At 44.8% G+C, this 142,632-nt stretch overlaps 3 protein-coding genes and 1 non-coding gene across 12 annotated transcripts; 3 read left to right on the top strand and 1 right to left on the bottom strand.

Moving 5' to 3' along the window:
• Positions 1-10,763: 10,763 nt before the first annotated feature.
• Positions 10,764-22,111, bottom strand: LOC125159443 (tigger transposable element-derived protein 1-like). The gene is made up of 3 exons (XM_047847786.1): positions 20,693-22,111; positions 13,276-13,332; positions 10,764-10,778 (listed from the first exon to the last, which is right to left on the bottom strand). The coding sequence occupies exons 1-3, from the start codon at positions 22,109-22,111 to the stop codon at positions 10,764-10,766; spliced, it is 1,491 nt and encodes a 496-aa protein (XP_047703742.1).
• A 42,550-nt stretch (positions 22,112-64,661) lies between these two features.
• On the top strand, positions 64,662-88,829 carry CGN (cingulin). Of its 3 annotated transcripts, none has more exons than XM_047848004.1 (21): positions 64,662-64,754; positions 70,816-71,692; positions 72,375-72,475; positions 72,629-72,698; positions 72,813-72,905; positions 74,792-74,919; positions 75,521-75,653; positions 75,986-76,198; positions 76,646-76,794; positions 77,005-77,137; positions 80,075-80,275; positions 80,606-80,812; positions 81,171-81,428; positions 82,390-82,560; positions 83,833-83,994; positions 85,193-85,282; positions 85,735-85,818; positions 85,929-86,047; positions 86,351-86,459; positions 86,848-87,011; positions 87,322-88,829. In XM_047848004.1, the coding sequence occupies exons 2-21, from the start codon at positions 70,829-70,831 to the stop codon at positions 87,458-87,460; spliced, it is 3,588 nt and encodes a 1,195-aa protein (XP_047703960.1). In that variant the 5' UTR covers positions 64,662-64,754; positions 70,816-70,828; the 3' UTR covers positions 87,461-88,829. The 3 variants fall into 3 exon arrangements, with proteins under 3 accessions (XP_047703960.1, XP_047703962.1, XP_047703959.1); XM_047848003.1 differs by lacking the exon at positions 64,662-64,754 and adding an exon at positions 65,353-65,371; XM_047848006.1 differs by lacking the exons at positions 64,662-64,754; positions 85,193-85,282; positions 85,735-85,818; ... (2 more) ...; positions 86,848-87,011; positions 87,322-88,829 and adding exons at positions 65,316-65,371; positions 84,110-85,186.
• A 1,227-nt stretch (positions 88,830-90,056) lies between these two features.
• TUFT1 (tuftelin 1) lies at positions 90,057-132,532 on the top strand. Of its 7 annotated transcripts, none has more exons than XM_047847970.1 (13): positions 90,063-90,201; positions 111,698-111,772; positions 112,167-112,268; positions 116,070-116,138; positions 116,698-116,787; positions 118,299-118,373; positions 120,624-120,737; positions 124,546-124,674; positions 125,259-125,353; positions 127,076-127,181; positions 128,960-129,043; positions 130,082-130,182; positions 130,749-132,532. In XM_047847970.1, the coding sequence occupies exons 1-13, from the start codon at positions 90,142-90,144 to the stop codon at positions 130,813-130,815; spliced, it is 1,167 nt and encodes a 388-aa protein (XP_047703926.1). In that variant the 5' UTR covers positions 90,063-90,141; the 3' UTR covers positions 130,816-132,532. The 7 variants fall into 7 exon arrangements, with proteins under 7 accessions (XP_047703928.1, XP_047703927.1, XP_047703926.1 ...); XM_047847969.1 differs by having other exon boundaries at positions 116,070-116,156; positions 118,299-118,364; XM_047847968.1 differs by having other exon boundaries at positions 116,070-116,156.
• On the top strand, positions 93,482-93,586 carry LOC125159557 (U6 spliceosomal RNA). The gene has a single exon (XR_007149820.1). It is a non-coding gene; the product is annotated as a U6 spliceosomal RNA (small nuclear RNA).
• Positions 132,533-142,632: the final 10,100 nt, after the last annotated feature.

Here is a 142,632-nt window from a genome sequence, read left to right as displayed (position 1 = left end):
CAATTATCATTTTCCATGGAACAGGTATTTTGGAGTACAGAACAAAACTGTGTCCATATCCTTTCCACTATTCTTTCAAAATAATCTTTACCTTAATTATATTTTAACACTTGACTCATAAAATACTACACACATTTAAAAGGCTTTTTAAAAATTATTTTAACATTTATTCATTTTTGAGAGACAGAGCACAAGCAGGGGTGGGGCAGAGAGAGAGGAAGACACAGAATCTGAAGCAGGCTCCAGGCTCTGAACTGTCAGCACAGATCTGGATGCGGGGCTCAAACTCACAGATGTGAGGATCATGACCTGAGCCTAAGCAGGATGCTTAACCGACTGAGCCACCCAGACACCCCTAAAAGTTCTAAAGTACAATGATAAACACTCTTGAATCCATCACCCAGCAGAGGACTAGACCATTACAAAAACCATCAATGTACTCCTCCTCCGTCTCAACTCCTGGCCTCCCTCCCACATTAAAAAAAAAAAAAAAAAAAAGTTCTTCAAAATCAAGAGTCAAGAAAATGCTTTCTATATAGAGAGGGCAAAGAAAACAAGAGAAATAGATAAATTATAAAAGCTAAATCAGTGCCCCCAAAAGAATTTTTTTAATAATATAATTATTGGTGGAGGTGGCTATTGATAACCAGGAGCCCAACCAGTTTTAAATATTTGTTTGTTTATTTATTTATTTATTTTTATTTTATTTATTTATTTTTTTGAGAGAGAGTGGGGGAAGGGCAGAGCGAAAGAATCCTAAGCAGGCTCTGTGCTGTCAGCTTGATCCCACGAACTCTAGATCACGATCTGAGATGAAATCAAGAGTCTGGTACTTTAACCCACTGAGCCACTTAGGTGCCCCAAATCCACTCTATTCTGAAGTCTCATCCTTAAACCTAGACTAGCATCTCAAGAATATCAGATAAGGGCGCCTGGGAGGCTCAGTCGGTTAAGCATCTGACTTCAGCTCAGGTCATGATCTCACAGTTCGTGAGCTCAAGCCTCACTTAGGGTGAGCCCCACTTCTCTCTCTCTTCTCCCTCTCTCTCTCCCTCTCGTGGGATTCTCTCTCTCTCTCTCTCCCTGTCTCTGCCTCTCTCTCACTTATGCCCCCTCTCAAAAAAGAAAAAAAAAGAATAGCAGATTTAAAAAGTTACAGAATTGCCTGTATTATGCAAAAAGGGGGGTGGCTAGGCAAATTGGATTTATTAATGCATGCTTATCTATGCATGAAAATGTTTTGGAAGAATACACACGACATATGTAACTGGTTACCAGTCTGTACCCAATTTTTTTCCCACTAACATGGGTTAATGTTTTATTTATTTATTTATTTATTTATTTTGAGAAAGAGAGAGAGAAAGAATGGGGTAGAGGGACAGAGGAGAGAAAATCCCCAGCAGGCTCTATGCTCAGTGCAGACCCTTGATTCCATGACCCTGGGATCATGAGCTGAGCTGAAATCAAGAGTTAGATGTTCAACTGACTGAGCTACCCAGACCCCCCATGGGTTAACATTTTAATTTAAATACTAGAAGTATCTGTATATAGATAGTTTTTTTTTTTTAACTTTGTACACAGCCCTAGGTGGGCTCGGAAATCAAAAGTCCATTCAAGGAGTCAAGGAGACTAGGTCATGTCAGTGTGTCCTCATAAGCCTTGGAATATCATACGATCAAAGAAAAATTTAGTTATGCTGGTTGCTAACAGCACTTTGACAGATTATTTTAAGAGAAATACAGGAAAGCAATATAACACAGAGGAAAGGACACAAACTGAAATCTAGACAATTCAAATCCAGTTTAGTCACTTACCAACTATTTGACTTTAAGCACATTGTTTAGACTCTCTAGGCCTTTGGTTTCCACATCTGTAAAATGACAGAATCCTCTGGATAGTGGTTCCTCATCTTTATATATATGTAAGGGCCCCTATCTATAAGTTCAAAAAAATTCTAAGGATGTTTCATATAATAAAAATAGTATTTTCAGTACCCAACAACTGAAAAAAATGCCTACAGAAATTAGATTTAAGTTCAATAGTACCTAAAGTTGGCAGCAATATGAGGAAAGAGCTATTGGTGGGCAATTATTCAGAGCAATCTATTAGGACAATTTGAGACCATCTATCAAGTTTTAAATGCCTGATCCAAACAATTTCACTTTCTACTGCAGATATGCTTACATAGTGCACACAGATACAATGCCTGAGAATGCTCACCAAGCACTGCTTGTAATCACAAAAAATAAGGACTGTAATAAATATCTAACAGTAGAGAAGTAAATGGTTATAGCCAAAAATAAAACCACCATATGTACTTCTAATGGAAATATAAACTGATACAACATTTCTAGATGGCCATTCCAGGAAAAATATCAAAAGCCTTAAAAACTATGCTGACTTTTGATCCAATAATTTGACCTTTATAAATATGTTCTCAGAAGTAAGGAGGTGAGAAAAGACACAGAGACAGAGATGCTCACAATAGCTCTTTAAAGTACAAGTATAGCCCTTTACAACTATCGTTAATAATAAGTAACCAAACAACAGGAAATACAGTTGACTCTTGAACAACACAGGTTTGAATTGTGAAGGTCCACTTGTACATGGATTTTTTTTAAAGTTTATTTATTTTTATTAAAAAAAATTTTTTTTTAACATTTATTCATTTTTGAGAGACAGGGCATGAGCGGGGAAGGGACAGAGAGAGGGAGACACAGAATCTGAAACAGGCTCCAGGCTCTGAGCTCTCAGCACAGAGCCCTATGCAGGGCTCGAACTCACGGACTGTGAGATCACGACCTGAGCTGAAGCCGGATGCTTAACCGACTGAGCCACCCAGGTGTCCCTAAGTTTATTTATTTTTGAGAAAGTATGTGTGCATGGGGGAGGGGGGAAGAGGGCAGAGAAAGAGGGAGAGAGAATCCCAAGCAGGCTCCATGCTGTCAGCCAGAGCCCGACATGGGGTTTGATCCCATGGATCAAACCATGAGATTATGACCAGAGCAGAAATCAAGAGTTGGACACCCAACCAACTGAGCCACCCAGGCACCCCTGGATTTTTTTTTAATAAATATAGTATAGTAGTATGTTATCTCTCTTTTTTATGATTTTCTGTATAACATTTTCTTTTCTCTAGCTTACTTTATTGTAAGAATACAGTATAATACATATTACATACAAAATCTGTGATAATCAACTTATCAACAGAAGGCTATCAGTATTTAAATTTGGGGGGAATCAAAAGTTATATGTAAATTTTCAACTATGCAGACAGTTGGCGCCCCTACCCCCCATGTTGTTCAAGGGTTAACTGTACCTTTACTCATCAACAATGTTACAGACATACACTGATTAAAATGGGAAGATATTCATTACATATTAAGGGGAAAAAGGAGGCAAAGAGTAATGTAGAGGCTGTATGATCCGTTTTTATAAAAAGTAAATCACAACATATACCATATGGGAGTATATAAAAGTACATATATGTACAAAATAAGAATTACAAATAGTTATCTCCAGGTAGTGAGATCACAGTTAAATAATTTTTTCCTTCCTTTTATTTTTTTCAGTTTACTTTTTCTACAATACACATATTATTCTTGTATTAATAAAGCTATTTTGTTTTTAAAGGAAATAAAACAATTAAAAATAAGCCCTCTGCAGCAACACAATGATTCTATAAAGGTGCTTATTCTAGTTTAGGAATCTTAAGATATAACTTGCCTTCAGAGTGTAAAAACAGTCATCAGAAATGAATAGAAACCAATACTACACAGCTCTAGTCAATAAATACACCAGAAGCACCACTCTTTCACCACTTCCTTCAAGTAGAAAACAACCCTATCCTATTTTCCATACCCAGGAACCAATGACCATATGAATCTGCCAAAGAAAATTCAGAACAAAGCTGCCCTGGGAGAATTCTTACCAAACTAGTGGGGCTTATTCTACTTAAAAAAATAACAAAAACAATCAAACAGCACCCCCCCGCCCAATCTTTTTAATAGTCAGAAATTTTGGGTTTACATTTTCTCTCCCACAAATTACCAGCAGCAAGATCAGCTGCCCTCAGACTTGAAAGACCAGCATCAATTCAGCACTAACTCAGAAGGAACAGCAACACTACTGAATCACTTCCATATCACAGAATCATTACTAAATTCACTCCAACTAGTAGAACCATCTCAGTACCTAAAACTAAACAGGTACATCTGTTCCTAAGACCTCTTTATTTCTCTCTCTCACCCCTCTGGCCCAGGAAGAATTTCCCAATAATCCCACTTACCATTGTTGTTGGCAATTAGTGTGACAAGAGTCTTCTTTGTACTGTCGCTGTTCTGTGCCCCGCTGCTACTAACGGTGGTGGATGTAGAGAGGTGCCCAGCAACAGAAGCATGGGCAGCGATGGGCACTGGAGCCGAGACTGGCTGCTGGCTCACAGAAACTGTGGGGAAGGGGAGGCATAGTCACTTGGAGACAGGGACAGATGACACTAAAGGATATTGTTCTAATCCCTTTCATCTTGTTGTGGGTCTCTACAGCCAAAAAGTTTCCTGCTTTCTTTGCAAATCCAACTGTTCATCTGATTTCTCCTCCTACTTGTCCCTCACTCCACCAATTAGACACAATGCCTTCTTCATCTCATATTTCCTGGTTAATTTAGATCGCGAGCTCACTGAACCAGTATTTTAAGGTTTTGCTTATAAAGCACAAGCAAACCTCTAGGACTCAAAGGTTTATTATCACCACTATTGGTATTTATAACCATGCATACATAATAAGCCATACACAAGATCCTGAACTGTGTCCTGTTTCAGCCTAAACCAATGCCATCTTCAGGTCTCAAGGTAGGAAAGATAAAAATAAAGAGAGCAACAGATACAATTTAGCAGGGGGAAAGAACCATCACCCACTCTCTGAATTTAGGGCAATCTAGAATTTGACCCTGCAACATCACGTTTTTGAAAGAGCAGCTAACAAGCCTATGTTTGTAAACTGTTCATGAAGGCAGACACAAAGCAAACTCTGTTCAGCTCACAAAGGAAACCAAGGTCAAGTAAAACAAACAAAGAAGAGAAAAATGACTACGGGATCCTGTGTTTGACTGGGTACATAAATGAACACTGCCACACACACTACTTTGCGTTCTTGTTCGTACATTTGGTAGGAGGACTGCTAAATGATTGCTAAGCATTGGTTAACTCAACTCTCAATGTTTTAAATAAATTGAGCATAGTGTTTCTAGCTTCACATATGAAGAAACTGAGGTATTTTTACAGACTAAAGCATAGAAAAAAAAAAAGCACCAGCGCCACAACGAGGCATCCATCCTTGGGTTCTTAAAAGAGGCATCCATCCTTGGGTTCTTAAAAGTCTCCACCTCACTCTTTCTTAATAAAAATGCCATCCAACTGAGTCAGTTTAAATAACAATCCAAGATCAAAAGAGTTTTTGTTACCTGTAGTAGTTTTATCCACTGAATTATAATCTTCAACGACAGAATCCTCAATGACATCGCTGATTTTCTGCCATGGCTCCAGCTCCTCCTCCTCACATTCCATAAAGAGGTCGGTGTCCGCCATGCTACAAGAAAAAAGGACCAAATAAGATACTGACCTCAATGAGGTGCCTGGGTGGCTCAGTCGGTTAAGCGTCTGACTTTGGCTTAAGTCAGGATCTCACGGTTTTTGAGTTTGAGCCCCATCAGGCTCTTGTGCTGATAGCTGGGAGCCTACAGCCTGCTTCTGATTCTGTGTCTTCCTCTCTCTCTGCTCCTCCCCTGCTCACACTGTGTCTCTCTCTCTAAAATAAATAAACATTAAAAAAATATATATATTGGACCTAAGAAGATATTGACCTCAAAATGAGAAGTGGTTTTATACAAAATATGGAATCAGATTCTTCAATCCACCCTTATGCTCCCTCTACCCTTTCCCCTAACCTCCCCCTACTGCCACATTTCGAAGGATCTAGAATTGTAACTTTTGCTCTCTTAAAAATATTTATTTTGAGAGAGAGAGAGAGCACACACAAGTGGGAGAGGGGCAGAGAGAGGGAGACAGAGAATCCCAACCAGGCTCTGAGCTGTCAGTGCAGAGCCTGACTGGGGATCAAATCTCATGACCTGAGCTGAAATTGAGAGTAGGACGCTTAACTGACTGAGCCTCTCAGGTGCCTCACTGTAAGTTTTATTCTTGAAAACAAATTATGAAAGAGCTCACAGCAATTATTCAATAAGAGGAGTATAAAAGTTTAATCTGTAATACCCAGGGCTATGATCAGGGTGAGGCAAATCATCCAAGTACAGGGTCTTCGATTAAAATGTATGTTTTGGGGGTGCCTGGCTGGCTTAGTCAGTGGAGCACATGACTTTTGATCTGAGTTGTGACTCGAGCCCCACTGTGGGTACAGATATTACTGAAGAAGAAAATCTTTAAAAACAATAATAATAGGGGCACCTGGGTGGCTCAGTCAGTTGAGTGTCTGACTCTTGATTTTGGCTCAGGTCATGATCCCAGGATTGTGGGATTGAGTCACATGTCAGGCTGCAGGCAGGGCGTGGAGCCTGCTTAAGAGGCGCTCTCTCTCCCTCTGCCCTTTTCCTCCCTGCTCATGTGCTCTCTCTCTCAAAAAAAAAAAAAAGTAAAAAAGGTATATTTTGCTCATTATGAACTTTTTCGTATTAATAGTACTTTTACTATGTTAAAATACTCTTTTATTCCTGAGCCTTTTTGCAGTCTCTTAAATTTTACACCCAGGATAAGAACCTCACTTGTCACACTACATTCCCAGTTTACAAACTTAGGCTGTTAGCTGCTCTTTCAAAAAGGTGATGCTGCAGGGTCAAATTCTAGACTGCCCAGGATTCAGAAAGTGGGTGGTAGTTCTTTTCCCCTCCAAATTGTATTCTTGTACTCCACCATGACTTGGGAGTGAGCCTTTAATATGAAAACACCTAAGTTACATGCTTTTTCTTTTTCAAGTTTATTTATTTATTTTTAGAGAGCGGGAGAGGGGGAGAGAGAGGGAGAGACGGAGGGAGGGGGAGAGAGAGAGAGAGAGAGAGAGAGAGAATCCTAAGCAGGCTCTGCACTGTCAGCACGGAATTCAATGTGGGACCTGATCCCATGAACCACAAGATCATGACCTAAGCCAAAATCAAGAGCAGGATGGACACTCAACTGACTGAGCTACCCAGTCACCCCTACATGTTTCTTATAAACACAAAGCCTGCACCTCTGCAGTGCAAACAAAGAGCTATTGCTAGGCGCACCTGGATGCCTCAGTTAAGCATCCACTTTTTTTTTTTAAGTTTATTTGTTTTGAGACAGAGTGCAAGAGGGGCAAAGAGAGAGGGAGAGAGAGAAAATCCCAAGCAGGCTCCATACTGTCAGCACAGAGCCAAATGTGGGGCTCAAACTCACAAATCACAAGATCACGACCTGAGCCGAAACCAAGAGTAGGATACTTAACTGACTGAGCCACCCAGGTGTCCCAGCATCCATCCGACTCTTGATTTCACCTGCGTAGGGCTCTGGGCTGTCAGCACGGAACCTGCTTGAGATTGTCTCTCTCCCTCTCTCTCAGCCTCCTCCTCTCAAAAATAAGTAAAAAATAAAAATAAAAAAGAGCTACTGCTATTCTGCCCCCCAACATCAGTAGCCTAAAGGTCAACTTCTTTGTCTTGGAATTATAATAGCGTTACTGCTCAATGCTCAAATAAATCTTTTAATGCAAAGGCTCTCACAGTGCCCTTAGTATTTCAGAAACTTTTTTTTACCACATCTCTATGCCAAAAACCAACCTAAAACTAGTCTAAATAGTTGGGTCCATAGAACGTGACAGGATTCATTTTTAAGGTGCCCAACAGATGGCGTTGTTCCCTTGAAAATTTGAAATATCCAGGCAGAGTGATGGGTACTAAGGAGGGCACTTATGATGAGCACTGGGTGTTTTATGAAAGTGATGTATCACCGAATTCTACTCCTTAAACCAATATTGCATTGTATGTTAACTAAAATTAAAAAAAAAAAATCCAGCCAACGCCCCACTGAGTTGGCTACAACCAAGTGCCCACAGTTTCAATGGCTAAAGTGCCTAACTCGATTCTAACTGGTCTCTAACTTCTAATTATTTTTGTCTTCCCAGGCCAGGACCATAGTGGGGAGAAAATGTGAGCAAGGAAAGAAAAACATGTAAGGTATCAACTTAAATTTTCTTAGTTTCATATTTAACATAAATATACAAAAGACAATGCTAGCCAGAAACAGAATTAAAAAGAAGGGTGGGGTGCCTGGGTGGCTCAGTTGGTTAAGCTTCCAACTTCAACTTTGGCTAAGGTCATGATCTAACAGCTTGTGGGTTCAAGCCCCACATCAGGCTTTGTGCTGACAGCTCAGAGCCTGGAGCCTGCTTCAGATTCTTTGTCTCCCTCTCTCTCTGCCCTTCCCCTGCTGTGTTGTCTCTCTCAAAAATAAACTTAAAAAAAAGAGCCAAATCCATACCACAGGCAGTCCTTGAGCAAAGACTACACAACACAAACTTCTGTAGTGTCCAGACTAGTTTTACTGAAAAAGATATCATTCTAAGCAACTTTTAAAACTATTTAATCTTACACCAGTTCTCTACTATGTAACTTTCTTAGAGCCCATAACCAACAATTAATTAATGCATGGATATCAAACATCTGGTAGAATGAATATAAACTGTGGATGATAAGTTCTGGGGATGGTTCTCAAGCACTTTCTTTCAACTCTGACCAGCTGCAAGCAAACTCCCCATACATATGCTGAGCATCAGAAGAAAACTTTCCTTCAGAGTAAATAGAGGTAGCTGAATGCAAATTGTGGTTTTCAGTGTCATGCCTATGGATATTTTAATAGCATATCCAAAAGGCTGGTCTTTACCTAAACTACTTCTAATATTTTAAGGGACTGAGTGCATGTTTCATTTTATGAAGCAATAAATTTTTTAAAAATATTTTTTAATGTTTACTTATTTTTGAGAGAGCGAGCAAGAGAGCGAGAGCCCGCGAGCACACAAGCAGGGAAGGGGCAGGGAGAGGGAGACCCAGAATCTGAAGCAGGCTCCAGGCTCTGAACTGTCAGTACAGAGCCCGATGCGGGGGGGCGGGGGCTCGAAATCACAAACTGTGAGATCATGATCTGAGGCAAAGTCAGATGCTTACAACCACCTGAGCCACCCAGGCAATCCAGCAATGAACCTTAAGAATAATATTCAAAGTTTCTTCCAGGGAGCCAGGGTAGCTCAGTCAGTTGAGCATCTGACTCTTGATTTCAGGTCAGGTCATGCAAGGTCGTGGGATTGAGCCCCGTGTGGGACTCTGCGCTGAGCAGAGAGTCCACTTGAGATTCTCTCTCCCCGTCTCTGCCCCTCCTCCATGGGTGTGCCCTCTCTCTAAAATAAAAAAGAAAGTTTCTTCCATCTGATCAAAGTCAAACAATGCTAGTCCTCCCATGAAAAAGATACTCTAATAAACAGAAAGAGTGGGAAAGGTAGATTTGAAAAAAAAAAAAAAATGGCTAAGAAAGATGTTTGTGGCCTAACTACTTTTTATCAAGACAGAAGAACTCCCCATGTATATGTTCTGCCAAGACATCCAATGTAAATTAAGATTCAAAATGAGCAGAAAATTCAACTCAAAATATTGTTCAAGTTCTTTACAGCAAACAAGACAAATTACCCAATAAGGCTTGTCAACCCAGAAAAAAATAAATAACCAATCCGCTGACTGAGCATATTTCACATCCATCCAAACATCTCTGAAAGACAGTGAAACCAAGTTTTTCAAACAGTCCTCAATTCTGACCTAGACTGTTGTCTCTAAGCGTGATCCTTCATTTTACCATCTATAGTTCAGGGTCAAAAAACTGTGGAAAAGACAGGCCCTACCACAATAGAGATATCAACCTAAATACTTCACAAACTTGAAACATGCAAATTTAGCACCCTTCTTGTAGTTTTCCAGTTATCAAAAAGAAATCTTCATTAATATGAAGAAATGCCATACTTAACATCTCTATCAAGATGATCATGAGAAAACACGGTAACTCTGTGGTGCTCAGTGACCCATGGCAGGTAGCACATAGTTACCTTTCAACTATTTTTGATTAAAGACAGGAATTACTAAATGCCCAGTACTGCAATGTATACATCTTCCCAAACTATCATTCTACTCACGTTAACCTCTTTCCACACCAAATCTTTTAATTTAACTTCTCATAAGGAAAACAAAAACAAAAACACCTGGATTTTTTTTTTTTTTCTGTCTCTTCTCTATTACTTTGCTTTAAGTGTATTTCTGACTTGGATACTTCTCACATTAACAAACAAACATGTTGAGATTCAATCCTTACCCAATTTAGGGGCATTTTAATTTCTTCTGAAAAACTGCCAGGCAAAAATGTGAATTTCAGAAAAGGCCAGCACATAGGGAACACAGTGCCACATCAAGAGGAAAATGTGAGATGGACAGAAAATTTGAGAATCATACCAAAACCAAGTGAAGGAACAAACTTTCATCATATTATAACTGTGAGTCTCTGAATCAAGAATGTTGTGATTCTTTTCTTCTATTTTTTTAAATGTGATATAAATTCTAATTAAAAACAAAAGTAGAGATGTATCTATCACCCACCTTCAAAAATTATCAACCCAAAATTGTTTTATCTATGCCTCCCTTCTTCATCTTATATTGAAGCTAATCTCTACATTATTCATAAATATTTTGGCATGGACCTCTAAAAGATAAGGACCTGAAAGATATAACAAAAGAAAAAAAAATTGTACCATTGCATGCCTAAAAATTGGTAGTCCCTTAATATCATTTAGTCAACATTCAAATTTCAATTTCTCTCAAATACCACTTTTTTTTTTCAATATATGAAATTTATTGTCAAATTGGTTTCCATACAACACCCAGTGCTCATCCCAAAAGGTGCCCTCCTCAATACCCATCACCCACCCCCCCCTCCCTCCCACCCCCCATCAGCCCTCAGTTTGTTCTCAGTTTTTAAGTCTCTTATGCTTTGGCTCTCTCCCACTCTAACCTTTTTTTTTTTTTTTCCTTCCCCTCCCCCATGGGTTTCTGTTAAGTTTCTCAAGATCCACATAAGAGTGAAACCATATGGTATGTCTTTCTCTGTACCATACTTTTTTAAAGTTTGTCTGAATTAGGATCCAAATAAGGTCCATATATTATGATTATTTGCTAAGTTTAAGTCTTTTAATTTATAAATCATTTTTTTCCCTCCCTTGCCATTTATTTGTTGAAGAACCAGTTCATCTCTTGTAGATTCTACAACCTGGATATTGTTGATCACATATCCATAGCGTTTACTATATGCCTCTGTCCCCCTGGATATCCTGAAATTGACAGTTGGATCTAGTGGCATGATTATATACAGGATGAACTCTCCCTCCCCCCCAAGACTACTCTTAAGGGTAGAGTTTTCTTCCATCTGGGGGCATGCTCGATGCTGGATCTAATCATTCTAAATCTGTCCTTCCTTCATTTATTAACTAGAACGCTTCTATTTAAAAAAAACAACAAGTAGGGGCACCTGGGTGGCTGAGTTGGTTGAGCATTCAACTCTTGATTTTAGCTCAGGTCATGATCTCAGGGTTTTGTGAGTTCCAGTTGACTGTGCAGAGCCCACTTTGGATCCTCTGCCCCCTCTCTCTCTGTCCCTCCCCAACTTGTGCTTGTGCTCTCAAAATAAACTTTAAAAAACTAAACAAAAAACCCAAAAAAACCCAAACATTTATATTATTTGGTTACCCATGGTGCAGTTCACATAGTAAAGTCTTGATTCCTTCTATCTTGCTTTTTTTCCCTTTATTTGCCAGTTTTCAAAATAATGATGCAATAGTATTTCACCAAAGTGAATAAGCTTGCTCTTAAACTATCATTATGGTATCATATTTTAAACATAATTTACATGTTTTGGTCCACTGCAGTTATCTTTATTGATAGTCAAAAGTGTCCTATTTTGGCCAAACTTCAGCTGGCTTCCCAGTCCTTCTGACACCTTAGTAAAGTGTCTACTAAAATCCTGGCAATCTAATAGCTCCAGGATCAGTTCACATATTTCCTTCCCCAGACCTAGAATATGCCATTTCTTTAAGGAGCTCTGATTCCTATTGGTGGGAAATGATGTTCCAAGATCACAGTCTAGATGCTCGGGATCTTTCTGCTCATTTTTTTTTTTTTTTTAAGATTTTTAAAAGTTTATTTATTTATTTATTTATTTATTTATTGAGAGAGAGAGAGAGAGAGAGAGAGAGAGAGAACGAGTGGGGGAGTGGCAGAGAGAAGGGGGGAAGAGGATCCAAAGCAGGATCTGTGCTGACAGCAGATAGCCTGATGTGGGGCTCAAACTCACAACCCCAAGATCAAGATCTACATGCTATTCCAACTGAGCCAGCAAGACGTCCCTCTGCTCACTTTTAATATAAAATTAGGGGCACCTGGGTGGTTTAGTCAATTAAGTGTGACTCCAGATTTTGGCTCAGGTCATGATATCACAGTTCATGAGTTCAATCCCCACATCTGGCTCTGCATGGACAGGTGGAGGCTGCTTGGGATCCCCCCCGCCCCCCGCACCGGCTCTCTGCCCCTCTCCTGTTTGCTTGCTCTCTCCCCCTCAAAAAAGAAACTACAAAAAAATTTTTTTTAATATAAAATTATCTCCAGGGGCATCTTGGTGGCTCAACTGGTTGAGCATTTGACTCTTAATTTTGGCTAAGGTCATGGTCTCACAGTTAGTGGGATCAAGCCCCAGGATCCGCAGTAAGTGTGGAGCCTGACTGGGATTCTCTCTCTCCCTCTCTCTATGCCCTCCCCTATGTGTACTCTCTCTCTCTCAGAATGAATAAACATTTTAAAAGATAAAATAAAATAATCTTCATATCAACCACTGATTATTAGTCAGCTATCTTCAATTTCACTCCCATGGCATTTGGCACAATGTTCCACATCCACAAAGAACATGTTTTAGAAACTAAAAAAATTCTATTTTCTCCTTAAATTCTTTGAGATTTCTCAGTCTTGTAACATATTTACTGAGCAAAAAATTCTCATTAATCTCATTACTTCCACTCTTCCCCTATCCCCAACCTCTTCCCTTCCCCTAACAAGAAGGCTGGGTCATTTTCCTGAAGGGCAGAATTTATATATACAGTTGACCCTTGAACAATATGGGTTTGAGCTGGGCAAGCCTACGTATAGATTTTTTTTTTCAATAAACGTACCGGAAAAGTTTGGAGATTTGTGACAATTTGAAAAACCTCACAGATGAACTGTGTAGCCTAGAAATGTCAAAAAACAAAATAAGAAAAAGGTAGCTATGTCTTGAATTCATAAAATACATTTAGATACTCATTTATCATTTACTACCATAAAATATACACAAATTAAAAAAGTCAAAATTCATCAAAATTTACACACCTACAGACTGTACATGGTGGCATTTGCAATAGAGAAATGTAAACAAACATGCAGTATTAAATAACTGCATTAAATTAACTGTAGTATATATTGTACTACTGTAATAATTTTGTAGCCACCTCCTATTACTAACTGCAGTGAGCTCAAGCATTGTGGTATCCCAATGTCCCCTTAAAACATCACTTGAGCAGCTGATCTCTCCAGTAAATTGTGTTATCACAGTAAAAAATGATCTCTCACAGTTCTTGCTATTAGCAGTTAAGTTCTTGGGAAGTCAAAAGTTATACGTAGATTTTTGACTGGGGAGGTTATCGGGCTGTTAATATCCATAACCCCCACACCTTTCAAGGGTCAACTGTACTTAAAAATTTTTAAGGACAATCAAAAAGGATACATTTAGTTTAATCAAGTCCTTTTGCAAGCAACTATTTTTTGAAAGACAGTCTTTTTTTTAATGTTTATTTATTTTGAGAGAGAGCAGGTATCCAAAGTGGGGAAGGGATAGAGAAAGAGACAGAGAATCCCAAGCAGGCTCTGTGCAGTCAGCACAGAGCCAGGCACGGGCTCAATCTCATGAACCCATGAGATTATGACCTGAGCCAAAAATCAAGAGTCAGACACTTAACTGACTGAGCCACCAAGGTGCCCCTAAAGACAGTCTTTTCTTGAATGCCAAAACAACGACAGATCACCTCAAAGATATCAAATTTCTTAACTATTCCTAACAAAAACTTTATCCACAGCATATAAGCTCAAATAGCTAGTAAGGTTCCTTTCCAAGGTGGAAGGGGGTGGGAGGTTTAGATAAAGCAAAAGGCCTACAACTTGACTTATAAACAAAGACCTTATTTCTCCCTTCAATAAAATTCCCAAGAGAGATAAAAAATTTCATCATGTCCCACTGTTCTCCAGCATATACCAGGCACACAGTGGAGCCTACCTGAGGAAGAAACTTGGGTTTGACAGCTGTTAAAGGGAAACCAAATCATAAAGGGCATCATTAAGGAATCTTCTTCACACATGCCAGTGGATTTTATCCAACTCAATGATACTCAAAAATGGGGACTACTTGCCCTCCAGAAGACATTGGCAATGTCTACAGAAATTTTTGGTAGACATAACTATAAGTAGGGCTGGGGAGGGCTGCTACTAGCATCCATCTAGTGGGCAGTGGCCAGGGATGCTACTAAACATCCTATAATACACAGGTCAGCTAGGGACTTACCTGCTCTAAAACATCAATAGTGCCAAGATTAAGAAACTCTGATCAAATGGAATCCATGCTCTGAAATGGACATTTTTTTTCAATGTTTAATTTTATTTTTGAAAGAGAGAGAGAGAGCACGCGCACGCACAAACAGGGGAGGGGCAGAAAGAACGAGAGACAGGATCTAAAGCTAGCTCTGTGCTGAGAGTGGAGAGCCCGATGTGGGGCTCAAACTCACAAACCACGAGATCATGATCTGAGCTGAAGTTGGACACTTAACCGACTGAGTCACCCAGGTGGCCCTGAAGGGGAAAATTTTTTTAAAGCTATCATCCCACATTCTATGCATAAAGAACTATCATTTCTTGGGTGCCTGAGTGACTCAGTCGGAGCATCTGACTCTTGATTTCGGCTCAGGTCATGATCTCAGGGTCACAGGATCAAACCTGCATCCAGCTCCACACTGAGCGTGGAACCTGCTTAAGATTCTCTATCTCTCCCTCTGCCCCCTCCCCAACCCGCACTCTTTCTCTCTCAAAATAAATAAATAAACATTAAAAAAAAAAAAGAAGAAATGGAAATTAGGTTAAAGGACTTTGGGAAATTATATCCACAAAAATTATTCACTAGTCAATATCAGTAATATTCACTAGTCAATATCAGTAATAACATACTGATAGTAACCAATAAACCCGCAGAAGAAATGGAAATTAGGTTAAAGGACTTTGGGAAATTATATCCACAAAAATTATTCACTAGTCAATATCAGTAATTATTCACTAGTCAATATCAGTAATAACATACTGATAGTAACCAATAAAATTAATAGTAATCATAATTTTAGAGGACTGTTTTGAGGAGAAATTAGGTACTTGGGCAAGAAAAGAACGGCACAGAAGTTGTCAAATGAACATGAAGATAAAATCAAGTTTCACAGATGATTATAACGTGAAACAAACCTTATAATCATCTCACGAACCATGACATCATGACTTGAGCCGAAATCAAGAGTTGGATGCTTAACTGACTGAGCCACCCAGGTGCCCCTAATCTCCATTTCTAAATTTCTGGTTTTGACCCCTTTACAATTCCACTATGGTTTGCTTCTGCTAAATATATCTACCCTCCTTGCCTGTCCAACTTCCAACTCATTTTCTCAGAGGGCAGTGAACCAAAAGGACATGAAGCAAACTTACTTCTGCATTCTTTCTCAAAGTCTTGTTGTTATATTTGAACTGTAAGTTACACAGGTAGCTCTATTATCTCAAACACCAAAAGTTATGACAGTACTTAAGTTTAAACAGAAAAATGTTAGCAGATAATTCAGACTCTGCCTCTCATCAACTGGTGTAAACAACAAACAAGCCACTGACAATTATGGTTAACCTTAATCAAATCAAGGGGTGCTTGGGTGGCTCAGTTGGTTGAGCATCTGACTTCAGCTCAGGTCATGATCTCATGGTTGGTTTCTAGGTTCAAGCCCATATTGGGCTCTCTCCTGACAGCTCAGAGCCTGGAGCCTGCTTTGGATTCTGTGTCTCCCTTTCTCTCTCTGCCTCTCCCCTATTTGTACTCACTCACTCGAAAATGAAAAATAAACATTAAAAAACCAAAAAAAAAAAAAAACCCCAACAAATCAAGTATTTAAATTTAACTTGCAGTTTTTAGGAAACACAGCAATAGAGGAATAAGTTAAGCAGCTGCACAAGAAAATAATGAGGTAAATCCAGGTGGGACATTCTATAAAGAAATAATCAGACAAATGCAGAATAGAGAACATTCTATAAAAGTAGCAACATGTTCTCTTTAAAAATGTGACACACACACACACACACACACACACACACACACACACACCCCAAACTAAATTAGAAGACACTAGGGGTTGGGGCACCTGGGTGGCTCAGTTGGTTGAGTGTCCAACTCTTGATTTTGGCTCAGGTCAGGATCCCAAAGTCGTGGGATCAGACTGGTGTCAAACTCCATGCTAAATGTGGAGCCTGCTTGAGATTCTCTCTCTCCCTCTTTCTCTCTGCTCCTCTCCCCACCCCCACCTGCACACACGCACACTCTCTCTCTAAAATAAAAAAAATAAAAAAGAAAGAAACTAAAGAGCCATAAGAAAATGCAACACTTGAACCTTTATTGGATTTTGATTCATATAAAAGCTATAAATGACATTTTGGGAACAAATGAAACATTTGAATATATAGACTACATAATATTTGGTAATTACTTTTAGTTTTTAAAAATTTTAAAATTTCATTTCCAGTATAGTTAACATACAATGTTAGTTTCAGGTCTGCAACAAAGTGATTCAACAATCCTACACTTTACTCAGCACTCATCAAGAGAAATATACTCTTAACAAAAACGATAGGGGTGCCTGAGCGGCTCAGGCAGTTAAGCGTTGGACTCTTGATTTTGGTTCAGGTCATGATCTCAGGGTTGGTGAGTTTGAGCCCTGCATTAGGATCTGCGCTGACAGAACTGCAGAGCCTGCTTGGGATTCTGTCTCTTTCTCTCTCTGTCCCTCCGAGGTCCCTCCCAACTTGGGAATTTTTTTTTGAATTTTCTTTAAAAGAACAGTTATGTTAGAGTTATATAGGAGAATATTTATTCTTAGCAAGTGCCTGAAATATTTAGTGGAAATGTCATGATTTTCAAGTGGCTTAGCAAACATATGCATATTTTAGTGCTTTCTTATAGACATTAGTATGTTAAAACACCATTGTGTCTAGGTAAGAGGTTCACTGTCATACACCTTGTACTCTTTCACTTTCACGTGCATGACGTTTTCTTTAAAAAAAAAAAAAATTTACTTTTGAGAGACAGAGCGTGAGTAGGGAAGGGGCAGAGAGAGAGGGAGACACAGAATTTTAAGCAGGCTCCAGGCTCTGAGCTGTCAGCACAGAGCCCGACACGGGGCTCAAACCCACGAACCATGAGATCATGACCTGGACCGAAGTCAGATGCCCAACCAACTGAGCCACCCAGGCGCCCCCGTGCATGAAATTTTCTTAATAAAAAAGTTGCGGGAAATCAGATGAATAAGGTCTGACAATCTAATGTAAAACATGACTATACTTGGTAACACTGTACCATATCACTGAAATTTGCTGAATAGAACTTAAATGTTCTCACATGCAGAAAAAATACATGTGAGGTGATGAATGTGTTCATTAACTAGATGGAGGGAATCCTTTTACAATGTACATGAAATCACCATATGTACACTTGAAATATCTTACATTTTGGCAATTATACTTCAATAAGGTTGAAATTTAAAAAAAAAGTTGGGCGTAAAAACCACCTATTCATATTTTGGTTACGATATTTTTGCACTACCATATTCTGCCACTATCCTTTTGCCATTTACTAAATCAAACTGGTAGCCTTGTTGATTTTCTATTTAACTTGTTCTTATTTCTAGGAGCAATTTTCACATAGATTCGCATATACACATTTCTTAAAACATACATAATTAATGTTAGAAAAAATGTATTTAAGGTGGATTATGTTGGCTACCAAGGAGGTACTGTAAGAGGAGACAGACTCTGCCATCTTCCATTAAGCCAACCCATTATTTGACATCTTAGTAACCATTTGGTCTCTGTATTTTACAGCAGTAATTGTAGTGACAACCTAATTTTTGTATACTTAGACTTTACTCAATAATGTGGCTCACACAGGACTATTAGCAATTCCCACAGTCTTTTAAGTCTTTGTCATTCATCTTTCCACCCATAATATGGGTATACCAGACATACCTTTCTAGGGAGAAGTGAACTACACCTTAAGCACTGGCAAATATGGTAATCTATACTCAGATCCTAGCTAATCAGAAGTCTACATAATTGAAAAGATACAAAGAGAATCTTTACAAACAACCTGTTATTTAAAAGCGACAAGGTGTGCCTGGGTGGCTCAAACGGTTAAGCATCCGACTCCCGATTTCCACTCAGGTCATGATCTCACAGTTCCTGGGGCTTGGTTTGTGGGATCAAGCCCCATGTTGGGCTCAAGCTGAGGCTGCTTGGGATCCTCTCTGCCCCTTCCCCCTTCCCATTCATTCTCTCTCTCACACACAAAATGAATAAACATTAAAAAAAAACAAAACAACTGGCTGGCTCAGTTACTTGAGCGTCGGACTTCGGCTCAGGTCATTATCTCACAGTTCCTTCGTGATTTGAGCCAGCAGTTGGGCTCTGTGCTGACAGCTCAGAGCCTGGAGCCTGCCTCAGATTCTGTGTCTCCCTCTCTCTCTGCCCCCTCCTCTACTTGTGTATACACACACACACACACAATGCTCTCTCTCAAAAATAAACAAACATTACAAAAACAAAAATTTTAAGAACATACCCTCTTACTCTAGGGTAAGAAATAATAATCCTCAAAACAACTGGCATCTGTTTTCAAGTTATCTCAATTTTTGTCTGGATTAATTCTAGAAAACCTATAGAGCTGACTACTTAATATGGCTATAAAATTACCGTTAAACCTGTAAGAAGCTTTTATTGTCTTTTGCATGACTGATTTCATCCCTTACAGAATCTAACAGTTGTAGAACCTCACATATAATATTCACAATGTGTTCCTCAACAGTGTTAATAACCTAATGCTCCCAAACACAAAATACTTTCAATTTACCAGGCAGCAAATCTATCAAGAAGCACCCAGATAAGAGCTCTGTGCTCTTTACTAAAACAACAACTAAAGTAAGCAGTAAGTTCTCTATTTTTAAAGGGTTCAATATTCAGGGGTCCGTTTCCCAAGAAGCTTTTCTTCGCTGACAGTTGTGTGACCTATATTCCATTTCTACTCCCTTGATTTCATTTAACTCTTCTAAATACTAGTAATATGTTAGTCTATTTCCCTTTTCTCCTCCTGAGTTATACGTAAAAATGTTTTTTGTGGATATGGCTTTATTATCACAAATCCGAATGCCAAGAATCTATCAAAGTCTTATGACATTGATATGATAAGGGCACCAAACAGCTCTAGGGTTTGTAATTTAAATCAGAAATCACCACCCTCAGGGTGCCTGGGTGGTTCAGTCGGTTAAGTCCGACTCTTGATTTCGGCTATGGCCACAATCTCATGGTTTGTTGGTTCAGGATCCCAGGCCATCAGCCTGGAGCTTGCTTGGGGATTGATTTCCTGCCTCTCAAAATACATAAATAAACTTTTAAAAAAAGCGTTGGGGGTAGCTGGATGGCTCAGCTGGTTAAGCATCCAACTTCGGCTCAGGTCATAATTTCATAGGTTGTGAGTTCGAGCCCCACGTCAGGCTCTGTGCTGACAGCTCAGAGCCTGGAGCCTGCTTCAGATTCTGTGTCTCCCTTTCTCTCTCTGCCCCTCCCCTGCTGTGCTCTCCCTCCCCCTCTCAAAAATAAACAAACTTAAAAAATAATAATAAGATGAAAAAAAAGAAATCTCCACCCTCAACAGAAAGACATACAGTAAAACCTTGGCTTGCGAGCATAATTTGTTCTGGAAACATGCTTGTAATCCAAAGCACTCATATATCAAAGCGAAATTTCCCCATAAGAAATAACAGAAACTCAGATGATCCATTCCACACCCAAAAATACTCATGTAAAAATGATTACAATATTGCAATATAAAATAATAAAGAAAATACAAAATATAAAGAAAAATAAATAACCTGCACTTACCTTTGAAAACCTTCGTGGCTGGTGTGAGGGAGACAAGAGAGAGGAGGGTTATTGTGTAGGACGACTTTCACTATCACTAATGGAATCACTGCTATGTATTGGCTCAATGCAATCTTTCTCTTTTCGTGCAACTTTAACAAGGAACCTATCCAATGACACTTACTTTTGCCTCCTTTTGAGGATTTCGCGGAAATGTGACATTGCATTGTCGTTAAACAGATTCATCGCTTGCACTGCTACAGCCTTATTCAGGTGGTGCTTTTCTACAAAATTTTGCACTGTTTCCCACATTTTACACATCTCCCTAATCTCATCTGAAGTGAGGGATTCCTCTGCCTTTTTCTCCTCTGCAGACGAGATCTCCTCCATAACCTTTTGCTGTTGCTCGCGATGCAGATCCATCAGTTCATCGGTGGTCAGCTCCTGACCATGTTCCTCCACCAGCTCCTGGATGTCATCCTCGTTCACCTCTAGGCCCATGGTCTTCCCCAAGGACACAATTTCATCGACAACTGGCGCCTCCTGTTCATGAGCAAGCCCCTCTAGGTCATGTCCAAGAACACAATCAGGCCACAGTTTTCTCCAAGCAGAACAGAGGGTTCTCTTGGTGACCCCATCCCAGGCTTTATCAATGATCTTGAGGCAGTTCACGATGTGGAAATGATTTTTCCAAAACTCTCGTAGAGTAAGGTTTGTTCCTTCGGTCACCTCAAAGCATTGCTGAAACAGTGCTTTGATGTAAAGCTTTTTAAAGTTTGAAATGACCTGCTGATCCATGGGCTGGAGGATTGGAGTGGTGTTGGGAGGAAGGAACTTGCCCTTAATGAACTCGAATTCCTCCAGCAAGTCGTCCTCAAAGCCTGGAGGATGAGCAGGAGCATTATCCATGACCAGCAAGGCTTTGAGTGGCAGATTCTTTTCTAAAAGGTATTTCTTCACTGCAGGACCAAAGACCTCGTTGATCCACTCAATGAACAACATACGAGTGACCCAAGCCTTGCTGTTGGACCGCCACATAACGTTTAACTGGCTCTTCTGAACCTTGCATTTCTTGAAGGCGCGTGGATTCTCAGAATGATACACAAGCAAGGGCTTGACTTTAAAATCCCCGCTTGCATTAGCACAAAACAAGAGGGTGAGATGGTCTTTCATGGGCTTGTGACCAGGCATTGCATTCTCTTCTTCTGTAATGTAGGTCCTCTTTGGCATCTTTTTCCAAAAAAGCCTCGTCTCATCGCAGTTGAAAACTTGTTCTGGCAGGTAACACTCAGAAACCATGAGCTTCTGGAACTCAGTAGCGAATGCCTCAGCTGCCTTAGCGTCCAAACTTGCAGCTTCTCCGTGCTTCGCAACACTACGGATGCCACTTCTCCTCTTAAAGTTATCAAACCATCCCCTGCTTGCCTTGAAGCCTTCTTCTTTTTCTGTTGACGTACCTGGCAGTTTACTTACAAGGTCAGTGTACAAGGCCTTTGCCTTCTCACAGATAAAATTCTCAGTCACAGTATCACCTGCTAGTTGCTTCTCGTTTATCCAAACCAGAAGCAACTTCTCTACATCTTCCAGAACACGTGGCCGTTGCTTTGATATTCTCGTGACTCCTTTTGCTGCATCTAGCCCCCTTATTTCTTCTTTCTTCTTTAATATTGTACAAATGGTCGATGTAGACTTCTTATAAAATCTTGCAATTTCAGCCACTCGCATACCTCGTTCATACTTCTTGATGATCTCCTTCTTAACTTCCACTGTAATCATCTCCTTCTTCTTACCACCTTTCTTTTCAACATTTTTCCGCCTGGGGGCCATTGTATACGCTTGCACGGATGTTGACTACAGTACAGTATTAATAAACTCTTGTTACCGTATTTAATGTAATTGGCAATAAGGCAGCAGAGGAAAGGGTCTATATCTGCAGGCAGCCTGACCTAGAATGAAGCAAAGCATTCCTAAGCTTACTCTTGTATGGAAAAGCAAAGGACTGTCCATAGGTGCTTTGAAGTGACAAAACATACACTAGTGCCAGCTGTGGGCACCTTCCAACGTTCTGAAAGATCACTGATTTCTGCCAGATGCTGCGGCCTGAGACCGAGCATCTGGGCATGGGAGACCATCACCCACAAGCCCGTAGAAAAAGAAGAACCACTGGCTCAGTTGTGATCATGTGACATTCAATGTCACATACTACTTGTATTGCAAGACATCGCTAGTTTATCAAGTTAAAATTTATTGGAAATGTTTGCTCGTCTTGCAGAACACTCGCAGAACAAGTTACTCGCAATCCAAGGTTTTACTTGTATGTAGAATAAAGACTGAAAAGTTACCTGGAATATACTTTAATACAATACCAGGCGTTATTTTGTAGTTTACACTCATCACCTCAATGAATTCTCACAATTATACGTCCTAAGTACTACATTTTACAAATGAGGTTAAAAAGGAGGTTTAGAGAGATTAAGTAACTTGCCCAAGGTTAAAGTTAGTAGATAACACACCAAGACTCGAATCAAAGTTTTTCTGTAAAATTCTCCCCCAAGCCACTGACTCTTCCATTACTAACTCCAACACACACCTGTAAATTCTCCAGAAGTTCCTACATTGAGGCAGATTTGGATGATCTCAGAAGCAGAAGCATAGAACAACACCCAGTGATTCTCAAATGTTTTGGTTTCAGGACCGCTTTACATTCTTAAAATTATTGAGGACCTCAAAAAGTTTTTATTTATGTGGATTCTATCTTTTGATATTTACCATGTAAGGCCTTAAAACAAAAAAAGTTAAATACTTATCAACACAATTAACAATAACAAACCATCAAAGTTAATATAAAGAACATTTTCAATTAGAAGTTATCTTTTTCCCCCAAATAATTAGAAAAGTAATACTGTTTTACATTTTTGCCAATTGTTTAGGTATAGCTTAATAGAAGGCAGTTGGATTCTCATAGCTGCGTATGCATTCAGTCTGTTTGCTGTATGTTGTTTTCGTTAAGTATACGACTATCTAGCCTCACACAGCAGAAAAAAAGAAAAGTCTTCTGAAAACCTTTTCAGATAGCTGTGTATATTGACACGATACTAAAACTCAAAAAATGGTAGTTTCTTAAATAAGTTACATCTTGGAATCTGAATCCCTATCAACCCACTTTTTGTATTTTCTCACATTAAAATCCACTGATGTACCTTGCATTTTGAAAGGATCATTTACCCATGATATTTTGAAACATCACACATTGGTCACTTGGAAAATACAAATTTACTGAAATGTCCAGGTTCCAAATGTTGACACATTTCACTAGAATTATAAATACAATTTAAAAAATACTTTAAAATCACAGTCATTAACACTGATGCTACAAGAAAAGTCTTTAAAGTACTGGGAAGCTGTCAAACCTGAGAGGTCAACTTTTTTAAAAGTTTATTTTGAGACAGAGAAAGATAGGGTACACATGCGAGATGTCAAATTTGAACAAATTCTTATTTTCACGCTCAAATTTCTATCATTGGTAACAAATACTTAGTCAACGGTTTTCCTTGAAGTGACAAGCTCACTTCATTTTCAGAAAATATCTGCCAGGGGTGCCTGGGTGGCTCAGTTGGTCGGACTCTTGATTTCTGCTCAGGTCATAATCCCAGGGTCGTGGGATGGGGCCCCACATCAGGCTCTGTGCTGAGCATGGAACCTGCTTAAGATTCTTTCTCCCTCTGCCCCACTCATGCTCAGTCTCTTTAAAAAAAAACCAAAAAAAACCTACCAAACATTAAAGTGTGAAAATAACTAGTCAGTCGTTCTTTCAAGTAAAAATGCAGCTCATAACTCAATCTCACAAGTGCTTTTTCTTATGCGAAGGATCATACCTCCTTAGGCCGCAAGTGTCTTTTCTTAAAAAACTAAAAAGACATCCACTCAAGGATTGAGATTTTTTAATTTATTTTAAAAGCACCTGCAGGACAGGGGCAAACAGAGAGGGCGGCATCCCTGCTGTCCAGGCAGAGTCCCATGCAGGGCTCCATCACAGGAAGGGTGGGATCATGGCCTGAGAAGAAATCAAGACCCCGACACTTAACGACTGAACCAACCAGGTGCCCCAATTAATAAATCACTTTTACTGCCTCATCAAGGACATTCTCACATGGAATGTCATGCAACCGCCTTGCTTTGTGCTAAGGCACCACCAGCAGTTTTACCAGCTTTGCTTTTGGATCATCAGTGCAAATGTCACTGAAAAGAAATGAGTAACATCTTAGTATCACCTATTTTGAAAATAGTTGTGACCTCTCAGCTCCCCTGAAAGGCTTTATGCTAAACCAAAATTCTCAATGTGGTAGTTGCCTTAATTAGCCTCAGCTAAAGGACTGTGGGTTAAAAATGTAGAGAAGATGGCACCCCCCCATCCTGCCGAAAGAGACTTAGGGATGAGCCCCCCCCCCAAAAAAAAACCCAGCACTTTCAGCAATCTCCAAGGTACTTTTTATGTATCCCTAACAAGTGTGCGAACCAGTTGGACTTCAGAGTCCAATTCCCAGGGCCAAGAGCAACCCACGAGTCTGGACATCGGTTTATCAACAAGCAGCCTCCCCCCCCCCCCCCCCTTCCTCTCTAGCTAGATGGGAATCCTTAGAAAGTAAAACTCCGTTTCTGTGGGGTTTTGAGCTGCGGTGGATAGTGTCCAAGAGTGTAGAAGGCTAGGCTACAATCTGCACCAAGAAGGCGGTTGTTCTGAGATAGTAAAACGGTCTCCCAATTTCCATCTCGAAAACGAGATTGGGCTAAATGACTTCCAAGACTCTTCTCAGCCCCACCTTTTTCTGAGCTGAGAATGTCCAAATAAGTGAGAAGAAATACGTCCAGTGTTATTAACAGTTTGGGGAAATCCCGCGTCTGACGGGAGGAAATCTGGGTAACTCGCAGAAAGAAGGGAAAGCAGGTGGATCAACGACATCACTCTTTCCAGTAGGTGATGAGAATCTAGAAAAAAATAGTCCCTGGGATAAACATGGCGCCCACCGCGGCAGGATATAAACACCAGAAATAAAGATATTCCGCCCCATCCCATTTTATAAATCACGGCGCCATCGCAAAAATATTTTAGGTCCGAGGGAGGAGACTTTGTAAACTAACTGCAGTGCACTAAAGCCTAGGATGTACTATTGGACCGAGCAGAGATTACATAACACAAGGGAGCGGCACAGCGATCACTCATTTACTAGCTCGAGCTCAAAAAGAGCGCCCCACTCCTTCGCCGGCGGGGACGCGGCGGGAGAACCGAGCGCTACCCAACCCCCCGGGACGTCACCTCGGCGCCGCCTCGCCCCCTCGCCCGCCCCTCCCGCCGCACCCCGGCGTCTCGCAGCCGCCCGCGCCCCCGCCCCCGCCCCCTTCCCCGCGGGCCACCGCCCGCGCCCGCGCCCGCCCACTCCTCCGAGACGCCTCGCGCCGGGCGTGCGTGTGGACGTCGGATGTGTGCGGGGCCGTGGGGCGCGAGTGCGCGCGCGCGCGCGCCGCGGCGGACGCCGGGGGGCGGGGGCGGCCGGCAAGTAGGCAGGGGCCGGCAAGCAGGCAGGGGCCGCCCGGCCCGGCCCGCCGCGCGATTCCCGCGGTTCCCGGAGCGCACGCACTCACTCTCGCGCTCGCGCGCCGCACCCCACGCCCGCCGCCGCCGCGGGCCGCGCCGCCACTCGCGGGGGGCGGGGGCGCGCGCCACCGGGCCCCCGCCCCCACCCCTCGCGCACCCGCCCCATCCCCCTCTCATTGTCTCGCCTCGGAGCGCCTCGCCGAGCGAAAAGATAACGGAACCCCCGGGAGAAGGGGGTGGGGAGAGAGAAGGCTCGCCCGCTCGCTCACTCACCTCCCGTGGTCGTCGCCGCCGGTAGTCTGACCCGAGGAAGGCGCCGTCGCCTTAAAGGGACCTTGCACCCGGCGCCGGGAGAAGGGGGTGGGAGCAGGGGAGGGGACGGGGGCTTGGGGGAGACGGCTGAGAGGGAACCGTGGAGAGCGCGTCTCCCCGAGGGTGAAAGGAAACCTCCCTCGGGTTCGAGTGATTTGGGGTGGATTTTTTTTCCCGAGGGGGGCGGGGGGGCCCCGAGGGAGGGGGGTGGGGGGGCCAAGGAATGCGGCTCCGTGTACGGAGCTGGCGCGGGGGAGAGAGACGCCGACTCCCCCCACCGACCCTCTCGCCCCGCGGAGGGATACGTCTCGTCACTTCCGCCCTCCCCCTCTCGTGGCCTTTCAATTGGTTGGAGTGCCTGGAACGTCATGAGCTCATCCTAACCCTTGCCCGGGCTTCTTTTCTAGTCAAGTTTGTCTGGGCCTGCAAATAAATAAATAAATAAGATCATTATTATTATTTTTTAATGAAATAAGGAATAATTAGCTTCAGAAGCAACATCTAAATTTTGGTGAGAAAAATGGGATTTCCAGAGAAAATATTCCCAATTCATTTGCCTGGACTTTCCAAGGAAATTTTGGGAATCTCCCCACTTTCCACTCAAGACTTGTACCTAACCTAGAGGGGACCCTCATACCTCAGGCCAGATGGTGAGGCCCAGTGGCACCAACAACTGTCATTGGAACAAAGGCAGCAAAATGGCACACATGCTTCCTCAAGAGACATTCAGCCAAGGAGCCTTACGGCAGTAGCCTTAAGAACTTTTAAAAGCTAATTTTACCCTAACCCTTCTGGAGTCTGTAAAGAAATATCACATGATTGTCTATCCAAGTAATTCATGTATGGAAACTGCTTTGAAGTCATTGTGAAAAGACTCAGCAGAGATCCTCGATTCTTAAAAAATCCATTGATTCGATATCGGTGCTTTTTGCTCCAATCAAGGCTGAGATGGATTGGCCCAAAGAAATTGATTAGTCCATTCAAGACCATCCACCTGTAATTTTTCCCCAAACAAAAAGTAACTTCTTTTCCAGGTAGCTAAGAAATTTCGTCCTTTTTCACTTACTGAGATAATATTTTAATATTTTCTTTGGGTATGTGAGGATGTTGTTGCTCTCTAAGCAATGCACACATATTTGCTCCAGACGAAATGTAAGTCAAAGTACTATGTGAGAGACTGGGGAGATTCAAAATCATATTTATTCATTTTTTTAAATATATGTATACTCCATCAGACTGAAAATAGGCAATGGAAGTAGGCATTCCAAATTGCACACGTATGTGCATGCGATGCCACCCATTTTCATGCCACTTCATCCCATATCATACCAAGAACATGTGAATAATTTGAACTTGTCATTTTTAGCAAGAACTTTATTATTTGGATTAAAGAAATCAATAATCCTTCTGAAAGTACTTCTGAAGCCTTTCCAGACCTGATCTGGAAAACCCCATGATGGAATTATGGAATCAATCACCAGAGGACAAATTCTACACGAAGCTCAAATCCTATTTTATGCTTTCCTGCAATAATTGTAATTAATTACAATGTTATTTGCCTATGAAATATTCTTGTTGAAATGTATTCTGCCATGCTGCAGTGCTAGATGCTCTCTACCAAATAAGGTCTAGTCCAGCAGACTGTACCATGTACTGTTGACCAATAACCATTAGCATAGCATACTGAAAATGCATCATGCATCCATTCACTTATTCAACACATTTTTATTGAGTACTTTGCTATATTCAGGCACTGTTCTAGGTGCTGGGAGTACAGCAACAAAGAAAAAATCCCGGAACTCATGAAACTCGTACTCTAGTGAGAAGAGACCTACAAAATACACACAAACAAATTGTTCCAATATCTATTGTTGAATAACAAATGGCCCCCAAACTTAGTGGTTTAGAACAACAACAATTTTACTATTATCTCTCATGGTTCTGGGAGGTGATTAAGCTAAGTTAAGCAGTTCTCATTTGGAGTCTCACGCAGGGGCTGGGGCTGAAGTCATTTCAAAAGCTTCCTCAAACATCTAGAGGTTGGTGATGGCTGTTGGTCAGAACAGCTGGCTGTTTGGCCTCTCCATGTGGCCTAGGCTTCCTCATGTCACAGTGGCTGAGTTCCAAGATTGAGTGCCTTATAATAACCAGGCAGAGATTGTATGGCTTTTTGTGACCTAGCCTCAGGGGTCACACAGCATCACTTCTACCACAATTACAGGCTGCCCTCCATTTGAGGCCAGCCTCAAACATCTCTCAAAGGAAGTTGTAGAAATATCACATTGTAAGAAGAGTATGTGGCATAGGAAATCTTGTTGTGACCATCTTGGAAAATATAACCTACCACACATTACATAAGTAAATATATGGTAGGTGATAATGTGATAGGTGCAATGGATGGGGAAAAAGGCAGGAGAAAGGGGGATTTGGGAGTGTGGTACAGAGGTGGGGGTGGGAATGTTGTTATTTTATGTGGGGTGGCTGGAAAAGTCTCCATTTTTTTTAACATACATATTTTATTTTATTTTATTATTTTTTAAAATTTACATCCATGGGGCGCCTGGGTGGCTCAGTCGGTTGAGCGTCCGACTTCAGCTCAGGTCATGATCTCGCAGTTTGTGGGTTCAAGCCCCGCGTCAGGCTCTGTGCTGATACCTCAGAGCCTGGAGAGCCTGCTTTGGATTCTGTGTCTCCTCTTTCTGCCCCATTCCCACTTGTGCTCTATCTCTCTCTGTCTCTCAAAAATAAATAAACGTAAAATAAGTAAAAAAAAATTTACATCCAAATTAGTTAGCATATAGTGCAACAATGATTTCAGGAGTAGATTCCTTAGTGCCCCTTACCCATTTAGCCCATCCCCCCTCCCACAACCCCTCCAGTAACCTTCAGTTTGTTCTTCATATTTATGAGTCTCTTCTGTTTTGTCCCCCTCCCTGTTTTTATATTATTTTTGTTTCCCTTCCCTTATGCTCATCTGTTTTGCCTCTTAAAGTCCTCATATGAGTGAAGTCATATGATATTTGTCTTTCTCTGACTAATTTCACTTAGCGTAATTCTCTCCAGTTCCATCCACGTAGTTGCAAATGGCAAGATTTTATTCTTTTTGATTGCCGAGTGATACTCCATTGTGTGTGTGTGTGTGTGTGTATATATATATATATATATATATACACACTATGTGTATATATATATATATATATATATATACACACACACTGTGTGTGTGTGTGTGTGTGTGTGTGTGTGTATATACACACACCACATACCACATCTTCTTTATCCATTCATCTATCGATGGACATTTGGGCTCTTTCCATACTTTGGCTATTGTTGACTATAAACTGCTGCTATAAACATGGGGGTGCATGTGTCCCTTCAAAACAGCACAACTGTATCCCTTGGACAAATGGAAAAGGCTCCATTATTAAGGTGACATTTGGGGGCAGACCTGAAGAAAGTGAAGCCAATTTCAAGTTTTACTCTTATTAAAAGTTAAATCATTGGAGGATTTTGAGCTGAGGAGTGACCTAACATTTTTAAAGGAACACTCTGGCTGCTGGTAGATGCAAGGAGTATGTGCAAGAAGATGACTTAGGAGACTAGTGCAATAATCCAGGTGAGAGATGATGCTGGCCTGGACCCAGGTGGGGACCGTGAGCTGCTACTTCAACTGAGTGAGTTCTGTGGTGTGTCGTTTACTTCTCTGTGACCTATATTTCGGTAATTTCATTTGTGCCCTGGAAGACAGTTTTGACCCATAATGGCTAATAAAATGTGTGAATGATGGTGCTCTGCCTGCCACAAAGAAATAAAGGAAGAACTTCATGCTGATCATAAATGAGAGTTTTTTGGGTTTTGGAGGCACCTTTGAGGATCGAGTTCAGGAAGCAAAGGTAAGGACCAAAAGGCGCTCAGGGAATGGGGTAAGCTCTTTGACATTATAAGAGATGTCCTAACTGTGCCACAGCCTGGGAGGATTCATCAACTTTTGAATGATTAATTGCCAGAAGAAATCACTAATAGAGACATAACTTCAGGGGATGTAAAGAGGACTCTACCACCTTACAACACTGGAGGAACATCTCCAAGAGGACTCAATACTTAGTGCTCCCATTTCCAGAAATGTAATCCCTGTGCTAAAGAGAGAATGCCCATATTTATTTGGACAGTGTTGGAACATTTTGATGTCCTCAGCTGACACACAATTTTTAGAGTGAATAAGCCTGATAGCTGTGATTTCTTATATCTGACCCATCTGGGTAATGATGGGAAACCAAAGCAGTGAGCAAATAACCTGGATTAAATCCTTAGAATTCAATTCATATGTGCCTCGACAACGTGTTGGGGAAGGGCCTGAAAGCCATTCCAGTTTGGTGTATTGAAGAAATTGTACCCTAATACTGCTGCTAAAAGTCTACCCCAGTCTTCAGTAGCCAACTTAGAAAAATTGAATCCTCTCCATATGGATTTCTAAGAAAGAAGGTCAAAAGTTAATGGAAGTCCCAAGTTGGGCATTTCACAGTTAGGTAGCTGGAGAGTGTTTCTTTTCTACAGTTTATGGAAACATTTGCTTCCTTGGCTTATGGTTTCTGCCACAAGTTGAAAATTGGAACCACCTGTAGCTTAGAGAGTGTCAAGGTAGAGAGACAAATGATTTCAACATGTCTTCAAAAGCAGTGATTCATGGGTGCCCCTTTGCCATTGTTTTGCTAATATCCAAACCCAATCAATGACTGCTCAGGTTCAGTGTGAAGCTGACTGCTACTTGCCAGGGTGGGGGAGTAGAGAGGATGGTGAGGTCAGTCCAGGCAGAAAGCAGCTTTGTGGGGAACAATGTCAGGTTTCTTTTAAAACGACCATCTTACTCTCTGCAACATACATTCAGGTCAAAAACCAGAAACTCAAAGGAAGCTACTCATTTTGGAAGATATAAGAGCTAGAAAAAGAGTGGAGAAATTTTCATCATTTGAGAATCTCCCAGCCCCAAAGATGGACAGCTGATTTCACTTGAGCCTGCGAGTCAAGAAAAGTCAACACATATGGGCAGGAATAGATGCCTAACTTGATAGGGAAGTCATCATAACATAAAGGGCAAGTTTGACCAGCATCAAATAAAAAGTGGGAAACTCAGAGGCTGCTGCTAGGTTTTATTTAAAAGATTATTTGCTACTTCCTTAAGTTTAAAGGAGCTGAGGACTTTCCTAGGCATTCAGAAAATTCTCATGAGGTGAGGAATAAGTGGAGGAAGTTTTCAGATTGGGTTCCTAAAATTAGCGTTGCTCATTAACTTTCAGTAAAAAGGAATTGAAGGCTCTGTCTTCAAAATATATTTTGTGGGGTGCCACAAAATATATTTTGTGGTTCAGTCAGTTGAACATCTTGATTTCAGCTCAGGTCATGATCCCAGGGTCGTGGTATTGAGCCCTGCGTCAAGCCCCCCCCCCCCCCCCCCCCATTGATCCCATGATGAGTGTGGAGTCTGCTTAAGATTCTTTCTCTCTCCCTGTGTCCTTCTCCTCTGCTAGCACTCTCTGTCTCTCTCTGTCTCTCTCTCAAAAAAAAAAAATCAACTTATATTTTGCAAGAAATGTATTAGCAGCAATTTCATCAGTTATCAAGACTTCTCTGTGAGTTGCTGTATGATTTCATGGAAGGTAATAATTTCATTAAACTTTGAATTATATTAATATTATCTAAGAGATTCTCCTGGGGCACCTGGCTGGCTTAGTAGGTGGAGCGTAAGACCCTTGATCTCAGGATTGTGAGTTCCAGACCCATGTTGGTTGGGTATAGAGATTACTTAATTTTTTTTTTTAATTAAAAGAAAAAGAGAGAGAGAGAGAGAGACACCCAGAAGCAAAGCTACATTTGTTTCATCTAGGTTGTTGCTATGGACTTGAGCAAGTATGGTTATCAAGTAATTAAACTGATTCCATAAAGCTTCATGGAAAAATTAATTGGATTATTTTAGAGACACATTTGTTATGTGGCTTGTTCATTATAATAGATTGAAAAGTGAAATTTAATTAAATTTTCCTTTTTTTCTCTAGTATACATTCTTTTCTAATTTAGCGGTGTTTGTGTTTTATTGTAGTCATGAATAATTTCCAGAACACAACTGTGGTCATTAAACAACTTGATTCATTCTTGTGAAGGACATAAGGATTAATATTGTTTAACAGATGAGGAGACTCAGCCTCCAGAATTTAGTTTCGAAGGTTTCTGGTATAGATAAATGATCACATCCCTTGGGGTCTTGTCTTGTTGTTGAGTATGTACAGTAGGAGTTAGAGGTAGCAAGGAGGCCATCTCCTAAGACAGACAAGGATACATTTTTTAAAAATGTTTATTTATTTTTGACATAGAGAGACAGAGCGTGAGCAGGGAAGGAGTAGAGAGAGAGAGACATTGAATCTGAAGCAGGCTCCGGGCTCTGAGCTGTCAGCACAGAGCCTGATACAGAGCTCCAACTCATGAACCGTGAGATCACAACCTGAGCCGAAGTCGGACACTTAACTGACTGAGCCAACCAGGAGCCCCGCCAAGGATACACTTTTAATGCCTTTTGTATTGCCTGAGAAGTAAAGGTAGTAAGACCTGAAGATGTGAAAGTACCAAGATCCACCAATTTAAAACAATTTTATAGAAGGAAAACGATTCAGCCAGGAAATAGTTCTCATTTCTATGTTTGTGTGTAAATGCATTGATGTGTAAGTCCTGTAAGTCAGGTGTGAATGCGAGTTTCTTCTTTCCTGTGCACCCTGATAGCTGCTTCTCCTATTCAGAGATCTCATTCCTAATCTAGAAAAGTGAACCTTAACCTTTTCTGCATGATGGATCCCTTGAAAACCTCTATGAAAGCTATGGATTAGCTCCCTCTGAAAAATGCACATTTGCACATAACATTTTGCAAATACTTTCAGACTTGAAGCTCATTCATGTGCTTCTGTATTAACCCCAGGGGAAGAACCTCAGGCCTTGAACCCATTGGAAAAGATCCTTCACTCCCTCTTTTTTCCAGAGAAGTTATATATTTCTCAGTAATCATATGAACATGTGTGCCCCCAAACTGCGTGCTTATTCTCTTTCTTATTATTAGTTATCATTATTCAGCATTTATTATTATTATTGCCATTATTGTTTTTTCCTTTATCTTTGCCTAAGATATTCTTCAATATCTGAGAAAGTTCTGGAACCCTAAGACTCAAAAGATGACCAGATGGGCTAGCTACCTCAGCCAGTTGAATTACCATTGGAATTGAGGAGGTTATCTCCAGTTCACCATGTGAACAAATACACCGGCCCTTCTGGGATGCCTGGCTGACTTCACCTGATTCACTGGCTGTCACTCACTGAATAGTCATGAGTTCTCTACATTTCCCAGCTTCCCTTGCAGCTGTATTAGGTAGGGTCTCAAGATTGGGTCCTGGCAAATGGAGATAGGAGTTTAAGTGATGGGTTACTATTGGTCCAGAGCAATTAAAGGTTGGTGTGGCTCCTTTCTTCCCATTTAGTGAGATGGTAGAACAAGATGGAAGCAGTCTAGATCCCTGAGTCACACCAGGAAGGAGAGCTGAACTCATGAGTTGCCCAAAATACCCTGGACTTTACCAGAACAACAACAGCAAACCTTTATTGTGCTAAGCCACTGAGATTCTAGGATAAACTTGTTAATTTAGCATAGCCTAATTATACTAATACATTGGTATAAGATTAGATAAAAAAAAATAAATTTCCACAGAACACTTTTATGACTAAGAATGGGAGTCAATATGGCTAACTGGATAGACTTTGTTATTACCTGCTTTGGAGGGTTATTGTATTAGAAGTATAATATATAAAATCTGAGGATGGTACTTGACTTATATTACTCCATAAATGGTGGGTTTTATTATTAGTTCTTAAGATATCCTATACCATAGGGGCACCTGAGTGGCTCAGTTGGTTAAGCATCCGACTCTTGGTTTTGGCTCAGGTCATGATCTCATGGTTTGTGGGATCAAGCCCCACGTTGGGCCCTACTCTGGCAGTGTGGAGCCTGCTTGGGATTCGCTTTCTCCCCTTCTCTCTGGCCCCGCCCCCGCTTGTGCTGTCTCTGTCTCTCTCAAAATAAACTTAAAAAAACTTAAATAAACTTAAAAAAAAGATATCCTATACCATAATGTAAGTGTTTTATGGGACATGATAAAATTTGACTACATTCTGATTCTTTCCCAGATTTCTCACCTTAAGATATCTCTTCTAAATAGTTTGGGTCTTGGAAAAAAGCAACTTTTATAAAACTGCTAGAAGTAATAATTTCCAAGAAATAAGTAGTTTATTATATTTAACCAGCCAGATATTTAACAAAAGCCTATTATTTCTTCCATATTTTAATGAACAAAACAACATAACAGGTAACAATATTACCAAGTGCAAAGTTGTGTGGTCCAGACAATTACAGAATAGAACATACAAACAATGCCGACGGTGTGAGACACACAGCATCTTCTGGAAAGAGAAAGGAAAGCACAATTCAGGCTCAAGTCTTCAGAGAAAGTTTCTTGAAAGGAGTGGGGCTCAGATCTTGTCTTGAAGCATGAGTAGAATGTGAATAAATGAGGGAAAGGAAGGAGGGCATTCTAAGAGCGCAACAGAATGAGCAACGTACTGATCAAACCCATAAAGTTCAGATAAAATATCAGATTGAATCATATAAAATCGCTGGAGCGTTTTTTGTAGGGTAAAAAAAAACAATCTAATATCAGTAACTTTCTGTTTTTGAACTAATAAAAGTGGCCTTTGCGGAGTGGTACACAGTGGAATTTTCAACTGTATTGGTAATGTTTTCTTTTTTACGCTGAGCGGTAGGTACATCAGTTCCTTGTATTACTTCTTTCTTGTGGTTCTTAAATATTTCACAATTATCTCATTAGAATAAATTAAAGAGGAGCAAAAAAGAAAGTTAAGTCTCATCAAATAATGGAAACAATCCTTGTAGGTAACACTCATTCTCTTTAGAAAAAGAACACTTGGTTTTCTCAGTATTCTCAGACCTTTGCTCTTCTCCCCAGTCTTTTTCCAAGTGGCTCAGGGAGCAAGCACAACTTAGGCCATTGTATGCCAAAGGAGAGCATCCAAGAGACCCCTAAGGGCAGTCAGTGTTTTCTGACTCCTCTGGCCTTTGGAGCAGTTTCCCTTCCCCACCTGGCTGCTGCCAGCCCTGCTGGTGTTTGCAGCTGAAAGGTTCAGATCATGTGGATATAACTTGTGAGCTGGCTTCCCTTTAGTTGCTCAGGCTTGCGGCTCTCTCTCAGCCCCCCCTCAGCTCTCTGTCCTGACTACACTTTTACCTGATGTGCTATGCCAGAGAAAGATGTAGAGCATCCTGTGTTTCCTCACAGGGGCCCAAATGGGAGCAGGTCCCTGCTATTCCCTCCAGGTGTGACTCACTACATCATCTCTAGATAGAAACCTGGAAAGGAGACATTGGGATGGACATTTCCCTTCCCCCCTTATTCTCTCTCCAGCTCGCTCTTTCCATTATCCCCTAGGTCCAACAAACACAGGCTTCCCTGCCTTCTCCCACTCCATGTCCTTTCACGGAGCAGCAGACATCATGGCCTGGGAGTCATACCCTTTGAGAGACCTTCCTGAGTTAAGTCCTCCAAGCTGGGATCTTCAGGGAGTTAGCAGACATTTTTTTTTTTAATCTTGAAAGGAATTTAGGAAATCTCCTGTCAAGCCACTAACCTGGCTTAGAAACTTCTTGTCTTGCTATAAAATTCTATGTTGAATATCAAAAGCTGAATATCTCAGGATTCCCCCCCCCCATTCCTTCTTTATTTTTTCTTTAAAAATTTTTTTAAAAAATGTTTTTATTTATTTTTGAAGGAGAGAGAGAGACAGAGCATGAGCGGGGGAGGAGCAGAGAGAGAGGGAGACACAGAACTCAAAGCAGGTTCTAGGCTCTAAGCTGTCAGCATAGAGCCGGACGCAGGGCTCGAACTCACGAGCTGTGAGATCATGACCCCAGCCAAGCCAAAGTCATAAGCTCAACCGACTGAGCCACCCAGGTGCCTTGTCACCTCCCCATTCCTTCTGTAACAAGTCCTTATCTCCCCCAAGCAGATGGATGTCAAGGGTCAACAAGGGATAAAGTCATTTATTCATAAAGGAACAAGAAAAGCACACTATTATTCAAAATATTACTTTCTAATTGCACTAAAATTCTCCCCTCCCCTGTTCCTCTCCTTAATAGATCTCCAACAATCGCCCCATTACTCCCACAGGACAAATTCTGAGATTTATTGCTAGGGGTGATACTCAAGATGTTCACAACCAGCTGAATAGCATCCCTGACCCATGATGAACATGTAGAGGAAATAGAACCGGTTAAATAAGTTCCCAGTATTTGCTTTTCTCTCTTCCGAGGCACATCTGTGTACAGCTTCCAGAATGTTTTACCCAGGGGCTCTCCTTCCTTAGCCTGCGTTCGCAATGACCCCTCCTGCCTGGTAGACAAGCTTGGTGGAGTGTGCCTTGTGCACTTCAGAGGCAAGTTAACAAGGCATGACTTCAAGGAACATAAATTATCTCACTGATGTCACAACTGCCTTATAGGCAGGAGGTCTTTGGGGGAAAATGTTCAGGTCCAATATTCAGAGAGTCAGTGAAAAAAAGTGAAAGGAGAGCATGGCAGTGGTTGAAGAATCATGCCAAGCTCTAACTAGCACCTCGTTCAACTTTAAGCTTAGGGTCTTCAACTGTGAAACAAGGTTAGAATTTAAGCACATAAGATGCTTAGCACAAAAAAGTGTTGAGTCAATGTCAGCTATTAATGTAACTGTAATATTTATTATTATAATTTATTGTTGTTGTTACTGGGCCAGTGGCTTACTATTGACTATGAGGAGTATTTCCCTACCATCAGCACCCTTAGCCACACACACACACATACACACATACACACACACACACACACACACACACACCTGTGGGACTTCTGATACAAATATTGAACTAATGAAAATGGCAGAAATGAATGAATGAATGAAGTGTGTGTAATGTGGGCAACAGAGTAGTAAAGATAGAAAATTCAGTCACAGACCACAGCCTTGTTTAGCAAAAGAGTTTTCCCTATGCTGACAAGGGACAAAGTCAAATTCAAGCAGTATAGCCTTTCATATTATCTATACAGGATATACAACTTTAAACATAAGCAATAAGGGAAAAAAGAAAAATACATATTTTAAAATAAATATAAATTTAAAAAAATAGATATGGGGAGTATTTGATTACATAATATCCCAGCAACCCAGGCTTCTTGCGACTGCGCTGGAGACAGGGTCTTCAGACACATTTGGAATGTAGCCATAAGCCCAGGTCACAGAGTAGAAGAGGGGCCGTAGAGAAAGGGGCGCTTGACAGAACTGCTTTCATATTTTAAGTTATAGCTTTCTTTACTGAAATAATAGCTTTAAGAAGATAAATTATTCACAAATAATAGCAGATGCTGAGATGTGAAGATAAGCAAGAGAGATAATTAAAGGCTGCGTTCTTTAAAATGAGATAAGTACAGAGGCATAAATCAGACTGTCTAGTGCAGAGGTTTTCAAACATTTTTTGACACCAAGCCACTAAGAAATTATTCTACATTTCGGCTTGGTACATGCAAACACACACAGTATTCTCTTACAACACAGGTTTCATGAAAGAATATTGATCCTTACTATGTGATACTTTTCTATTCTTTTATTCTGGGTTCTTCTTTCCTTTCTTCCCTCCCTCCCCTACTTGCCTAGTCTCTCCTTTCCTAATATTCTCGTCGAACTGATTTTGCCACTCGCAGTTTGAAAAATACAGGTCTAGTGGATTTTCCTAATCACTAAATATTTCTATAGGTTGTTTACTCTCCAGAATGCAGTAGAATTCAGCAGACTGCCCCAAGGAACGGTCTCAAGGCTTGCCTTTTGTCTCTAGGATTTAAGAGGTCGTTCCCAGGGGGACCTTGCTTCCGTGTAAGACAGACATGAGAATCTATGCAAGGAACTGCAAGGTCTGAAGACAAGAACCATTTGTCTGGTGCAATCTATATTAATTGTTTTAAATCTCCATCTTAAATATGTAGCACCACCGCTCACCTTTTACACCTAACCCAACACACAACTCTGGTTTGGGAGCACAACTATTCCTTGCCAGGCACGAGGGACATCTCTCCCAAGGCCTTGCTCCCTCGGGGGCCCCCTGCCGCGTGGCCCTTCCTGGGCCTCGGGTTAACTTTTCCCTCCAGTTTGGTGGAAGGTTACAGTAGAAGAAAATAGTCCCCACCGTCCAGAAACTTTTCAGGGAGAAAGGGGTGCTGGGCGTGCGAGTGCGCGGGCTGCGTGGGCCGGTATGGCCGAGCAGCGACAGGCCTGCGAGACTGGGCGAGGCGGCGCGTGCCGAGGGGGCGCCGGCGGCGGGGGCGGCCGGGTGGAGAGCGGAGAGAAAGACCTGAAGTCCCGGGAAAGGCAGCGTCGGCCTGTGCGCCGCTGCTGTGCGCCCGCCTGCCGGGAGGGGGTGCTGGCGGCCGGAGAGCGAGGATGAGGCCGAGGTCCTCCCCACCGCCCCCCGGAGGCTTAGTCCCCGGTCGCCGAGAGCCGCCTTTTCTTATTGATAATTTCTTTTTGTCATCGTTGATCTCTTGGCCCCAGACTGTGTTCAGGGAGCCATATTGAGAGTGTAGAAAATGAGGTGACCTGGAGAAAAAATTAAAATGTGATTTAAGAAATAGAGTTCTTCCTACTTCCTTGTTGTCGCTCTCATTAATTTAGATGTAAGTTACATTTGGAAAGGCCTCAAGATCAGGTTTTCCAAGGCTTTGTCTTCTGCCCTCACCTGACACTTAGAATTAGATTTTGTTGTGATGGTAATTTTGGCAAATGGAGGTTAACTCCCCCAAACATCACCCTGGTAAGTAATGAATATTTCCATGGGTGAAGACTGAGTTTTTGTTTTACTTAATTTTAATACATGTCTCTTCTTTAAGTGGGTAAAACTATACCTAGGTCAGCCCAGGTTAATTCAGATTATTTTTTAAAAACCTCGATGGTAGGTACTTTACCTAGTTTCTTCTTATTCAGATTTAAGGAATTTTGTTTTATTGCTACATGCATTTTAAGTATCCTTTGTTCTTAGTGTAGACAGAAAACGGCCTGTCTCTCTCTCTCTTCTTGGTTGGCATGGTCAACAGACATTTGGGGAGTACTTAGTTTAGGATGCTGTTGGGCACTACAGATTAAACAATCTGACATACCTGTTAATTTCATTAGAAATAGCATTTTGGATTTCATATACATATAGTCTATACCATGCTATGTATCAGAAATCTTTGTGAAACGTAAACTGCTTAAATGTGAGAATCCTGTTTTATTCTTCAGTAAAATGGAGTTAATCTCCTTATAGTGTTGTGCATTTTAAGGGGTTTGAGATATAATAGGGACTCATTAAATGACAACTGTTAGTATTGTTTATCTCCATATTCTCCAAAGTGCTTTGCACATGGCAATCAATAAATATTGGTCAAATGAATGAACATGCCATGTCCCATACTATGCATGTAGTATAGTACATACCAGGATGGGAGCTCTCTAGCACAATGACTTCATTTCATCACTGAAGCTTGGGGTGGAGGTATCCGTCCTGCAGCCCTTTTACCAGATTTGGACTCTCTTGACCTTGGAATGTAGACCACTTCAAATTTTCAGGGGAAAAAAAGTTCATAGTTAACAAATAGGGCCTAACCTCTTGTCAGTATGGAACTTGAGAAGTTTGTTTAAATATGGAAACATTAAAGTCACTTGACACAGATCAGAGGGAAAAAGGTTTCTATGCATTATTCAAGTTATTCATGTCAAAAGCGATTAGTGGGCCCTGGCTTCCATTACATCATTCATTAGGAGAGTGACGGCTGGAAGCTCCGCAAGTCACATGATTCAATGAAGGCGCTGACTGAATTTTCTTTGTGTTTCTGCCCTTAGCTATACTGAGTTTTTAGTATGTTTGGAAAAGGTGAAAACAGAACGTGGAGATGGGGTTACTTGAATGCTGTCAGACTGCGAAGCGGTGGAGACTTGAAGAGATTTACTGAGCTGTTTCCTTAAAGACTTTAGTGAATTAATTAAAAAGGTTCTGAGAGATAAAACATGCCAGACCCCTACTGGGTCATAAAATTATTCTTTCCTGTTGATGTGACGTGACAGCTGAGCACAGCGCGTGTAAAGCTTCAGGGGGAATAATACAAGGGCAGTGCTGATGTGTTCAAAGACATGCAAGTGTTCAACTCTATCTGGCCCTGACCAATGAAGTCGGCTGGATCCCATGCTCGTTTTCTTTTGCTCAAGCACCTGAGCTCAATAGAAGCCTAGACTTTGGTGATGTGCTGAACTACTTGGTGAAAATGAAAGCACAACTTCAGAAGACCTTCACAGATTCTGATGAGTAGGTACTATGTTTCATGTTTTAGTCGTTGCTTTTGGAATGCATACCTGAAGATGGTCCTCAGTTATCAAGCCAGACCTGTGCCACTCAGTTTCCAGAGCTGAAAAGTGAACTGTAAAGAGACAAATATCCCTGGAATGTTCGAGACAAGTAGATGAGTTGCAGAAATAGTCTAAAAGTTTTGACCAAATTATGGGCAATGTTTGGGTCTAGCTGGTATAGAAATGGTATACATTCTTTTCCAGGCAACAGTGAAATCAACATTGTCAAAAATGGCAGCCAGCATTGAAGCTGCAAACCATCATTGTTAATATATAGCTATAGTCTGAAATTGAATATGCTGTGGCTGAATATAACACATTCATTCAACACATATTTATTAAGTGCTAGGCCTTGGAGATGCCTCAGTTCTTATAGTCTATAATAGTGCTGCTCAATAGGAATATAATTTGAGCCACTTGGGTATTTAAAAATTTTTAGTAGCCACATTAAGAAATTTAAAAGAAACCAGTAAAATTAATTTTAATACTATATTTTATTTCATCAAATATATCTAAAATATTATTATCTTGCTATGTGCCCGACATAGAAATTATTATTTTTTAAATATTTTATTATTGGGGCGCCTGGGTGGCTCAGTCAGTTAACCGTCCGACTTTGGCTCAGGTCATGATCTCATGGTTCGTGGGTTAGAGCCCCGCGTCGGGCTCTGGGCTGACAGCTTGGAGTCTGGAGCCTGTTTCAGATTCTGTGTCTCCCTCTCTCTCTGATCCTCCCCGAGTCATGATCTGTCTCTCTCTGTCTCAAAAATAAATAAACGTTAAAAAAAATAGTTTATTATTATTTTTAGTAATCTTTACATTCAACATGAGGTTTGAGCTCCCCATCCCGAAATCAAGAGTCACATGCTCTTCTGACTGAGCCAGCCAGGTGCCCCGTGACCTATATATAAAATATTAATAAAATAGTTTATGTTCTTCAGAATCCGGTTTTCTAATTTGGTGTGTATTTTATACTTAGAACATTGCATTCGCCACGTTTTAGGTGCTCAAAAGCCACGTGGCCAGTGGTTACCATATGGTACAGTCAGGGTCTAGAGGGAAATACAGGTGAGTAAACAGGTGATTTCAACTAAATGTAAGAAAAGCTATGAAGAAACAAGTGTAAGGTATAAAGGCCCCCAAATCCTACAATTCTCTGCGCTTCTCTGCATCCTTCTCCCTGCCCCGTGGAATGTGTGGCTTGAACTCAGCACCCAGAGATCAAGAGTTTAATGCTCTACTGACGAAGCCAGCCAAGTGCCCCTCTTCTTCCTGCTTTAGTAGAATTTAAATGGGTTTAGATAAAATTTAAATGGGATTAAAATTTTGTGCTATAGTTATTTACTTCTGTGGTTCAAGTTCTCACTTAAAAATCAAAAGAGCTTGACCCTGTATAGGATTAAATTCAAGTGCTTTTTATTTCAGCATGGTCTTCAGTTAACTCTTCTTGTAGATTAGAGACTTCTAAAGAAAAATACGTATTACCTTCTCCTTCTGGGAGGAAAACAATCCCCTTTCACATTTTGTAAAGGAGAAAATGGTGCAGCTACTTACACAGGATCACCTACTGATTTAAAACAAGTCAGAAGAACCCCACTTGCCCACGATGGTACCTCTTTTAGGTAGACTGCCGTTGCCTCCTAGCAGTAAGGACAGTGAGGTAAATTAATTATTCAGTATCTTCGGAGGTCAAGAAATAAAGGAAACCCCTAATTAAATAAACCTTCAGGGTGCTGAGAGCTTATAGTTTCCTTAACTTTGCATACTTCCTTTGGAGGACCAGTTCTCTTGTTTGAAGGAACAGCCAACCCAGGCATATGGGCTGTTCCCTTTTACTTCTGGGAAAGTGGAATAATGTCTCCAATATAGACAAGTCTGCCAGGTGTCCACACTCTTCCTACCTCCGGTGAGAGAAGTGATAACTCAAGAAGTACTTCCAGCACAGAGCCACAGTAGACAGCAACACAAGACAAATGAGGGAGGGTCTCATCTTCGAAAACATGTTTCTATACAGAAAAGACCCCTTTCCAAAAAGGTTTGGTGTTCAGATTCAGAATCAGCAAACACTTGTTGAATAGATATTACATACAAGGCACATCTTTCTACTGTACCATTTTAATGGGGTGCCTGGGTGATTCGGTCAGAGGAGTGTGCCACCTTTTTTTTTAATGTTTATTTATTTTTGAGAGAGAGAGACAGAGCTCGAGCAAGGGAGGGGCAGAAAGAGAGGGAGACACAGAATCCGAAGCAGGCTCCAGGCTCTAAGCTGTCAGCATAGAGCCTGACACAGAGCTCGAATTCACTGACCACGAGATCATGACCTGAGCCAAAGTTGGACTCTGCCACCCAAGCGCCCCAAGCGTGTGGCTCTTGATCATGGGGTTGTAAGTTTGAGCCCCATGATGGGTGTAAGGATTACTTAAATAAGTAAAAAAAAAATTTTTTAATTATACCATTTTAGGGGCATCTGGGTGGCTCAGTCGGTTGAGTGTCCAACTTTGGCTCAGGTCATGATCTAATGGCGGTTTGTGAGTTCGAGCCCCATGTTGGGCTTGCTGCTGTCAGTGCAGAGCCCACTTCGGATCCTCTGTCCCTCTCTCTCTCTGCTCCCCCTGGCTCCTGCTTGCACTCTCAAAAATAAATAACACATCTTAAAAAATTATGCCATTTTAATATTTGAATCTAAGAGAAGCTCTTCAACTTTTTCCAAAATGGGATTTGATGCAGAAATGAGATCCTGCAGAGTGAGGACTGACTATAGGAATACTTTACTACTCATCGTGTGTCAACTACACTCAATTTTGAAAAACTCCAAATCAAAAAACTTTAGTATTAAGGTACCTCTGCAAACGGAAACAAATTTCCTGACCTTTGACCATTGTTCTATGAACATACAAACTCTGTGTACCACATTCCATCCCAGCACGTTGTTCCTACCTTCTCGCTACAAAGGTGTACTGAGAATGTCTTTCTGAACAGAATCACTCTCATGAGCGAAAAAGTAGAAGCATGTATTAGTTAGGGTAACTGCTACAACAAATAGACCCAAGTAAGGAAAATGGCCCAAATATAATCGTTTCTTTCTTTATCCTTCTCCCCCACCTTTCTTTTTCTCTTTCTCTCTTTCTTTCTCAAGATTTTTATTTAAAAAGAAAGATTTTTATTTTTAAGTTATCTCTACACCCAACCTGGGCTTGAACCCACAACCCCGAGATCAAGAGTTGATACTTTACCAAGTGAGCCAGCCAGACGCCCCCAATTGTTCATTTCTTGTTCCTTGGATGTCAGAGCAGCCCTCCTCCATGCAGCCGTGTAGGAACACAAATTAATGAAGGCCTGCAAAAGGCTTGGAAGAACACACATGGGAAGTTTTGTGGGCCTAGAAGTATAGTACACCCCTCAAAATAGGCCTTTTGGACTGATACCAGTTTGGTGCAGTTACTGGGGTATGACAAGATAAGTACAGAAATGCAAAGTAAGCCTTTAGAAAGTTTTATAAGTGTTTTGATTGAATGATTTTATGTCTGCTGAATTGGGGCTCAATTTATGTCTTTTAAAAATGTCTTTGCTTTAAAATTTCATTTTTTCCAGTAACTGTTTGTAGTGTATTTTACAAAAGTTTTGGTCTACAATGAATTAGAAGGAAAAAAAACCAATATGGTCTGAGAAGCATGAGTACATAATACTTCCCTTCATACTCCTTCAGCTAGAACTTCATCTCATAGTCATGTCTAACCATAGTGAAGGTTAGAAATGTGGCCTAGCTATATGCAAAAAGACAAGGGGAGAACAGAGATGTTGGTGAGCATTAGAAGTCTCCGGCACTTCACACACCTGGAAACACAGCCTAAAGTGTGAAATGGAAGAGAGAGAACTAAGTCCTCCAGTGAGGCTGAGTAATGGGAGGTGTATTGTCTTAGTTTGTCCATTGCCAGCCATTGGAATTACTTACAATCCAGAAGGATGTGGCTGTGAAGGCCACAAGGGGAAGTGTTATCTTTATTTACTGTGCTCATTTCTCTCACACTCTTTTCTTTCCATTCTCCCAGCCATGCCTTAGTTCATCCTTTCTTAAACTATCAAAATAACCTCCTAACAGAAGTTCCTACTCCCAGCCGCACATCTTTCACCCCCATCTAATGTGAACCTTGTCATGATACTCTTCCATGATCCCCCATCACTTATGGGCTTGAGTTAGACTTCTCTCATAAAAATCCCACAAGGCCATTAATATTCCAGTCCCTTCCTACCTGTTAGGCCTCATCTCCTGGCCAGATGGACGAATGAAATCCTGCCTTTTGCTCTTTTGTGACTCCTTGTGACTCTTCGAGTCTTCCCAAAGGAACCAACATCCATCTTGCTCTCTTGTTGTCACAGGACTCTCTCTGAGCTTTGACAAGACTGGGGAGGAAGCCAGAGAGGAAGGCTCAGGTCAGCAGAGGGCTTGGCTTAGCCCATCTGTGGGAGAAAGATGGGGCATTCAAGAGGAAGAAAGGCAGTTAACAGGTTCAAGGGAACCTTACTTAGCTCAATTCCTAAGTCCCAAGTCCATCCCCAGAGCTAGGCGTGTCAGCCTACCATAAAAATGAGGCCCAGAAAACTCTAGGAGGTTGATAAGACTTTCTAAAGTATGATAATAGTCTCTCAAGAGAAGAAATGGAAGGTATAGCCCCCTCCCTCAAGGAATTCATCATATAATACATCCATTTGAACAATCAGCAGGCAGGATTGTATATGGTTAAGAGCATGACTCTAGAGTCAAGCTGTGTGGGTGTGAATGGTGGTTCTGTCACTTACTGTGTGACCTTGGGTAACTTATTTAACTTCTCGATGCTTCAGTTTCTATACTTAAAATAGGAGTGATAATGCTACCTACCTCATAGGATCATCATGAAGATTAAATGAGGTAATATTTCTAAGGTAACTATCAGGCTCATAATAAGTGATTCAGTGCTTTTAAAATAAATAAATAAATAAATAAATATCTATAATTAGAGATTTCTAGATAACATATAAGTGAAACACTCATTGTGTGGCTTACCTCTGTAAGAATTCAGAAATGGGAAAAATGATAAGAAAAAAGAAATTAAGAAGGGCTTCACTGAGGTAGTAAGACTATAAGGAGTGGGCAGGATTTGGGAAGACAGAGGTGTGGCCAGATCCAGGCGAAGGAGTGGAGGCAGAAACTGGCATGGTACAGGGGCAGGTGGTGGGGAATGAGAAGAGACAGCAGGGCAATAGAATTGGAATTGGGGGGCAGGAAGAGGTCAGGTCAACACCAGATTGTATAGGATTCTGAAAGACTTTAAGAGACAACAGATCATTGTCGACATTTTTTCAGAGGGAAATGACATGATGAAAGTGGTGTTTTGGCAAGATTCATCTGGCAGTGGTTTTCTGGAAAGACTGGAGAAGAGAGATCAAGAGAAGAAAGGATAGTTAGGAGGTAGTTATAACAATTCTGGCTTGAGGTGGTGAAGACCTGATTTAATCTTGCACTGACATGAGGAGATGAGGGGAATTTGTGAAATATCTGGTTTTAAATTTCTTTTCAGAAAGTAAAAGAGTAAGATATGCTTAGAGTTTTAAAAAAATTGAATAGGACATTAAGGTATAAAATGAAAAGCAGAAGTCTCCCTTGTCTTTGCCATCCTTAGTCTGGCTTTACAAAGATAACCACACGTAAAGGTTTCTCGTGTACTTCAAATAAGTTTTAAGCATATACCTGCATAAGAACAGTGGGCTATTTTTCCTGGTGGTTATGTTCTGTAAAGTTGCCTCCAGCACTGAATTAGCAAATACCACACCGTCGCTCCTGGGGGAAACACAGGGTTGGGTTCTCGAGAGTTTCTGATCATAACATTTACAACTGATCAACACATTATTTTGTTATTTATGTGTTTCTGTTTAAAGACACCTTATTTAAAAAAAATAAAGACACCTTATTTAATATGTATTGTTGATTCATTAATGTTGAACTCATGACCAACAGCACTATGACTCATGCCTGAAAGGAACTTATCTAATGCATATTTTCTCTGGAAAGCACATTGAAGCTTTCTTGTGCTTGGGAACACTAGACAGCCCTTCAGCACAACGGCTGGGGGAAGGGCATTTTAAGCAGTGAAATCACCAACAGAAAACACCAAAACCATGTGAAAAACATGATACTACAAAGACCATGAGTAGGACACTTGTTTTTTGGATCAGAACTAGAAGAAGGCAGAGCATTGCTTTTTTGGGGCTCAGCTGGGAATCAACCTGTCCTGTGATTCAGATTGTTTGCTGCTCTGCCCACATCTGTGGATGACCATGAAAGTGTTATCAGTATTGATTGGGGGCTACAAGTAACTTTCAGTGAGTAGGCAAGTTGACAAATACAGAACCCACAAATAATGAGGATGGACTGTGTTTGGAGAAAGGACAAGCTTCATGGCCATATGACCTGTACATTGGCACATAGCTGCATTCATTGTGCATATATATATACCTATGTACTATATATGAACACAAACACCATATCTTGAAATTACATTCAGACACTGTCTGTAGTAGCACTGCTCTAAGCCAAAGGATACACTGTATTTCAAATAATGATCTTTATTGCCTTCTTGGTCTCCAAAAAGTTTGTACTGATTTTCACTCCTAGCAAGACGATCTGGGCATGTGTCTTTTCTCACAGCTTGCCAACTCAGTAAATCTCCAAATTTAAAAAATTTGCCAATCTGATTTTTGTAGTTGTTTTGATTTGCATTTATTTAATCATGTGTGAAGTTGAGCATATTTTCTATATGTTTATGTTTAATCATTTTTTTAAATTTAATGTTTTATTTATTTTTGAGACAGAGAGAGACAGAGCATGAGCAGGGGAGGTGCAGAAAGAGAGGAAGACACAGAATCCAAAGCAAGCTCCAGGCTGACAGCTCAGAGCCCAACAACGCAGGGCTCAAACTCATGAACTGTGAGATCATGACCTGAGCCGAAGTTGGACACTTAACCAACTGAGCCACCCAGGCACCCCAATGTATTAGTCATTTTTCTTTTTCTTTTTGTGAATTGCCTGTTGCTCTCTTTTGTTCATTTTCCTATTAAGTTGTTTGTCTTTAGTATTTCTTTATATAAATTAACTAGCTCTTTGCTTATGTATGAGTTATTATCTCTGACTTATGAGTCTTTTGATTCTATTTGAAGCATTTTTGGGGGGACTACTTCTTAATCCCCTTCCCCTATTTCTCCCATCTCCTCACTTTTCCCCACTGGCAACCACCAGTTTGTTCTCTGTATTTATGAAAGTGTTTCTGTTTTATTTTGTTTATTTGTTTTTTATTTTATTTTTTAAAGATTTCATTTTTTAAGTATAGCTCAAACTCACAACTCCAAGATCAAAAGTCCCACTCTCCACAGATTAAGCCAGCCAGATACCCCCATTTGTATTGTTTTATAGATTCTGCATATAAGTGAAATTATACGATATCTCTTTCTCTGACTTATTTCTTATTTAACTTCTTTGTAGAAATTTTTAAAAAAATATTTTATTTTTAAGTAATCTCTACAGCCAACGTGGGGCCCCAAATTACAACCAGGCCCCCTCTGTCTTTCTTATTTCACTCAGCATAATACCCTCTAGGTTCATTCATGTTGTCCCAAATGTCAAGATCTCATCCTTTTTATGGCTTCATAATATTCCACTTTATGTATATATCACATCTTCCTTATCCATTCACCTCTTGATGGACATATAGGTTGAGAACCTTGCAAATGAGAGATATTTTAAATTTCAATCAACAGCACTTGATGACAATTAAATTTTTGTTTAATGTTTATTTATTTTTGAGAGAGACAGAGACAGAGTACAAGTGGGTTAGGGGCAGAGAGAGGGAGACAAAATCTGAAGCAGGTTCCAGGCTCTAAGCTATCAGCACAGAACCTGATGTGGGCTCAAAATCACAAACCACGAGATCATGACCTGAGCCACAATTGGATGCCTAACTGACTGAGCCACCCAGATGCCCCGATGACAATTTTGATGTCGGGAGCCTGGGAGATGAAGATGGGTGTTTCCAGGTTTGGACACTAGTAACAATGTTCTTTCCAGGCTCTTCCAGTGGGGGTCCTGCAAGCAATAGGCCCTTCCCGAAAAGCCTAGGGAGCCAAAGTTTCAAAATCAAGAATTTATTAGAGTTTACTGCTTTTATTTTTATTTTATTTTATTTTATTTTATTTTATTTTATTTTATTTTATTTTATTTTATTTTAAGAGAGAGGGTGAGATCAGGAGACAGGCAGAGAAAAAAGGAAACAGAGAATCCCAAGCAGGCTGTGTGCTGTCTGTGGGGAGCCCAAGGCAGGGCTCAGTCCCACAAACCATGAGATCATGACCTGAGCTGAAATCAAGAGGCCAATGCTTAACCAACTGAGCCACGCAGGTACTCCCCCCACTTTTATTTTGAGAGAGAGGGAGAGAGCGAGAGCATGCTAGTGTATTTTTTTTTTTATTATTTGTTTTTAAAAATAAACTCTACCCTCAACATGGGGCTTGAAATCACAACAGTGAGATCAAGAGTCACATTGCTTTACTGACAGAGGCTGCCAGGTGATGCTGTTTTTTTTTTTTTTTAATAAACAATTTAAGAATTGTTTCAGATTTACAGAAACATTGCAAAAATAGTAAATACTATAAGAGTAAGTGTTCTTATATGCCCTACACCCAGTTTTCCCTATTATTAACATCTTTTTAAAAAGATTTTTCATTTTCTTTTTTAATGTTTATTTATTTTTGAGAGAGAGAGAGGGAGGAAGAGAGAGAGAGAGACAGAGAGAGAGAGAGGAGGGGCAGAGAGAGAGGGAGACAGAGGATCCAAAGTGGGCTCTGCGCTGACAGCCTGGGAGCCTGACACAGGGCTCGAACTCACAAACTGAGAGATCACGACCTGAGCTGAAACCAAGAGTCAGATGCTTAACAGACTGAGCTACTCAGGCACCCCCTATTATTAACATATTAGTGTGGTACATTTATCACAATTGATAAGCCAATAGTGCTGCGTCATTATTAACTAAAGTTCATGCTTTACTCAGATTTCCTTGGTGTTTGGTCTCATATTCTGTTTCGGTTTCAGGACCCCATCCAGGATAACATATCATATCTATTTGTAATGTCTACTTAGGCTCCTCTTGGCTGTGACAGTTGAGTTTCCTGCTTTTTATCACTGCCATCCCACAACAATTCACTGACTAATGTGAGCAAAACCCTCTTGGAGCCAGCTCTGCCCAGGACACAGAATCAGCAAACAGCTGACTGTAAACTGTCATCTCTTCTCTCCCTCATGCCTCGAACCCCTTTCCCCGAGGCTCTCAGGCATTCCTGTCTCCCCGTACATTCATTCCAGTGCCCTGTTCATTCCTCCTTTGCCCTCTGATGTCAAGGTATTGAAGGTAAGTCTTCCTTTGAAGTAAAAGGTTGCTTTCTAGAGAAAGCAGAGGTTTGGATCCTCACCCCCCCCCACACACACACATATTCCTCTAAAATTGGCTTATTTGTGTGTGTTTGTTTACACCCTTAATTAGTCTTAATTAGTCTAGCTGGATGGTTTTTTTGGTAGCTAATCTCTGGTATGGTTCTAAGCAATACTGGAAGGAGACACTGAGGACTGTAATTAGTAAAGACAAGGAAGTTGAGGAGAGCTGGTGTGAACTGGGGAAGTTAAGGTGCCTCGTTTGCATGCGTCTGAAATAAAGGTGAGATGCACAAGTGCAGAAGTCCTAGAGGAAGTTAGAAATACAGGTTTTGTACACCAACAAGAGGTCAGCATTTAAATACGATTCTTGTTTTTGTTTTAATGTTTATTTATTTTTGAGAGAGAGAGCACAAGAGTGGGGTAGGGGCAGAGAGAGAGGGAGACAGAGGATCCAAAGCAGACTCCACGCTGACAGCAGAGAGCCCAACACAGGGCTCAAACCCACAAACTGCAAGATCATGACCTAAGCAAAGTCCGACACTTAACTGACTGAGCCACCCAGGTGCCCCTTAAGTATTTTTTTAAATTAATTAATTTATTTTGAGAGAGAGAGAGAGAGAGAGAGAGAGAGAGAGAGAAAGTGCGCATCAGCGGGGGAGGGGCAGAGAGGGAGAGAGAGAATCTCAAGTAGGGTTCGAGCTGTCAGCGCAGAGTCTGACACAGGGCTTGATCTCACAAACCATGAGATCATGAAGAAGTCAGGATTTCAAATAGAGATGTGAGTTATCTGCTTTTGCAGGTGTCAGTAGAAGGCATGGGAGTGAGGAGAAGAGTCACGGGCACAGGAGAGAGAGCCTCGCCTGTGGTTAGGGGACTGGGCAGGAGTACCCGTGATGGAGACAAGGGAGGCACTGGAGCAGTGGTGTGGAAACCCACGGGAGTGGGGGACAATTGTGGAAGAGTAGGAAGCAGAGGAACAAGACACATTCAGTAGAAGGGACACCAAGAAAAAGGTCATCAGTTTCTGAGTTCAACTGTAGAGGAGGAACAAAGGGACTTGGAACCATTGGGTTTAAACTGACACAGGCACTGATGTAGAGAAGGGAAAGAAATAGTGTGATAGATACAAGTTATAAAGAGAAGGGTCTATGGTTCTCCTATCCATTTTTCAGGGCAGAAGGAAAGAAACTCAGGGAGGGAATTATTGAAGATGATGGAGGGAAGGGGAAATTGGTGGAAGTTAGGTTCTTGTGGTTTCCCAGCTTCATTAGGATATAAGCTCCTGAAGGCAGCTTCTGAAAGCAGAAATCTGGTTTGATTTCTGCACTATTCCAGAAGCCTAGCACAGTGCCTGGCACCTGGTAGGTGTTCAATAGACATTGCTGAAGAGTTGAGAAGAAGAGGAATTGTCTAGACACTAGAGAGACTGGCTTTAGAATGAAGGATAAATGAATATATGTATGTCTCCCTGTTAGACCACAGGGAGGAGTGAGGAGCTGGAGGTAGATAAGGAACTTGTACCTGAAGCAAGCTCCTGGGCTGGGAGACTTGGTACCCAGTGAAGATGGACTGCAGGAGGGCAGGCTGGGCAGGGAACTGAGGGCAAAAGGATCCTGGTTCCTCCAGGGCAGCCACTAGCTGGCCTGGGACACCAGCTGGGCTCTTTTCCCAGCCCTTTGCATTCCAGCTGAGTCCTGTGCACAATGAAGAAAGGGAACTGACAGTGCAGTGACATGATTTAGGTTAATGAACCACTGGTCACCTGCCAAGAGGGTGGGAAGTTGTTTTTCTTTCTGCCCGCTTTTGTAGAAAACAAGTTTTATGAATGATTCATCTCATCTCATTATTCAGAGCACAAATTCATGAGCTGATAACAAGAGATTAAAACCCAAGGAGAACATTTCCACCCCCACCCCACCCCCACCTACCACCAATTTCTGGTGGATGGATATGTTCACTGTCTTGACTGCAGTAAGGATTTTATGGATATAGGTATCTCAAAACTGTCAAATTGTACATTTACATTTATGCAGTTTACTGTATGTCAATTATACTTCAATAAAGCTGTTTAGAAAAGGGAAAGAATCTCATAGAAAAATTTTTATAATTACAAAGTTTGTGTATTTTAATTTGTGCATGCTTGCTTGTATATATCAATTCATCTAATTTATCTTTGCAATCAAAGAGAAAGTCACTTTTTTAAATGTTTATTTTTGAGGGGGGGCACACAAGTGGGAGAGGGGCAGAGAGAGAGGGAGACACAGAATCCGAAGCAGGCTCCAGGCTCCGAACTGTCAGCACAGAGCCAGCCACGACACTTGAACTCACTGTGAGATCATGACCTGAGCCGAAGTCCGACCTCAACTGACAACAGACTGAGCTACCCAGGCGCCCCAAAGAGAAACTCATTTTGAAATAAAATAATTACTTTGGAAAAAACAAAAGACAACCAGGGAGACAAGATACAAAGAGTATGATTGTAGGATAAAGTAGCCACTTCCTAGTGGGGAGGGGGGGGGCGGGGGCGGTGCAGATGAGATAAGAGGCAGAGAACTGGGGAGAAAACTCTTCAGTTAGCTGCTGTGAGAATGTTGTGTTCTTTTTGTACTTTATTTAACTGGCTGACTCCCTCCTTAAGACCATGCTCTCCTTGTCCCCATCAATATACAGAAAACCTTCCCTTTTACAGCCTAGAAAGAAAGATGTTTTTCTCCTAGGGAATCAGTTGCTCTGCTAATCTGCTGGTCCCAAGGTCTCATTTCTTAGTTCTCCTGAGGCATTACGGAACTTGAGAGACACCAGTACAATTCACTGAATGGATGGACCCAGCACCTGGTGTCCCTGTCCCCAGGATTCAGTGAGGAATGAGACTCTTGCTGAGGCCCATCCACTTTAAACTTCTCTGAAAAGCTTTTGGAAATTCAAATTTAAGTGGCTAAGGATTTAAATTACTCCCAATTGGTCTCTGCCATCCAGTGTAGTCTTAGGGCTTTTATGCCAGACGATATGCGTGAAACAGTGCTAGATTCTTAATCCTAAAGAGGCAGAGTTGGTTCTTGATCTTGACTTCCAATTTAGAAAGGCTAGAAACTAAAATCCCCGGGGCAGAGATGACAAGTCAGTATTTACTTTGTGCATTGGAACTGGTCTCCTTAATAGAGTACATTCATAAGTAGCCAACTCATTTCCTAAACAGGTGCCAAATTTACCAAAAATCTCCGCAGGATTCCAGGGGGACCCTGGATGCAAGGGTGCCAGTAAGTGCCTTCTAATTCTTCAGGCTTTGGCTCAAAAGCTACCTCCTCAGAGAGACTTCTCTAACCATTCTCTATACCTAGTTACCATCATGACGCCCCTTTAAAATTTTCTTCATAGCATGTATCAGCATCTTACCAATTAGTTTCTGTCTCTCCTACACTAGAAGAGAATCTCCATGGGAACAGGGATGTCACCTCCTGTGTTCACCCCTGTATCACTGCAATAATGTGGAATAACGGCTTCCCAAAGGTGGTCACGTCTTCATCCTTGGAGCCCCTAAAATATGCTACTGCATGGCAAAAGGGACTTTGCAGATGCAATTAAGTTAGGGATGGGGACTCAAAGATGGGGAAGTACCCGGATTAGCCAGGTGGGCCCCCTGTAATCACAGGTGTCCTTCTGAGATGGAGGAAGGAGGATCAGGTCAGTGAAGGAGCTGTGACAACAGAAGAGGCAGCCAGGAAGTGGGAGAGAGGCTTGAAGATGCTGCGTTGCTGGCTTTGAAGATGGAGGAAGGTGCCATGAGCCAGAGTACAGACAGCTTCTAGAAGCTGGAAAAGACAAGGACACAGATTCTCCCAAGAGCCCCTAGAAGGAATGCAGCCCTGCTGACAATTTGATTTTAAGATTTCTGATCTCCAGCCTGTAAGACGGCAAATTTGTGGTAATTGGTTACAGCAGCCATAGAAATTCAGCAAACACACTGACTGACCAGCTTCTTTATATCAGGGACCCTGGCCTCTAATAAAAAGGTACCAGGGCGCCTGGCTGGCTCCGTTGGGGGAGCATGCGACTTCTTGACCTTGGGGTCATTGAGTTTGAGCCTCACATTAGTTTTAGAGATTACTTAAAAATAAATAAACTTAGAAAAAATACTTTGCAACTTTATAGTGTTGTACAGTAGCAAAATGTGTTTGTATTCTTAATCTCATTTTCACAATTCTTATCCTTATTTTATAGACAAGGAAACAAAAAACTCAGTTACCCAAAGTCCCACAGCTTTTAAGAGACAGAAAGTAGGTACAGAACCAAAATCTTTATCTTCTCCTTATTTTGCGTAATGTGTAATTATCCTTATGTCAACAATGAAGGACAAATAAAAAAAAAATCATTTACAATCCTTTCACTCTAATAGACCAACCAGCTTAATTTTTCTATGTCTCCTTCCAGGTCTCATCTACATAAATACACATTTTCAAGATTTTTGTGATTGGGGGTGTCGCTCAGTCAGTTAAGCATCCGACTTCAGCTCAGTTCATGATCTCACGGTTCATGAGTTCAAGCCCCACATCAGGCTCTCTGCTGTCAGAACAGAGCCCACTTTGGATCCTCTGTCTGCCTTGCTCTCTACCCCTCACCCCCTCAAAAATAAACATTAAAAAAAAATTTTGTGATTGTAATGTGTGTGTGTGTACACACATATACATGTAGTTTTCATTTTTTGTTTAACATTATTTTATTGCCTGAGTGTGTCAGTTTGGGTCCTTTGGGAAAGATGCTGAGACAAAGTTAGGAATGTAAGGCGTTTATTAAGGGTAACACCTGTGAAAGAGGGAGGAAGCAGGACAGGGCAAGGGGACCTCCAGTCACCATGCAGATGTGACAGACTCTCGGCCCACCCAGCACAGAGATCGGCACAAAGACTGCCAGTTACAGGAGTGCCATGTTAAATGGAAATGGCTAGGTGCTAGGACCCAATCACACTCAGTCATTGGCTGGGGCTGCCAGGGAAGAGTGTGCTTGCAACTCGAAGGTAACAGTGCACCCTGAAGGTGCCGCAGCTGGAAGTGGGGGAGGCTGCACTTCTGGCAGCTGAACAGAAAGTACTCTCTTGGAGCGAATCCACATGGGCACCTCCCTGGCTGCTAGAGCCCACCCGTTGTGCCCTGTGGCTTCACTTCTCCCTGCACATTTGGTAAGTGTTCCAGGGGCCTCTCCTCCTGAGGAGGAGCTCGGAGGCTGATGGTATAAACTACGGTCCCCACCGCTGCTATTAGTCCCAGGGCTGCTGCTGGTACTCCTTGTTTCCTTCCCCCCTCTCTAAATCTTCCTCGCCCTCAGCCATCACCTCTACTGGTCTCAGTGGTATAGCCACTTGGTGCCCAAACCCTGATTCCGGAGGGATCTGAGGGGTCTGAGGACCCTTTGTAGGCCGGGGTTGCTGTACTTTTCCATTCATGGTCATAACTAGGCAAGGGATGACCGAGAGTGCCCGGGTAGGGTACATCCCACTTTACTGGGATGCTGGTAAGTTACCAGGACCTCCATCCTGCCCCAGATTTGTTTGTTTAATTAAAAAAAAATTTTTTTTAATATTTATTTTTGAGAGAGAGAGAGAGAAAGAATGAGTGTGACTGGGGGAGGGGCATAGACAGAGAGGGGGACAGGGGATCTGAAGCAGGCTCCGCGCTGACAGCAGCGAGCCTGACGCAGGGCTCGAACTCATGAACTGCTAGATCATGACCTGAGCTAAACAAAGTTGGACGCTCGACCTACTGAACCACCCAGGTGCCCCTGTCCTGTCCCAGCTTTGTAAGAGCAGTCCTATCTCTTCCCTGATTAGGGTCAATTACCCCTGATAACACAGTAGTTTCTTGCCCTACCCTATGCTCCCTGTACATATATAAGGAGTCCAGGGTGCCTAGGTGGCAGCCATGGTTTGTAATTTAATGGGATCCTTCTGGAAAGAGTATGCCCCTTTGTGAATTAGAAGTTCTAATCCTGCAGAGCTCAGAGCTGCAGGAACAGGAAACACAAAGTCCCCCAATAGGTCACTGAGAGTGATGGTAAGTGGGTCTATGGTCTGAATGTTTGCATCCCTCCAAAACTCATACGCTGAAATCTTACTACCCAACATAATGGTGTTAGAAGTGGGGCCTTTGGGAGGTAATTAGGTCATGAGGGCAGAGCCTTTGGGAATGGGATCAGTGTCCTTACAAGAAGAGGACCAAGTAAAGCCCACTCCTCCTTCTGCCATGGGAGAACACAGTGAAAAGACAGCCATCTATGTGCCAGGAAGCAGTTACCAAACCCCAAACTTACTGGCACCATGATCCTAGACTTCCTAGTCTCTAGAACTGTGAGAAATAAATGTTTATTGTTTATAAGCCATCCAGATGGTGGTATTTTGTTTTCGCAGCATGAACTAAGACAGTGGGGCTACTCCTTTCCTGCCCCAGGCCCCACTCAGAACTGGCCATCTTGTGTGGCACCTGGTGTATGGGCCAGAGCAGTGTTTCTAGAATAGAATGTGTTGCCTTCACAATATGAGGAGGCCTCTGAAGTGCTGTGATTCCTTCTTTGTTGTAAGAGATACAAGATGCAACAATTTGTCTTTTACTTTGGAGATGTGCTGGCACATCCCTTGAACACTGGACTCCTGAAAACTTCACTGTGGTTTTGACGTGGTAGGCCCCCGAATCTTTGTTGTGATTATCTTCCACACTCCTCTGGAGCAGATGGGTCTTCGGAGGCTTAGAGTATGCAAACTACTCCTCATCCCGACTGATCAGCATGACGACATCAACAGATGAAAGCGATGTTCTGCAGGACGTCCAAACAGTCCTGTTTCTGACTAGATGGGGGTGAATCCATTGTAAGCTGGATGTTAGTCAGGATTCTATTTATTACCTGGCCTTCATAAGCTCTACTCAACAGGGTGGGTGAGATGATGCTTTGGGTCTCCAGATATCAAGGTCAACTCAGGTTCTGTGACCAACAGCCCTCAAAATGCCTGGCTGTTCTCCTCTCCTGTGTTTACAGTCACTTGAGCAAAGAGTCATAGATCCCTTTTTGGAAGGGCTGGGGAATTATTGTAGCACATACTTACCACGGTATTGCCAGTCTTGGAGGCCTGGCCACCTCTTTAACCAATGAATTTTGGATCTGAAAACTGACTCAGGTTGGCAAGCTAGAAAAGGGATCATGAGTTTTTACTGGGACTTCCCTCCCTAGGTTCCTGCTTGTCTATTTCTTTCAATTACATATATTCAGTAATACCTGTGCTTTGATCTTGCCCCCAGGGATGCCGTGTTCTATTAACCATCTCCACAGCTCTGTGTTATGCTCCTGGGGCTGTCACTCTAACCTTGCCAGTCATTAGGATAATTGTAACCCCCCAGGCTTCTGGCAGTTAAGTGTTAAGTGCTGCCCCTTGGCCTCTATTGCTTTGGGACTCCTTTACTTCTGCTGCTATAGAAGATAGCTGTGACAGTATCTCCTCCTGTTAGCTCTGGTTTGCAGAAGAAAGCCACACAGAGCTTCACAGTGATGCTGGTAGTACCTTCTCCAGCATATTCCTGATGGCCTTGGTAAAGGAGTTCCTCCAGACCTTCTATGGAACATCGTGTGGTAGAGCTTCTGGCCTCTCATAACAACTGATTCTCGCATGTGCCCACTACACCGAGCTATGGCAGTCCAGGGAGATGCATTTCACTCACCAAGGCTCCTCCGTGTTTTTAGGAGCCACTGAGGCAGGTCTTTACCAGCAAGTTAAATTCTATCCCAAGAGTGGGCCCCAGTGAATAAACTGTCTGTATCTAGTCTTGTATTTCAGCCACTTGATTAAACGCCAACCCCATAGATGGGGCGCCTGGGTGGCTCAGTCGGTTAAGCGTCCGACTTTGGCTCAGGTCATGATCTCGCGATTTATGAGTTCAAGCCCCTCATGGGGCTCTGTGCTGACAGCTCAGAGCCTGGAGCCTGCTTCGGATTCTGTGTCTCCCCTTCTCTCTGCCCCTCCCATGCTCATGCTCTGCCTCTCTCTGTTTCTCAATAATAAATAAACGTTAAAAAAATTTTTTTAAACACCAACCCCACAGATACCCCCCAAATCTTACCAGTATATGCTGGCTAGTTCTTATGAGTGCATAAGTTCTTATACAGCACATGCAGTCCTGGGGGTATAGTTCCTTTCTTCCCTTGTTGGGACCAGCATGTTCCTGTTAGACTATGCTGTAACTTAACCCTAAGTAAGTTCTTGGCAGTCAGGAGAAGGGGTGGGGGCAGATTCTGGCAGGGGAGAGGCCACTGTAGTGTCTTTTCACAAGGAGGGAGTGCTGGATCTTAATAGGGAGGTTTGGGCTCCTTCTTAAGGCTCTGAGGGTTTAGAGGAGTGTGAGAGCCAAAATTTTGGGATGCACCACTTACACACCTCCAATTCCATGTTACAGAGTTCTGGGTTTTCCCAACCAAGGCTCTGATCTTGATTACAGATCTGCCTTCTGGAGCTCTATTAAATCCTGAGTTTGGTCTTCAGCTTTTTTTGCTCTCCCACTGCTATAGATAAGGGCCTCTTTGTAACCCATCAAAGAGGCTGTTTGGCCTTCACAGTTAATTTTCAATGTTTGGTTACTGCTCTCAGCTTTTCGTTATCTCTTGGCAGGGCTCAATGCAACTTAATAACAGCCAGCCAATTCCACTGTCCCTGTATTCACTACTACCCCTCCGCCTTCCCCACATGCCTGAATTGTTACACCACAGGAACATTTTCCCACTGTACCATCCGTGAAAGCAACTGGGTCGCCATCTTGTCTCAGACTATCTAGCCCACATACTATCTGGGAGGGGTTCTTACTGCCAGACAGGCAGTGAGTAGTGCAGTTCCCAAACCCCATCTGACTGCCTGCTTTTTCAGACCACTCTGGGAACCAACCTGAGTCAATTCAGGCGGTCTGGGAAACAGATGCTGAGGCAACATTAGGGGTGCAAGAGGTTCACTGGGTATTAATGTCTATGAATGAAAAAGGGGAAGCAAGCAGGAAAGGATACAGAAGGCTCTGATACCCCTGAAAGCAAAGGACGTAGGAAGCAAAATTGGGTAAGGAGAACCTCATGATGCAGATCCTTCCAAGCTCCAGTCAACCCAACAGAAAGCTTCAGAACAGAGTGTCTGGTAGAGAAGTCTCATAGTGAGCAGAAATGGCCAAGCCCTAACCCCCATACCAGGCCTGGGGACAGTGGGGCCTTACCTCTGACACTGTAATGGATCCCAAAGGTGATGTAACTGGAGGCTGACAGCTGCCTGCACACCAGTAGTTGAATGGCAGATTCTTTCGCCAAGGGAGATCTGAGCCACACGGTCCCCGTGGCTGCCACACCAGGTATTTTGTCTCGGAATTCAATGTTATGTCCATATATCCTCTTCCCTCTCTCTGTATTTGAGATGTACATTCAAAAAAAAGAAATTCACATAAAGAATCTAAGCAAATCCGGCAGTTGGTGGGACTGTGCTGAAACTCTCTGCCACAATGGACTGGGAGGGAACTTGGGGCTTGGGGAATGTGTATGGGTTTACGCTGCCAAGCTTCTGCCTCCTTCACTGATGAGGAAAGGGAAGTAAGATGAGAGGTGGAATCAGCTGTTGTTTGGGTGTGTGGAGGCAAGCTGGCTCTCTCATCAGAACGGCATCTTAACAACTCAGAAAAAAAATTATGCAGAAGGAATCTGTTCCTTTTAATTTCCCTTGGAATTGAAAATATCTAGTCTTCCTGCTCTTTTTTTTCTCCTTTGAAATGATACTCTTATTTTGAATGTATACTGGAGATCTGGACATACTGGAATTTGGTTGCTCAGAGAGTTAGAGGTGGGGCAGCAGGGAGGACAAATGGGTGAGCAAGTGTGGGATGACACAAAAAGCTTGGGGATGGGGTTTCCCTTGTTAGGGATCATCTCTGATTAGGCCTTAGGCTGAAAAGGTTGCTTGGAATTCTTTGTCCCAAACAGTTACCTTGTTATAATATACATCAGATATGGTTACACTTACTCATGTTCCCAGCCCTCTATAAGAGAGGAGTTGGAAGACAGAACATGACTTTTTTTTTTCCCTCCAAGAAGCTCAAAGAAACAATGTAATTATGAAATCTGGGATCATCTTAATATTTCAGAGCAAACGGTGTCCCAGAGATTTTAGGAGACATGGCTAATACTATAGATTTCCCAGAAGTAAAACGTGAATACAGGTCTCTGGCTCCTGACTCAGGGCTCTGCCTCAATGATGCCCACTCATAAAATCTCTGTGGAATGAATGGAACACATGGGTCAGAATGAAATATCTTTGGGGGACTTTTGGGAGATCCTGAACCCAAAGGTTGGAAGAGCATATCAAGTGAATATATAAAGTGAACCTTTCTTACTATCTTTCCTAATAACACTCATAACAGAAATTTTACTCAACCAGGAAAAGCCCCAAGCCTTAGTATAATTACATGTCATTATTGCTCTTGGAGAGCAAAATACTTGTAAACAAAGCTCCAGAAAGACATGATGAGTAGTGTGTGGAAGGACATCAGGGTGAGTGGTCCCTTTCTTTCTCTCCCTTTGCTACCACTGCAGAGCAGGGCTTACCTCAACCAAGTCTTGCCATTGCATTCTTCATATTGACCCTGACCTAGATTAACCTTTTTTTTTTTTTTTTTTTTTTTTTTTTGAGAGAGAGAGAGAGAGAGAGAGAGAGAGAGAGAGAGAGAGAGAGAATCCTAAACAAGTTCCAGGCTCAGTACAGAGTCCGACATGGGGCTTGATCCCATGACCTTGGAATTATGACCTCAGCCAAAATCAAGAGTCAGATGCTCCACTGACTGAACCACCCAGGCACCCCTAGATTAACCCTTTTAAGTACTGCTACCTTCACTCAAAAACCTTCAACAGTTCTCCATTACAAATAAAGCCCACATTCCTTACCATGATATTCAAGGCTTTATATAATCTATTCTATAATCTATCTCTCCAGTCTTATTTCCCACTATGTCCCTGTCTCTTTGATCAGGCTGCAGGGTCTCCTTCCAATTCCCAAAACAGACATTTATGCTTTCCTGCCCCAGGGCCTTTGCACAATACCTGGTCCTCATTCTTCCTCCCCTTCACATACCTGTTTACTCAACACTTAGATTAAATACTACCCTCTTCTAGTTGAAAGGGAGGCTTTGTGGTAGCACTTCATTTGAACCATTTATTTGGCACTTATTGTATTCTCCTGTAGAAGAGTTCTAAAACGGGTTTACAAAGTCTCCAGCTCTCAAAATCACCCTTTTCTCTGGCAGGTCAAACGACATGGTGAACTAAAGTGATCTTCAACTCCCCACTCCTTACCTGATCTTCCAATTTAAGTTCCACAGACTTTTCCTTTTCCTCTAGGTCCAGGCTTTGCTAACTCACACACACTCTCCCTTATTTCTTGAATCTTGCTAGCTCTTCTGGCTTATTCTCAAAATATAACCAAGTCTCTCCTTCCTAAAAACAAAATAAAACAAACGTAAAACTTCCCTTTTATTTTACCCTGTTTTTCTTTAAGTCAAGGTACCCTTTCCTTCTCTTGATATATAGTACTTCTGTCATTGCAGTCTGAGCTGAGGGTCTGCCCTCGACTGAAACTTACATCTGGGAAATCAACCATAAATTCAAAATGTCAAATTCCCATCTCTTCTCCTACTCCAACACCTCTCTTCCATGGACTTTTTCACCTACCTCTCTGAATCCTCCCTCAGTGATTTTTGTGTTTCTCCCATGTGTTCCCTATTTTTAAAGGTTCGTTCTTTGGTCCTCTTTGTAAACTCGCATATCTCTGAGGATGATTCTTGGATCTGTTTCTACTCCTAACTTCTCTTTTAAGCTTCATTTCCAGTTGTTTGCTAGACTTTTTTTTTTTTTTTTTTTTTTTTTTTTGGTGGATGTCCACCTACTTTCCAACATGGCAAGTTCCAAAGTTAATTTATTATATTCTTCCTCTTCTGGGTCCTCCCCAGCTCCCTTTTGTCTCCTGTCCTTTCAATCTCAGCCAGTGGCAACACCTTTTTCCAGTTATTTATCTTTAGTTACTCTTCCTGTGCAGCCCTCCCTGCCACTCCTTAGGGATTGGCCACAGATTTAACAGGTGATTTTTTTTAATGTTTATTTTTGACAGAGAGAGAGAGAGACGGGGTGGGGGGGGGGGAGAGCGAGTGCACGTGTGGAGGAGGGGCAGAGAGAGAGAGGGAGACACAGAATCCAAAGCAGGCTCCAAGCTCCAAGCTGTCAGCACAGAGCCCGACTCCGGGCTCAAAATCACAAAACGTGAGATCATGACCTGAGCTAAAGTCGGATACACCACTGACTGAACCACCCAGGTGCCCCAAATTGTAATGCTTCTTAAGGAGAGGGGACCACAAACTCAGGACAATGACCTTGGTGTCACCTTTACCGCCTGTGCCTGATGGTGTTGTCCCTCTGAGATTGAGTGCTTCCTTCAGGAACAGACACTGATGGTGACTCTGAGGCCTCCTGGTTTTTCCTTGCAATCTGTGGCCAGAGCGCTGGGGTGGGGTGTCTCTTTTTACCACCCTAACTTTGTGTTTACTAATTTACTACAAATACACTAAGTATCCTAATTATTAAGGGGTTACCCATGAGACTTTAGGCATTTCCACTTTTCCAGTGTCTGGATCAATTAACAATGTCCCATTGCAAATATATACATACATACATATACATATATATATATATATATATATGTATGTATATATATATATGTATGTATATATATATACACACACATATATATGTATATATATGTGTATATATATACATATATATTTGCAATGGGACATTGTTAATTGATATATACATATATCATATACATATATATACATATATATGTGTGTGTATATATATATACATACACATTCTTTAAATCTTCCCACTGGTCTGGAGATAACACATCCTGGAGGGGTGTTTCCTCTTGGTTCCCCACCCCACACCTCTTTGCGGTACCCTCTCCTAGGCACTGGCAGGTTTGAGGACTCTAATCCCTGTAAAGGCTTCCCTAGGAATGCAGAGACTTTGCATCCTAGCCACGGAACTGGTAGGTGGACTTTATCCTCCAGGACCCACACCTAGCTACGCTGAGATGAGGGCGGTGGGGAAGGAAATGAGCGCCAGTGAATGCACCAGACTCTGTCAGCTGCATTTAAGATTCCTCTCCAGGGGCGCCTGGGTGGCTCAGTCGGTTGAGCGCCGACTTCGGCTCAGGTGATGATCTCACAGTCTGTGAGTTCGAGCCCCTTGCCGAGCCCAGCATTCCGTGCTGTCAGCTCAGAGCCTGGAGTCTGCTTCCGATTCTGTGTCTCCCTCTCTCTGCCCCTCCCCCGCTCATGCTGTGTCTCTTTCTCTCTCTCTCTGTCAAAAATAAATGAACATTAAAAAAAAAATTCCTGTTCAACCCGAAATAGGTACAGAATAAATATTTGCTGAGAACAATACCCAGCGCCCAGCACCCCTAAGGTAATCTCCTTTTTACATGTGTCTCCGGTTAAAATCTAGGCAGCTAGCTGTAAGGCTGTTGACCCACAGCTAGCCTATTAGCAGGGGGCCATAGTTTGCTGAGCCCCTGACCTGACTTTACTCTTCTGGGGTCGGCACCAGTCTCTCCATGTCTCGGAAATGGATTCACAACCTGGGGTTGAGTCCCCTTTTGTTTAGAGTGAGGGTCGTTCCTATTCATTGCAAGTTCACATCCCCCTTCAAAGTAAAGTTAGATTTATGTTTGCCCAGTTCCCATTCATTCTACAAATTAAGCGCCTACTGTGTGCCGGTCCCTGTTGTAGCATCCGGGGTTGCGGCGAACAAAACAAGAGATCCTTCCCCTAGTGGAGCTTAAGGCAGGACGAGAGGCACACGATGGATACGATTAAAAAACTAAATTATATAATTTGGAAGATAAATCCTAGGGAGAGGTTCCAGGCTGGACAATGATTTGTGGAGGCCAGGAGAGGGGGGCCGCGGCTCAGGCTGCGACACGAGTTGAGGTCGCGGGGCGCTGGCGGAGCGGGGAGACACCCTGTGCAAAGGGGCAGCGGCGCAATCCGGTCGGTGCGGACACAGGTGAGGGCACACTGCGGTGCAGACTGGGGCCCCGCGGAGCAGGGCGCGGGGGAAGGGCTGCCTCCCACCGAGGCCAGAAGATGCTCCGGCGCGCGGCTCCCTCCTGGCGCCCAGCCGCACCGACCGCGACGCCCCCAAAATGGCCTCCGGTGCACCGCCTCCCAACCCGCCCGCCGGCCCACGTGACCCGGCGCGCCCACCCCGGCCCGCGACCCCCAGTCCGGGTGCCTGGGGCGAACGGCCCCGCCCCCCGCGGGAAAAGGACCAACCAGAGGAAGGGAAAGGCGGGGCGGGTGGTGACGGCCAATGGGGGTGGAGCTCCGGAGGGGAGTAACAGGTTGGTGTGTGGGGGGGGAGGACGGAGGGAGCGCAGAGGGCCTGAGGGGGAGGGCTGGCGAGCCGCGCGTGCAGCTCTGCCGGAGCCCGGGAGCGCCGAGCCCGGCTGGGGTGAGTGGACGCCGAGGGGGCAAGCCCTGAGGGGCGGGGCGCGAGGCGACCTGGGGTCCCCTCTCACAGGATACAGGTGCTGAATGGAGAGAGGAGGAGGGGACGTGAAGCTGGGGTGGGAGTACCGATGACGAGCGGGCTGCTGCTCTCCGGTGCTAGGGCCAGGTGCCTGGGACTGTGCCAGGGGAGGGGCACCTGAGCAGGTGCCTGGGACTGTGCCAGCGGAGGGGCACCTGAGCAGGTGCCTGGGACTGTGCCAGCGGAGGGGCACCTGGGGCCAAGGCTGCCCCCAGGACGTGAGAGAGTAGCAGGGCCTGGTTCTCTCTGGAGGTCAGACGCTGTCCTGGCTGCAGAATTTCTCTCGGGAGTCCGCGGTGTTCGGGGGAAGGAGTTAGTCTCAGCTGGGGACGCCTGGGCTGCCGCCTGGGCTCAGAGACGTAAGGGGGAAGGCGCCCAGAGGTGCTCTTTCCCTAAGCTGCCCCCACCCCCCACTGCCCTTCTGAGCTGGCGCTGTCACTTCCCTCTGGCTTTGAGGTGTGCGGTCTCGCTCCAACCATTCACCTCTAGGTGAAGACGCTGATCAGTGGAACAAGACGGCACCCCCATCTCCTTGAGAGGTGTGAAGCCTTTCAGTTCCTATCCCCCTTTGCCTTCATGCCTGGGAGAATTTTGTCTTCCTCTTGAGAGAGTGCTCTCCAAGAGAGGGATATGAGGAAGCATAGGTCTCTAGGCCTACAAAATATGTAGAAAAACTTTCTTATGGGGCCCCTTCCTGGGGGCTAATGTCAAACACTCCCCCCAAGCACACATACTTTCATCTGTGGTTCTCAATGGCGCCACTGGGTGAGGTTTCCGCACCCAACCAATTTCCCTGCTGCCTCCCAGCAGAGCCCAGATTAACTCCTTGAAACCCTACTGTGCACCCCTGACTCCCGGACGTGAAGGCTGTCAGACTGGCAGTAGGCACCATTGGTGTGGGCCGTAGGTAGGACTCTGTAGGAAACCACAAGACTAAGGGAATAGCACCTCTAAGTCTCCAGGCTGCATGAGAGGTGCACATTGGGGCCCAGACGAGACTTCTGAGGCAGATTTCCTTGCCTTAGGCAGGTAAAGGAACCAGAGCCAATCTTAGGTTGGCCCCTTTGATGCCCTGCCGGAGGAAAGATGTAATTGGGAAATAATTGCAACTGCTGTGTTGTCCACAGGCTGCTGACACGTGCCTCTGCACCTCTTCTTTCATCCTTGATATTTGGGAGTGAGGGGCTGGTTCTAGGGGACTAATAATGCAGAGATTTCCCGGACTCTAAGAGGATTCTGGCTTCCTAGAACCCTTTCTTCTTTCCCCAGGCTGATCTGCCTGCTATCAGCCTGGTGGGAGGTGAGGAGAGGGTAAGGTTGCTGTTTTTCATGCTGGGGAGGGGAGAACTTAGGGCCAAGCAGTTGGCCAAGGCACATGTGGGATCAGGAATGCAACTTTGGGAACTTGAGAGGGAGGGGTAGGGGACGCCGAGTCTTCCTGTCACGCACTGGTCTGACACTCACCAGGTTCTTTGTGCCTCTGCTCCTTCCTGTTCCCTCTCTACCTTATGCCTCCTCCTTCAGAGCCTTGGCCTTGGCATCTAGGCTGGACAGTCCCTGCCCATGGTTTTGCCCCTTGTCCTCTGTGGTGTGGAGTTTCTCTGGTCTGCTTTATGAGCTGCCAGTGGAATCCTTCTGGCCCTCCCCTTTCCCTTGCCTCTCAAACCAGTCCAGCCAGTTTGCAGGGCCCAGTTTGTCATTGTGTTTTTTCCTCCACTGGCCAAGCTGCCCTAGCCTAGCTCTCAGGTTTCGGCTTTTTCAGTGGACCGAGCCAGGGGTCCACTTGAGGTGGTTCTTTTTGATCCACGGAGAACCTTATTGTCTTTGTAACTCTTTCTGAGAAAATAGCCATTGATCAAGGTCACTGAGCTGTCCTATCCTGTTTTGACCATTTGCTTCCCTCGTTACCTCTGAGGAGAGTCTAATCTCCATACCTTTCATTCTTCCACTTTCTAAATCTGCCAGTTGGGTATGTCTAGCATGTTGCTTGGCTCTATGTGTGTGCCAGTTCTTCCTCTGCACACCCCAAACCTCCCCACCCCCCACTTCTTGCCAGAAGCCGAGAGAATGTCACTCCTAGTTGGAAGCCAGATGCTTATGGCTGGGCCAGAGGTGACGGATTTGGGGCAGGGCAGGCTAATGAGTAACTCAGGGAGAAGTGCCTGTCTGGTACAGGTGCAGGGTATCCTCCCCACTCCTTCCGGGCAGGAATGGCAGAGGCAGACAGATGAAGCTGACTTAACTTGTGTCCTGGGCTCTTCCCAGAGTACATTTGGTGAGGAGTGTCCTGGGCACATGCCAGAGGAGGGAAAAACAGGGGCAGGCAATGAGAGGGAAGGCTCTGTACTCCATGTTGCTTGGCACTAGATGGCTGTTTACCTGCCTCTGGGGCTTACCTAAGACCTTGGAGCCAGCTGGCTCCCCTGGCCACGCCCCACTGCCCTCTGTAACTGAAGGCGGATAGGTTTCGGGTTTTCCATGTTGAATCATTTAAAGCCCTGCTTTTTGACCCACCCCAAAGATCACTTCAGTCCCGCTGGCCCCTGACCCACCTGTCCTGGGTCTAACACTTGGTTGAGGTTAAGGAGTCACTGGGACCAGGGGCACGTTCAGCGCTGTCTCTGCACAACTTGGTGCTCTTGTGTGGGTGCGGGGCTGGGCGCTCTGTGGGCCTAGCCTGGGAGCTCCTTGACCCGGATCTGGAAGATCAGTAGATGTACTGACAGAGTCGAGCTGCATTATGAATAAATCATGTGACTTCTGAGAGCTGGCAGTCTAGGCACATCTGGTTCCAAAATTATGATCGAATGGGGCAGGGAGTCCAGGCCAGGAAGAGGTCCTGTCACCAGGGCAAATGAGAAGTGGCTGTGAGGGACCTTTGGGCAAATCTCCCTACTGCTGTGAGAGTCTGCCTTGGTCCAGGATACGACCTTTAACAAATATTTATTGATGTGCACCATGTCACCAGGCCCTGGGGCCACCGGAGTCAGCTGAGAGCCATGATCTTTGCCCTCCAGGAGTTTATAATCCACTGGAGGAGACAGACAGGAAACAAATCATCACCCTAATAAATATAGAAAAATAAACTGAAGCAGGGGCACCTGGCTGGCTCAGTCAGTAGCGCATGCAACTCTTGTTCTTGGGTCATAAGTTCGAGCCTCACTTTGAGTGTAGAGATTCCTTACAAATAAAATATTTTTTGACATAATTAATTTAAAAATATTTTATTTTAGAGGGAGAGAGAAGGAAAGAGAATCACAATCATTTTTTTATGCTCAACTGACTGAGCCCCCCATGTGCCCCCAAAATAAAATCTTTAAAAACAAAAAACAACTGATGGGCACCTGGGTGTTAGTTAAGCATCTGACTCTTGATTTTGGCTCTGGTCATGGTCTCACAGTTCATGAGATTGAGATTGAGCTCCACATTGGGCTCTGCTCTGTAGGTGGAGCCTGCTTGGGATTCTCTTTCCCTCTCTCTCTACCCCCCCCCCCCCGCCATGCTCTCATTCTCTTTCTCTCTCAAAAAAAAACACACACACACACACACACACACACACACAAACCTGAGGCAAATTCATTGAAGGATGACTATAGAGCATATAACATGGTTCTGACCTAGTTTGTGGGAGGGTCTGGATGGGAAAGGCTCTGAGGAAGTGACATTCTTCTGTGAAGCAGGTGAAGCCAGGAAGGTCTTGGTGGAAGGAACAGCATGTACACTGGGTAACATTTGTTGTCAGCTTTGTGACAGGCATACACTGCTAGGTATGTTTCATGTTTCATATCTTGTCATTTTCCCTCTTTTTATTAAAGTGGAATAAATAAATAGAGTAGAGTAAATAAAATGCAGAAATCTGAAGTGTAGAACTTGATAAAAAATTTTTTTTCCATTCATTTATTTTGAGAGAGAGGGAGGGAGGGAGGGAGAGAGAGAGAGAGCACGAGGAGGGACAGAGAGAGAGGGGGAGAGAGAGAATCCCAAGCAGCCTCCCACTGAGTGCAGAGCCTGACGTGGGACTTGAACCAATGAACTGAGAGATTGTGATGTGAGCCAAAATCAAGAGCTGGGCACTTAACTGACTGAACTACCCAGGTGCCCCAAACTTGATAAAATTTTTACACATGCAATTATTGTTTAATTCTCACAGATATTACCTTATGAGGTGTTATTATTATACCTGTTTTACAGATGAAGAAACTGAGGCTCAGAAAAATTATGATTTGCTCATGGTTATATAATATCAAATGAAGAGTGGGACTGGGTTCCTTTTCTTTAAAAAAAAAATTTTTTTTTAATGTTTACTTATTTTTGACAGAGAGAGAGAGAGAGAGAGAGAGAGAGAGAGAGAGAGAGACAGAGCATGAGCAGGGGAGGGGCAGAGAGAGAGGGAGACACAGAATCTGAAGCAGGCTCCAGGCTCCGAGCTGTCAGCACAGAGCCCGATGCGGGGCTTGAACTCACAGACTGCGAGATCATGACCTGGGCTGAAGTCGGACATCCAACCGACTGAGCCACCTAGGCGCCCTAGTTCCTTTTCTATTAGATGAGCGGTTTGTAAAACTGACCCCTTGTAGCTTCTTTTCCGGTCCCATCTCTTACTTGAATTCTAACAAAGGACCCAGCCAACTAAATGTCCTTCTGTTTGGAGTATCTGAGGTAGGTTGAAGTCCTCCCAGATGCCTGAGTGGGCTCCTTTAGTTCAGGGTAGCTTTGAGGTGTTCGTGAAACTCTTGAGACTCTGTGGACTATTTCCTGGGGGGTGGAGGGGAATTGCTTTCATTGTTCCCTCCAATGGGGTCTCAGAACCAAAACGGTGAAGAACTATTGCCTGTAAGGGCTCCTTCCCTCCCTGGAGGGGAAGGGCTGGGAATGCTAGGAATGTTCTTCCCACCAAGCCCTTTCTCACCTGGAGCTAGGCCACTCCCTTCCCCACTCACCCCCAGTTTTCTGGGCTTCCTAGCATATCTACAGTCCCTGAAGGGGGCCTTGCCAACTTTCCTTGGCCCAGGGCTCCACTGGGAGGTTGGGCTGGGTACATTTATGTGTCTGTCTGGCACATTCGATGCCCCGCCTCCAGTGTGGTGCCAGTCTCCGGTAGAGATTAGTTGCTGGGCTGGGGAAGCTGGAGTTTTTATTTGCTTGGAGGAGAACCTGCCCTCCCCAGTTGCTGGAGCCAAAGCGTACCTAGAATACATTCCATTTTGCTGACTCTAATCTTAGGCTAATGTGGACCCGAGGAGTTGGCCCATGGGTGGTCTTCACTCTGGCCCACTGGTGGGACAAGTCTGCCTAACCTAGGGCCCCTTGGACTGGAACTCTTAAATGTTACTTAAATCTTTTTTTGAATAAGCAATACATTTACATGGTTCCAGACTTAAAAGGGACAAACAGACACACAGTAGAAACCTAGTTACTCTCCCATCTCTTTCCTCACTCAGCCCTCAGTTCCCCCAACCCAGAGGCATCTCTGCTATTCTCCCAGAAATGGGAGGGCATACCTTATGGGTCTTCCGTACTTTAAATGAGCTCTGGGAGTGGAGGGCCCCTTTTATCCATTAGGATAGAGGTATCTGTTAGGTAGGGTTTGGGGTTGGAGGAAACACATCATGGTATATGTGTATGTGTGAAGGTCAAGCAGTCGTTAAACTCTTGACGAAGTCAAGCTCACTAGGACTGTATTAGAGGAAATGGATTCTTCCAAGTCAGTGGGTCTCAAAATCTGGAATCTGGACCAGAAGTATCAGTATCATCTGGGAGCTTGTTAGAAATGGCAAATCCAGACGTACTGAATCAGAAACTCTGGGGATAGGGTCCAATAGTCTGTGTTTTCATAGGCCCTTGAGGTACTTCTGCTGCTCAGATGAAATGTGAGAACCACTGTTGTATGTAGAAGAAATGACAAGGCAATGAGCCCCACAAAAGCTGGACAGGTGTTTCTACTTCCAGTCTCTCAGCCTAAACTCTTTTCTTGATTTTCTAGGACCCCTTTTTTCATGGAGCCGGCGTCCACCATGGCTGAGCCCCGGGGCCCTGTCGACCATGGAGTCCAGATTCGGTTCATCACAGAGCCAGCAGGGGATGCAGAGATGGGCACCCTACGTCGTGGTGGGCGACGTCCAGCTAAGGATGCGAGAGCCAGTACCTATGGGGTGGCTGTGCGTGTGCAGGGCATTGCTGGGCAGCCCTTTGTGGTGCTCAACAGTGGGGAGCAAGGCAGTGACTCCTTTGGAGTCCAGATCAAGGGGGCCAACAACAGAGGGGCTCTGGGAGCTCTGAGCTCCAACTCGGAACCCCCAGAGCACTCCTACTCTCATGCCAAGGAGTTTCCTGCACGCTCACAAGGCAGCGTGTCTGATGAGGAGTCTGGGGACCACTGGAACGGAAGGCTGCTCCGATCCCGCTCCCAGGCTTCACTGGCAGGCCCTGCCCCTGTGAGTCCGAGCACCCGGAGCACCAGCCTGCTGGAACTGACCCCTCAAGGAGCTTCCGCAGGGACCATCGACACTGCTCCCCTGTCTTCAGTGGACTCTCTCATCAACAAGTTTGACAGCCACCATGGGGGGCAGACCCGGGGCCGGACTGGCCGGCGCATGCGGACACTGCCCCCCGAACAGCGCAAGCGGAGCCAAAGCCTGGACAACCGGCTCCCACGGGACACCCTTGAGGAACGGGAGCGTCGGTCCCCCAACCACTGGGCCCCTAGCACAAAGCATGACAGTCACATGGGCAGCTCCAAACAGTCGGTCCAGAGCCAGAGCCCTCTTGGTGGCTTTAGCCGTTCCCGTCAGACCCAGGACTGGGTTCTTCAGAGTTTTGAGGAGCCACAAGGGAGAGTCCATGACCCTGGCATACTACAGGTCAGACCCCAGTCCCCTGTGGCTTCTGCTTCCTGACCCACTAGCTGCAGGACCCCTTGCTGATTCAAATAGCTAAAGGCAGAAGGTTTCTACTTTTGTCCTCCACTATATCCTTCTACTAAACAGATGATATTCTCATGAAAATGGAACGAACTATGAAGTCAGCCTTCACAAGCATGAGAGTTACTTATTACTGCCTGGCAATTAACTGTTCTCGGCCACTAGCTTTTGTTAGGTCTGCAGAGTAAGTGAGGCGGGCCTGGTAATCGAAGCAGCTCCTAGTGCTCCTGTCACAACTCCCGGCTTTGTCTCCCACTCAGGAGTGCAAGTGAGTCGGGGAGCAACTTCGTGCAGACGCAGTTAAGCCTGTTTTAAAAGTAACTCATTTACAAATTCTAGTACCTGAACTATCATTGGTGACAGATAACTTGTGACACAGTTCACAGCTGGTTGAGGTCTGCTTGTCAAGGAAAATGTGGCCTGTGGCAGTAGTGAGAGGCATACTCCGCTCAGATGTCTCCTGGGCTTCCTGCTCAGGCCTCAGCAGTCTCCTCTTTTCCCCACTTCAGGCTTGTTCATCGTGGTGGAGGGCCCCATCTCCCACCTGCCGCTGCTGCGCCATCTGAATGCCACACACGCTCCTGGCTTAATCTTCCTATTTCTCTGGGTTTATGTTTTGCAGTTCAAGTCAACTCCAGACCTGCTCCGAGACCAGCAGGAGGCTGCCCCACCAGGCAGTGTGGACCACCTGAAGGCCACCATCTACAGCATCCTGAGGGAGGGGTGTGTGGGGGCCCTCCCAGGAGGGCAGTCACATACCTCCCTGCTCCTCCTTCTAGTTTCGTTCCCCATCTTCCTTGCCCTTAGCTCCGCTTTCCCTCATCTCTGCTGCCTCTTCCCTCCCTTAAGCTTTGCTTCTGTTCTTTCATCCTCCAGAAGCTCAGAAAGCGAAACGTCTGTGAAGAGGAAGGTCAGTTTGGTGCTGGAACAGATGCAGCCCCTGGTGGTGAGTGGCTGCTTCCTGGGCGGGGGGGTGGGGGGGTGGGGGTGGACAGGGCTAGGGCCTTTGGGGCCTGGGGTCTGGATGTGGACTCATCCCTTCCCGCCATATCCCTGGCAGATGCCTTCTGGTTCCACTAAGGCCCTGGGCGGGCAGGGGGAACTCACCCGAAAAGTGGAGGAGCTACAGCAAAAGCTGGATGAAGAGGTGAAGGTGAGGGGAGATTGGAAGCGCAGGGGGAATGCCGGACACGGGAGAAACTGGGGCCTGGGCTGCTCTTCCAAGCAATGGAACAAGCAGTCGTGTGTTCTGTGACACCAGAGACAAGAGTGTGTGCTGGGCCCGCCAAGAACGTCTGGGGTTCTCTGGAGCTTAGGGATAGGGGTGCAGTCATCAGGGCTCTGACCACCTTCCACCTGTTTCCTTTGGAAGTTCCCGTCCCGGCTTTGCTGCACACTGGCTGTGTATGCCTTGAGCAGATTACTTACCTGAATCCTTTCCATTGACATTATAATGATGGCACTATGCAATAGCTGTCATTTATTGAGGATAACTTCTTGTAGTAGGTACTGTCCCAGGTAATGCGTCGTAATTATAGGGATCTTGTAAGGTAGGTATTGTGAACCCTTTTATGATGAGAAAACTGAAGATCAGAGAGGTTAAGTGTGTTGTTCAAGACAATAAGTTGCAGAGAAGAATTTGAAAATTCAGGTCAGTCTTATGCTAAAGGTTATGTATTAAAAAAATATAGACTGCTTCTACGTCTCAGGGTATTGCCCTGAATGTAGTTGGTGCTCAGTAAGTGTTGGATTTTAATACCCCTTGTTTCCTGGAAAGCAGTATAGTGTCCTGGTTAAGTGGTCAGCTGTGGAGTCAAACTGAGTTCAAATCCTGATACCTTAATTTGTTGGCTGTTACCCTGACCTTAGGCAGGTTCTTTAAATGTTCAAAGCCACTCTTTCCTTAACTGTAAAGTGGGGATAATAATTGTACTATATTACTTACCTATGGCTGTGTAACAAATTACCTCAAAACTTAACAGCTTGAAATAATCATCTTCTGGTGTCTGAGGGCCCAGAATCTGGAAGCAGCTGAGCTGGGTAGTTCTGCCTCAGGGTCTATTATGAATTTCCTGGCAAGGTATTGGCTGGGGCTAGTCATGAGAAGACAGTGGGTGTTGGTTGGAGGCCTCACCTCCTTGCCATGTGGACCTCTTCATGGGGCCACTTGAGCGTCCAATATGGCAGCTACCTTTCCTCAGAGTGAATGATTAAGAGAGAGGGTAAGGATTGGAGGCTGCAATGCCTTTTTAGGACCTGGTCTCAGAAGCTACACATCACGTCTTCCTTTTCTGTTTGTTAGAAGAGAGTCCTCAGAGTGCCTGGGTGGCTCGGTCGGTTGAGCGTCCAACTTCGGCTCAGGTCATGATCTCTCTGTCTGTGGGTTCGAGCCCCACACTGGGCTCTGTGCTGACAGCTTGGAGCCTGGAGCCTGCTTCGGATTCTATGTCTCCCTCTCTCTGCCCATTCCCTGTTCATGCTCTGTCTCTCTCTCTCTGTCAAAAATAAATAAACATTAAAAAAAAGAGAGAAGAGAGTCCTCAAGTCCAGCCCATACTCCAGGGAAGAGGCTTCACCTTTTTTAAAAAAAAAAAAATTTTTTTTAACGTTTATTTACTTTTGAGACAGAGAGAGACAGAGCATGAATGGGGGAGGGTCAGAGAGAGGGAGACACAGAATGTGAAACAGGCTACAGGCTCTGAGCTGTCAGCACAGAGCCCGACGCAGAGCTCGAACTCACGGACCGTGAGATCATGACCTGAGCCAAAGTTGGACGCTCAACCGACTGAGCCACCCAGGCACCCTGAGGCTTCAGGGTTGAGGCTTCAGGAATGTTGAGGAATTAGTGGATGTACTTTAAACCATCGCAAGTCCCAAGGCTCGTGAAAAGTATTAAATGCAGATAATAAGCACAGGGTCCCTAGTACAGAGCCTGTCATTTAGGGAGTGTCATTAAATGTTAGACGTTCCCATTACTCCTGGTCCTTCTGAGAGGTTTTTCCTACTCTCCACCTGTTTTTCTCTCCTTGCCTTTTCCAGAAGCGACAGAAGCTAGAACCCTCCAGGGTTGGGCTGGAGCGGCAGCTGGAGGAAAAGGCAGAAGAGTGCAGCCAACTGCAGGAACTGCTGGAGAGGAGGAAGGGGGAGGCCCAGCAGAGCACCAGAGAGTGAGTGCCGCTGAGTGTGCACGTGGGGCTGCTTGGGGACCAAGGCCAGATGGAGGTTGCCCCTGGGTGAGAGAGACAGGGGGAAGTCTTTAGAAGCAGACAGAGACAGTTTAAAGATAGGACCTTTCTCTTTATGTTACCGGTCATGGTGGTGGTGCCTGAGTTGGGTTACCTGGATTTGCCTCTCTGCTTCAGGCTCTAAACCTGTAGAATGGGTTAATAATAGTACCTACCTCACAGGATTGTTCATTCAGCACATGTTTTGCCGTGAATACTGTGTGGCAGGCAGTGATCTAGATTCCTGGAGTACATCAGTGAACCGTTCAGATGAGGAGCACTGCTCTCCAGAAGCAGAGCTTCTAGTGGGGGACAGGGCAGACCATAAATAAAGAACATATTAGGTAAGTACATTTGCAGCATGGGAGAAGGTGATAAGTAGAAAAGTTAAAGCAGATCGGTGGGCTGAATGGTGGAGGCACAGTGGAGGCCCCATTAAGATTTGAACAGAGACTTTAAGGAGATTTAAATGAAACGATACGCATAAAGTATTTAGACAGCTGGCTGACACCTAGCACTTGATAATGTTATCTATTGTTATTAGGCTCCAGAACATGAAGCTCCTTGTGGACCAGGGTGAAAGGGTACGACACAGGCTGGAGACCCAAGTGATGGAACTGCAGGACAAGCTGAAGCAGGCCCAGGGGCCAGAGCCTGCTAAGGAGGCGCTAATGAAGGTGGGGCAGGATGGCTCCCCCTGCCTCTGCTTCCTGTCATCTGGAGCACCTTCAAATCTGCTCACTCACACTTTCCCCAAGCATGGGCAGTAGGTAGCTGATTACAGGTACCCCTTAGCGTGCTTTCAGACAGACTCAAAGGTGGGCTGGGGTTAGATCCCAGAATGGTGCGTTTCCTTTTTCCTAAATAGGCATCTCAGAGGCCCCTCGCACCTGGTACTGAGTCTAACATGTACAAGGTGCTCAGTCAGTGTATCTGATCGGCTGACTGAATGAATAGCAAGGCAGATCCTATTACAGTCACCCCTGTACTTCCACCCTCATTTCCCCAGGACCTGCTAGAGACCCGGGAGCTTCTGGAAGCGGTCTTGGAGGGCAAACAGCGGGTAGAGGAGCAGCTGAGGCTGCGGGAGCGGGAGCTGACAGCCCTGAAGGGGGCCCTGAAGGATGAGGTGGCTTCCCGTGACCAGGAGGTGGAACAGGTCCGGCAGCAGTACCAGCGAGACACGGAGCAGCTTCGCCGGAGTATGCAAGATGCAACCCAGGCATGTGGCCAGAGCAGGGGCCGCCAGAAGTGGGCACTCCCTGCCCCAAGAGGGGCTGCCATGAGGCCTTGGTATTTTGAGACTTTTCTAGTTGTAACTGCAACTCCTTCTAAAAGATACATGTGAGGTGTAGTGAAAACCTTGGCCAGGAAACCTGCAATGGCAGAGAGAGGGAGTGCAGGCCAGGAGTACCGTGAGGGTGTGTGACCCAAGTCCCATGGGGAAATAACTGGGGGGTAGGGGGGGCTTCATCTAAACAACAGCGGGGTGGACTGTGGCTTGGGAAGAGCTTTCTGCTAGCATCACATCAGGCACCGCTGGGGGACAAGGGTGTGCAGCTGATGTGGTGCCCTGTGGGCCCAAGCCTCCATTTCTACACACTTACACTTGATCTGAAGTGCATTTTTCCCTCTGAGCCTCCTGGCCCCCAACTGTCCCCTTCTCTAGGATCATGCTGCATTAGAGGCTGAAAGGCAGAAGATGTCAACCCTCGTGCGGGAACTGCAGAGAGAGCTGGAGGAGACATCGGAGGAGACAGGGCATTGGCAGAGCATGTTCCAGAAGAACAAGGAGGAGCTTAGAGCCACCAAGCAGGAGTGAGGACTTTGCCTCTTTCCCGGGAATGCTTATCCATGATTCCTACATCCTGCTTCCTTTCTACCCCTGCTGTGCCCTTCACTCTGCTGACAGTGGGTGCCCAGGCTCCTGGCCCCTGGGGAGGTGGTTTGCATTATCCTGCTCATCTCTCCCTGGCAGGTGGTCTGAACTTGTTCCTTTTCCTTTTTCATTCACCTGACTGGGCTCAGACTCCTGCAGCTGCGGATGGAGAAGGAGGAAATGGAAGAGGAGCTTGGGGACAAGATGGAGGTCTTGCAAAGGGAATTAGGGCAGGCTCGGGCTGGTGCTGCAGACACTCACCAAATGGAGGAGCTCAGGAAGGTACTTGGAGGGGTGCCTGGGTGGCTTAGTTGGTGGAGTATGGGACTCTTGATCTCAGGATTGTGAGTTTGAGTCCCATATTGGGTTCAGAGATGAAAGAAAGAAAGAAAGAAAGAAAGAAGGAAAGAAAGAAAGAAAGCAAGCAAGCAAGCAAGCAAGCAAGCAAGCACGAACTTGGAATTGGAGTGTGGAAGGGCAGGCAGGTTGGGCTGGCAGACACTGACCGGGCCTCTACACTGTTGTGGCTGCCTCCTATGTGCTTGGTTTTCAGGACCTGTTTGGCCGTATCTCTGCCCCACACATTCTGATCCAGCCTGGCTGCTCTCATTGAATATACAGGTTTCTAATGTAAAGGACTTTTGGTGGCCAGATTGGTGGCTGCTGGCTACCTCCCAAGAGACCTCGTGGGGAGCAGCTTTTAGATGGATTTGTGAAACTTCAGGGTCATTTTTGCAAGCTTGGAGTTTGGTCAGATAGCAAGAGTTGCTCTGTTTTGGAGCAGCGGGGGGTGGGGGGGTGGGATATGGACTCTTTACCTACATCTATGAAACAAACATTTACAGTTAGAATGCCAGCTTATTAACTCGTAATGTGAAATGTTGTCACACAGACTGGAATACTTGTATTGGCATGGCAGGCTGGCCTACTTGGGAAGCCAAGTTGTAATTTGAAGGCTGCTTAGAGAGTATAGCATCTAGACCAAGGGAATTAGATGTTTTATCATGCACGGATGTTTTATAAATGATAAAGTCACCAAATTGAAGTAAATATAAATAATCTCTTCATATTCTTTGTATTAGTTTATGAAGCACAAGAAAGCAAGTAATTATTTTGGATGATTTAGAAACTTAGAAAATATTTTTGCTAGTATAGAGAATTGGCATTTATGGCCTCCTGAAGATTCTTCTAGGTTTATAATTTTTGATTCACTATGCTTGATATGTAGTTGGTGCTTACTTAACAAGTATTAATTGATCAATGCTTGTGTATCATGCCTTTACCGTAAGACTGCCTAATTTTAACCAAAGTAACCGTATTTATTAGAGTAAAGAAGTATAGTTGTGATGCTTTTCCAGGTAAATAAAAGTCTGAGCTTACACACATATTTGGTGAGAAAAACATAATAAACCAAAACCAAATATACTTCGGTGGCTGTGGAATGAAAAGTGCTCTTAAATTTTTACTGTATTAATATGAAGTTAACAAAAATTAAGGATAGTCTGAAGTCTATTTGCTATATTAGTCTACATAATTCCTCTGGACAATCTCAGTTGATTGATTATGCTAGATAAAGCTAAAAAGCTAAAAAGTAATAACCAGAGCTTCATTTACTCATATGTGAAGTATGTTTTATCAGTACTTAATCAATAACAAAGTATATACATTAGGAAAACAGACTTTGTCCAATGTAGACCATACACTGTGCTGTTTTTCTTTTTTTTTTAATTTTTTAAAGTTTATTTATTTTGAGCGAGTGGGGGAGGGGCGGAGAGAGAGGGAGAGAGAGAGAATCCCAGGCAGGCTCTGTACTGTCAGTGAAGAGGCTGACGCAGGGCTCAAACCCACAGCCTGCAAGTTCATGACTTGAACTAAAACCAGGAGTCAATGCTGAACCGACTGAGCCACCCAGGCGCCCCTGTTTTTCTTTTCCTTTGTAGTTTTGTTAGTGTCTTACATTGAAAACTCACAATATATTATATATCCTTTCAGCCTAATTATGGTAATTTCTGAATTTCAGAAGTAGCTAACAGCTAAAGAACTAGAACCAGAGTTCATATTTTAATTTTTTTCTCCCACCCCTCCTAATTTTTTTAAAGATTTTTATTTTGAAATAATCTCTGTACCCACTGTGGGGCTCAAATTTACAACCCCCAAGATCAAGAGTCACATGCTCTGCTGACTGGGCCAGCCAGGTGCCCCAATATTTTAATTTTTTAAAAAAGAAGTAGGGGCGCCTGGGTAGCTCACTTGGTTAAGTGTCTGACTCTTGGTTTTGTCTTAGGTCATGATCTCACAGTTTGTGAAACTGAACCCCACATTGGGCTCTGTGCTGATAGCATGGAGTCTTCTTGGGATTTTCTCTCTCCCCTCCCCTCCCCACCCCGCCCCGCTTGTGCTCTCTCTCTCTCAAAATAAATAAACCTTAAATTTTTTTTAAAAATAAAAAATAAAAGCAGCCCCACTATTTATTGTGTTGCATTTTTTGGTTTTCAGTATATTTTCTTTTGTTTTTGAAACAGCCAATCCTGTTTTGTTCACACCCTCATCTATTCCATGTAATTTTTTTTATGGAGATTTATTTCACATACCATAGAATTCACCCCTTTAAAGTGTATAGCATAGTAGTTTTTAGTGTGTACACAAAGTTGTACAACCATATTGCTATCTAGTTACAGAACATTTTCATCACCTCAAAAACCCCATATCCAGTCACTTGCCCCAGCCCTTGGCAGCCACTAATCCATTTTCTGCCTCTATGAATTTGCCTCTTCTGGCAAATCATATACATATACATTGCATGTCTGGTTTCTTTCACCTAGCATAATGTCTTTTAAGGTTTACCCATGTTGTAGCAAATGTCAGTACTTCATTACTTTTTATGGCTGAATAATATTCTATGTGGATATACCACATTTTGTTTATCTGTTTGCCAATTGATGGACATTTGGGTCATTTCTATATTTTTAGCTCTCATGAAATAATGCTGCTATGAACATTCATATAACATGTTTTCCCAAAAAATGTTTTCAGTGCTCTTGGATATATGCCTAAGAATGGAATTAATGGGTCAACTTTTTGAGAAATTGCCAAGCCACTCGGCCAAGCGGCCATACCGTCTTATGTTCCCCCAGCAATGTATGAGGGCCCTGGTTGCTACACAGTGTCCTATCCAAGGGTGGCTCTCTCTGCCCTGTCACCGTTCCCCTTCCCTTCTAGGAGCTGCGCCGGACACAGCAGGAACTTAAGGAGCTGAGGGAAGAGCAGCAAAGCCAGGAGGTGGCTGGGCGTCACCGGGAGCGGGAGTTGGAGAAACAGCTGAGGGTTGAGGTTGATCGAGGCCGGGAACTGGAACAGCAGAACCTCCAGCTGCAAAAGACCCTCCAGCAGCTGAGACAGGACTGTGAAGAGGCTTCCAAGGCAAGGGGAGTGGGCACAGGGCTTAGGAGGTGGAGGCTGAGGGGTCTGGAGGGCTGAGGAGCCAGAGGGCGAGGAAATTACCTACCCTGGGTATGTACAGACCAGATCCTTGGTCATAAGTGTGCGGTGAAAAGCAGCCAGGGGTTGGCAGGGGGAGGCAGGGCTGCACCTGATGGCACACACCACATCTCCGTAGGGGTGGGGTTCTCAGGGGGCACTACCACTGTTGAAATCTGGCTCTTGTGGGCTCTCTTTGGGGTGGCTTTCTTGGTGGTGGTCGGTAGCCTTGAGCCCTGGGGTCTGAGCTGCCACTCCCCCAACTGGCCGCAGGCTCAGAAGGCAGCAGAGGCAGAGGTGGAGGTGCTGGGGTCGCGGCGGGCAGCAGTGGAAACGACGCTTCGGGAGACCCAGGAGGAAAATGACGAATTCCGACGGCGCATCTTGGGTCTGGAGCAGCAGCTGAAGGAGGCCCGAGGCTTGGCGGAGGGTGGGGAAGTGGCGGAGGCGAGGCTTCGCGACAGGGTGCAGCGGCTAGAGGTCAGTGCTTCTGCCTACCTTGGTGGCTTCCTCCTGGCCCTCTCTCCCCTCACCCCTGGCTAAACACTCCCTAGCAAAATCCTCAGCTACCAGTTTTCTTTTGCCCCGAGTGTGCTGGTTTTTGCCTTCCCAACAACCCTCTGTTAAAGTTAGGTTTATTTTCTGGAGTGTGCTTTGTTATGAATGTCTTGGCCTTTGTACTGGTATTTTTGTTTCTTATCTCTCACCCTGTGTTTGTCCTCTGTGTCTTAATTCCTTTGCTCGTTCCTCTGAGCCCGTTTGCATTGCCCACCTTTTTCATAAACCTCTTTTTCTTCCCTCCTATCTACTCTTCTCCAAATGGCTTTCCCTCTCCCAGGTAGAGAAAAAGCGGCTTGAGGAGGCCCTGAACACAGCTCAGGAGGAGGAGGGGAGCCTGGCAGCTGCCAAGCGGGCACTGGAGGCCCGGCTGGAGGAGGCCCAGCGGGGGCTGGCCCGCCTGGGGCAGGAGCAGCAGGCCCTGAAACGGGCCTTGGAGGAGGAGGGGAAGCAGCGGGAGGCGCTCCGGCGGGGCAAGGCTGAGCTGGAGGAACAGAAGCGCCTGCTGGATAAGACTGTGTGCCAGCTGAACAAGGAGGTGTGGCGCGGGGTGGCCCAGGCTCTTAGGAAGAGGCACAGCTCTTTCAGAAGCTTGCCTGAGCGGGGGAGGAGGTCAGAATGTGTGATTTTTGCTTTCCTCAAGTTCATTGCTGGGGAGGCCAAGGCCAAATCTTCAGAGAGGGTGTCCTTTCTACTCTTTCTCTGTGCCCTCGACCTCCCCTCTATGTCCCATTTCATTGTGGTCTTGATCCTTGGAGAATGTCTCCTGGGATTCTCCCTGAGACATCTTTAAGACCTGAACATAACAATCTTCATTAGTAGAATTTTCTATTTGGGGTAGGGAAAGGAAAGCTCTATAATCCCTCCCTAGATGTCTTTAAGACCTAAATACAGGAATTTTCGTGGGTGGGATTTTATATTCGGGGGAGGGCAAGGAAGAAGGAAAAAAAAGAAATAAATAACTTTTTCAGGTAAGGTTCTCTCCTAATATCTTTGTAAAGCTAGAGCAAACACCTAATATATTTCGTCAGCTCTAAAATGTACTCTGAAGTTGATTTGCGTTGTATAATTTTGATGGGATGTTACAGTTCAAGTGGCAGATTTTTCTTTCTTAGTCGTACATCTTGTAATCATTGGCCTCTTGGGTTTGTTGAAATATGGTCAATTAGGTTTACTCTGTGTCAGACACTGTTGTAAGTACTTTACATAATTAGCTATCATAATTCTCACAACTTTGTGATGTAGGTACTATTATTTTCCCATTTTACAGATGGGGAACTGAGACCCAGAGAAGACGAGCTGTGGTCACACAGCTAGTAAGTGGTAGAGCCAGGATTTGAAGCCAGGCAATCTGTATAATACTACTAGCCATACTAGGGACCTAGGGCCCAGGGGAGAGCAATGGAGGGCTGCTTCAGCAGGAAGGAGGGTCTGGGGTGTCTGGGCCCAGAGAAGGGACAGAGGTGCAGTGCTGAAAGGCTGTTTTCTTTGCATCTCAGCTGGAGCAGATTGGAAATGACTCTAAGCAGGCCCTGCAGCAGCTCCAGGCCCAGCTGGAGGATTACAAGGAGAAGGCCCGGCGGGAGGTGGCAGATGCCCAGCGCCAGGCCAAGGAGTGGGCCAGTGAGGCTGAGAAGAGCTCTGGGGGGCTGAGCCGGCTTCAGGACGAGGTAGGGGCAGAAATGGCAGGAGGGTGGGAACTCTCCTAATGTCCTTGGTTTGCAGGTCATTGCCTCTTAACTAAACCTGGGGCCAAGGGATCCTGGGACCCCGGTTTAGGTCTAACCACTTAGAGTGACATAGTGAGGTAGGGAGTTGTCCACTCTAGGTACCGATAATGATAGGAGGTGCCTTGTCTGTAGAGCAGTGACTTTTTTTTAACTTTAATTTTTTTTATTTTAGAGAGAAACAGGGTGAGAGAGAGTGTGAGTGGGGGATGGGGCAGGGAAGAGAGAGAGAATCTCAAGCAGGCTCCAGGCTCAGTGAGGAGTCCAACGCGGGGCTCCATCCTACAACCCTGGGATCATGACCTGAGCTGAGATCAAGAGTCGGCCTCTCTGACTGCTGAGCCCCCTGGGCACCCCTGTAGAGCAATATTTAAACTGCTGCACATTAGAATCACCTGGGGAGATTAAAAAAAAAAGATCCCAGTACCAAAAAATTTCAACACTGCAATGTTAGTGGAAGTATGGTATCGATATAGAGGCATGTTTGACATACAGTAGATGCTTTAAATATGATTGCTAGTTGTAGGGGCGCCTGGGTGGCTCAGTTGGTTGAGCGTTTGACTTCAGCTCAGGTCATGATCTCTCAGTTCGGGAGTTCAAGGCCTGCGTTGTGCTGTATGCTGACAGCTCAGAGCCTGCAGCCTACTTGGGATTCTGTGTCTCCCTCTCTCTCCACCCCTCCCCCACTTGTGCTCTCTTTCTCTCAAGAATAGATAAACCTTAAAAAAAAATGTAAATATGATTGCTAGTTTTAATGCTTCACAATCTTTTACAGTAACAATGTGTTATAAACTTGTGTTTTGTCATGACATTAAACCTTTTTTGTTAAAATACCTAAAATCCTAATACCCAAGCTGCAGCTTGTATCACTTAAATCATAACCCCTAGGGCCAGGACCCAGGATGAGTTTTCTAAAAACCACTTAGGTGATTCTAACTTCTGTAGGGCGTTAAAACAATAAAGAAAACGGACCAGGAGCTCCTTTCTGCCGGCTAGATAGGATGTTGCCCGGATCCCTGAATGGTTGAATAAAACCCACCAGATCTTCAAAGAAAAGAAAACAAACTAAAAGTCAGCCTGCTTTTGATTATCACCTGCTCTGGTGGTTCTAAAGAACATCAGTGATGAAACATTTCTCTCCGCAGGGGCAGACTGCTCCCACCCCCGAGTCCCCACCTTACTTCTCTGGGCTGTTCCATTTTTCCTTCTGTCCAGACCCAGAGGCTGCGGCAGGCCCTGCAGGCATCCCAGGCTGACCGCGACACGGCCCAGCTGGACAAGGAGCTGCTGGCCCAGAAGCTGCAGGGGCTGGAGCAGGAGGCGGAGAACAAAAAGCGCTCCCAGGATGACAGGACCCGGCAACTCAAGGGTCTTGAGGTAATGACATGGGAGTGTGGGGGGGCGGGTAGGGGAGGGGTGTCCAGGTCCTGGCATAGCTGGGACTTCTGTGGGGAAAGGAGCCGGGACAAGCCAAGCCCCCTTTCTATGCTAGGGATCGAAAGCTGGTAGCCCACTGCTGATGGAGTTTGACCGTGGTGGTATTCATTTCCTTTCGTGTTTTCTTTTGTTGTTGTTGTTGTTGTTAAACATTTTTAAAGATAATTTTTTTTTAAATATTTTTTTTTGTTTCTAGGGGGTCTCTACACCCAGTGTGGGGCTCCACCTCCCAACTCCTGAGATCAAGAGTTGCATGCTCTCTGAGCGAGCCAGTCCGGTGCCCCTGACTGCAGTGTTTTAAATGGCTTTGAATTAATTGCCAGTGTTTAGAAATGTACACGTCACATAAAAGCTCTGGCTTCGTTTATACGTTTGGAAAATTCTGTAGCAGCGAGCTTCTGATCCTGAGTTATCTGCATGGCAGCAGTTGGCTGGAGGATAGCAGTGGCTCCTCTTTAGAGGCAATAGTGCTCTTCAGGTTGCCATATTTGGCAATAATAATAATAACAAGACAATAACAGCAGCAAACACATATTATGCTATGTTCTGGGCACTTCAGACTTATTTAATCTTGAGGATAAATAACCCTGTGGGATAGGTGGTCTTGTTTTCTCCATTTTATTGTTGAGGGAAGCTGACACATAGAGAGGGTAAGCAACTTAGCCATGGCCCCTCTGCTAGGAATCTGATTTTCAGACCCAGGCAGTTTGGCTCCAGAGACCATACCCTTAGTATCTACATGGGACTGCCTGGCTTGAGCATGCTTCCTTAGTCTGTACCCTGGCACTTTGGTTTCTGACTCTCTCCATCCCAGCCTTGGCTCGGGCACTTTGCTTTCTGTCTGCTTTCCCATTAGGGAAACAGGGCTACCCCAGTGAGGAATAGATTCTGGGGTTTGTCATCTTGCCAGGGGACCAAGGCTAGAGCAGGTGCCCTCTCCCTCTTTCCCTTGATGCCATGCCTGGTCAGCAGAGGGTGCTAGCTCTATGGTGGCTCTGGGTAGGGGCAAGGACCAGCTGCTTATGGGGACATGTGAGACAGGTCTGTGGAGGTGGGGCCTTGAGAGGGTCCTGGTTGGGTTTGGTATTCTGGTGTCCAGCATGTGGGGCAGAAAGAATCTGTTGCTCCTCTGCCACAGGAAAAAGTCTCTCGGCTGGAAGCAGAGTTAGATGAGGAGAGGAGCACTGTGGAGCTGCTGACGGAACGCATGAATCGTGGCCGGGACCAGGTAAGCCCTTCCTTACCCGTCCCCTGCATCCATCCCTGACTACAGAACCTCTCGGCCCTCTCAAAAACACCTCCACCCTCCCATGTGGGAGGAGAATTCTGGCTGCGGAATCTGTGCATGGCTGGTGCTACTTCAGGGTCTCCTCTGCTTCAGGACGGGTGGAAAGAATCCAGGGATTTGAGTGGAAGAAGGAATCCTGGTGGCCTGGGATTACTCTCTGCCCTGAATCCAGGCTACTTCCATTCAGAAGGAATGCTAATTCCTGGTGTGATGGAGGAGGCCCTGTTTAAATTCTGTGGCTCGTCCCATATGAAAAGGCTGATTTTTTTAGTCGCCTGAGAATTATGGGGATTCAGAGAGCATCCTGCAGTTTACTCTGCCTCATGTGGTTCAGCTGCCTAGTTCATTGTGAGCGCTCCCCAAATCTGGCTCCTCTCACCCCTCCCCACCAGGTGGACCAGCTGAGGACAGAGCTCATGCAGGAGAGGTCAGCTCGACAGGACCTGGAGTGTGACAAAATCTCCCTGGAGAGACAGGTGAGCTGGGAAGTAGGGAGTCTTGGGGACAGACCCCAGGAGGCAGGTTAAATGGCCATAGGAGGGGTTGGAAGTGGAATGTGACTGTGAAGATTTTCTGCCCTTTTTAGAACAAGGACTTGAAGAGCCGGTTGGCTAGCTCAGAAGGCTTCCAGAAGCCCAATGCCAGCCTCTCTCATCTTGAGTCCCAGAATCGGGAGTTGCAGGAGCGGCTACAAGCTGAAGAGAGGTGACGTGAGCCCTTCTTCTCTCCTTCTGGGCTTTTCTCCTCTGAGGTTCCCTCCATCTTGCACTTCAGACATGGCCAACTTGACCTGATCTTTAGGGGGAACTTTTTTCCTTGGTAAAGAGCAAGAGAGTTGCAGGCCTTCTGAAATATGAATGACCTCTTCTCTCCTGGTTCTTTGGATCTGCCCTGGATCCTTTCCAGTGTGATGTGACTGAGAAGAGCTCACGGAGGCCAGAGGGGGCCAAGCAGGTGTTCCTTTAGAAATGGCGACAGCCATAGACACCCCCTTCCACACCCTCTTAGGGAGAAGACAGCTTTGCAGTCTACCAACCGAAAACTGGAGCGGAGGGTTAAAGAGCTGTCCATTCAAATTGATGACGAGCGTCAGCATGTCAATGACCAGAAGGACCAGGTAAGGATGGCAGCCAGGGCCAAGCAACTATATGGCAAGCATGTATGGAGCATTTGCTTGAAGGCCAGGGGAGGACCTATCTCAGAGGTCTTCCCAGCTTCGACTCTCCTTGTATAAGGGTGGAGATGAGACTGGAGGGATTGGATCAGAGCAGTCACAGTAGCACATGCATCGAGTGCCTGTGATGTGCTAGGTTCTCTTTCTAAGTGTTCTACATGTATGAACTCATTTAATCCCCCCAAACAAACCTGTAAAGTTAGGGAACTTGCCCATGGCCATAACATTTTTCTAGGGCAATGATCCCTTGTCAAAATTGCTACAGGGGAGGGTCCCAGCCCACGGTAGCAGCAGATGCTTTTCTAATGTGGGGACTTGGTATCCTGTCCAGCTAAGCCTGAGGGTGAAGGCTTTGAAGCGGCAGGTGGATGAAGCAGAAGAGGAAATTGAGCGACTCGATGGCCTGAGGAAGAAGGCCCAGCGTGAGCTGGAGGAGCAGCATGAGGCCAACGAACAGCTCCAAGCCCGGATCAAAACCCTCGAGAAGGACTCCTGGTAATGGCTGCTTTTCTGACCCCCGCTCAATCGGGGTCGTGGTGCAGGAAGGGAATGGGGTCTCCTGGATAGGGAGGAGGATCCCTAAGGTGGTACTTGGCAGTCACTCCTTCCTGGCTGGAAGCCTGTATGATTATTCTTTACTATCCAAGCCCCTGGTCTATATCCCATCTCCCCAGATCTCAGATTGGTGGGCGATCTCGTGAGTACCTAGAGGCCTTAGAACAACTGGGAATTTCCTTAGCATGGTAAGTGTGGCTGTCTCAATCTTTGTCTCCCTCCCTTACAAGTATTCTTCTCTCTGACTCAGGCGCAAAGCCTCCCGGTCAGCTGCTGAGTCAACCCAGCATGAAGGGCTAAGTTCAGATGAGGAATTTGACAGTGTCTACGACCCATCCTCCATTGCATCACTGCTCACGGAGAGCAACCTGCAGACCAGTTCCTGTTAGCTTGGGTCCACAGGGGACCAGAAACCACACTTGAGGCCTGCCCTGCCATCCTGCTCTGCCCTGCTAAGCCTCGGATTCCTCATTCCTGTGGGGAGAGAGGGGGACACCCAATTATTCAGCCCTAAGACTGGGAGGGGTGTGAGTGATGCTGATAAAAAAGGCATTAGCACTAAGCTGGTGCATGGGCTTTCCCTCTCCTCTGGAGTAGTGGGTATTTTAGGCCAACTGAGCCCTTCCTTTAAGTGCCGACCCTCCCTCTTCTCCCTCATAGCAACAGGATGGTCAGCATATGGACTGAAGAGGATTGAGCAGGATAGGAAGGAATAGATGTTGCCATGTATATAAAGCTTTATTTCTTTATCCCTTAACCTTCAGGCTCAGGGAAAAATACCTTTTGCAGTTCTGCTCCCTCGACCCCTGCAACATGTTTTCCTCCAACTCTGGAGCAGGGTGGAAGGAACATTATGGGTAATGTACATACTAGTGTGGCTCTACCCAGTTCTTGGATGCTTCTCTTTGCACAGTCGTGGGACCTATATGGTAGTCCCCACCTCTCTCCACTCTCATGTATTTTTTCTTTCCTAAGCCAGTGGATCCAAGGGATCTGTTCTCCCCTCCCATCTTCACCATTCCTACCTTCCTTCTTTCCTTTTGGTGCCTTAGCCAGGGTGAGGAGATAAGGATGTTCTTCTTGCCTTCTATACCCACACATTCATACCTCTCCAAGGGCCAACCTTTCCCCAAACAGGGCCCTCAGCCTTTCCTGCTGCCCCAGTGAATGGTCTAGAGAGCTGCCCTGGGGGAGGGACTTTGGTAGGGCCATGATAAGGTGGTGGGGCTTGGTTCTGCTCAGGGTTTCCATCTTTCCTCCTCTCCCTCTGTGACTATGCATGTGTTCATAAGGGGGTTGCATCTGGGAACCCTGATAACTGCCTACATGAGTCTGAAAAGCAAAGGTCTTCCTTGTGGTTTCTCTGACCCAGATGTGCCCAACCTTAGTAGGGAACCAAGGGACCCTCATTATCTCAGGAGCTTGAACCTGATACAGGGCTTCCTGCCTAGGGCTAAAGACTGACTCTTGGTAGAAATGAGAAGAGGCAATGGAGGATTTATTCCTCCCTTGGGTCCTGGGGAGAGCCCAGCCCTGGTGGGGAAGAGGTAAGGGAGATGATTCACCTCTCTTATTTCCTAAGCAGGCTCTGTAAGGAGCCTGGGGGAGGGAGAAGGATGTTTTCACTAATGACTTATAATTTCACGATTAAAAAAAACCCCAAAACTTCTATTCTGCAAATTAGATATTTTCCCCCAAATGAATCCAGCCTTGATTTTATTTTAAATTAAATATTAAAATGATATATCTATACCAAAATCCTTGACTTCTCATTCTTTTTCCTGGCTTATTTGGAGGTCTGTTTTATGAAGAAACCATTTTAATTTTAGAATTTAGAGGCTGAAGCTGGGGTTTTCTTTACCTCACTTTTTAGAGGCCTTTACAACAGGTCAGATGGAACCCAGGGAACCTATGTTTCTAGCACCTCCATTCTCTCCTAAACAATCTTCTGGGAATAGAAGGCCAGTAAATGCCATCTCTGAAGGTTAAAAGAGACAGACTAGATTGGGTTTTATTCCCTTGGGGCCCAGGGATATCCCCACCATTCACCTCCCAGGTACAAAGTCACTCATCCCTTCCCACCTGGTATGGGACTCAGTCCCTACCTGGGAGGTAGCAAAGTTTCTGTCATTCCTGCTTTTGTGTTGCCTTGAAGAGGGACCTAGCTGTTCATCAGAGCCTGTTGCCAAATTCAGGGGTATTGAGTGGGTCAGACCTCCTGCGTGCTTTCCATGTGGACCACAGCCCAGGGGAGCTGCCAACCTGAAGAGAGAAGCTGGGCTGGAAGAGACCCCATCCTTGTCCATCCTCTCCTCTAGGTCCTTAAAATGCTAGTCTGGGCTTTGGGAGCAAATGCCACTGGAGAAGTTGAGGTTCATCGTTTCTCAAGAATACAAAATCCTTTTAAAGGCAACGTGTCCCGCCTTTGCAGACCATATAAGGGCAGCTTTAGTATAATAGCTTCTACAAAACAAGCCCCACCCAGAGCCAAGCTGGCTTTGACTTTGGCCTGGGCCTCCTGCCAGGGCAGGGCACCTGCCAGACTGGCTTAGGCCAGTCTGAGTGAGTTGGCCTTTGGTGCCTGCATTTCTACGGTGATGGAGGAAAGGTTTGCTCAGCTACACTAAGGTAGCCTTATATATGGGGAGAGGAGAGTGTAAGGGAAGTTTTTTCCCCAACTATCCTCTGAGGGGCAGACAGGGTGATTCTCTTTTACCAATACTGACCTTGGAGTTGAAAGGAGAGAAGTGCAAGACTAATGCATGTTTGAGGTACAGCCACGCAACGCTGGACAAAATTTCAGTCAAGCAGCCTCAAGTAGCCTCCAAGCCCCACCTTTATGTAAATCTAAGCGAGGGCAGGTGGGCGTGTCCCGGTGCTTCTCGGTAACGCCCACCCTGCTCTTTAGCTCACCCTCATTGGCGAACGGCATCTTGGGGGCGTAACCAACTAGCAGTCCCCGCCCCCGACGCGCCTATACAGGGGAACGGTTCCGCGCGCGCCTGCCTAGTAGGAGCCGGACCGCGGGGCGGGGGGTGGGTGTCCGCGCTGCTACCGCCGAGGGAGTAAGATGAACGGGACGCGGAACTGGTGTACCCTGGTGGACGTGCACCCAGAGGGGCAGACCGCGGTAAGACGGAGCGGCCACGCCGCCTCCCCCGCCCGGTATCCTCGCTTCCCAGTCCCGCCCCTCCCGTGCCCCGCGCCGAGTTCGCTGATATCACCTGGGGCCGGCTGGGGGCCGTCGGCTCCTCGCCGCGCTCCTCCCTCTTTTTTTCTGCCGTCTGGTGGCGGGCAGCGGGGGTCCGCGAGGGCTCGCGGGAGGAAGGCTGTTCGGAGACTCGGGGCGTACCTGCCCTCTAGGAGGACACTGCGGCTCCTGCTGGCGACTCCGCGCGGCTTTCCAGGGCTCGCTACTCGGGCGTCCTGCGGGCGGTGGACTGGGTGGGAGGAGAAATGAGCTCCCGGGACAGGATCCCTGCGCTCTTGGGGCTCTGGGTCCCCGACGAGGGGCTCAGGCATTTCTGTGGGTCCTGGCTGGGTCCCCGACGTGGGCCTCAGGCTTTTCTGTGGGTCCTGATGGCCTCAGAAGCCCTTCACAGAATTTACTGGTGCTTTGGTGGTCGTAAGAAGACAGAGTGCAGCCCAGGGCTTGGACGGGGTGGGGTGGTAGGACGCCAGGCACGCCGAGATTGGCCCGGAACGCCACCTTTCGCTGGAGGGAATTAGGGCTCTCCGCTTGGGGGTCACCTCTCGGCTCGGATTTCTCCTTCCCCTAGCAGTTCTCCTGGCTTTCCTCCCCCATCGGCCGATCGGTGGCTTCCTGGGACTGTTTTATTCACGTTGTTTACGTGTCCAGCTTCCAGGCTCCGGAATGAGGGAGATGCTAGAACCTAGGCTGAGAAGGGAAGGGTCGTGACCCAGCGAGGGCTTCCGGAGAAGTGAGGGTGGGGGAGAGAGGGGCGTTCCCCAGGGCTAACACATCTGTCTTGCTGCCCTCACTCCCTTGGCTCCCGGTCCCTATTCTTCTCCTCACTCGGGTGACCATATGATTTTCCCTCTTCACTGACCGAGGAGGGTAACTTGTGTCTGAATGTTTCTAGGCTTTGCTAGGGAACTTGACCCAGAACGGGTGTGTACTGTTCCATCCATTTTTCAAGCTATTGTGGTGAGAGTGAAATGGAGCCGAGGTGATGGGGAGTTTGTATCCCTCCATTCCTCCTCCCTCCACTCTGTATCTGTTTCCCTTGCTCCCTTCCACTCCCAGCATCCCCCTGGGGAGCTAAGGCCCCTGGATTATGGCTCTTCCTCACAGAACAATTCCCTAGAGTAGTTTCTCATCTCAAGTACAGACCGTCAATTGTGTTCCCAGTCCCTTCTCCGTTTCTGTCCAGTCCGTTAGTATTTCTGCCATATTTCAGGTCTGGCTACTGCCCAAGCCCAGTCCCTCATTTTCTGTAGTTTCTTACTCCCCCAGCTATGGAACTCAAGAGATAGGGAAGAAATCCATCTATTGTGTCAGCCCCAAGTCGTACTCCATTCTCTTGCTCACTGTTTTGGAATGGTTGAGGCAGGGAGAAAGAGTATGAGGAAAATAAAGGAAAGGAGTGTGCTGGGCTTCTTTTTGCTTGCTGTGAAAAAGAGATCCAGAAAGATTTTAAGACCAAGATGTTGGTACTGTTTAGAATGATTTTGACATATTCTTTTGTCCTTTGATATTTTCTTGCTTGCCTCAAGGGGTAGAAAGAGTCAGCAGGAAAATAGTGAGCAAGGAATTCAGTCAGTTTCCAGCCATGGATTAGTTTGAGGCTAATCAGAGACTTCTAGAACAAGGGGAGACAGAAATTCCCTTTATTCTTTTTTCCTAGGCTGGACTTGAGAGGTATTTTACTTCAAAGGTGTGAATGAAATGACCATTGCCTATATCTGTTCTTGGAGACATTCCTGAGCTCTTACGGAGGGGGAGGCAGTAGTAAACAATCAGTCGGGGACAGCCTTTGTCTTGGGATTCCTCTCCTCTGAGCCAGCCTGAAGATAGAATTTACTGCTCTGGACAGTCACCAGGAGGCTGTAGTGTATGTTCACACCATCGAGTGAGTGCTCAGTGCATGTGCAAAGTGAGTGGATAAGTATATAAATGAATGGATGTGTCTCCTTGTGTCAGCAGTGTAGACAACTTAACCAACTAGTGTGTCCTAGTGGGAGTCAGGACCCTGGGACTCTGTTGGTGTTTCCCGACCAGCCAGGCTGTGTGCCTCGGTGCATCACACTTGGACATGGAAGCATGGCTAATGCACTCTGGATTGTTGTTGTTGGAGGCAGACGGAGCAGGTGCAGTGAGCCAGTGGTTTTCAAACTGCAGATCACCACTATGACCAGTAGGCCTGAAATCAACTTAGGGGGTTGGACCCGAGCATTAGCAAATAAGTAGATTCCAATTAGATGACATTCTGGAACAGGCAAAACTGTGGAGACAACAACAACAAAAAAATCAGTGGTTGCCAGGAGTTTTGAGCATAGAGGGGAGATGAATAGAGCACAGAGGATTTTTGGGGGGCAGTGAAAAAACTCTGTGATAGAAGTCTTTATCCTTTTGTCCTAACCCACAGAATGTACGGCATTCACTTTACTTGAGTGAGCCCTGAGGGGAATGATGGACTTTTGGTGATTATGTTGTGTCAGTGTAGGTTCATCCTTGGTTTAAAAAAAAAAAAAAGTACCATTCCAGTGAATGATATAGATAATGGAGAAAGCTATGCATATGTTGGGGCAGGGGGTATATGAAAAATCTCTGTATGTTCTGGCTGATTTTGTTGTAAATCTAAAAATTCTCTAAACTAAATAAGGTCCTTTAAGAAAAAGAAATAGAATTAGTGCTATCACAGTGTTACAGTGGACATTTTTGGCAAAAGTTTAGTTTCAGTTATGTGTATGTATACACATTATATATATGTATGTGTCTGCTTATTAGATCTTCAGGCAAAATTTGTTTTAGGTCAGAGAAGCTTGCAAGCCACTGTAGTGAGTTATGCTGGCAAGGAGAAGCACAAACAAACCTCAGACATTTTTATTAGACATTCGCATTAAGTTCCTTTGGTTGTAAGCAACAGAGACTATCCAGCTAACTTAAGCAGAAGAGGAATTTATTAGAAGGAAATGGGCAGCTCACAGAAATTAAGGGAAAGCTTAAAAAGTGTGAGCCAGGGGCACCTGGGTGGCTCAGTTGGTTAAGCGTCTGACTTTGGTTCAGGTCATGATCTCACAGTTGGCGAGTTCAAGCCCCATGCCAGTCCTGTGCGGACAGCTCAGAGCCTGGAGCCTGCTTCGGATTCCGTGTCTCCCTCTCTCTCTGCCCCTCCCCTGCTCTCTCTCTCTCAAAAATAAACATTAAAAAAATGTGAACCAAGGCTGTCCACATTGGCAGCACATGTACTAAAATTGGTACACTACAGAGAAGATGAGCATGGCCCCTGTGCGAGTGTGACACGCAAATTGGTGAAGTGTTCCCTGTGTGTGGTGGTGTTATAATAGCATTGTATGGTGACACATGGTAGCCACACTGTGGTGAGCACAACATATTATATGGAGTTGTCAAATCACTACGTTGTACACCTGAAACTAATAGAACATTGTGTGTCAACTGTACTTCAGTTAAAAAAAAAAAAGTGTGACTCCGGGTCTGTATAAGTGGAAGGAACTAATGGAGGGTTTCTACAGGTGGGTGAATTGGTTCCAGACCTTTTTGCAGTTCTACCCGAGATCCCAAGGAGAGGGCATCATTGGCCCCTCACTTGCCTTGGCCAGGGCATTGTGGAGGTCCTTGATGGACAGGTGCACCAGCTTACCCAGGAAAGGAGAGAGGTTCTCCAAAGCAAAGCCCAAGTGCTCTTATCAGTAGAGGAGGATGGAAACTGTGTGGCAAAAGCAGCAGATGTTCAGGGGCGCCTGGGTGGCTCAGTCGGTTAAGCATCTGACTTCGGCTCAGGTCATGATCTCACGGTTTGTGAGTCTGGGCCCCGCGTCGGGCTCTGTGCTGACCGCTCAGGGCCTGGAGCCTGCTTCTGATTCTGTGTCTCCCTCCCCTCAGCTCCTCCCCTGCTCACACTCTGTCTCTCTCTCTCTCAAAAAAAAAAAAAAAAGATTAAAAAACAAAAAAACCAGCAGATGTTCACTACATTGGACTTCGGTTCGAATGATCTCGGTTTCTTTCTTCTTAAATCATTTTTCAATCAAAGGAATATATGTTCATGATTTCTAAAAGATCCAATAATATCAAAAGGCTTTTTATTTTATTTTTAATTTTTTTTCAACGTTTTTTATTTATTTTTGGGACAGAGAGAGACAGAGCATGAACGGGGGAGGGGCAGAGAGAGAGGGAGACACAGAATCGGAAACAGGCTCCAGGCTCCGAGCCATCAGCCCAGAGCCTGACGCGGGGCTCGAACTCACGGACCGCGAGATCATGACCTGGCTGAAGTCGGACACTTAACCGACTGCGCCACCCAGGTGCCCCTCAAAAGGCTTTTTAAAAGAACATAGCAGGCAGGTTCCTACCCCAAGCCCTGCCCCATGGAAGTAGCCACTTTCAACTCTTACCTCTTTTGTTGGGGTTTACCCCCCTTGTTTCTAAATAATATGCTTATAGTGATACTTCTTGATTTGTCAGTTTTAGACGTCTGTTGACTTCCTGCTGTAGGAATTCTAGAAAAGTTTATGCTCCCACTCCTTACACGTTCCCTTTCCCTTCTCCCATCCTCCCAGTGTATTTACATAACAATTTTTGGCTAAACTATGATTTCTGTTAATAGGATTGTGGTTAAGAGCCTGGTCCTGGGAATCTGACCCTATAGTGGGCTGGAGTCAGGGCTTTGATGTTTGTTTTGCCCAAGATCACTTCGGTAAATTACTTAATCTCTTGCATCTTGGTTTCTTCATCTGTAAAGTGGGGATAATAATTTCACCCTCTTCATTAGGTTGTTATAAGGATTAAATAAGATAATGCATGTGAAACATTAAGCACAAGGCCTGGCACATGGTAAGTGCTCAGATGTTGGCTGTTATTTTCTGCTTGCTCTAGTTAATGGCTTAGAGGAGACTGTATTAGCCTCTCATGAGACCCCTGCCCAAGGGATGGAGGGAGAGTCTGAGAACTCTCTGGTCTGGTCAAGGTTTGCTCCTTCTCATTATGTTAATATTTATTCTTATCTGTTCCTTTCCCCTTTCTTGTACCAGTGGAGGGTCTTAAGGATGCGAAGGGGCCTGTAGTAGTGTAACTACTCTCTTACCCAGAGTAACCTTTGCTAGCACCAACTCAGCTAGGACAGGTTTTAGACGAGTGATGGTCAGCGTTTGTATCTTGGCATCCTGCTCTAGGTCCCTTTCCTCCTCCTTCTTTTTCTGACTCATGGCTCAGGCAGCTGGTGTCCTATGATGCTCTGGGCCCCTTGGTAAGAGGATTTTAAGTAATCTATCAGTGTTACCCTTCCTTAGAATATTCGTATTATTTTCATCTTCTCTAATTTTTTTGTCTTGATCAATCTTGGCTAGAGAGTTTCTCTCAATGCCTGGGTAGATTTGGAATTTTTTCATCACCTACCGTCTGAACCTTTGTCTTTACCCTGGACTAGGTGTTATGCCTAATTTAGGATCTCAGAAGCTGAGTTAGTTTAATACCAAAGTCTTTCCTGAGCTCCATTCCTTTAAAAAAAAAAAAAATTTTTTTTTAAACTAAAGTTGTGATTTATTGAAGGCTTACTATGGGCCTAATTTTTCTGTAACCACTTTAATTAGGTATAACTCATGGACTGCACAAATAACCTATTTAAAATGTACAATTCAGTGGCTTTTCATATATTTACTGAGTTATACAGTCATCAACACAATTTTAGAACATTCTCTTTACCTATAAAGAAATCCTGATCCATTAGCAGTCACTCTCCATTCTCTCCCAACCCCTTCAGCTCTAGTCTCCTTTCTTTGTCTGAGATTTCCTGTTGTAGGTATTTTATGTAAATGTAATCATATAATATGTGATCCTTTGTGACTAGCTTCTTTCAATTAGCATGATGTTTTTATGGTCGATCCATGTTGTAACATGAATCCGTACTTCATTCCTTTTTTTTTTTTTAATAATTTTTTTTAGTGTTTATTTATTTTGGGGAGAGAGAGAGACAGAGTTGGGGAGGGGCATAGAGAGAGGGAGACACAGAATCCGAAGCGGGCTCCAGGCTCTAGGCTCTGAGCTGTCAGCACAGAGCCCGATGCGGGGCTTGAACCCACAAAGTACAGGATCATGACCTGGGCCAAAGTCAGACACTCAACCGACTGAGCTACCCAGGTGCCCCTCGTTCCTTTTTATAGCTGAATAATATTCCCTTGTATGGATATATTTTCAGATATGTTCTTCATGGATAAATGTTGGTAGACATTTGGGTAGTTTCTGCTTTTTGTCTATGATGACTAATGCTGTTGTGAACAATTTACTTACAAATTTTTGTAAGTAAATATATTTTAAATTCTCTTGGAGAGACATATCTAGGAGTGGAATTGCTAGGTCAGAATATTTGCATTTTGAAAGAGGATTCCACTGGAGTCATTGATGCTTACTCCAAAGGAATGAATAAAGTCTAAAATGGTGAAGACCCTGTCTCTCTGACACCAGGGTGGGGAAGAAGCTCCCGGGCAGAGGAACCTTTCAAGTTTGGTGGCTGCCTGTTGCTTCCACTCCTGACACCTGGCCCAATCTCAGCCTGTAAATTCCTCCTCACACCATTCCAACTCCCCATTCATTGCCAGATTCTTACTTTCCAGAGCACTATAGCTCACATCTCCAAGCCTGCCAGGAATTTGGGGAATTCTGAGCTCTACCAGGGGATCTGGGATAGGAGGCTTACCCAATCACCTGGCATTTAGCGCCAGCGTTTGCCCATATTTTTCTGGGGTGGGAGGTGGGGTGTTCACCCAGATGGTTTCGGTTCCAGACACATGTACTCAGAGAATGTGAGATGAGCTTCCCCGCCTGCTGATAATTATGGTACATGCCTCTTTGGGTCACAATGCAGAGTTGTGAAATACCTTTGTTTCCTCGGGGTGGGGAGGTTTAGTTAGGGGAAGAGGTATGTGCCAAGGAGGCTGGTGGCCTAGATTTAAGCCTGGCCAGCAGAGGCAGGAAGAGGAGAAGAAATATAGGGTACGATGGGGATGGGTAGATGAAGGAAGAAAAAGGAAATGGTCTTCTAGGATCTGGGGGCACAAAAGCAAAAAAATGACAAAATGAAAAGTGAGGGGAGGGGGTGCTGAGGAACTGCCCCTTCATTCCAGGCTGGCTGAGCCCCTAGTGGGTTTCCTGAAAAGACACTGGCTCAGCAAAAGGGTATCTCCTTCAGAGGTGGGCATTCAGGAGCCCACCTCCCTCCTTGTACACATTCACTGTTAGGCCTCTTAGGCCCCAGTGGTTCCCTGTGCCGGGTGTCCGGGTGATGAGAAGGGCTGCCCTGTTTAGGGTACCACCCTAAATCCTTTTTCTTGTTTCACCTCCCAATCACCCCATCAGCCCTCTGCATAGTGCTTGTCCAGCCCATGCCTCTGGGCAGGTAGCCAGACAAAAGGCCGACACCTGTTTTGTTGGCTAATCTGTGGGGAGGAGCGAGAATAATTCTTTGTGTCATACTCAACAGAAGGCCATTTCTGGGCTTGAGAGCCCTGTAGAAGGCAGGACCAAGGCTGCCACATACCTCTTAGTGGAGGGGCTTGGGAGGCTCAGCCAAGAGAGGGGAGGCCCCAACCACCCCCATCTGGCCCTCTTTGACATTTCGGGTCTTTCCTTGTCCTGGCCTCTTGGGAACCCGTGTTTAAGTGGCTGGCTATTCCCATTTCTCAGAGGGGAACCCTGAGGTTCAAACCTGCAGTGGTTTGAGAGACCACATACATTTCAGGTGGGAGAGGGGACAGGAGTGAAGGACCAGGTGATGGGGGAGTGGTTTATAGAGTGCAGATGTATTGAGGATGCTGGTTTCCAGCTCAGGGATGATCTCCACTGTGCTTACTTCCTCCTGGAAAGACCCTGACCCTCACCTGCCACCCATCTCTCGTGGCCGCCAGAGCAGCCTGGGGAGTGGGAGCAGGGGAAGCTTATTTTCCCATACATCCACAGATCTTGGACAGATCTGCCCCTTTCCACAGGAGCCTGGAGTGTGAGAACCTCTGGGGCCTCCCTCTCTATCTCCCTATCATTTCTCCCCAGTGTCTTGATCTCTAACCCCTCAGCTATGTGTTTATCCCCTCCCCGCACTGAGGAGTGACTCACAGCTGGAGATTTGTTTGAACAGAGGTGAGAGGCTGCCTATAATTTGGAGGTGGCTGGACTTCTCCCCAAGAATGTTTATGAGGTTAGAGGCTGCTTACCTTGTGATTAGCTGTTTCTTTTTCTCTAGAGAAGAAGGCTCTACTTCTGTCGTGACTTTCAGGGAGTCCCCAGTGGGACTACCCTGCTAGACATTTTGGGGCATTCCTCCAGCTCCCCGGAACTTGCTCACAGCCCTGAGATTACTCTGGCTCCAGAAGACAACCAAAGGCGCCAGAGAAGGGCCGGGTTTTCCTCCTGGCCTCTGGGCTGGGGCTGTGGGTTGAGGTTCGTGGCCTTGCGGACTGGATTCTCTGGTTCTGGGGGCTTGAGGTGCCAGAGAGAAATCTAGATTTGTTCACGGGCTTCATTTAGACAATTGGGCTCCCCCACCCTCCCCGGTCTCCTCAGAAAAGTAATGCTGTCTCACTTTTGTGAAGTGATTTATGGTTTGAAAAGCACTTTCACGCTATCTTACATATCTTCCTACCCTGCCTTAAGCGTAGGCAGGGTAGGTTATTATCACTCCTATTTTGCAGATAGAAAACTGAGGCCCTGAGAGATAAAGTGATTTGCTCAAGGATTAATAGATGTCAGTTGGACTCAGACCCCACCTCCAACTCCAAGTTTAGCACTTTTTCTTGCCTTCTCTTCATTTACATATGAGACTGGTGCTGCACAAATACATTTTTGTTGCTAAAGTTTAAAACACTGTGCAAGTATGGACTGAAGGTCCCTTTACTCCCCTGTCCGTCTCTCGTTTAATGTGTATAAGTGCAGTGTTTTTCCCATGTACTTGTATTCTGGAAATGCTCTGTGGCATGGTGGTTGGGAGCAAGGACTCTAGAGCCACAGGGCCTGGGTTTGGATCCTGGCTCTGTCCCTTATGAGGTATATGGCCTTAGGCAAGATACTTAATGTCTGTGCTTCAGTTTTCTCATCCATAAAAGGAGAATGTTGATAATAATATTTACCATCTAGTTTTATAATGAGGATTACATGAGTTAGTATATATAAAGCCCTTAGAACAGAGCCCAGTAGGGCTCAGTACATAGTAATTGTTATATATAGGAATTGGCAATTACTGTGAATGTACATATTATGTAGTTAAATAAATAAGTCATTTTTTTTAATGAATTGGCGACTTGCTTTTTTTCTGTGCTATCTTGAAGATCATTTTCTGTCACTTCATAGAAGTTTATTTGTCAGCAGTGTAGTATTCCGGAGTATGGATGATACTTTATCCATACTTTTCTACTAGAGGGTACTTATGCAGTTTCCAGTTTGTAACTATTTGTAAACAGTATCATAGTCAACAGTTTTACACATATATCTTGGGACAAATGTGTGTGGATTTTCATAGAACATATTCCTTTTTTAAAAATGTTTGCTTATTGGTTGGGGGGGGAGAAGGAGGGGGAGAGAGAGAGGGAGAGGGAGAGGGAGAGGAAGAGGGAGAGGGAGAGGGAGAGAGAGAGAGAGAGAGAGAGAGAGAGAGAGAGAAGGGCAGAGAACGAAGAGAGAGAATTGCAAGCAGGCTCTGGGATGTCAGTGCGGGAGCCTGACTTGGGACTTGATCTCATGAACTGTAAAATCATGACCTAAGCCAAAATCAAGAGTCGGACACTTAACCAAGTGAGCCACCCAGGTGTCCCTCATAGAGCATATTCCTAAAAGTGGCATTACTGGGTCAAAGGGTTTACAAAATATACAAACACTTTTCATTAATATTGCCAAATTAACTCCCAAAAATACTTGTATAAACTTACACTCTAACAATATATGAGATTACTCTTTTTCTCTGCACCCTCACCAATCCTGGATATTATCAGGATCTTTACTATTTGCCAATCTGTTGGTCTAAATATGATATTTCTGCAGGATTTACATGAAGACAAGTACATTGCTTTATGAAAAGCAAGAAAGAAGGCTTGTATGTATGGGAAGTTTTAAAGCATAAGCAATAAAATGGACAGCTGTGCACTGAACTCTCAGTTTAAGAAATAGAACATTGGGGCGCCTGGGTGGCGCAGTCAGTTAAGCGTCCGACTTCAGCCAGGTCACGATCTCGCGGTCCGTGAGTTCGAGCCCTGCGTCGGGCTCTGGGCTGATGGCTCAGAGCCTGGAGCCTGTTTCCAATTCTGTGTCTCCCTCTCTCTCTGCCCCTCCCCCGTTCATGCTCTGTCTCTCTCTGTCCCAAAAATAAATAAACGTTGAAAAAAAAAAAAAAAGAAATAGAACATTACCGATCTTTCTGAAGCCTCTGGGATCCCTCCTAGTTCATAACCCTCTGCTTCCTTCACAGAAGTGATCACTGTCTTGAATTTTGTGTTTATTTCCTTGCTTTTTGTTATTCTTTTCCCACATGCACAAGTGATGTAGTGCTTGGCTTGACATGTTCTGAACTTTACATTCATGGTATTGTCTGTGTTCTATAGTTTTTTTTTTTTTAAGTTTATTTTTTAATTAATTAATTGTGAGAGAGAGAGAGAGAGAAAGCGAGAGCGGGGGAGGGACAGAGAGAGAGGGAGACAGAATCCCAAGCAGCCTCCATGCTGTCAGCTCCGAGCCCGTCACAGGGCTCAATCTCATTAACTGTGAAATCACGACCTGAGCCGAAATCAAGAATCGGTTGCTTAACCAACTGAGCCACCCAGGCATCCCTTAAGTTTGTTTGTTTGTTTGTTTGTTTGTTTATTTAAGTATCTACACCCAGTGTGGGGCTTGAACTCACGACTCTAACATCAAGACTCCTGTGCTCCTCCGACTGAGCCAGTCAGGTGCTCCTTCTGTAGCTTAATTTTAAACTTACATTAATTTGGAGATTCATGCATCATTCATTCATGTCGATGCATGAAGCTGTAGTTCAGTTATTTTCACAACTGAATACTAGTTCATTGCTCTAATACGCCAGAGTTTATTCATCCATGTTCTTATCAGTGGACCATCTGGGCTGTTGTCAGTGGTTAGCCATTACAAACAATGCTGGCATGAACAATACCTCTGCATGCTTCCTCTCACCCTTCTTAAATATGTGAGTCTAATGAAATTCTCTCCAAAGATAACTCATTGTTTTGTTTGTTTAAAAAAAATTTTTTTTAATGTTTATTTCTGAGAGAGAGAGAGAGACAGAGAGAAACAGAGGGCAAACAGGGGAGGGGCAGAGAGAGGAGGAGACACAGAATCAGAAGCAGGCTCCAGGTTCTGAGCTGTCAGCACAGAGCCCGACTGGGGGCTCCACCTCACAAACCGAGAGATCATGACCTGAGCTGAAGTCAGTCCTTAATCAACTAAGCTGACTAGGTGTCCCGATAACTCATTGTTTTAACTTACATTTCCCTGATTACTGGTGAGGTTGAGCATCTTTCCTGTATTTTTAAATTTTACATTAAAAATTTTTTCGAATAATAGATTTCGTCTAGCCCAGTATAGGCAAAGGCTATCCTTCCAACAAGTGATCAGCATAAAAAGAAATTATTTGATCTTTTTGTACTGTGTCTTTGTACAGAACATCTCTATTTGGACTGGCCACATTGAATCTCAAGCAGGCTCTGTGCTATCAGCACAGGGCCCGATGGACTCAAACTCATAAACTGTGAGATCATGACCTGAGCTAAACTCAAGAGTCGATGCTTAACCGACTGAGCCACCCAGGCACTCCTCAGTGTGTATTTTTTGAGAACCTACTCTAAGCCAGGCACTGTGCTAAATAAGCTAGCCATGTCTTCAAGGAGCTTATGATTTTACTGGGGAAGTTGTATAAATAAGTAGTTATAAAGAAATGAGGTCAGTGTTATAGTGTAGTATAGGGTGTAGTGGGTGCAGGGAGAGGCTCTGACTGAGGAGTGCTGGGGTAAAACCCTTAGAGAAAGGATGCCCGGGCTGGGAATTCTCCAAAGAGGAGAGGGAGGGGAAGGGACCTGGAAAGAGAAAACAACATGTGCATTTATGGGGTGGTGAAACATGTATTACATTGGAAGACTCGTCAACAAAAGAGATGTAGATTTGGGTACAACTGGATCAGGAAAGTTTGGGATAATTAGAGTGTAGGGTACAGGTAGGATAGTGGGCGATGTCCACATGTTATGTGGTATAGATAATGATAGGCCTAATCCTGAGGGGATTTAATACCATGAGGAGTTTTAATTCCTTTTAAAGATTTTATTTAATGATGACATATATATAGAAAAGTACATAGATCATAAATGTACAGTCAAGTAATTTCACAAACTGGACACATTCCTCTATCCCGCATTCAGATCAAGAAACAAATCATTACCAGCACCACAGAAGCTCCTGCTTCTAGTCATTTCCCCCTTCTAGTTGTTACCTACCCCCATCCTTTGGGGGTAACCAGTACTGTAACTTCTAAAGCATATATTAGGTTTGCTTGTTTTGATACTTTTTATATAAGTGGAATCATTTATAAGTGGAACACATTTTGTGTTGGAATTCTTTTGCTTAACATTTCTGAGACATTTATCCATGTTGCATGTACAGTAGTTCATTCTTTTTCATGGCTATATACTGTTCCATTGCATGACACAATTAATTTGTCCATTCTACTTTTTTTTTAAAAAATGTGGTTTTAAGGGTGCCTGGCTGGCTTCATCAGAAAAGCATGTGACTCTTGATCTCGGGGTTGTGAGTTCTGGCCCCACTTTGGGTGTAAAGATTACTTTAAAATCTTTAGGGGCGCCTGGGTGGCTCAGTCAATTAAGCATCCAACTCTTGATTTTTTGCTCAGGTCATGATTCCAGGGTCGTGGGATCAAGCTTCACCTCAGGCTCTGTGCTGAGCATGGAGCCTGCTTGAGGTTCTCTCTCCCTTTCTCTCTGCCTGCCCCCCCCTCAAAAAAATAAAAATAAATAAAATCTTAAAAATAAAATGTGGTTTTATATATGTATGTTTATAATCTCTATACCTTCATGGGGCCCAAACTCACGACCCTGAGATTAACAGTTGCATGCCCTGGGGTGCCTGAGTGGTTTACTCTTGATTTCAGCTCAGGTCATGATCTTTCAGTCATGAGATCGAGTCCCCACCCCCTACCCCCCACCGTGAAGCCCTATGTGTATCAGGCTCTGTGCTGAGCTTGGACCCTGCTTAAGATTCTCTCTCTCCCTCTGCCCCTCCCCTGCTCCCTTGCTTTCACATCCTGTCTCACTCTCTCTCTCTCAAAAGAAAAAAAAAAGTTGCATGCCCTACAACTGAGCTAGGTGCCCCTATCCATTGTATTCTTGAACATTTGGATAATTTCTAATTTGGGGCTACTATGAAAAATGCTACTGTGAACATTCTAGCATCATTTTTTTATGAGAATTTTTTTGGGTGGGTGGTGGGGGGAACATAGGTATGCATTTCTGTTGGGTAGATAACTAGGAATTATAGGGTTTGCAAATGTTCATCTTTGGTAGATATTTCCAAAGAGATTATGGTAATGAGCAATCCTGCCATCAGTGTATAAGAGTTCTGTTTCATAGCCCCCAATGTTTATTTTTTATTTTCATTTGTAGTCATTCTGATGGGTATTTTGTAGTATTATTGCCTTGTGATTTTAATTTCTAATTCTTCATTGATGATGACTGATGAGACAGAACCCTTTTCATATGTTTATTGACCATTTGGATATCCTCTTATTCTGTGTCTCTCTCACTCTCAAAAAGAAATAAACATTGAAATTAAAAAGGTTTGCCTTTGCAAAATTTTAGTTTTGCTCTTTACATTTAAATCTGCAATCCACTTGAAACTGATACTTGTATACAGCGCAAGGTAGAAGTTGTACTTTAACTTATAAGCCTATGCTTATGGAAAATATTTTGAAGAGGAGCATTAGGTCAAATTTTGAGGAACTGACACTTTTGTTTATCTACATGTTTTAGTCACTGTGTTTTCACTTAAGCATCATACTGTCCATCTTACCAATGAATACACTAAGGCTAAGGGAGAATAAATCAATACACACAACAAATAAAAGCCAGAGTCAGTGTTTGAGCCCAGGTCTAACTGTTCCAAATACGATTCTTTTTCTGCAAAGAAGAGAGAAAGTCAGTTGGGCTTGAGGGGTCATGGACCAGGCAGTAAATTTGGGGGTGATCTAGGCACTGTTGTATATCATCTCATTCTGTCAAAATAAATATATTTTCTAAAATACAAAAATAAATATATAAGAAATAAAAAGAGAATTTGACAGTAATCTACAAAAGGGAGGGCAGGGAAAGGGGCTTAGGTTGAATACCTAAGTTTAATTAGTTTAATCTATTCAATGGAGTACTGGTGGCCATTAAAAGCCAATTTTGAAGACTGTTTAGTGTGATGGAAATTAAAGATGAAATATTAAAGGGAAAAAGAATCTGCCCCTTGCCCACTCACACTGTTTCTCTCTCTCTCTCTCTCTCTCTCTCTCTCAAAAGTAAATAAACATTAAAAAAAGAAAAGAAAATAGAATCTTTTATGTTCATGAGAGATATTAGTCTGTAGTGTTTTCTTTTCTGTCTTTAAAAAAAAAATTTTGTTGGGCCACGTGGGTGACTCAGTCAGTTGAGTGTCCGACTCGATTTTGGCTCAGGTCATGATCCCAGGGTCGTGGGATCTAGCCCTGTGTCACTCCGTGTGGAACCTGCTTGAGATTCTCTCTCTCTCTCTCTCTCTCTCTCTCTCTCTCTCTCTCTCTCTCTCTCCCCCTCCCTCCCTCCCTCCCTCCCTCCCCCTCTCTCTCCCCTTCCCTCCCCTCTCCCTCTCTCTCCCTCTTCCTCTATCCCCCCTGCCATCCTTTTCCCCTGCTCACATGCTCATTCTCTGTCTCTCTCAAACTAAATAAAACAAAGAAACAAACACATAATAATAAAATGGTCTTTGTCTGGTTTTGGTACCAGAGTAAGACCAGCTTCATGAACTGAATTGAAAAGGGTTTTCTCCTCTTCTGTTTTCTGGTTGAGATTATGGGCGCCTGTGTGGCTCAGTCTGTTGAGCATCCAACTCTTGATTTTGGCTCAGGTCATGATCTCACGGTTCAGGGGATTGAGCCTCATATCAGGCTGTGCACTGGTGGTGTGGACCCTGCTGGGGATATTCTCTCTCTCTCTCTCTCTCTCTCTCTCTCTCTGTCTCTGTCTCTGTCTCTCTCTGCCCCTCTCATTCTCACACACACTTGCACACTCTCTCTCTCTGAATAAATACATTTTTAATAAAGTCTTTTTTAATCTGAAAAGAGATTATGTAGAATTAGTGCTAATTTTTTACATATTTGGTAGAATTCTCTAGTGGAAGCACCTGGGTCTGGGTATTTCTTTTTTTAAAAAAATTAAAAAAAGGGGCACCTGGGTGGCTCAGTCGGTTAACCGTCCAACTTTGGCTCAGGTCATGATCTCACGGCTTGTGAGTTTGAGCCCTGCATTGGGCTCTGTGCTGACAGCTCAGAGCCTGGGGCCTACTTTGGATTCTGTGTCTCCCTCTCTCTCAGCCCCTCCCCTGCTCATGCTCTGTCTCTCAATAATAAATAAACGTTAAAAAAATTCTCTAAAAAATTTAAAATGATGAATTTAATTTCTTTAAAGTTACAAGGCTATTCATATTACCTATTTTATATTAGGTAATTTGTGGTAGTTTGTGTTTTTTGAGGAATTGGGCCATTTTGTCTAAATTGTCAAATTTATGTTCATAGTTGTTTTAGTGTTGTTCATTGTGTTGTTTGCAGTCTTGTTCATAGAGTTGTGCATAGTGTTCGTAGAGTTGTTCATAGCGTTCATGGTGTTGTTCATAGAGTTATTCATAATGTTGTTCATAGAGTTGTTCATAGTGTTCATAGAGTTGTTTATGGTGTTGTTTGTAGAGTTGTTCATAGTGTTGTTCATAGTATTACCTCATGCTTTTGATATCATGCTAGAGGTTTATCAATTTCAATGATCTTTTCAAAGAACCAGCTCTTCATGTTGTTTAGCTTCTTAGTGTTTAGAAATTTTCCTTTTATCTTTCTGTTATTTCTCTCTTTTTAAAAATGTTTTATTTAGTTTTGACAGAGAGAGCGCACATGCGTGCAAGTGGGGGACGGGCAGGGAGGGGGGGAACAGAAGATCTGAAGTGGGCTCTGTGCTGACAGCAGTGAGCTGAGTCGGGGCTTCAAGCTCATGAACTGTCAGATCATGACCTGAGCTGAAGTCAGATACTCAACCAACTGAGCCCCCCAAGCACCCCTCTTTCTATTATTTCTCATTTGATTTCATTGTGGTCAGATAACATGCTCTAAATGATTTCAGTTCTTTCAAGTTTGTTGGTTTGTTTTATGGCCCAAATTATTGTCTATCTTTATGTTCTACAGGTACATGCAAAGAATGTATACTCTGCTATTGAGGGGAATGTTCCATAACTGTTGATTAGATCCTGTTAGATTTTTGTCTAGTTTTATTAATTTCTCAGAGATAGGTGTTGAAGAAGTCTCCAAGTATAATTGTGGGTTTGTTAAAAAAAAAAAAAAAAAAGAAGGGGGAATGCCTGGGTGGTGGCTCAGTCGGTTGAGTGTTCGACTCTTGATTTCCGCTCAAGTCATGATCCCAGGGTTGTGGGATCAAGCCCCATGGTGGGCTCTGAGCTGAGCATGGAGCCTGCTTGGGATTCTCTCTCCCTCTCTGCCCCTCTCCTCTGCTTATGCATGCTCGCTCTCACTCTCTCTCTCTCTCTCAAATGAAAAAAAATAATAAAAATTTAAAAATATATTTAGTTGTGTATTTGTGTATTTCTCCTTTCAGTTCTTTGGGTTTTTTTTTTTTAATAAGATTTTATTTTTAAGTAATCTCTACACCTAATGTGGGGCTCAAACTCACAACCCCGAGATCAAGAGTTGCACATTATTCTGACTGAGCCAGCCAGGCACCCTCAGCTCTTTAGTTTTTGCTTCACATATTTTGCAGCTTTGTTGTTTGGTGTATATCCATTTGGGGTTGCTATGTCTTCTTTGTGGATTGACACTTTTACATGATATAATCTCTCTCTCTGGTAATATAATATCTATCTGGTAATATATCTGGTAATATATCTCTGGTAATTCTCTTTGCTCTGAAGTTTACTTTATCTGATATTAATATAGCCACTTTTGCTTTCCTTTAATTGATGTTTGTATAATATACCTTTTCCCATCCTTTTACTTTTAACTTACCTATATGGTTATGTTTAAATATGTTTCTTGTAGACAGCATGTATTGATTCATGGATTTTTTTTTCACTTTTTTTTTTTTTTTTGAGAGAGAACACATGAGTAAGGTACAGGGGCAGAGGGAGTGAGAGAGAGAATGTTAAGCAGGCTCCATGGCCCACCCAGAGCCTGACGTGGGGCTTGATACCATGACCTGAACCAAAATCAAGAGTCAGACGCTCAACTGACTGAGCCACTCAGGCACCCCTGATTCATGTTCTTTAATCAACTCTGCCAATCTCTGTTTTTTAATTGGTATATTTAGACCACTTACACTTAATGCAATTATTGGTAAGTCTGCCATTTTATTTTTAGTTTTTGTTCTCTATTTTTCATTAATCTGTTTTATTTTTCTCTCCCTTCCTGTGGGTTACTTGAAAGCCTTTTAGGATTCCATTTTGATTCATTTGGTTTTTTGAATGTCATCCCTTTGTATAGATTTTTAGTGATTGCTCCAGGTATTACATTTGTATAAATATAACTTATCATGGTCTACTGGTGTTGTCATTTTACCAGTTTGAATGAAGTATAGACACCTTACCTTCCTTTACATCCCTTTATCCTCTCCCATTCATAATATAATTAAGTATTTCCGGGGCACCTGGTGGCTCAGTTGGTTAAGTGTCTGACTCCGGCCCAAGTCATGAGCTCATAGTTAGTGAGTTTGAGCCCCACGTTGGACTCTGCTCTAACAGCTCAGAGCCTGGAGCCTGCTTCAGATTCTGTGTCTCCCTCTTACTTTGCCCCTACCCCACTTGTGCACGTGGTGTCTCTGTCTCTGTCTTTCTCTCTCTCTCTCAAAAATACATACATACATACATACATACATACATACATACTTTACTCTGTGTATACTTAGAACCAAATCAGGCAGTGTTCTAATTTTAGCTTCAACCACAAACATACTTTAGATTACCCAAGAGTAAAGAGAAAGCCTAATGTATTTATCAATATTTTTGTTTTCCATGTTGTTTCTTTTTTTTAAAAGTTTATTTATTTATTTAGAGAGAGAGAGCATGTGCACACACGAGCAAGGGAGAGGGAGAGAGAGAATCCCAAACAGGCTCCATGCTTCAGTGTGGAGGTCACAAACCATTAGATCATGATCTGAGCCAAGATCATGATCTCAGCTAAGATCAAGAGTCAGAAGCTTAACTGAGTGAGCCACCCAGGCATCTCTATCCATGTTGTTTCTATCTTTCTAATGTTCTAAGGTTCCTTTCATATTGTTTCCTTTCTGTTTAAAGATCTTTTACAGCCTTTTTAATGTAGCTGTATTGGTAAGAAATTCTTAGTTTTTCTTTACATGAGGACATCTTAATTTACCCCCTTATTCCTGAAGGAGAATGTTTTTTGGTCATAGGATTATTGATTAAGAGGTTTTTTTCAGCACTTGAAAATAATGTGCCATTTCCTCCTGGCCTTCCTAGCTTCTGATGAAAAATCTGCTGTTTAATGAAAGTGCTTCCCCCATATAGGTAACTTGTCATTTTTCTCTGATGTGAAAAGATGTTTTTCTTTGTTTTTAGTTATCAGACATTTAATTATGTGTTTTGGCATGATTTGGGGGTTTATCCTATTTGGGATTTGCTCCTTGAATCTCTGGGTTTATGTCTTTTGTAAAATTTGGAAAGTTTTCAGACATTATTTTTTTTAGTACTTTTGCAAATTTCCCACTTTTTCCTGTCCATCTGGGATTCTGATGACATGTATGGATGAGATGATCCCTCATTGCCCCGATCTAGCCTGGTTGTCCATGCTCTTCCAATTAGAATGCCTGGGTCCATATAATAAACTAGACTTGATGATCTTCATTGGCTGATAACTCCTTTATTTTGGCTGAGGGATGCCCCAGCTTTCCCCAACTGCCTCCAGGTATGGAAGGATGTTGTTTTAACCAAAGTGCACGTCTGTGTCCTGGGGAGAAGAGTTGGCAGCCGCTCTGGCTATTTTGAAATCCTTTCCTCTTCCTTCTGGTGTAATGTTCTCTTGAACTAGATATCATGGAGCACTCGTATTTGTTCAGAAAATACTTAACCCGGGTAGAGGGCTGTGGCACACAGCAGCCCATGTGAGTTAACAGAAAGGGCAATTCCTCATGGAACATAAGTAGCTGAGAGGCAGGTGCCATAGGAGGCCCTGTGATGCCAAGGGAGCTCAAGGAGGTGAGGGTATGTTTCCCACAGGATGTAGGGACGTGTCACAAATATGGCATTTGAATGTGAACTTTTGAGGGCCTTAAAGATGCCCAATGGGAAGAAAGGACATTTAAGGCATTTAAGGACATTTAAGGACATTAAGGACATGTAAGGCAAAGGTGGGAAAGCCTGGGAGGTATTGGACAGGGAGCAATGAGAGGCAGTAACAGAAGTGAGTTGACCCAGACTCTGGAGGGCCTGAACGTCTCCCCCCCCCCCCCCCCCCACTGAGGATCTCTCTTGTATTTGGTAGGAATTGAGTGTTTTGTAAAACCAGCTACATTGCCAGAGTTAGGGAGGGTGAAGGGCCATGTGGGAGTGTCTTCCACCTGTCCCAAATTTGGGTTCATTCCAAGAAGTGGGAGGAGGCTAATATCTGAGTACCTCTCTTTTATGTGGCAGAGACCTCCAGACACTTTCCATTGATCTTCAACAAAAAACCCCCATGTCGGATGGTAATGTTGCCATTTTACAGTGCGGTCTTTGAGAGTTAAGTATCTGACCACAGAGACTGATTTCTTTTCCACCAAGTTCTTTTCCTTATTTAGGAAGGACTGTTCCCTTCCCAGAGAACCTTCTCACAACTCCCTGGGTGGGACACATTCTTTTCTTCCTGCTCCTTCCAACAGCCATTTGGAATATTAGGAGGGTTCCTTAAAACCTGTTAAGGGTAAGATGGCATTTATACTCCTGTACCTCAAGGTCACTTTTGTCCTTGGGTAGTTCAGCATCCATCTTCCCTTCATTGCCTGGGAGAAGCACATATTCCCTTTTTATGCTCTCATAGTGTTAAAGCTGGAAGGAGCCTTAGAGATACTTAGTACAACCCATTATTTTTCTGGTGCAAGCCAGAGGCCCAGTGTACCTAAATCTCTTGTCCAACTCTACACATAACAGGTTATTGGCAGGGTTTGGTCCTCTCTGCCCTGCTTAACTTCCCTCAATGTTGTTATCTCTCCAAATCTCCAGCCCCACTTTTTCCTTTTACCATATGATTTCCCCCTCAATGTGTTCTATTTTCTCCGCTGTGTGTGTGTGTGTGTGTGTGTGTGTGTGTGTCACAGTGTATTTTTTTTTTAATTAAAAAAAATTTTTTTATGTTTATTTTTGAGAGCGAGAGAGAGCACAAGTGGGAGAGGGACAGAGCACGAGTGGGAGAGGAGCAGAGACAGGTGGAGACACAGAATCCAAAGTAGGCTCCAGACTCTGAGCTGTCAGCACAGAGCCCGATGCGGGGCTCAAACCCATGAACTGTGAGATCATGACCAGAGCCGAAGTTGGACGCTCAACTGACTGAGCCACCCAGGTGCCCCTCACTGTGTGTTTTTTAAACCTTCTTTGAGTTAGGAAAGAAAATGTGCTTCTTCCTTTGAAATTAGGCTCATCTATAGATAAGTACCTATTGTCTTGCCTTCTTTCATTTGGATATTTTCTGTATGCCTTAGAGAACTAGGGGTTTGGATTCAAGTACTGTCCTATAGTTTGGTTCAGGAAGGATATCCCAGTCTTGTGAAGTGCATCAGTAACTCCTGGTTGCCTGTCAGGTGCAGGAACCCTACAATGGGGATGAGGGCATCCCCCTCTTCAAGGCTGGGGAGAGGGGAATCCACGTAGTGTGCTTCCTGTAATGTAAGGACCAAGGTGGCTAGCCCCTCTGGAGCTACACAGAGCAATAGTCTCTGGTGTAGTGTAAAGAGCACTGTCAGAGGATCCCGAGACCTCCTGCCACCCAGGAATGACTGATATTGGGCAAGCTAATGTCACCTTTTCAGACGTCAGCTTTTCTTATCTGTTAAATGATGATAATAAGGACCACCCCACAGGACTGGCAAAAGTGCACTGGTACCGGTAGTGGACTGTAAAGGTAAGGGGTGATTGTTGCTGTCATTGTCATTATTAGGGGAGCGTGGACATTCTAAGGCTGACTCTACAGAGTGAACTGACAGGAGATGAACTTGAACACATAGCCGAGAAGGTATCGAGGTTTCTGGTGGGGTGAGGCCTCTTCCCCTCAGCCAGTTCTCCCTCCTTGCTGCTGACTCCTTACAGTGCTGTCTGGAGCCATCCCTGCTGCTGCTCAGGGTCACTTCCTATCAGACACACCCCCTGACCTCAGCCTTGTGCACTGCTTTGGGGGTGGGGAGGTCCCACTAAAAGTAAAACTAACCTGCAATTTCTGCTAATTTTCCCTGTCCGGTGTTGCTGCTGTGTGGCTTCTGGTAGAGGTTGAAATGAGTTTTTGCAGGGAAAATCAGACTAACCCTTTAAATCTTTCGAGGAGCAGGTGTTCTGCATTGGTCAAGGGACAGAAGAAGTTCTGGGCTTGTCATGATTTCAGAGCCATTTCTCTCTCTCTTTCTCTTTGACAGGCGGGTAGGAGGACTTTTGCCATGGTGTCTGGCCGCTCAACCAGCCGTTCGTTGGCCTCAGAACTGGTGAAGTCCAATGATGGACACGAGGAGATCATTAAGGTAAACTTTGCTCACCTCCACTCTTCCTCCCTCCCCTCTTTCTCCTTACAGGCATGTGACAGGCGGCAGCTGACTTTGCCACAGGGACATTGTGGTTTGACTTGGAAGAACCAGACCTGTAATGCAAGTTCCTGGTCATTTCCTGGAAAGATCTTAATTAACACCAGGAGACCACAGTCAGTCTGTAGTGACTTTGGTGCAGTCCAGACCCGGGCATGAAAATGGATGTGGTGATCTTCCTAGGTGCCTATCCCACTGGCCATATTTAGCTGCTGGAGGTTGTGGAGTCAGGTGGGAGGTGTGTTTATGGAGCTTTTTTTAAATAAAAGAATGTTCATTATTTCTTTTTTTTTAACATTTATTTATTTTTGATACAGAGAGAGAGAGAGCATGAACAGGGGAGGGTCAGAGAAAGAGGGAGACACAGAATCTGAAACAGGCTCGAGGCTCTGAGCTGTCAGCACAGAGCCCGACGCAGAGCTTGAACCCACAGACCGAGAGATCATGACCTGAGCCAAAGTCGGACGCTTAACCGACTGAGCCACCCAGGCGCCCGTCATTATTTCTTTTTTAAAGCTCTTTGAGGGGTGCCTGGGTGGGTCAGTCTGTTAAGCATCCAACTCCTGATTTCACCTTAGGTAATGATCTCATGGTTTGTGAGATTGAGCCTCGCATCAGGCTCAATTCAATTGTGTTTTGAGAGTTTACATGTAGGTATAATGGATGAATGTCACCACACTTTCTCCATGGTGTTATTTTTGTTGTATTTAAAATTAAAAAATAAATAAATAAATAAAGTTTATTTATTTATTTAAGGTTTTTTTTTTTTTTTTTTTTTTACATTTATTTATTTTTGAGAGACAGAGCACAAGTGGGAGGGGCAGAGAGAGAAGGAGACAGAATCTAAAGCAGGCTCCAGGCTCTGAGCTGTCAGCACAGAGCCCGACCCGACGCAGGGCTCGAACTCACAAACCGTGAGATCATGACCTGAGCCGAAGTTGGATGCTCAACCAGCTGAGCCACCCAGGCGCCCCAATGTTTATTTATTTTTGAGACAGAGTGCAAGCAGGGGAGGGGTAGAGTGAGAGGGTTCTGCGCCGACAATAGCTAGCCCCCTGTGGGGCTCAAACTCATGAACCATGAGATCATGACCTGAGCTGAAGTCGGATGCTCAACTCACTGAGCCACCCAGGTGCCCCTATATTTGAATTTTAAAATAGCAGTAAATAGTCTAAAAGAATTACTCTTCTTTAAAAAAAGTTTTTTTAATGTTTATTTTTTTTTTTGAGAGGGGTGGGGAGAGGCAGAGAAAGAGGGAGACACAGAATCCCAAACAGCCTCCAGGCTCTGAGCTGTCAGCACAGAGCCTGATGTGGGGCTTGAACCCATGAACAGAGAGATTATGACCTCAGCCAAAGTCAGGTGCTTAACTGACTGAGCCACCCAGGCACCCCAAAAGAATTACTCTTTTTTTTTTTTTTTTCAACGTTTATTTATTTTTGGGACAGAGAGAGACAGAGCATGAACGGGGGAGGGGCAGAGAGAGAGGGAGACACAGAATCGGAAACAGGCTCCAGGCTCTGAGCCATCAGCCCAGAGCCCGACGCCGGGCTCGAACTCACGGACGGCGAGATCGTGACCTGGCTGAAGTCGGACGCTTAACCGACTGCGCCACCCAGGCGCCCCCCAAAAGAATTACTCTTGATGATTAATTAAATTTACCAAAAAGATGATTTTAATTTTTGAGATATAAGGGTTCCTTATAGGTTCTGGATAGTAATTAGACCCATATTAGATATATGATTTGGAAATATTTTACAAAATTTTGTCCTTTCTGTATTTTGTTTTTTACTTTCTAAATGGTGTCCTTTGAAACAAAAGTTCTTAATTTGATGAAATCCAATTTATATATATTTTTCTTTTGTTGTCCTTCTAGTGTCTTATCTAAGAAGGTTTTGCCTAGCCCAAGGTCACAAAGATGTATTTCTATATTTTCTTCAAAGAGTTATAGTTTTAGCTCTTACAGATAGGTCTATGATCCATTTTGGGCTAATTTTTGTGTATGGTATAAGGAAGGCATCCAGTTTCATTCTTTTACATGTGGATATCCATTTATAGCAACATCATTTGTTGAAAAGACTGTTTTTTCCCCCCATTGAATTGTCTTGGCACCCTGTCAAAAATGAGTTTAGTGTATTTTTATTGTATTATTGTTTCTGGACTCTCATTTGTATTCCATTGAATTATGTGTCTCTCCTTATGCCAGTTCCACACTGTCTTGATTACTGGCTGTAGCTTTGTTATTTTTGTTAACATTTTGCTATTATATTGTTGAGATTTATATTTCAAGATTGTTTTAGGGACTCAGGGTCCTTTGTATTTCCATATGAATTTTAAGATCAGTTTGTCAGTTTCTGCAAAGAAGCTAGCATGGATTTGATAGGAATTGTGTTGAATCTGTAGATTGGTTTGGGGAGTATTGCTGTCTTAACAATATTAAGTCTTCCAATCCATGAAAATGGGATGTTTGTTCATTTTTTTAACAATGTTCTGTAATTTTCAGAATTCAAGTCTTGAACTTTGTTAATTTCTAAGTGTTTTTCCTTTTTGTTGCTCTTGTAAATAGAATTTTTTTTATATTTCATTTTGGATTGTTCATTGCTAATGTGTAGAAATACAACTATTTTTTGTATATTGATCTTATATCCTACAACCTTGCTATAATCTCTGATAATTTTTTAGTGGACTCCTTAGGGTATTTTTATATACATGATCACTTCTGAAAATGGTGATTTTTCCTCTTTCTTTTCAATCCAGATGCCTTTAATTTCTGTTTCTTATTCAAAGTCATCTCATGGCCCTTAAAGAAAGCAAAACTACCCTATAATTCTGTCAATGTAATCATTGTTTTTAATACTTTATCGTGTATCTTCTCATTTTCCTACACATATGTATTTTTTCAAAAGTTAAATCATATTATATACCCTCTATTCTACAATTTGCTTGTCCCCCTACACTTTAATGTTGGTTTATAAATCTTCTGTGTCCATAAATGTAAGTGTCTGGTATTCTCATGACTGCACAGTGTTCTGTTATAGACATACCATAATTTATGTAAGTAATCCCTCATTGTTGGACATTATGCCTATTTCATTTTTGCAGTTATAAAGAATATTTTGCTGAACATCTGTTACTAAATTGTGTATGTGTTTTATAATACAGGTAATAAATATTTTTAAACTTTTTTTTAAAGTTTAGTTTGAGAGAGAGAGCAAGTTTACATGTGTGAACACACGTGCATGTGTGAGCAGAGGGAGGGGCAGAGAGAGGGAGAGAGAGAATTCCAAGCAGGTTCCATGCTGTCAGCAAGAAGCTGATTTGGGGCTTGATCCCACAACCATGATATCATGAACTGAGCCTAAATCAAGAGTCAGACACTTCAGCTTAACCAACTGAGCCACCCAGGTGTCCCAATAAATATTTTCTTGACTGTAAAAGATTCAAGCATGTATAGAGAAAAATGTGTAAATCCCTTGTTACAACCCCCTTTGCATGAATTTACATGTACGTGTGAGTGCTTATATCAGTTTGGCTAAATTTATTTCATTAGGATAAAGTTCCAGGAGTAGATTTGATAGGTCAAAGAGCAAGCCTAGCTAGTTCTAAGCCTTCTGATCTGAATCCTCCAAGTGCCACCCAGAAGGCAGTAGTGTTTTACCTTTACCAGTGGATGAGCCTGCCTAGGTGGAATTAACTTATAAGGAGCTTTCTTAATCAGTAGTGTTGTTCTCCTTGTTGAAGGTGTACCTGAAGGGGAGGGCTGGAGATAAGATGATCCACGAGAAAAACATCAACCAGCTGAAGAGTGAGGTGCAGTATATCCAGGAGGTGGGCACCTCTCCCTTGGTGGGAAGCTCACATTTTTTTGGCTCCCTCCTTTTGTGGGGTCTGGTCTTCTCCCATCTGCCACTGTCCCCCATTGAGTCAGGTATCATTTCTGACCCTCCTGTTACTCAACCAATCCATGAATCAGCAAGTATTTATTAACTCCCACGTGTCCTCTGTACCCATTGTACCCCAGCCTCCTCTCTAAAGCTGACAGTCTCTTTTCCCTAACTTTTCTTGACCCTCTCCCTGGCCTCAGCTGCTCCTTGGCACTTGTCACCATGTAACATATTACATGTTCCACTTGTTTGCCCTTTGTGTCGTGTGTCTCTGCAGCAAGAGTGTTAGCTCCAGCGGGACAGGGTTTTGTTTCCTGCTCGTGTAGGAGGGACTGTGCTGCAGCCCCACTTGCCTGGGATCCCTCCTTCCCCCAGCCAGAGCTTGGCTCACAGGAGTACGGGTCAGGGATGGGCACAAAGCTGGGTGAGTCGGGCCACTCTCTTTCCTTGTCCCAGAGCTAAGGGTTCTTGCCATCCCTTCCCAGGCCCGGAACTGCCTACAGAAGCTGCGGGAGGACATAAGTAGCAAGCTTGACAGAGATCCAGGAGACTCTCTCCAAGGACAGGAGATACAGGTAATAGGAAATGGTCAGTGGTTGGGTCCTCACTGAGGAGGTTGTGCCGGGCAGTCCCCTTTGCTGGTCACGCTGTGGGTGCCTAATCTCCCACCGCTGCCAGAAAAGGAGGGCGTACAGGCAGTGCTGGCTTCTTGGAGCACTCCCAGCCTTACTGGGGCTCTCCAGCAGACAGGCACTGGCATTGACATGGGTCAGCCTAGGTATAAGGTACACTTGTTTCCACACACTGCATAAAAGTGGAATTCATGTGAACAAAATGACCGTTATTGGCAAAACCTCTTCTCTGTAAGGATTCTGGGATCAGTATTTTTGGAGGACAGTCTTATAAAGCAGACAGTACCTGTAAATCCAAACTTCTCATAGTTGGTCTTGCGTAATTGGGGTAACACCCGGGCTGTGAATTGGAAATCTCGGTCCTGGTCCATTATTTGTGTCAGTAGCTGTCTTTGCCCCGGCATCAGAAGCTCCTTGAGGTTAGGGTTCACCCCCACCCCTGTATCTGGGATGCAGAAGGTCACCAGTAAATGTCATAGCGAACCTACTGAAGAGTACTTCTTGGGACGGACGGATAAGCCTGGGATCCTGCTTTTCAGCTTTCCTAAAATTGGAGGCTGGAAGGGTCCTCAGGGGAGAACAGTCTCTTCCATTTCACCTTTGTCCTCCTTTAGATTCAGAGTTATATCTCCTTCACTTGCACTTGGCTGGAGTCGGGAAGGTGGGGGGTGGGGGGAGTTGTCTTTCTCTAGTAGCCCCTGCCCTCGTTCCCCTGAGGGAAACAGGGATTCAGCAGCTAGTGGCAGCAAGGTTCCTCTTTGGCATGAGCCCTTACTAGGCTTGTGTGGCGATTCCCCCTAATTCACTTTGCTGTGGCTGAAGGTAGGACTTTCCCCGCCTGAGCTCCCATCTGGCTGCTGGGAGGTGCTTTGCCAGGTGGCTGAGGAATCTGATCTGCTCAGAGACCGGCCCCAAAGTCCAGGGCCCTTGTTTGCACAGACCAGCGGTCGTATGATGAATAATCAGGCTTTGGGTTGGAAAGAATTGCAACAAAAGCCGCTTCACCTTTTGCTTTATGCTTTGTCAAACCTTGTCAGGATCCCCAAGGGGCAAGGCAGACTCTTTGTTGGTGGCAGGCAGCTGCTTGTATCCCCTGGGCTTCTGGGAGTCAGCCTGCATGTTTTCCATTGGGCCGAAAGCTTTTAGCCTGGGCCTCCCTTCAGCACTGCCCCCCCCCCCCCCCCACGGCCATACACATTCTCCACGCCTTACCTCTCCTCTCCATTTCCCACCCAGCACTTGAAGTCTTTTTTTTTCCCTTGCTGCCTTCTGTTTCTCTTTCTTTCCTTTTCTTCTTCCTCTTTCTCCATCACCTCTTCCTCCTCTTCTTCCTTCTTTTTCTGTCTTTTCCCACCTCTTTCTTTTTTTCCTAAGAATGAGATCTTAGGAAATTAATGTTTTGAAGTTCGTTATTTGGGCTGTGTTAACTACCGATTTTATTTTTCTTTGAACAGGTGGTACTGGAAAAGCCAAACGGATTAAATCCAAGCCCCACAACACTGTATAGCAGCCCACCTGAGGTAAGTAAGGTAGGTAACGGGGAAAGCAGTGGTAACTATGTCTTTGCCAGGAGGCAGGGTATCGTCCTCCCTGATCTCTTTATTATCTTTATTATTGTTCTTTCTGTCTTACTAAATAGAAGAGTATCATTTGCTGTAAAAATTCAAACAATGGAGAAACATACAAACCAAATCCTCCTTCTCCAATCTTTTTCCTTCAAAGGATCCACTGTGAATGGATTGAAGTAGGTGGATCCCTTTAGAGCAGTGCCCTTAGCCTTCACTACCGATTGAAATAGGCTTGGAAGCTTTTTAAAAATTTTTAAATTAAGTTTATTTATTTAATTTGAGAGAGAGAGAGAATGAATGAGTGGAGGAGGGGCTGGGAGGGCGGGGACAGAGGATCCAGAGCTGGCCCCACGCTGACAGCAGAGAGCCCGATATAGGGCTCACTCCAACTCACAAACTGCAAGATCATGACCTCAGCCAAAGTTGGACCCTTAACCGACTGAGCCACCCACGTGCCCCAGCCTTGGGAGTTTTAAAGGAGACAAGCCTGGTGCCAGACCTAGAGACTGTAATTTAATTGATCTGAGATGTGGGCTGGTTGGCAGGACTTTAAAAATCTCTTCAGGGGGTGCCTGTCTGGTTCAGTGGGTAGGGGCGTGTAACTTTTGATCTCAGAGTTGTGAGTTTGAGCCCCACATTGAGTATGGAGAGTACTTAAAAATTAAAGAAAAAAAAAAACCCTTCAAGTGATTCTAATATTTAGCCAAATCTGAGTACCAATGTTCCAGTGTATTTTTCTTTGTTGCTTTTTTAAAGATTTTATATTTTTAAAGTAATCTCTTAAAATCCAGGGTACATTATCATCTCTGATCTAGTAAAGACCTCTCGCTGGATTTACTGTTTGTTTTGTTTTTGCCTCTCCCCTCCCCAACTCTAATATATTCAATGTATGATTTCAGTAGGCCTATAAGTGTGTTTTCAATTTTCATAATGAATTTGTGCTATATTTTATCTTTTCCCTTTTTAGCCAACACCATGTTCCTGGGGTCTATCCACATTGCTATGCTTAAATCTAGTGTGTTTCTAACTTCTACAAGTTCTAATAACTACCTTTTTTCTGTTCATACCACACTGAACATTTTCCATGTCATTAAATATTCTTCTAAGAACGCCATCTGAAATAAACACGTAGTAGTTATGCTTCCAGGAGCCTTTGAAATCGTTCTCACCTGCCCAGCAGCTTAGGTACAGATAGAGGGGAGGTGGCTGGGTAACTTCACGGCTAGGTTTTGGCATGTTGTGCTGATCCTAACTACTTACTTTAGATGTGCAGTTTGGATTTTTTTCCCTTCTCCTGAATTACCATATTTGGCAAATGTGCTTCTGGCACCACGTTACAATAACACCTGGTACTGTTTGTTCAACTCTGTCTTCTCACAAGCTCTAAGCCCAGCGGATATTATCCTAGTTTTGAGGCAGCCTGTAAGGCGGGGCGTGGTCTGGACTCAGTGATAGCGCAGCTACTGGGACCCTGGCACCATCCTCCCAGCTGCAAGCTCTGTGCTCTGGTTTAAAGGTGTTGCTGCTTCCCACTATGTGAGGCAGGGAGAGATTTTTCTGTCAGACTTGCTGGGAGCTGGTAACTGAAGTGTCTGGTGCCTGTGCGGCAGAGGTGGGGGCAAGACCCCACATGCCAGCTCAGCGCTAACCACCAACCCACAACTGGGTGTGTCTGGGGAGAGACTCACAGTAACCTCAATGAAGACACCTTTTTCCACATTGAATGAGATTCCTGGACTCGTTGGGTGCTTTTGCTCATTCATCAGTAACCCTATAGCCAGATAACCCTGAGCCAGATGCAAAGACAAAGATGTGCCTTTGGGAAGTGCCCCTCGTGATGGGTGTGGCACTGTCCCTGACTTGGGATGCTGTAGTCTAAAGGGGAACGTGGTCCCTGCTCTCAGAGAGCTCTGGTCTCACGGAAACAGGGCACACATGTGAGGATACCCATTAATGAATTGATACATGCATAAAAATTATTGAGTGTGTCCTAAAATCCTCAGATGACTTGAGGCTAGTTGAGTTCCTTGGAATATGAAGAGAGAGCATTTTTGTGTGATTAACTCGTCGCTCCTGGGTGCCTAAGACTAGCTGTCCCCTTGAGTGATATGAGAGGGTGGTCTGAACAAGAGGGCCCAAGTATGTGTTGCGGGGGACCTTCTCCTACACAAACACAGTGGCTTCACCTTCTCTTCCCTGTTCTGACTGTAGGCAGACACCTATATAAATGAAGATGTCGAGAGCCTGAGGAAGACTGTGCGGGACCTGCTTGTCAAGCTGCAGGAGGCCGAGCGGCAGCACCAGTCAGACCGTGTGGCTTTTGAGGTGAGATTTGGGATTGGGGGAGAAAGTGCCCCAAGGGCTGGGCTGCCAGATACAGATGCCAGTGACTTAGCACGGACTTCATGTCTTCTTGGCCAGGTGCCATCAATTGGAAAGGCTGGGCTTTGAGGCCTGGGCACTTTCCTGTCTGCTTTTCCCATTCCTGGACACTTAGAGTTTTTGCTGTTCAAGGCTAGGCCATAGTTTGAAGATCAGCACTGGTTCTCTGGTGAAGTTGGGTGGTGGTGCTGGTTTGGGATAGCAGGAAGCTCAGTCATTTCTCTGAATACCACAACAAGAATTACTGGGCTCTGGGCACCATGCAGGCAAGGACTTTGCTGTCAAGGTTACCCTGCATCCCCATGTCTGGCATAATGCCTGGCATAAGGTGGTAGGCACTTCTTAAGTGTGGACTGGGTGAATGGATGGAGCAGTGTGGTTGTAGAAAGATCTGTGCCCATGGAGTCAGAGGACTTGAAGTCAAGTCTTGACTTTACTTTGAAGAACTTTGCGATCTTGAATGAGTATCTTAGTTATTATTACAAAAGTAATACTGAATTATTATGATGGAAGATTTAAAAAGTACCAAGGTCTGTAGAGAGTGAAAGTCCTCCACTACAGAAAGCATGAGAAGGGGCACCTGGGTGGCTCAACCAATTAAGCATCCAACTCTTGATTTTGGCTCAGGTCACAGTCTTACAGTGGTGAGATCGAGCCCCGCATCGGGCTCTGTGCTGAGCATGGAGCCTGTGTAAGATTGTCTCTCCCTCTCTCTCTTCCCCTCTCCTGCGTGCGCGCTCTCTCTCTCTCTCTCTCTCTCTCTCTCTCTCTCTCTCTCGCTCTCTCTCCCCCTCTCTCCTCCTCTCCCCGTCTCCCCCTCTCCCCCTCTCCTGTGTGTTCTCTCTCTCTCTCTCTCTCCCTCTCTCTTTGCCCCTCTCCTGCATGCGCTCTCTCTCTCTCTCCCTCTCTCTTTGCCCCTCTCCTGCATGCGCTCTCTCTCTTTGCCCCTCTCCTATGTGTGCTCACTCTCTCTCTCTCCCTCTCTCTTTGCCCCTCTCCTGCATGTGCTGTCTCTCAAAAACAAATAATAATAATAAATAAAAAATAAATAAAAGTGTGTGAGGTCTTCCATACTTTACAGAAAATTCTTTGAATATAAAATGAGGTACACTGGGCAAACACTAGGCTTCTATGTAAGATTAACCATCTGTTAATTATCTGCTATTGTTCATCCACATGTAAAGTATTTCTGTATCATAAATATGTAAGATAGGATTATGCCCTGCCCAGGTATGCCAGGAGCTGGTGGTACGAGGAAGCCCAGCCTGAATGCTTCTCTTTCATGGGACTAAGAGAATTTTTAAGAGAGATATTGAGGGGGAGGAAGAAAGCACAGGGAATGATCACTCGCCTTTAGAGATGATCAATTATTTGAGCCATTAATTTGACCTCTCTAAGTATTGGTTCCAACTTTTGTAAAAAGGGTCATGGAATATACTTCACAAGTGTGGTGTGTGGATTGAGTGAGGTAAGATATGTAAGTCTATTTACTGTTTTGAAGGTTTTTAGAAATATAAGATAACCTATATTTTTCTTAGTGATCCATTTAGTGAGTTTTCCTATCCTAAATAGTTGGGACTTAGTGTAATACTGAGATTAGTTTGGTCTCAGAATACAGTGGCTGTGCAGTAAAGGAGTTTGCTGCATCGATTTCAGTTTCCACAATTTGGGTAATTTGGCTGATGATGTATCAGTTTGGTGACCAGCTATTCACTATAGGAGGAAGGGGATGTTGAGGCTGTAACACTGAACCAGACTGTGGATTTTGGAAAGAAATTTCTACATTGAGAGGCCTTGTGAAGTACTTGTTGGTCTTGGCCATACATGGAAGGGTCTGTTAGCTCTGGGTTTCAAAGCTTGAATGAAGAAGTGTCTTGAGTAAAAGCCTGAGGCTAGAAGGTCCTGACAGCTGTAGCCCCCTGCCCACAGTTTCTTAGAAAGGGCTGTCCTTTGCCTGGGTGGTACAGTCGGTTAGGCGTCCGACTTCAGCCAGGTCACGATCTCGCGGTCCGTGAGTTCGAGCCCCGCGTCAGGCTCTGGGCTGATGGCTCAGAGCCTGGAGCCTGTTTCCGATTCTGTGTCTCCCTCTCTCTCTGCCCCTCCCCCGTTCATGCTCTGTCTCTCTCTGTCCCCAAAATAAATAAAAACGTTGAAAAAAAAAATTAAAAAAAAAAAAAAAAAGAAAGGGCTGCCCTTGGTCCATAGCACCTGCCTGGGTTGTTCCCACCACCGGGGTAGGTTGGCACCCCATCTTACGACTAAGAGGGTCCTTCAGGGAAGTGCTGACTGGAGCAACAGGGACAGATGTGGCAGAGGAGAGTGTGATCCTACAGCAGAGTGTGAGGGTCAGGGCCTGGCCCTCTATGCCCTACTCTGAGTGCACATCAGCTTGGGTGCAGTGTTGTGTACAGATAGGAGAGGTTTTGTTTCCATGTTCTTGCCTGTGGGGCTGGCCTGTTCCAGGCTAATATGGGACATCTGGAGGATTTTCTCATCTTTGCTGGTAAACTCGACTCTCCAATCTACTTTTCTGAACCAGGGATCAGCAAGGGGCAAGATTGCCACTTACTGTGAATACAACGTGCCCATAAGCATGGGTTTTCTGCTCTACTAGCAGCTTGCTGTCAGGGTTTGCAGTGGGTTTGCTCTGGACAGGGCTGGTGTGCGGCTTGGATGCGTCCACCACATGTCTCTTCCCCGATTCTGACTTTGGGAGGAGTCGGACAAACTGCCTACTTTAAGTGTTCTGTTTCCCCAGGGCTGCCTCTTTGAGAGGTTATGGGGATTCTTTTTCACTAAGTGACTAGGGAGTCAGTGTGGGGTAGCTGGGAGGAATTGAAATGGATGATGAGGTCACTGTTCTAGCACTGGTTCCATCATTCCCTAGCTGTGTACCCCAGGGAGATCGGTTGGCTTTCAGTTGCAACAGGAGAGGGTTGGACAGATGGATATCAGTTCCACTCACGATGTCATTGAGCAGTGACTGTGTGCCAGGTGCTGTGCTGAGCTCTGGAAGTGGAATGGTGCTCCAGTTCCCTGCTAGTAGCCCACTGGGGGGTGCACACGAGTGACTGGGCCAAATGCACTCGGTGCTACAAGAAAGAAAGGCACACAGGGGAAGGACCCCTTGCCTGGGTGTGAAGGCTTCTGGAAGAAAGGGCGTCTAAGCTAAGACCTATAGTTGGCATGTGGAGGACTGGAGGCAAGTTCTTCCTTTACTTTCCTTCTCAAATTCTGCCTCTGTCCCTCCCAAACTGGCTTATCATCTGTGCTAAAGAGCAGTTCTCTCTGGTGCTTACTAGTTGCCCTTCCAGGTGCCACATTGTCCTTTATATGCAGGCTGCAGGATTGCTTGATGGGAGGAAGAGTGGGGACACCGAAGGAAGGATGTGCAAGGTGTGCGCCCCCAGATTCTTTGCGTTTGCATTTGTAGGAAAGCCGTGGCACGGGGTTAAGCTTGGGTGGCACTGGAGGACTGGTGGGGGTGTCGAAGAAGTCCTCCATCCAGAAAGTGCTTTTGGGTTCCAGGTGTGACTCTAAAGTAGTGCCCAATCAGTCCTGTGTCAGTGAGCCCTGGAAACGGAGATACCCTGCTAGTTTCCCAAGTCATCCTAGAATCTCGAATGGGAAAGAGAAAGTTGCCTCCCTTCTCCTCTCACTGTGCGCAGGGTCCCAGAGTCTCCCCTGAGGTGTTTTACCCATGTTTGCTTGTTGTCCTCTGCCCCCTTCACCCATCCCTGTCCTGTCTTAGGTCACACTCAGCCAGTGCCAGAGAGAAGCAGAACAGAGTCGAGTGGCCCTTCAGAGAGCAGAGGACAGAGTGCAGCAGAAGGAGGCAGAGGTTGGAGAGCTCCAGAAGCGCTTGCTGGGCGTGCAGGAGGTGACTGTGGGAGTCTCACCTTCAGGGCCTGACTCCCGCGCTGGGGAGTGGAGGCCCCGGGACTCACTGAGATGGCTGCAGTCTCCTTTTCTGACCAGCTCCAGAAAAGCACACTTCACAGTTTCCTCAGCAAATACCTTCGAGAACATTTGTGCCTTTAAGGAACAAGAGGTCTTCCTCTCAGCTCAGCTCAGCCCTCCCTAACAAGAGCTGAACCCGTTTCCATTTCAGTCGGGTTGTTGTACAGCTGCCCTTTATGGGCTTTTGAAGACTATTGTGAAGGAACTGCTGGGCCTGGTTTCCCAGGGACCAGTAGCCAGAGCCAGCAGGTGGGCCTGATAACGCAAGGCTGGGCTCTCCGTCCGGGTAGCTGGGTGAGGCTGGGAAGTTTCTGTGTGCTGAGGGTGGGAAGGGTTATCCCTGACAGGGGAGGGCACCCCATCAAACCAGCTTGGTCTGCTGCTCTTTGGCAGCTGTCCAGGCCCAGCAGGGACTGAGCTCAAGCCCTCGGGCCCCTCTCACCCCAAACACAGAAACCGCTTTCGTGTCCTCATCCTAGATTTTCTTCCCTTTGGCCCATCCAGGAGCATCAGGCCTTACTGGTGAAGGTTAGGGAGGGGGAGACGGCCTTGGAGGAACTGCAGATCAAGAACACTGACTGCCAAACAGAACGAGAAAAGTAAGGGCCCTTGTTCACTGTGAAGCTGGGGTGCAGAGAGAGGAGGGCGGGCCATGCTGCCTGCAGCTCCCATGGTGGCCAGACCTGGGAGGAAGCTAGTGCTGATGTCAGATCTTCCAGCCGTGACTCACCATGTGGCTGCTCGGGATGGGGCCCCACCCAGGGAGATACTGTTTGGGAGGCTGCCATCTCTGGGGAGTTCATTTTCTGTGGAGTAGGAACTAAAGAAAATGCTTTCATGGTGTCAGAGCCAAGGTCAAGTAAGCTGGTAAAACACCTGCTGTTCGCTGTGGCACGTTATTCCACCACTTTTCACACGGGGTATAGATGTGGTATTATGGCGCCACAGTTCCCTCCCCCCAGAACGGAGAACAATGGTAAATTATTTGAGGGTAAAATCAAGTAACTTCCTCACTCGTCATTTCATTGAGAGATACAATGAGCAGCCTCGTGAAGAGATGCTGAACGTCCTGTCACTTGAAGCTCAAACTGAGACCCACCTGTCAGCAGCGGCATGTAGGGGATCTCTGGGATCCTTTCCACTCCCAGTTAGAGGGTTTTACAAATTCCCTCTGATCACAGGGGATCAGAGGCCCCAGACTATTGAAACCTACAGGGCAAAGTTTGGGTCATTCTGGACATTTAAGAATTTGGAAACTCTTTATGCTGCTGGCAATTAATAAGATCTCAAATGATAAATCAAAGTTAACACCAGCATATGGGGTCTATTCTCCATGGTATAAGTTAGATCTTTTTAAGTTCAACAGCCATCACCTGGAAGGCCTTCTAAGGAGTTCCATGTCTGTTAAGACATGATCCTTGCCTTCTTGGGCCCCTCAGTCAGCTGGGGACATCGTCTTTTCTAACCTGGAGGAATAACCTCTAGGTTTACTAGTCTGGGCATGGAAAATTGCAGACGTTTTATTGTAGCCTCCTTTGGGCTCGATTTCATAGAATTGTTTTAAATTACTCAGCACTCCGTCTTTCTCAGTGGTGCTCGTGGGCAGGCAATTGAGAGGAAGCAGCAGGAAAAACAAAAAAGACCCAGATAATCCAAAACAGAGGCTTGGGAATGGCAACGATAGCTATGCATCATAAAGGCTGATTTTCTCAATAAAAAGAGCCTGAGAAATAGGGCACTGGAGAGCTGAGGGTGGCTCAGATTGTTTGAGGCAAAGGGAGGATGTGAGGGGGCTCGGATTGTATGGTACCCCACCCCCACCCTCAGAGGCCTGAACTAGACACCCTGCCCGGTCACCTGACCTCTGGGGATCTTGGGCCAGTTTAGAAGAGGCAGAGGAAACAGCAATGTCTGGGAATCAGGAGATTTAGGAACATACAGCTCCCACCTGAATCTTTCCAGGAATGAGGAGCTCCTCACACCTGAGGCAGTCCACTTTCTGGCCGCTTTCATGCTGAGCAAGTCCATCCTGTGTTGTCATAAGGACTGCTTCCCTGGACATCTACCTGTCGGTTCTAGTTGTGCCGTCTGGAGCTTTCCTGTGTAACCTCCCCTTGCTGAGCTTCCTAGCTGATCTGTAGTGGCGCCTCTGCTGTGCCCTTCCAAGGTGTCCCTGCACCTTGTCCTCATGGCAGAGCACCAGGGAGTTGGGCAGAGGGAACCCAGTTCATGGAAACCCCCAAGCCTGAGGTTGTCCCTGTGCCTGGGTAGAGAGAAAGCATCTTTTCCCTCTGCCTCAGCGTCCTGGTCTTGATCCCCAGGGCGGCTAACCTGGAAAAGGAAGTGGCCGGCTTGCGGGAGAAGATCCACCACTTAGATGATATGCTCAAGAGCCAGCAGCGGAAAGTCCGGCAGATGATAGAGCAGGTAAGCAGGGTCTGGTCTTCTGCGGCTTCAGCTGCCCCCTTGGGAGGTCACCACATGGAACCCAATCCCAGTTTCCTGTCACATCCACACTTTTGCTGTTCATTCTCCTGGGGAGCTTGGTTTATATTCCTACATGTCCCATAAAACATTTACGGCTACCAATTACAAGGTTTGAATGATTGGGATTCGCTTTTCTCCCATCTTTCCCCTTTGGTTTTGGTCATTTGCCTTCTGCTTTCCAATGGGGAAAAAAGGAAGAGGCTTGTCACTTGTACACCTTGAAGAGTGCTGGTAAATGAATAATTAAGTCGCAATATACTCACTTATCTATGTGTGGATTATCAACCTTTGTACCTCATGGCAGATTTTCTGCCTTCCCCTACCTGAGCTTTAGGGTAGCACAGTCAGGATGTGCCATTTTGCGGGGCGCCTGGGTGGCTCAGTCTGTTGAGCGTCCGACTTCGGCTCATGTCATGATCTCACAGCTCGTGCACTCGAGCTCCACGTCAGGCTCTGTGCTGACAGCTTGCAGCCTGCTTCAGATTCTGTGCCTCCCTCTCTCTGCCCCAACCTACTCGCATTCTGTCTCTGTCACTCTCAAAAATAAATAAACATTTTAAAAAAATTATAATTAAAAAAAAAAAAAAAGGATGTGCCGTTTTGTGTAATTGTTTTGAGAACTTAAAACCCCCTAACTGGGAGGATGAATTTGCTGCATGTCTGCTCCATTAGGGCCAGGATTTTTCTGGTTAGTTCATTACTCCTTCCCAGTGTCTAGGACAGAGCCTGTCACACAGTAAGGCCTCGACAATTGTTTTTTTTTTTTAAGTAGGCTTCATGCCCAGCACAGAGCCCAACACAGGGCTTGAACTCACAGCCCTGAGATCAAGACCTGAGCTAAAATCCAGAGTTAGAGGCTCAACCGACTGAGTCACCCAGGCGCCCCCAAATATTTCTTGAATGAATAAGTAATTTGTATTTCCCAACATCAAATGGAATGGGTTTTGAGCCATTTATGATTTGGGATCATCAGAGTGGTGTTCTCCTCACCACTACCCCCCCCCCCCCCCCCCACACACACACCTGGGATAATCAAGAGCTCAATATTGACTGAAATGAGGCTTTTATAGAAAAGCAAGTGGCGCCTAGGTGGCTCAGTTGGTTAAGTGTCCGACTTCAGCTCGGGTCATGGTCTTGCAGTTCACAAGTTCGAGCCCCACATTGGCTGTCTGCTGTCAGTGCCAAGCCTGCTTCAGATTCTCTGTTCCCCTCTCCCTCTGCCCCTCCCCAGCTTGTGCTCTCTCTCTCAAAAATAAAATAAACATTAAGAAAGAAAAAAAGAAAGAGAGAGAGAGAGAGAAAGGAAGGAAGGAAGGAAGAAAGAAAGAAAGAAAGAAAGAAAGAAAGAAAGAAAGCTAAGCAAGTCATGGGAGAGGTGCAAAAGACTGCCTTATGTCTCTGCTGGCTCCCCAGTAGCAGGGAGAAGTTTGATGAGTGTGTACTGAGTCATTTCAAAAAAAATTTTTTTTTTAATGTTTATTTATTTTTGAGACAGAGACAGAGCATGAATGGGGGAGGGTCAGAGAGAGGGAGACACAGAATCCGAAACAGGCTCCAGGCTCTGAGCTGTCAGCACAGAGCCTGACGCGGGACTCGAACTCATGGACTGCGAGATCATGACCTGAGCCGAAGTCGGCCGCTTAACCGACTGAGCCACCCAGGCACCCCTGTACTGAGTCATTTCAAAATGAGCCCCATGGTCCCCCACATCTTTGCAGCTCCAGAATTCAAAAGCTGTGGTCCAGTCAAAGGACAGCACCATCCAGGAGCTCAAGGAGAAAATCGCCTACCTGGAAGCAGAGGTGTGTGCCCTGAGCAGCCCTGGGAAGGGAGCAGGCTCTTGAAGACAGGACTGTACCTAGGGAGGGAGAGATTCTGGAGGGGTCTTCATCCTGTCTGGCTGCCTGCTCGGAAGTGAGTATCTGGGATGGCCGTTGATGTTCAGTTCAGCCAAGTCAAGTGTTTTCTGAGAACCTTCAGGGAGTCGCACCGGTAAGACCTGTCCCTACTCCAGAGGGGTGCGTCATCACGGTGTGAGCCCCGCGCCATGAGCTGAGCAAAGGAGCTGACAGAGCTGGGCTGTGAAGCAGGGGGCTTTCCGTAGGAGGGGTCTTCTCCATGCCTAAGGTGATGGTCTTGATCCGCTCATAAGTTCTTAGTCTAATTTCCGCCTTTCCTCAGAACCCTTCCTGCCTGCAGACTACCTGAAGATTGCTTTTCAGGCACTGTGTGAAGGTCCTTTGCAGTGGAGATATAAAAAAAACTGGGAGCCTGGGTTGTTTATCTCCAGAATTCACACTCTAAATTTAGAGATAAAATATGTTTAAAAAAAAAAAAAAGACCTTATAGTATAAGGAGTATAGTCAGTGTTACTGTAATAACATTGTATGATGAGTATAATGTAGCGGGTAGAGTTGTGGAGTCACTGTGTTTTACACCTAAAACTAAGGTAGCCTTGTGTGTCAACTATACTTCAATAGTGAAAAAACAAAGACCCAAGAATATCTTATATAAATGCATGTCAACAAAAGGCAAGTAAATATCTCAAGTAGCTACAAGAAATGATATACAGGAAATGTATAGGAAGGACAGCAGGGGACGATCAGTGTTGCACACAGTTCTTGAAGGAGGGAGGTAGGATCAAGAACAGCAGGATGAGGGTGATCCGGAGTGGTGAAAATGGGGGGTAAGGGGGGAGAGGGCACGCCGGTGGTGGCACGCAGGGTCAGGGTGGCTGTGACAGTAGCACAAACAGGTGGGGAGAGCATAATGATCTAGTTAAATGTCACACGTGACAAGCCAGAAAATGGCCAACGCTGACTGCACAACTCGTATTACAGAATTTAGAGATGCATGACCGGATGGAACACCTGATAGAAAAACAGGTCAGTCATGGCAACTTCAGCACCCAGACCTGGGCCAAGACGGAGAGCCTGGGCAGGTGAGTGGGCATGCACGTAGTGGGGCCCAGGGAGGAAGTGAGGCAAGTGAGGACAGTGCTGAGGCCAGGGAGAGGCTTTTGTGAATCCATCTTAGGCTCTTGGTCTCTAATTTCACCTGTTCTCCACCAGAGCCATTCTCCACCCAGATCAGTGGAGAGCCTGATAGCACAACCCCAAGGAGGCCCATGAACAGCCTCTAGATGTGAATGGACACCCTGAAATTGTAAAAGTCATGAGTGTATAATGAGTACATTACTTCTAGGGAGAGGGACTTCTGTTTCCAAGAGATTCACAAAAAGATCACACACTTTGAAAAAAACCAGAACCACAGCTGTCCCCACCTCTCAGCTGTGTAACTGCTCCTTGTTTTCTTATCGCCCCGCCCCCAAGCAGTACTTCCGCTCTCCTCATCTTTTCTTAGACGGTGCTGACGGTCAGTGGTTCAAGGCATTAGAACCAAGAGATCAGCCAACACTGGAGTGTGGAACCCTAGAGGCGAATGTGGGGGGTGGCTGTGTGCAGGGCAGGCAACATGAAGCACTCAGCGTTTCCCACTTTCTTTCAGCATGAGGATATCCAAGCCCCCCAGCCCTAATAAGCCCATGCCTCTTATCCGAGTGGTGGAAACATGAGTGGAAGGAGCCAGATGCCGCTGTTGCTGCTGCCTCTTGCCTGCGGAGAAGCCCACCACCCCTGTAGGCCGTTAGCCCCAACTTTGACTTCCTGACTGATCCCTGGCTGCACTCGAGGCTTGGGGTTCATGTGTCCCACTGTTTCTAAACTCCTGACTCCTGGATGCTGGGTGGACAGAGGACGAGCACCTCCTGGGGACACTGCAGCCCTTTGGAGGATGCTCTCCTGCCGGCAAGGGCCAGGGCAGTATCCTTATCCCTGTAGTATTATTTCTCTGTAGCAGAACCTCCCTTCTCTTGTAGACTGGAGTTCAGCTGCCCCAGAGTCAGGGGAGGTGACAAGATTTGCCTCAGCCCTACAAGCTGGAGGCACAGATGTCCACAGCGATTGGAGGGTGTCCTGGGGGAATGAAGTTCCCTCTGCAAACACAGATCCATTCTTAGCAACACATTGTTTGTTTTTCTACTTGTTCCACTGCTGACCCGGGCCTCCTACAGATAGACACAGGTGACCTGTCAAGGCCTGGGCAGAGTCAGTGAGCCTCAGCTTTGGCCAGCCTTGTCTTCCTGGGAGAAGGAAATGTACATTCCGGGAGTAACTTTTAGTGTAAAGATTCTGTAGGGCCACAGATAGTTGCAAGTGACTTCTGTCTGCTGGGAAGGTTCCCAGCATGTCTTAGGGTTTTCCCCTAAGACGCAGTGCCAGGTAGACCTCGGTCTTCTTGACTCAGGAGCCTAAAAACTGTTTTCACTGGGTTACATCAATCTCAGCGAAACTCTTGTTGTATTTATTTTGCTAAGTTATTGGTGTTTTTCCTTTACATCTCACAATTGATTTAATACCAGAGTTTTACAGCCTTCTCTTGCGGTGTTTGGATTTGTTCCACGCTGGGGAAAAAATGTGTTCCCGCTGGACTTGTTAATTTCAGAATTAAATCTTTTCCTCTTTTTCTTCTACCTGCTTCTTTCCCTTCTTCCTGGAAACATGATTTGAACCTCAGAAAGGCAAGCAAATTTGCCCTGAGGCGTTGGAGTCTTAGTGTATGCCGTTTGGGAGAAAGGGTGATCCGAACTCTTTGGGGAAGGGATTAAATTCTTCCCCTAAACCCTCTGCACCCTCTGCTCCACAATTGGTCGGTTTTCCTGGCTCTGAATGACCCTGACCCTCACCAAATTTTAAGGCTCTTCCTGCAGCCTCAAGAAGGAGATAAGTATCAGGATGTGGTACTATAGGGCACAGAAACATTAAAGATAAACATGGATCGGGGCGCCTGGGTGGCGCAGTCGGTTAAGCGTCCGACTTCAGCCAGGTCACGATCTCGCGGTCCGTGAGTTCGAGCCCCGCGTCAGGCTCTGGGCTGATGGCTCGGAGCCTGGAGCCTGTTTCCGATTCTGTGTCTCCCTCTCTCTCTGCCCCTCCCCTGTTCATGCTCTGTCTCTCTCTGTCCCAAAAATAAATAAACGTTGAAAAAAACATGGATCAAGTCTTGGGGTTCTAGCTGGCTCAAAGCCAGAAGGCTGAACTTGTGTGTGTTTCTGTGTATCAGGACTGGGCTGGTGTACCAGCGCTGTCCAGGTGTTATGCGTTCACTTTCCTCATTTGTAAAACCAGGGGGGCTCAGATCAGATGGACTCCAAGGGCCCTTCCAGTTCTGATGTTTTTTTCCCTGTGGCATATTCTTTGTATGGCGAATTGAATAAAATATGTTAATGTGTCTCTTTGAGCTGCTGGTCTGTTCCCCGCCCCCCCCCCCAACACTTTTCTGGGAGGAAGAAAGAGGATGGCTTTAATGTCTGTGAAAGATGGGCACCCCGCTGTCACATCTGGAAGGTGTGGTGCAGACAATCCAAACACTGAAGGACTTTGTGGCATTCAGAGGAGTTAGAATGTCCCCCTTAAGCAGCTCCGTTTCATGGTCTGGGTCTTCATTATTGGAGGTGGCCCCTAACTTTGACCCTGTCTGGGGTGGTGGCCTGGTGGGACCCCCTAAGCTTGGCCAGTGTGTTTCCTCCTTGACTGGAGAAGAAGTGGTTACGGCAGAGGCCCTGTCATTACTTAGAGATTCACCAACCAGCACTGGAGGAAATGGGAGCAACTCTAGGTCCTTTGCAGAAATAGCAGGCACTCTGGAAATGCTGACTGCAGCTGTTCAAGGGTCTCGTTTCTGGCTTGCTCTGGGCTCTCTCTCATTCAATTAGTGCGGTGATCTTTTTTTTTTTTTTCCTTATGCTAAGAATGCCGTTGAATGTACAACCCCCACCCCCACCCCCACCCCCCACCCCCCGCCCCGGGGCATAGCTAAATTTACATGAATCTTTTCTAGACTAAAAAAACTGGAAATACAGCCCCCTTTATCCCTGGCCACTTCCTTCTAGCTTTCCTTTCTCCTTTAATGGAAAGAATGGAAATTTTTTTTCTTCGGACTGTCCTTCCCCTTTCTGCTCGTCAGCTAATTCACACTCCAGGTTTCAGAATGCGTTGGAAGCCTTCCATTCCAGACCTGGGTTTGTCTTCTGGCAGCCCAGGGCTCTCGTCTATCTTTGGCAGCCTTGCTTGGCATGGGTATGGCTAGACTGTGCTTGTTCACAGAATATGAAGAGGGTAGAAGCAGGGTGGGGCTGCTTATGGCGCCAAGACTTGCAAGGCTGGAAGGCAGGAGTGAGTGTACTGCCATACAGGAAAGGGAGGCTCTCAACCCAGGCCTCGAAGGCTTGGTGGGATGAGCGGAGACTTGGGTTGGAGATAATGAAGTGGTCTGGAGACTAGAACCAGGGCAGAAACGTGCCCCTGCTGTGTATTTGCCACGGTCTAGTGGTATCATCTCTGAAAGGAGCAGGGGCTTGTTCCAAAGACTAAGGAGGGTCTATGGGAAGAGGAAGTAGTGGAGGGAAATGTCATTTCTATCTTGGCGACCTTTTCAGTGGAGAGCAGGGACTGGAGCCTGAAGAAGGGCGTGGTGAACAAGCTGCTCCTGATTTCTGCCTGTTATGTCACTTGTAAGGCAGCTCTGTGCTGCTTGAATGTTTTGTGGAGGGAAGATGGAGTCTGCCTGCCCGGGACCTTTGCCACGAAGGCCTGTTTCTTTGAGCTGGGTGCTAAGAGCCGCCTGGACACGCAGCCAGTGGCAGCCAGCTCCCTGCAGACCTGCAGCGTCGGCCCCAACGTGGGAAAGGAAGGTCGTAGAAGCACTCCTTGCCTCCCGAAAAGGGCCACTGTTCCTGCGTCTCTTCACGTGTCCCCTAATGCAAACAGAAAAGTCTGAGAGGGACATGGTATTTCAACCACGAGGTGCATGGCAACTCTTTAAATATTTAGTTAGTTATAGTTTTATTGAAATTCCAGTTAACATACAATATAATAATAGTTTCAGTGTACAATACAGTGATTCAACACTTCCATACATCACCCAGTACTCATCAGAACAAGTGCCCTCCTTAATCCCCATCACGTATTTCCCCCATCCCCCTGCCCACGGCAACTTTAATAACTGAATTTCTTTTTTTTTTTCATGAAGTTTATTTTTTAAGTTTACTTGGAGAAGGAGGGAGACAGAATCCTGAGCAGGCTCCATGATGTCAGAGCAGAGCCCAATGGGGAGCTCAAACTCACGAACCTTGAGATCACTGACCTGAGCCGAAATCAAGAATTGGACACTTAACTGATGAGCAACCCACACACCCCTAAAACTAAATTTCTAAAGTGCAAAGTTGATTGGCACATTTTCATCTCTATTTAATCTTTTAAATCTTTTGGGGTGCCTGGGTGGCTCAGTCGGTTGAGTGTCCGACTTCAGCTCAGGTCATGATCTCGTAGTTCTTGAGTTCGAGCCACGTGTCGGGCTCTGTGCTGACAGACAGCTCAGAGCCTGGAGCCTGCTTCGAATTCTGTGTCTCCCTCTCTCTCTCCCCCTCCCCTGCTTGCACTCCATCTCTCATTCTCTCTCTCAAGAATAAATAATAAACATTTTTTAAAAAATTGAATCTTTCACTATGAAATGTTCTAAGATTTACCCTGGAAAGATGCTCTGCTATGATATGGCTTAAAGCAACTTAATTTGACTGAGGAGGGCAATGTCCCTTGGGGTTCCAAAACAGCTTTTCCTCTTCAGTGAACTCTTCAGTATGTATTGCTGTTTTGTGTGGGGCCTCTACTAGTCCCCTGGGCTCCCTCATCCCTCAGAGCCACACGTGCCGGGGCTTGGGTCTGAGCTTGGTCAGGCTCTGACCCAACAGCAGATGTTAGCCCAGAGCCCTTGGCCTCTTTTCCATGCTTCAATTTAGCACTCTGGCTTTATAAGGAGAAATTGTGTCCTCGCTTCCCTGCCCCAGTTCTAAGCACCATGGCCTTGAAACTCAAAGTTGGAGACCTAAATATTCTCTAGACCCTCTTCCTCCAGGCTAAGGACAAAGGAGATGTTTTTTTACAGGTGAGTCATTTCTAGCTCCACGCGCTCTGCAGGTTGGCGGTGAGACTTTTTTGAACTCTAAAATGTATGTGGCCTTTCTACTGGAATCTGTCTTCCCCTGGAGCCTTCTGGGACATGGGACTGAGGCTAGATGGTGACAGGATAATTAATTTCCTGACAAGGGGTTGGTTGCCAAATCATAGACCACAGGATCTCAGCCAGCAGAGGGGTGAAAAACCAATGCTCACCACTTATCTACCCGTTCAGTGCTGCTTACATGCCTAGGCCTTTCCTTCCTGTCATTGGTATTCTGGGCACTGTGTCTCTCTCTGTTTGTGTGAGTTGGCCTACGTAAAACATACTGTTGTGGGGGGACAAATTTGAAAAACACTGCTGTTTAGAAACAACTCAGTTTTCCATCTGTCTTTCCACTCTACTGCTCAAACAGGACACCTCACTTCTGATGCTACTGGTCACCAAAAGTGTGAGATTTTCCCCACACCAAGCCACTGAGGACACCAGCTGGGTGTCCTGCAATTTAACTCCCTTCTGACACCACCTACCTGGAGATAGCGTCAGATCCCTCAGGGTAAAAGCTCCGTCCACAAGCCTGCCCCCAACTTCAGATGCCAATCACAAGTAGCAGGCCCCCAGGCTCCCACGACTTCTGTCTGACTTGGATACAAATTGGAGGTTCCCACAACCCTTTCCTTGGCTTTGATTAATTTGCTAGAGTGGATCACAGAACTCAGGGAAACATTTAAGTTTACCAGTTGATTACAGGACATGATAAAGGATGCAGATGATGAAGAGATACCTAGGGTGAGGTCTGGGAAGGTCCTGACTGCAGAAGCATCTGTCCCCATGGAGCTGGGGTGCATCACCCTCCGGGTGTGCATGCGTTTGCCAGCCTGGGAGCTCGTGGAACCCCATGCTGGTGAGATTTCATGGAGGTTTTCCCACATAGGCACGGTCAATTCTTTACTCCATTTCCAGGCTCTCGCCTCATCCAGGGGCCTGCCCAGAGTTGCCTCACTAGGACCAAAGATGTTCCTGATGCTCTCATCACTTAGGAATTCACAAAGGTTTCAGGAGCTCTTCATTAGGAACCAGGGCCCAAGACAAATTTTAGAACAAGAAATGTTCCGATGCTCTTATCACTTAGGACACTATAAGCGTTTTAGGAGCTCTGTGCCAGGAACTGTGAGTATGTGTGTGTGTGTATGTATATATGTATGTGTGTGTATATATACATATATATACACACACACCTCACAACTGGTATATAGGACAGACCTCTTTCCTTGGATATATTGTAATCTCAGGGTCAGGAGGACAGAAATAGACTCCCTTCCAAAATCTCTCCCCTATTCACTTTCTCTTTGTAAAGAGAGTCCCTCTCTTCAGTGATTCAGGCTAGAGACTTTAAAGCCATCTTGACCCTTCTTTCCATTTGTCTCTTGTGTCCAGTGGCCAACATGTCCTGATGTTTCCTCATGTGAAAAATCCCTCAGACTTTCCCCTTCTGTGTCTACAACCTTGTCTCAGCCAGTCTTGAAGTCTGGATTGCTGCAGAAGCCAGTGCCTGCTGCTCCCCTACCTTATAGTCTAATCTACCCCAAGCCCATCCTCCTTACTACCATCACTGGAATCTTTCCCCAATACTAGTTTCATCCTACCAGCTGGGGTTATTCAGCAGGACCAAAAAAAAACCCCAAAACAAAACAAAAACAAAAACAAACAAACAAAAAACAACAACAAAAAAAACGGCTGATGGGAAACAGGACAGTCTCCAGAGATGAACATGTGTTCCATGGGAGGAGGGGCAGTTCTCCATCTGGCCCCAAAGGGCAGAGCTCAAATCTGTGGGTGGCTTTGGGGGGAGACAGCCAAGGAACAGAAAGAATGCATTGACAAGGAGAGAGTCGACTGGATTGTTAGGTCCAGTCGGCAAGTTTCCCCGCAGACACCGGTAATAGCCTGTTTGGAAAACACCCTGAAATATAATATACCTAGGAATCACCTTATTTGGAAATGTCAATGATCGACGTGAGGACAATGACCAAATTTTGTGGAGAAATACAGGAAAAGTCAATGAAGAAAAACCTCCCCAGATGGCAAAAGTAAAACTGTAAAGATGTCAATTCTTTCTTAATTTAATTTTGGGCTTTGTGTAATTACAGTGAAAATCCCAATAGAGTCCTTTTAGAATTGGATATAATTATTTTAAAATTTATCTGGAAGAGTAAACAGGGGAGATAGTAAAGAAAACATTGAAGACAGTGGTTGATTGGGAGGAGGATTAGCCTTGGCAGATAGTAAATCATGATACAGCTTGTACATCAATTTAGCAGACTGGCTAGGTGAAAACAGACCCAATCTTATTTAGCATTTAAAAAGGACAATGTGGGGGCGGGGAGCACCTGGGTGGCTCAGTCGGTTGAGCATCCTTGGCTCAGGTCATGATCTCACAGCTTGTGGGTTCAGGCCCCGCATCGGGCTCTGTGCTGACAGCTCAGAGCCTGGAGCCTGCTTTGGATCCTGTGTCTCCCTCTCCCTCTGCCCCTAACCCACTCACATTCATCTCTGTCTCTCTCAAAAATAAATAAACATTAAAAAAATTTTTTTTAAAAAAAGGACAATGGGGAGGGATGCCTGGGTGGCTCAGTCGATTGAGCCTCCCCGCTCTTGATTTCGGCTCAGGTCATAATCCCAGGGTCATGGGATTGAGCCCCGTGTTGGGCTCCATGCTGAGTGTGGAGCTTAAGATTCTCTCTCTCACTCTCGGGGCACCTGGGTGGCTTAGTCAGTTGAGCATCTGGCTTCGGCTCAGGTCATGATATCGTGGTTCGTGAGTTCGAGCCCCGGGTTGGGCTCTGTGCTGACAGCTCAGAGCCTGGAGCCTGCTTCAGATTCTGTGTCTCCCTCTCTCTCTGCCCCTCCCATGCTCACACTCTGTCTTTATCTCTCAAAGACAAATAAACATCTTTTAAAAAATTTAAGATTCTCTCTCTCTCTTTCTCTCCCTCTGCCACTCTCCCCTCTCCCCCCACCCCCCCAAAAAAAGGACTATGGGGAGAAAGGCATTTGAATGGCTGGTTAAAATTTGGGGTGGAAGGATTCTATCCTTAAACAGTACACCTAAATTAAATTCCAAGTGAATTAAAAATCATAAGTTGACTTCAGAAAAACTAGAACCATTTGCAACTACATGGATAGAACTGAAGGGTATTATGCTAAGCGAAATTAGAGAAAGACAAATATCATATGACTTCACTCATATGAAGACTTGAAAAGATGAAACAGATGAACATAAGGGAAGGGAAACAAAAAGTATATAAAAACAAGGAGGGGGACAAAACATAAGAGACTCATAAATATGGAGAACAAACAGAGGGTCACTGGAAGGGTTGTTGGGGGGGGGATGGGCTAAATGGGTAAGGGGCACTAAGGAATCTACTCCTGAAATCATTGTTGCAGTATATGCTAATTTGGATGTAAATTAAAAAAAAAACAAAAGTAGAAAAAATATAATTTAATATCAACTCTGAGAGATCAATTTAGAATTTTAGTACTATAGGTCATGAAGGAATATGTCAGTTGTACCTCAAAAAATTTAATTCACAGAAATGTAAAACTTAAAATGTTATTTATTTGTTGATATTTATTTATTTTTGAGAGAGAGAGAGGCAGATTGCAAGCAGAGGGAGGGGCAGAGAGAAAAGAAGACACAGAATCTGAAGCAGGCTCCAGGCTCTGAGCTGTCAGCACAGAGCCCGAGGCAGAGCCCGAACCCACAAACCATGAGACCATGACCTGAGCCAAAGTTGGTCACTCAACCACCCAGGCTGAGCCACCCAGGCACCCCCCAAAATTTTTTATTTTTGAGAAAGAGAGAGAACGTGGGCAGGGGAGGGGAGGAGAGGGAGGGAGACAGTATCTGAAGCAGGCTCTGTACTGACAGCAAAGAGCCCGATGCAGGGCTTGAACTCACGAACCATGAGATGGTGACCTGAGCTGAAGTTGGTTGCTTAACTGACTGAGCCACCCAGGCGCCCCTGTACGTTTGTATTTTTAAATGCTTATTTATTTATTTTGAGAGAGAGAGCAGGGGAGGGGCAGAGTGAGAGGGAGAAAGAGAATCCCAAGCAGGCTCTGCGCTGTCAGGCCTAGGACTTGAATTCACAATGACCTGAACTGAAATCAAGAGTCAGTTGTTTGAACCACCCAGATGCCCCTATATGTGTATTTATTAAGCTCCTACTGTGTGTAAGGCACGGAGCCTTGGACCGGGGATTCGGGTTGGTGACAGCAGTGAGCTAGACCAGCATGGTGGGTGGAATGACAATACGGGTTGCAAGTTCAACTGGCTTAAGCAATAAAGGTTCAGTCCTTTCTGGCTCAGGTGACCAAAAGCTCAGGTGAGTGCTCATAGGGTACTTTGGGGTGTCACTAAAGACGACTCATTCTATTTCTTCTCTCTGCACAAGAGTTGTGTTGCGGTGCTTCTCGTAACAGTATTAAACGGGAAACGACACATCCAACAGCAGAGACAGGTTAAGGACGTGAGGACACAGCTACCCTGGAACATTATGCATTCACTACAAATGGCCTTTACGAAGACGATGTCACATCAGGGAGCAGTGCTTAGAATTTTAAGTGGCAAAAAGTAGGACACAAAATTATATGGACACTTCCTACAGCTTTGCAAAAGAAAAAAAATGTTTCTAAAAAGACTAGAAATAAATACTCTGAACCACTTACCATGCTAGTGCCGTGTGATTTGTTTTTGTTTGGTTTTTGTTACCTTGACCCTTCATTTTCCAAGTTTCCTATGTGTTTGTTCTTTTCTCTCCAGCAAGGCTGCTTCCCATAGTGCCTTCTGCTCAGGCTGGGACCATTCCTGTCCTTGTACATCTGTTGGTGTCATTTCCGTCACCTAGAATGCCTTTCTCTTTTGACCATTTGATGTTGACTGATAATTGATACAATGATATTGTGCAGTTTATAGAAGATGTACATGAAAACACTTTTTTTTAATGTTTATTTATTTTTGAGACAATGTGAGAGACAGAGAGCAAGCAGTGGAAGAGCAGACAGAGGGAGACACAGAATCTGAAGCGGGCTCCAGGCTCTGAGCTGTCAGCCCAGAGCATGACACAGCGCTCGAACTCACAAACCTGATCATGACCTGAGCCGAAGTTGGACGCTGAACCGACTGAGCCACCCAGGCGCCCTACATGAAAACACTTTCTAAAGTGCTTTATAGATGTCAGTTTTTACTGTTAGGAATTAAAAAGGAAGAAGAGGAGGAGGAAGAAAAAAAAAAACCTATTATTTGCACTGCACTGTGCCAGGTGCTAAGGGAGATCAGAACGGACAAATCCAGAACAGAACTGTGGCCTCCAGAAGCTTACAGTCTTGTCAGGTGGGTGGGGGGAAAACAACACGTGGATGCTCACCTGAGAGAGGTGAGTAGTGCTGTGAGAGAAGAGGTGGGGCAGTATGTGGGGTTAGAAGCAGGCCCAGGAGAAAGGGCGAGAAGAAAGCCCGAGTTGGAAATAATCAGCCTGTGTGGGGGTTGGTGAGTGCAGCTGAAAAGTCCTCCTGGAAAGTAGTGGGGAGGGGAGGCAGGGGGAAATAGGGTGGGTCTGGTGGACTCTAATCTTGACAGCAACAGTTCTCCAATGGAGTTTTTTTTTTTTTAAACTAGCATGTAGGTTCTTGGGGGGCAGGGATCTTCTTGTGTGTCTGGTTCAACACCAAATCCCTAGTGCATAGAGGAGTGGTACCTGGCCCAGTAGATGCTCAAAAAATACTGGTTAAAGGGAAGCTGGAATGAAGGCTAATCCCAAAGAGGTGGATGATGCAGATTGAAAAGGTAAAGGCTGGCAGCAAAGAGACAGGTTAGCTGACTGTTAGGGCACCTCCAGACATGAAGTAATGAGAAACTGACCTGGGGTAGTGGCCACGGAACCGAAAAGTAAGGGACTGGTATGAATGGTTTGGAAAGAATGGTTATGTCTTGGTGCCTGACACAGGACATAGAAAGGAATCAAAGATAACATCAAGGAAAGTCACTCGTGCTTCAAGCCTTCCAGGAGGGCTTCCCAGAATTCTCAAGCCTGGGCTGTGTGTTCCCTTTCTGAACTCAACACAAATAATCTGTATTACCCCATTTTGGGGCATAAACATTATAATCCAGACTTTACAGGGTGCCTGGGTGGCTCAGTCAGTTGAGTGTCCAACTTCGGCTCAGGTCATGATCTCATGGCTCGTGAGTTCGAGCCCCGCATCCGGCTCTGTGCTGACAGCTCAGAGCCTGGAGCCGGCTTCAGATTCTGTGTCTCCCTCTCTGCCCATAACCCACTCGCATTCTGTCTTTGTTTCTCTCAAAAATAAATGAACATTAGAAACAAATTATAATCCAGACTTGGGTTTGTTTCCCCAACTAGACTGCAGGCTTTTAAAGGTCAGAGGTATCTCCAGTCCCCACAATGCCTGGTCCTACCACTACCACATAGTACATGCTCACGAAGTCCTCACTGCTTTAGAAGAATCCCGTATTTGCCTCTGTGCTGAAGAGAGCCCTTTACTTTTGTTTTGTTTTGTTAAATTGTTTTCATCTTCTGTCTTAGTTGTTTCCAGGGAGTAAGGAGGAGGCACATCCTGAATACTAATACTCATGTCCTCATGGAATAGTCCCCGTGGAAAAGTCAAGTACCAACTATTAGCACTGCCACCAACAATGAATAATTTCATTCATTCATTTGTTCTTATGTTGGGTTAGTCAGAGGCGACTAGTGTAGCATGGAGCCTACACTCAGCATGGGCTTTGGGTCTTGCTTATAATCTTAGATCTGTCACTTATTGGCCATGCTGGCTTGGAAAAGTTATTTAACCTCTCCTAGCTTTAGTTTACTCATCCATAAAATCAAGATGATAACGTCTACCTAATAACATTTGCTGAGTGCTTACAGTGTGCACTGCCATTTAAATCCCACTTTACAGATGAGGAAATGGATACACGGAGAGTAAGGATGCATAGATAGGAAGTGTAGAACCAGGAGGTGGTCATAGGCGATCTGATCCCATGGCTCTTGTGCTTAGTGTGGTGCTTTATAACCTCACGGGTGTGGCGGTGGTCAGCACAAGGCCATATGGAAGGATCATGTGTAATGTGTCTGGTACACAGCAGGTACTGAATATGCTAATTATTGTTAGCAAATATTTTTGACCATCTAATATGTCAAAAGTATAGAGTTAAGCTTTGGGGATGAACAGAGATACAGACTCTGCCCTCAAGTTGCTCCCAGTACGTTAGTCCCACCAGATATTTTGGGCCAAGAGGCAAACAGACAATCATAAACTAGCACTACTAAAAGAAACCACAGAAGGCATAGCACTTCCT

Source organism: Prionailurus viverrinus, unplaced genomic scaffold (assembly GCF_022837055.1).
Source record: "Prionailurus viverrinus isolate Anna unplaced genomic scaffold, UM_Priviv_1.0 scaffold_50, whole genome shotgun sequence".
Taxonomy (NCBI): Eukaryota; Metazoa; Chordata; class Mammalia; order Carnivora; family Felidae; genus Prionailurus; species Prionailurus viverrinus.
This window is presented reverse-complemented; position numbering and strand designations above follow the sequence as displayed.

Excerpts from the sequence above, each read along its gene's own strand:
- LOC125159443 (XM_047847786.1), bottom strand. The coding sequence starts at position 22,111 with ATGATTACAGTGGAAGTTAAGAAGGAGATCATCAAGAAGTATGAACGA. Across the intron at positions 13,333-20,692 it reads CGTCTGCAGAGGAGAAAAAG|GCTACACAGTTCATCTGTGA; the intron begins GCAGAGGAATCC and ends TGACATTTCTAG.
- TUFT1 (XM_047847968.1), top strand. The coding sequence starts at position 90,142 with ATGAACGGGACGCGGAACTGGTGTACCCTGGTGGACGTGCACCCAGAG. Across the intron at positions 112,269-116,069 it reads GACACGAGGAGATCATTAAG|GTGTACCTGAAGGGGAGGGC; the intron begins GTAAACTTTGCT and ends TCCTTGTTGAAG. Across the intron at positions 127,182-128,959 it reads TCCGGCAGATGATAGAGCAG|CTCCAGAATTCAAAAGCTGT; the intron begins GTAAGCAGGGTC and ends ACATCTTTGCAG.
- CGN (XM_047848004.1), top strand. The coding sequence starts at position 70,829 with ATGGAGCCGGCGTCCACCATGGCTGAGCCCCGGGGCCCTGTCGACCAT. Across the intron at positions 72,699-72,812 it reads AACAGATGCAGCCCCTGGTG|ATGCCTTCTGGTTCCACTAA; the intron begins GTGAGTGGCTGC and ends TATCCCTGGCAG. Across the intron at positions 75,654-75,985 it reads CTAAGGAGGCGCTAATGAAG|GACCTGCTAGAGACCCGGGA; the intron begins GTGGGGCAGGAT and ends TCATTTCCCCAG.